This window comes from Channa argus, chromosome 7 (assembly GCF_033026475.1).
Source record: "Channa argus isolate prfri chromosome 7, Channa argus male v1.0, whole genome shotgun sequence".
Classification (NCBI taxonomy): domain Eukaryota; kingdom Metazoa; phylum Chordata; class Actinopteri; order Anabantiformes; family Channidae; genus Channa; species Channa argus.
In genome coordinates, this window is record NC_090203.1 from 21,194,466 (window position 1) to 21,335,903 (window position 141,438).

Below are 141,438 nucleotides of genomic sequence, written 5' to 3' on the forward strand. Positions count from 1 at the left end.
TGGCTACTGAGGTGGTTCACTTTAACAAGCGTCCAATGAGAAGATCAAATCTACGAGAATTTCATCTACATACATGTTTCAGTGTATAAAACTCGAGGAGATCTGACCTTTTCGGCAAAGAAGTTATCATATCATCACACAAGTACTTCATTTTGATTTCTTACAAAAACCTGTCCTGAATCTTAAATATTTTTTACGTAATTACAGCTTCTTGGGTCATTACACCCTCAAACTTTCTGGCTATTTCCAGGATCACATGGACATTGTATGACTGACAGTGTTGTTCCACACTACCTTTTCCCATATTCATTACTTTTAATATTTGTGTGTCCCCTGTTATACAAAAAGTATTTTTGACCTGTTTTAATATATAATAATAGTTATCCTGCAACCATACAACTTCAGATTTAACCGTATTATATTATTTTGTACCATATCACTGGAATGTCTCCATTTGTTTTCTCTCTAGCTTGTTGTGTGAAGAGGCGGCAGTTTGATTGGGCAGTGCAGCAGAAGTGCGTGAAAAGCAGGCGCTGAAATGCCTGCTGGAGTTCACTATACGCAAACATAATGTGGCAGACCCCCACCCCCTCCCATTCAAAACTCCTGCTTTAATGATTGAAAAAACTGCAAAGGCTTGTAGGAATGCAAAGAAACCGGAAATGCTGGCATTTTATAAAAGACACACATTCCATGTGATACCCCAGGAATTTCAATATTCATATTTTAAATTAGTTTAAATACCATCTCAAGAATTTCCCTTTTTTGATGAGTTCTTATAGGGACATTTGAAAAACTATAAATCTTTTCCAACTTTCAGATCCAACATTTTCAAGGATCATTTTTAAATATTTGGACAAGAATCTGCACTCATTTTTGTTGGTGTAAGATTATTTTTTTCTAAGCATGTTTCAGTAGAGCTACATGTATTTTTGATTTGATGTATTTTGACTCAGTTCTGTTTTTAAAGTGTCCTGACAATTATTTTCTCACGTTAAATGGGACAACACAGTAAACACTATTGGAAATTATCCAAGTATATTTACTTGAGTAAGTTCTTGCGTTTTTTGTGCTTTGACTTCAAATGAGAGACTGCCTTTTTCTTTTGTTCTACATAATCATTAGCTATTTAATTAACACTAAAACACATGATTAGCTGATAAAAAAAATTCTTCATCAAGAAAAATGCGATATAACACTCGTGTGTGATTATTTGCCCAAAATGCTCATCGTTTTTCTTCTACTTAAAATACAATTTGCCAACACTATTCCCATACTTTTAGTATGACTTTTAAACTTGACACAGACATCATAATATTTCAACATTAAAGTATTCGTAATTATATTTAAGTGACCAAATATCTCAAATAAAAAACACTTTAGTTTGATTGGTGTAAGGGATGATGATATGTATATTTAATTTGTTTAGTTTAACTAAACCAAGTAAACAAATGAATTACATCATTACATATTAGCAATTTACACAACTAAATAATAAATTAAACTAGAAAAAAATAAACTACCACTCAGCTATGCACATATTATTATTATTATATTTTTCATATTATTATTGTTGTTGTTGTTGTATTTTGTAGATTTCATTAGGTGTGGATTTACAACGCTTTACTTGAAAACGTTAGTGTCTCAGTCATCAATTACCACTAATTACAGTGTAACAAGAAATACAACTAGGGACGGAGAAAAACGTTTTTTATTCTTTCTTTAAACGATTATTTTTTACTCCCTATATGTGCACCTCGTCTATCAGTCAAATAGCATTTGAAGACTAAAGCGCTAAGTAGATTTTTTGCGGTTGTGGATGTTAATACGGAAAAACATGTACAGAAAAAGACACTTCTTTTGGATATTTTAAATTAAATTTATTTAAAAACAAAAACAACGACTTTCAATCAACAGGGGGTCAAATATTGTCCTCTTAGACAATATCACTTATAAACAAACATATACAACACTTTTCCACTGACATGTGAAATATCATACTTAACAATTCTTTACATAAGCTATAACTTCAATTAATACATCTTCTTTCTTTAGAAGTAATTCCTTAAATAAACTGCGCGCTGCGGCTGGGTGCTTCTTTAAGAACAGCGTGCCTCGGCCAAAAAGAAATAATAAAGAAAAAGTGCAAATGTAAGTACAGAGTGTTATCCAGTGAGGCGCAGGAGGACAGAGCTCTAATAAACACATCAAAACAAGTTTGATTGCAATTGCTTTGCGCGTTTGTTGAAATTAAATGCCCATTGCTGTTTTTAAAGTGCAACTGACGGTTCATAAAGATTTGGAGGGGGACGTTTGACCGTGGTGTGCGATTTTTATTCACATTAAAAAAATAGAAACAACTAAAAGAGTTATTTTCTTTTGCAGCTAAGATATTCCCGAGAATATAACCGGTCTGAATGAATGTAGTGCTCTTATTAAACTAGACCTTTCATGGCTTTTGCATATCGTCCTCAGAGGAACAACACACGGTTCTGTTATCTTTTTTACAATGCAGAAATGTGGACGAACTTAGTAAAGTCATTTAGTTTCATCGTCAGTTTCACTTTTCTCAAAGCGACTGAAAATGTCTCTAACTGACGTTGCTTCATTGTTGTTGTTTGTTGCTGGTTTTGTGTGCAGTTGTTTTGCTGCTTTTGTTGTGTCTGTGTTTTGAAATCAGCAGATGAAGACAGATTTCTCAGTTTGCATCAATAAATATGACAACAATAGTGGTGATTTGCATTTGAAACAAAGGAAAATATCTGCAACAACCCTGGCGGACTTTGATTTAAACATGGTTAGGAAGTCATGCCAAATCCCAAAGGCCACGGATTTTTGTGTTTTTCTTTTCTGACACAGTTGAAGTGTCCTTCGACAAGACACTGAATATTTTTACCAGTCTGAATACTGCACCTCAGTAAATGCCATGTTTGCTTGTGTACACATTGTATGGCCATATTCTCTATGGGCATGGAAACATCTCAGTCATTATTTTTGCTCGACTCTTGGTCGCTCTGGTCGTCAGTAAAGCACACATCCACATCACTGTCATTGTCGCTCTTTTGCTCTGCGTCCTCAAACAGGCCGCCCGGTTTGTCGTCCAGTTTCTTGACGGTCTGCCCGGGGTGTCTAGACTTGACGTGCCTCTCCAGGTCCCGCCTCCGCACCAGCACCTTGCCGCAGAAATCGCACCTGTATGGCGTGTTTCCCTCAGCGTGGAGACGGATGTGTTTGTTCAGATTGCTGGGGTCTCCAAAGGGCCTGAAGCACACTTTGCATTTGAGCGGTTTGTAACCCGTGTGAGTCCTCATGTGAATTTTCAGGCCGTATTTCCTGGAGTAAAGCTTGCCGCAGTACAGGCACAAGTGTCCCTTTTTCGGTTTGCCAGATCCTGGGTTACTGGCGCTCCCGGCGGGCATTGAGTCCAGCCTCGTCCGGTTCTTCTCCACTGCGATTTCAGACAGCTGTTGCGTGTGCATGGCGATCTCCCGGTCAATATTGGTGATCGAGCCCAGGTCTTGGCTCAGTGAGGGCGCACCAAAGTAGGACATGGACTCTGGGTACTTGAGAAGGTTGCTGAAATGGAACTTGAGCGGATAGTAAGGTGAGCTGTATAGGAGCTCCCCGTTATAGACAGTGAAGGGCATGAGTGGGATGTTACACTCTCCACCGTAGGTTTTGACGCCGTCAAAGTGAGGGAGAGAAAATCTTTCAAAATGGAGTCCAGGGGGCATCTGGGGGTAACGTGACGGGGACAGGCCAGAATGCATTCGACTCTCTACATGCTTAAAAGCTGATGTCTCCTCGACGTGGGGCAGTAACGGGAAACCACGTATAGCGTTTGTGCACGGCACGATTGGAGATGTGGAGTCCACAATTGCAGGTGCGCATTTGGGAGGATGGTTCCCCCCTCCATTCAGAGTTTCGCCCACATTGCGAATTGGTTTCATGTTCCCAAGGAGTTTGTTGAATCCCAGGCCGCTCAGCTTTGCATTGGCTTCCTCTCTGGAGTCCGTGCCGGGGACTTTGGAGACGCCAGTTGGTTTGAAGGCAGAGCGCACACCCGGGTGGAAGCCCATGCTGCTCAGCACAGATGATGTGGCGCCGAGGCCAAGGAGATGTCCCTGGTTTCTGGCAGTGGTGACGCTCATGTCGAGGGCCCGGTCCTGCTCCTCAGAGCTACTTTTCTTTGACAGCCCCGCTTTGTTTGGAAATGGCGAGGAGGACACTGCCCGCCTGCCAGAGTCTGAGATGGAGGAGTTACTGTGACCGCTCCTGGGAGATGTGGATGTGTTGGGGATGTCCCCGGACTTCGGGGACCTGTTGAAGGTCTCAATGCCCCTGGTCTGCTCGCTGTTCACAAACCCCCGCCCGTTGCTCAGCGCGCAGTGAAAGTGGACGTGGGCCTTCAGTGTATTCGGATATTTGAATATTCTCCAACAGTACCAGCAGATGTAACGCTCCTCACCTACAGAGAAAACAGCAAACATGACATTAATGATGAGATCGAAATGCATCATTAAATCACAAAACAGAGCCCGAAAAAAGTAAACACAAATGACATGACAACAGAATATTCCCATGCGTGAAATGCAGGCTTCGTGCTTAAAATGAAAATAACAGGTTTGGCAACCTGTTGAGAAACGACCCCTGAGCGCCAGCTTGAACAATGGATTCATATATCCTATAATAACCGCACATATCGTACATATATTGAATACATGTTGTATGAATTTTGTTATGTAAAAACATAAAATATAATTTTTCTCTTGAAAATGGCCGCTTTGTTGCATTTAGCCTGAAATTTTAATTTGGGCCTAATGGATAGGATCCGGTTTTTAAGGTCTGGTGCCAAATGGTAACACCCAGGGATCCATCTTAATGGCCCCAGCCGGCCACTCGGGGGTTAACTTAGATGTAATGATTTTGTAATCTTTATACGGCCCATTGTTTATGATAGCCATCAAAAGAGCAAACGCCCTGCCCAATCTGGCGCTCAGAACCCGATGCATTGAATGCTGCGCTTTCCCTCTCTGTGCTCTTTCCCGTGGAAGTGACAGCAGCTGTTGCTTGAAATCGCAAGTCTCCAGAAACAATAGTGTCGGCCCATCTGTTAACGCCTAATAATGGGAGCGAGCGTATGTCCAGGAGCGCACACGGTGTGTAGGGCCGGAGAATCGGGGCAATATACACCCCACATTAAAGTTAGCATTCATTAGACCACAATACCTTAACGCACCCACCTAATTGACCGTGAAGCACTTGTTTTTGAATTTATTTGCTTTTGAATACATGAATATTAATGACGCGATGACATTTGTTAACCTCCGTCTCCTGACTGATTCAGCAGCCTCTTCTTCTTCCACGGTCGCTGGAACACGTCAGTTTCTGCTTTTAATTGCTTTTCTATTCTGTGTTTCAAGTACTGTAATCGCAGTCTTATATTTTTCCACTTTACTCAAGTTTCATGTCATTTTAAGCTGCGCCGTTCTGCTTTTACACTAATTCGATTTGTTAAAATGGCCTTCCAGCTCCACATAAAACCTGTAATCCAAGATCATCTCTTGAAGGGATTCCCCGCTGAGCTTTTTTTAATGGATTAGTTCCTGCTAAACTGGTGTTGTGGCAGGATTACACTTTAATCCACAAGCACAAACGCTAAATTATTATTACCAGCCCAAACACACAGATTAAAAATCCAAACACAGGCTGAAAATTAGTCTTAATCAGACAGGAAATTATTACATATTCCCAACGGAAACAATTAAGTTGGTATTTTTGTTCAATATGTGATTATCAGTAAAGCCTGCACCAAATAATTACAGGGAGAAGCATCATCTGCCTCGAAATACCAAGCTAATATTTGCTGTTAGTCCTCTGAAAAAAACAAGATCGTCCTTTTCTCAAACGAAAATTTGCAATCATGACTGATTCTTTAACCATTTAATCTTTACTTCGGTGCGTGTGTTGTATGTGTGTGTGTGTGTGTGTGTGTTAGTGTGCTTGGCATTGTACATCTATAGCCTTAATTAATTAATGACAAAAGTAAATAGACTGCCTGAGGAAAAAACAACATCCCATTGACTTCCATCTGTCAGCGAAGGAGGAGCTATTGGCATTTAACTGTGTATTGATGGACCTCTCAACATCTCGACGACACTGTCAGTCTATTTCGTTATTATTATTATTATTATTATTATTATTATTATTATTATTATTATTATTATTATTATTATTATTACTATCGCATGTCAGATTTCCTGCTTCTTTCTGCGCTTTAAAAGTCAGAGCTTGAATTTTATTATGTTAACAACAAAGGTCGTTTGGGTTAACCTCCCCCCTCCGGACATTATCAACAGTCTGATTTACCTTTCTCGTCGTGCGTGGGAGTGGCTGTGGTGGGAATGTCGTACCACTGAGCCAGCGCGTTGGAGTACCAAACACTCAGCTCCTCACCTGCAGGGATTTCTCTCAGCACACGGTAAAAAATCTGAAAACAAACAGAAAAGAGAAGGGGATCAGAAAAGAATGGCCTTAACTGAAAAAATAAATAAAAAAAAAAACTAGTGGGTTTACGTGTAAGAAAAGTCACCTGTCCGCCAGGTAAATCCGAGACAGCTTCCAGGTTTTGCTCTTGGCTGTTTCGGGCAGCGCGGATGAATCCGATCCAGTCTGGCACGGGACAGCCCGACTCGTCCACAAACTCCCCTCGCACCAAGCGAATCTAAGAAAGCGAAACCGTAAAAATGAGCATAAACGTCACAGTTGAGTGTTTAGCATGATTCATATGAACATAAGTCACAAAACACTAAATTATTTAAAACGAAATCCTACTTAAGTAAAAACATTTGCCTTTTTTTTTTAGTGTTTTTCCCCAAAGGTTAGTTATTCACGTTCTCCCTTATTACTTATATTGTTTGCTTTGTTTTAATTAGATCATATTTTATACAACATTTTTTGTGTAAAATATTATCTCTCAAAACCTGGTCACGCATGACTGCTGCGGTCATGCGTGACCAGAAACGCGTTTAGTGCGTCTTTAGCCGCTCTGCTGATAATTTACTGAAGAGAATGACACACGGGCCTAATTGAGATGATATGGGAAACGAATTTGAGGAGTGTCGGAGCGTTTCTAAACTGTTCAAGAACATTAAGATCGAAGCTTGACATTTGACACAGAGATTGCACCTGATGATCGCGCGCAGCCCCGGGGCCACGCATTTAGACGCATCAGTCACATCCTCTGACAGGTCCAACAACAACAGGGTGCGTTTAAAATATACCTAAAGTTTTGTAGTTTTTTTTTTTAATTTTCTGAATCTTCGCTTTTTGCATTTGTTTTTTTCACACCCCAATGCTGTTCATCTCAATAACATCAGACCGATAATCTTAATGCAGTTTGTTTGGTGTGATCTTTTATCATTGTTATGGTTATTAATGATTTTTTTCGTAACCCCAGGCAGCGGCCCGGGCCTCAGTGGCATCTTTCTATGGCCGGATTGCATTAAAATTAAACGCCTCATCGACAGCGGCAGTGAAATTTGAGGCGGCTGAGGGCATGAAGCCCCACACAGCAGACCCAGGCCGCCCATTAGGCCGGTTAGAAGCACAGACTGACAAGTCGGGCCACTAATGGTGCTCAATTATTTCCAACGTGACAGGCCAAACCAATTAATAACTGAGGGCCCGATTGAGTTTGACAGTGCAGCTTTGAAATCCAAATCCAACCTGCTTGGTTTTAGATTGGGTATTTGTATTTTCTCGCTTAAATTTTAAGACACTGAAAAATGGGAGACATTTGGGAGGCTAATTGACAAAAGCGGTGACATAAATTTTGCCCACAAAAACTTGAGAAAATGATTTTAAAATAGTTTTTGTTGGAATTTCGAATCAGTATTGGTAATAAATACATATCAAAACAAATTTTAAATTGATATAACCTTTATTCGAAGCTTTAAAATGCTAATTAACATTTCATTTATTTAGATATTAATTCATATTTCAAATTAAGACGGATTTTAAAAACAAACATAAAATCAAACCTATAACTTCAAGATAGACACGGTTAAAGAAAAGTTTCCGCAAGTTGAGCTCACCTTTTTTTTGGGTCCAACTTCTTTACGGTCCGACACGTACTTCCCCAGTTTGAAGATCCCCGGTACCGGTCCAATCCGGAGCCCGGCCGGGATGCTACAGTCCGCAAACACACTGATGGTGGTGGACGCCCGGGTGGGTTGCATGGCGTGGGGTGAGATCAGAACCATGAAGACTGATGGAGACCGAGTGGGAGAGTGCAGGGAAGGAAGAGGAGGAGGAGAGAGGATGTGGACCGGCCGATATCCGCCCTTAAAGTGAGGCGGTGGCGTTATGCTCTCCGGCTTTTCTAGTGATGGTGCAGGCAAGGTAACCCCCCCCCCACACCCCTACCCCCACCCTACCACACTATCCACGCACACACACACCGGCCTCTCCAGTTCAGGATGCAAGTGTTTATCGAGGGGGGCGGTGTGTGCAGAGAGGTGAAGCTGTGCTATAGCCCGCTAAGGTAGTTTAAAGTGGGGGAGGAGAGAAGAGAGGAGGGAGCGGTCCTGGGTTTGCAGCAGCGTGTAGGGGTGTGTGAGAGTGAGTGTGAGAGAGTTGGGCTCTCTCAGCAGCTGTGAGGAGAGGGAAAACGGGCCGGCCTGATCACATGGAGACTTTCCCTCACCCCTCCGCATAATGAATTGCTCCAAAACGGTCAAGAGACACAAAGGGCCAGGCGACCTTCCCATCCCCAAAATCCAATTTGTCAAGGGCAGAGAAAAGAGGGTGCAGAATCAAAGGTCCAGAGCGACCATTAATCCTCAGCATGTGGCTTTGTATTCTAGACAGTTCCGATATTTTAACTGACAAATCCACTGTATAATTTCTCCATAAATCCTCACCCTTTTCCATTCTCTCCTTTCAAGCCAGGTTTTGGAAATCAGTGGCTACTTTAAATCTACTTGGATGGCATTCTTGGGGTTTTATATACTTCAAAGCTTCTTTATTCTCCCTCCTCCTTTGTGTTCTTAGATTAACAAAAGGAGCAGAAAAGTTTAGAGGACTTGTTAACTTCTATTGACTCTCGGCGTGTGCCGGGTTGCGAACAGGCAGGTACTGAAAAGGGAGAACCACCAGCAGGAAGAGAGAATAATAAGAAAAAAACCTCGAAAATAATCATCATCATTTTCCCAACACACACACACACTTGTGGTTTTCTTGTCTCGTCTTCCTCATTCAACACAGTTTATTCTTCTGTGAGATTGTACAAGGACAAGAAACAAAAATCGCAACTCCACATTTTATTTGATAAGATTTTTCTTAATAGTAGTGCAATTTTGCTTTTTTGAAAGTTTTGGTTTTCAATTTTCTATTTTAGGGAAAATGCATTGACTTGAAGAGACGTTTTCCTGTAAAGTTAACCACACAATGAAATAAAACAAGACACTTTTCACACTGTTGCTGCAAAGATCCTGCAGCAATATTTGGTTTATAGATAATAAGAAGTGCATGAGAAGAAAATTGATCTTAAAATGTACATTTTCTAGAATGTGGATTCAGAAAAATCCAACGACATAATGAAAGAGATAGAAAATATTGTTAACAAACGACTGATGTTTATTTACTGAACATGTGTCTTAAGCGATTAGTTGATGGATTGGTTGATTGAATTTGGTATAAAAAAAAACATGAAATGCATAATACACTGATGTCCTGTGGGAAAAAAACATGTATCTCACGCTGGGTAAAAATGGAGACACAGTCGAATGCGTACTTCAAGACATTTTTAACGAAGAACTTGATCATCGTTCATGTAATCATTTGCTTCTGAATAACTAAATGATTCATGTAACGCTATCCAACAATGGCATGTTTGGAACATGTGCCTCTGTGTGCAGCAGGTTGGTGGAACATTTTTTTCATGCTGACGTGAACACAGAATGCTGATTTCTATACTTTTGTTTTCAAGAATGAATGAATCAAATAAACAATAAATTAGCAAAGGTAAAACATCAACAGAGCACAACTTACAATTTTGGTCAATGCTTCAATGTCATCATATTTTATCTGAGATGTACCTTTTTTTGCACCGCACAAAAATCTAAACAGGTCAGGTACTATACACATTAATCTGTGTGTGTGTCTGCAGGCATGTCGTGTTGCTGCCCCCCCCCTCCTCTCTCTCTCTCTTTCCTCCCTGCGCTCCTCTACAGTCAAAGAGCCTGAACGACACGCGAACAATCTCATCAATAGGCGCAATGTTTGCGCCCGGCTGTGCGGAGGGGTTATTTATTAACGCCTCGCCATTTGCGACTGGTTCCCATCCACCCCTGTGCTGCTTTAAAGACCCGCACTTCTCCACAGTGAAATTAATTATTCTCCGAGGAAGGGGAAGAAAGAGCGAAGACGTTTCCTTTCTGTTTGCCGAGAAGTCGCTGGGGTGAATCCCCGCTCCACTGTGCGCACTGAAACCCTGAAGAGCAGTCAAAAGGCTCGGTGTCAGAGTAAAAGCAGTGTTGGGAGCAAATGGGATGGAAAATTAAATGAAATTAAATGGCTTGACCGGCGGTATTATGCCTCCTCCTTTTTTTAAAAATAAAAAGACACATTAATTACATGGCTGGATCTTTGTTCTGGGACAATATTGCAGAGTCAATCAACAGCATTCTGCGAGTGCGCTTCAGTTAAACGAACTCCGCATCTCTTTAATGGACCTAAATAACGACTTGAAAAGAATCGGACTTCAGAAGAGGTGGGAGACGTTTTTATGGGCGCCTCTGCCTGGCTCTAGCCAGCCTTTTTTGGATTTTAACTGTCTAAACGTTGGGGATCTGATTTCACTGGTTGGCTATTAATGAGCCATGAATATAGAGGAACAACCTGTCTGCAAAGCAACGCGGTAAATACACAGAGCAATGCCCCACCAGGGATCTCCATTCATGCTCTCTGGCTATACTTCATGGGTGCCAAGGGTTCACCACCACCTCTCTTGGACTGGTTTCAATGGCCTACCATTTAGGACCCCTCTGAGCTAAGAAGAAAACACATTTTTTATGTCGACCCATAAACTTTGTTTGGTTCCATTCAGCAGACCCCAATCATTGTCCCACTTAGCAATGTGGCCTATTTCTCACAGATTCCCACGTCTACGAAGTGACTTAGTCTAAATCAATGTATTTCTACATACAAGCCTTTAATTTCTGCAACTCTCACATTCATTTGGTCACTTTTTTAATTATAAAAAAAAAGCACATACATTTAAAAAAATAAGAACACTGAAATCCTCGTGGTGTTCTGGACACACTCGGCTCTGTGCAAGAAAAGAATCGGAACTTGTTATTCCCTTCAGACCTGAGCCCGCCCTCAAACGAAGAGAAAAAAAGCCAGACACATTGTGTATCACTTTCTTCTGCTTTCTCCTCGTCTCCTACAACAACCCACCGCTCTGTCGAAGGGTTTATTTTCTGAGAAACCTGGGGAAAGATGCAAGCTGCTCCAAGGACAAACCAGCTGCCTTAATGCGGGTGGGACATTAGCGACGCTTTTGAATAGTAATTATGCTTGTATGGGACTCCCACCAGATGACATGATTGGGATTTTAACCCAGACTAACATTCAAACTCGCATTAGAGAGGAGCCGAATAAACGGCACCTGATTCAGCGCAGTTCATGCGTGATTTCTTTCAAAATGCCCCCCCCCCCACACACACACAAAAAAAGGGGGGCTGCCCCATTTCGGTATTCAAAGTCTCTAAAGTTTTTGCGCTGAGCTTTTTCAGGCCACATTTCCCTGACTTAAACTCACTTTGTCTCGCATGAGAAGACGCGGATAAAAGCGTGTGAAGTTGTGTGAATTGATATGTTTCGGTGTACCTTATAAATTCATACCTTTTCTCACTCGAGCGCCTCAGAAAGAAAGTGTCACTCACGCCGATTCTCTCTGCTGTCCAACGCATTTAGCAGGAGATCTATTTGAGAAGTTCATTCCTAGGCAAATGTATGCAGACAGGGCTTTTCGTGAATAGAGCAGCGTGTCACCCGACCCTAATTGGGATTTAGCCACCCAAAGCATATGCACACAGTGACAGAATATCAAAGGTTTCAAAGAAAGTCACAACTTTTGCCCTTCTTGGTGAATATAAGGAGTTTTTCCCTCCGCTCCGGGTAAAAACTGCATTTTTCTCATGGGATGAAGGTTAGTGACCTAATTGGCTGTGCGGTGTGTTTTTACAAACTAAAAGTCTGAGCAAAACAACCATAATGCCAAAGAGCATGTTTAAAGACATGCAACCTTGACTTCCTTACATATTCGAAGGAGGGTAGACATTTTAGCTAAAGTCATGGTTATTATCGGAGCAAACATTTGAATAATTTTCATACACTTTTTTTAGCTGAATTTTCTGTAGTTTTTGTATAGTATTTTAAAAATTATTAATATTATTATATTTAATTATTATTATTATTATTATCATTTGATCCGTCTTTTTTATAGCAGCGTGGCATTTGTTCATTCTAACAGTGTCATTTATTCATTAATTTATTTACTGATTCATGTAGGCAATTATGACCACTATACTGTAAAATGCACTCGTCTTTTTCCTCGCATGGCTTATTCCACGCTGAAACGAAGCACCATGGAGAGCTCCGCATTCCACACATATGTGTGTTCGCGCACACACATGCACACACACACACACACACACATTCAAGCACAGACAGCAGCCTATAGCCGACAGATTATATAATTACAATTATAAAATGTTAATTAATTCCATCCCTTTATATGAATGAAAAGTGCCTTTAATTCCTTAAACCTTAATGCATGGGCGTATTTATTTAGCTGCATGCATCCTTCAGTCCTTCAGGATTTACATTAGTAATTCGCTGTAACGAAATGTAATCTGGTGACGTGATCGTCTTGCGGCTCCTCATTATATTTCCCTCTGACAGTTCTAGGTTCAAACTAATTGTCTCCTGCCTGGTCGGGTGGGATGAGCTTCTGGAAACAGTGTCCTAGATAAATATTGATTATTTTTATATATTTATATATTTTTTATATATTTTTTTTATTTATTTATTATTTTTCATTAAAAATAATTAATAATGCAACGGCAGGGCTTTAAGTTTAATTTTAGTGAATTTAGCTTGTTTAAAAAAAATATTTTATTACTTAAATCTGAAGTCTGCTTTTCTTAAAATATAAGAAAAATTTTGGAAATCCAAAAACATCATTTATTGTGTTTTTGTATTTTTTAGGTTTATAGCCAATTTGGAGTTGTTTTCTCAGAGAATTGGATCCTGTGATCCACTATGCATCCAGTCCACAACACTTCATAACTGTCTCAAAACTGTAAACAGGGTTCTACTATATTAGAGGCATTTTACTATGCAAAAGATCAGGTGTATCTGATCTTTAACTGATTTATATCAAGTGTGAATCATTATCATAGTATTGGCAAAGCGATAAAACTGGTAGTGCTCCCATCTTTTGTTGCAGTTTTTGTTTGACGTATTGCATGTCTCTGCTCTCGGCCCCTGAGCAGAACACTAAGCATGTTTGGCATCTGCTGGCCAGATCCAATCGCTCCCAATCAGTAGCAGGAGGAAAAGGTGTGGATGTGGATGGAATGAGGACAGGAAACGGCTGTGTGCCGTCACTCTGCTACTTTACCGAATCTGAATGACAGATTCCTCAGCCCTCCAGAAAGTGTCAGGCTGACCGCCTCAACCCTCAGGTGACTCTGTCTCGCTCTCTGTTTGCTGTTCCCTATCTACTTCCTTTCCCTATTTTCTCCTCTTTATTCTTTCTAGACAAAGTTATAGGGATCAAGAAAAACACTTCTACCAGCATTTCATGAAAAAGTTTTGGGTTATCATTCTCTGTCCTTATGAGGCACAACAAGAAAACCCTAAAAAAGACATCAAATGAAAGAATGACAAGGTAATTGAATGCTGGTGGCTTTATTTGCAGTGAGCAGAAGAAAGGGGGAGTGTAGGGCACACAAAGGTTTAGAGACCACGTTGAGTATAGGCATATTTAAACCCTATGAAGAGAAGGCTTCACTCTGTAGCAAAGGGCCACTCAGGGTCTTCTTGTCCAGAGCAAAGGGCAAAGGTCAGTGCCCAGACATGGGGTTTTGGTCAGTGCAAAGCTCAGAGGGGAGTGAAGGTTTAAGGGCTAGAAGAGGTCACTGGGGAATTCGTCCTACTCATTCGGCATCAGAGTCATCAGCCGCTCCAGTGATGGTGTAGGTTTGTTCTTGGTGGTCCGTCTCCAGTACGTCATCCTCATTTTTGACTGTTCTATAGGAGAGGAAAGAAGTGATGAAAATAGGCTTGGACAGGTAAACATTTAGGACATTATAAAGTCATTGCTTCCTTATAAAGGGTGAGGTTTTATTTTGGGTTTTGAGAACTTTGAGAAAAAGAAGCTCCAAAAAGAATGGATACTTGGTACCTTTACCTAATCAGCACCGTCCTTCTCTCTGTCAGTTCCACAGCCTGCTCCGCATAGGCATCGATGTTCCCATCATATCCTTTTGATCTGGTAGCACTGGTGTCACCCAATCCTCCATTATTCTTCCCTTTTCCACCAACACTGGACAGCGCAGCACCTACATCATTTCTACCTGAGCCCTCAGTTCCTCCACTGCCTTCAATTCCAACACCCATTCTAGCAGTACCTCTACCCACGCCTATTCCTCCATCAGTTCCCTCACCTAGTCCTTCTCTTACACCAATATTCCCACTATTGAAGCCCACGCCAGTGGTGCCCATGCCACCTAAACCTGAAGAGCTATTTCGTGCTCCCAGTCCATGACCACCAATAATGTCTGCCCGACCTGCCCTACCAGCAGGAACCCTTCTGTCATCTGTGTCTCCTGCAACAATTCGTCCACCCATTTCTCCACCAGCACTGCCTGAACTTGAACCCATACCTCCTGCACCCAATCCTGCTCCACTGTCCATGCCCACAACACCACTACCTGTACTTGTACCTGTACTTCCCATCATCCCTCCACCCATACCGCCAGTGCCTCCTCCACTGAAGCTCATCCCAGCACTGATGGTGCCTATGTTACAGCTACTGAGTGACATGGTTTGCATCATGCCAGTGAGCCGCAGGTCCTCTCCCTCAATAAGTTTCCTGCAACACAAATACAAAAAAATAACATAATTAGTACTTATAGAAATCCTTCACGGCACTAATTCAATATTCATGTGTTTTTCTCTTTACCTATAAGTTGTGATCTCAATCTCCAGAGCCATCTTGACATTTAGGAGGTCCTGGTACTCCCGCAGGTGCAGCGCAATTTTCTCTTTGGTTGATTTCAGCTCAAGCTGCAGGGCTTCAATCCGAGCCTATTAGGTAAACAAACCATGGAATTACAGAAATAATGGGCTTGCTTTGAGTACTGCGTGCATAAATGTTAGTGTGGCTTTCACATCTAGATCTGGTGTGTCCAGGTGTGCACCCTGGGATGGCACGAGTCTGCAATTACCTGCAGGTCTTCCAGTTCCTTCCTGTACTTTTCTTTTGTCTCTCGGATCTGGGCCTCAAGAGCTTCATTCCTGGTCCGCAGGGAATCCAAATCACGCTCTTTGTTTTGGATCTGGACATATTATAGCATGATTAAAGTCACAAAAGTCAATTCTTTTTAATTCCTAATCGATCTATTATTCATACTCACATCTTTTTTAGCAGCTGTCATAACTTCCCTGATGCTTCGAATCTTATCTACGTGTCTTGCCGTCTTTTGGGTCAGATCTTCAAACTTGTTTTTATACCATGAATCCATCTCCTAAAATTGAAGAAAGTTGTTTCAGAAGCACACAAAAGATTTCACTGCATGCTTCTGTGATTACTGTGTGATTATTTTACCTGGAGATTTTTGGCTGCAATGTCATCATACTGGGTTTGGATTTGTTTCAAAGCATCTGCCAGGTCAGGCAGGGTGAATGCACTCTGAGCCGAGACGTGAGCTGAATAGATTTGTTTCATAAGCTCATCGATTTCCTTGAAAAAAATTGACATCCTTTAGTAGTGATTCAAAGAAAATTCAAAATGTTTACATGAAGATGTTATCCACCTGTTGATGGACGCGTTTCAGGAATTCAATTTCAACTTCTAGCTGCTCCAATCTCTTCTCCAGGGCAATGCGTGAGGAGGTGGCTTTGTCTACATCCTTGAACAACCAACACCATTAGCATTTGAGACTGTTAACCAATTCAAAGATGGTGGAGATATTAAAAAAAATTTAACCTACTGGACGAAAGGCTTCAATGTCTAACTCGGCTTTCTTCTTCAGCTCCACTGCCTCCTCGTATTTAATTTTGATTGCCTCCAGTTGAGCAGCTGTGGACTCCTTAGCTGCCAAGGAAATGTCCTGAAAACCAAGAAACCAGAAGTAATGTGGCAATCTACTGGGTGTGAAGGTGTGTGCAAAGGAGATCTGCCTTTTTTGCATTAGAGACATGCACAGATTTGTGTATGCGTGTGTTAGTACATGCATAATCAAGCCATTTCATCTGTGCATGAAACAACTCAAGACAGCTGTACTCCATGACACCATAACAGGCTGAGTCCCCTCTCCTTATGCCTGCCAGAGATAAGCTTGTTACCAGGTGAGGACCTTGAAAACACCAAGTTGACGTCTTGTATCGTTGCTTGGATAGGTCTCCTACAGCTCAGTGAGCTGTAAACCTTGCCCGTTATAAGAATTCAGTCTTTATCCTTTGTTGTGTTTCTGAAATGTTAAAAAAAACAAAAACAAAGAAGAGCACTGGTTAAGTCAGTCTCACCCGCTGAACTCTCATCTGATCCGCAATCTTCTTCAGCTCCCTCAGCTGTTCCTCATACAGCAGGCGCAGACCTGTTGGCTTCTCAAAGCGGTTATGGTAGGCCTCAATCTCTGCTTCCAGTAGTTTGTTCTGCTGCTCAAGTGAACGAACCTGTAAGCAAACAAAGACATCACTTGAACAAGGAATCACAATGTTTGTCCTTTATGTTCACAGCGGTGTAAATCATATGTCATATGCCATTTTACAATAAGAGCCGATTCTAGTCTAGTCCACCAGCGGTATGTCTCTGCACTAAAACAAGGACTAATATGTGGTTTGTCTGAAGACTATTGTACCTTGTCGATGTAAACAGCCAGTCTGTCATTGAGGATAATCATCTCCTGTCTTTCAGTTTTGCGCATGGTGAGGAATTCCTGGTTCTCAGCTGCAGCCACATCCAGATCTATGGCAGGCTCTCCACTACGTGTAAGACATACCATGGCTCCTGCACTCACACTAAAAACACAAATCAGTGTACATTAACCCCAAAGCCAAAGACAGATGTAATTTTACAACAACAAAAAAAGCTATATCCTGCTTTTATTCCCATCTTATGTATGAACCCAGCTTACCCTGTTCCAACTACGTGAGACCTGCGTGCAGCAGAGACGGTCCTTCTTCCCACAGACTCCACATGCATGCTGCCAGATCCAGCTCTGCACGAGTAGTCAGCTGAGGCATGACGTGCCTCTCTCCTGGTCGGGGACCGGCTGGACACCCTGACCTGGTAGGAAGAGCTGCTGCCATCCTCAAAGTGACGGCGGTAGGACGAGATCCTCTCCGGGCTATGGCTCATGGTGGTGACAGCAACTTTGTTTCTCCTACTATCTTAAAAGGAAGTGAAACAAGTAACTCGAATAGGGTCTGTGGTTTATTTCAGAGCTGCTCCACCAAACTGGTTTGCACTCAGATTGTCAACCCACTCTGAGGTTTTATACCTCACACTGCCAGGCATGCCCCTGCTCTATCTAAGTCATGAGCCAACACTTGTGGAATCTTGAATCTGTGCACCAAAGCTTGCTTGACCTGTGCCTCAGTTATCTCTCAGCAGCTTGTGAGAGGCAGATCTGGACTGACATAGTGGCTGACAGCATCAGTGGAAGATTCGGCAATTTATCTTTACAAATACCAAGTGTGATATTAGTACCCATTTTTAATCGGAACCAATAATGCTAATTTGTCTGGATTATGGTACATCCACCACCTCAATGTGCACTAAGGATGCATCCCTGATATAATCTGCTCTGATGGGATGAGGGACTTTAATTGAATACTGAGCTGAAGCTGGAGGGTGACCTAATGCGGCTGTGGCTGCAGAGAACAAAAGATTTGACACAAATTAGAACTTATTAGTCTAGAATGTTTTCCACATATTTAAGGGCGATTTCACCAATTTTTGACTTGCTCTCTATGGCTTTAGCTTAGGTTGTAAATGTACATTGATGCTTTCAAATTTCTCTCTAATTTCCCTATATTAAAATATTTCTTCTCCAGATGTGGAAAAGCAGGTTGACCATGATTACAAACTCCATAGTGTGAGCAACAAGATGACATAATCTGAACTAAAGGTTTCTCCAAATAATGTCATCTGGAGGCATTTTCAGCTAGAAGTAGAGAGATCAGTGGGAAGTCAGTGGGAAGTTTATGGCATTTAATCACATGTACTACTCAAACTATAACCCAAAGAAGTAAGTTCAAAATCTGTGGTGTCCTTTAAAACTGGTCTATGCAGAAAAAATTAATGGAATCAACTGCTTCTTTGGGAAAATATGGAGGCAGAAGCCAAGCGGCGATGGAGGGGCTGCAGCCTGTAGTTTCTGGTGATATGACTGGCAAAAGCACTGGTCAGGCCTGTACGGGGCAACACTCCATTGCCGGCAAGCAATAAAAAATGTCCTGTTTGTTTAGCAAACCAACCCCTAGATTGTAGTCTTTCTTAAATGCCATAGATTTTTTTATAGTCTTTGGGAATCTGTCTTATTAAACTGAGATAATGTATATTTCACTGATATCAGATGTTGCAAAAGCGTGAGACTTTCAGGAAGATGTAGAATCTCTTTTTTTGTAACAAAATACCAATGCTCATCATTATGGTATTTTCATACTTCAATGTTTACAAGGTCCATCTCCCACATTTCCTTTTATCTGTTCACATTAATTTGCCTCCATTGTGTTGTCTTCCATTTTTAAAATATATTTTTATATAAATAAAAAATCTATATTTATATATGTATTGAAGTAGCTTTCCTTTGACGGTGAATGGTGACAAATTAAAAAAAGGACAATTAAATTATGACAAAAAATAAAAAAATAAGCCACATAGGAGCAAATACATATTTTTCTGCCAAAGCTTCCTGTAGGAAAGTAAATTAGATCCCAGCGAAGTCTGACCCGGTCTTTGTAAGGTTATAGGGCAAATAAGAAATTTTAACAAAGTTTTACGCCTGATGTGTCCGAGAGCCAGAACAGAAGCAATGAGTGATTTTCTGCAGCTTTTGACAATCAAAAACAAACATCACATATGCAACACACGTTATCATTATTGATACGAAATTTAATGAAGCATCAAGTGATGATGAGTAAAAACAAGTGGGTTGTTCTAAAAATTGCAAACACTATACAAAGGGTATGGACATGCTGCCTTGTAAGAGTAACCCATTGCATCTTTTTCTCTACTGCACAGGGACAAATAAGAGTCTACTTAGATGTGTTCTACCTCTCAGGTTATTTTAACAGTTGAACATTAACATCTGAGTAATCATGGGGGATTTTATCGCCTGCTTGTAAATACTGTTTAATATACACAGAAATAGTATTAACACTTGTGGGCCACATATTTTACTCATCCGTCAGGAGAGTGATTTAGGGGTCAGTATCCTGTTTATTGACTCAACTGAGCTGATACTAAACTTTGTGAGGCACGTTGTTTGTTTATAAACCTTGACTAAAATTATTATCGCAATATTATTTGTCAGTTTTGTTTGGATATTCAGCTCGAGTTTTAAAAGCGGACGTTAACAGCGAACAATGTCCATGGCAGTGGTTGTCACACTGTATTCATCTCAGCTGAAAACAAACAAATTGTGGATGACGAAGGAACCTGTTAAAATTCCCTGGAGGGTTGGTGGCAAATTCATACTGAGGCACCGGGGATATTAGATGTTACTCTCCAATACCGTAGATCATCTTAGCCTCAGTGACTGTCACTTCAGCAAGCCTGTGCATACTTATTTAGAGTAAACTATCTAAGTGAATGTCTTGTATGTTGTTTAAAAAAAACAGTAAACTAAATTTCACCAGTTATTAAAACTGTATTTTTATTTATTAAAATCATTTTGGCAACAACTCCACTGACTGAGCAACACACCATTTGATATTTACAAGAAGTCAGTCGGAAAACTGTGAATTTTGTTTATGCAATAGAAGACTAAACTCACAAAAATGTACAGTTATGGTTAGTAGTCATTTGCATAGTTAATCTGGAAACAAACATTTTTAGCACTTTTAACACTTGCTGCAGTATATGTTTTTGCAGATATTGTAAAGGGTTTTTAAAGAGATCTATGCTGAAAAAGTATTTTACAAGGAACCATTTTGAAAAAACTTCAGCAGCAGAAGTGAGTTTCAATTTAAAAACCCTTCGCAAATCTACTTGTTATCCACTTTCACATTCCAGTCTGTTAATTTAAAGAAAGAACTTTAAATAGTGATCTGTTTTTGCTCTCTCTTCTCTTATCCCTGGATCATTTATGTTGTTCATTCTTCACCCAGTCTTGCCACCCACCTGCGTAAAGCTGAACACTGAAATGGAGAAAAAAGAGGGGAATGACCTTTCTAAAGTGCACTGCATTATTGCATAATGTGACATAAAAACATACTTTAGGTCTAATCTCTGTTTAGATTTGAAAAAAGGCAAAACAACAAGTCCAAAATTGTATTACATAATTGAAACAATTAAATAACTTATCAACTTCATAGTCAGGTCACAATCGATAATTTGACATGTCCCACTTTTTGTATCCCAGTGAGTCGGCTGTGTCGAGTGCTTTCTTGGCCCTGACACCAGCCAGACAGGTAAACACAATGTTGTCTGTCTGCTCGGGCATTTCACTGCCATACTTTTCATTGAACTCTTCTGGACATAGCTGGAGGGCAGTATTCACCTGTCCCACTGCCAAGAAAAAGAGGCACAGATATTATCAGGATCATATGAGGAATGATGTCCATCACAGAAGAGAGCATGTTATTCCTCGTATGTGTCATTGTGTCATCCACTTTGATCATTTTACACCCAATTTAATATTAAGGAGACTTTGCAAATAACTAACTTGCTGGGGGATGAAGGTCACATTCACTACAAGCAGCTGCAAGTTCTAGAGATGAATCCAATATATGTATTCATAAGTGTGACTGCATTGGTTCATTACCTACAGACAACACAAATCATCAATAGCTACTTTATTGGTGCAAGAAATTAGTTCTATGTAATGAAGGTAGAAAAACACTCACGAGGAACGTTTAATGAGCCGGGGATGAAGCCGTACTCTCTGAGTTCCCAGGGCTCTCTGACATCTATAACTACAGCTTTCCGACCAGCCAGGAGCTGCTTCAGCTGATCATAAGTCACATCTCTGCTTGGTGGCCCTGAACTGAACTTGCGGAGCAGCAACTCTGTGGCTGAGAGTGAAACACACAACATGTGATATATAGTACACGCAGATTGCAGTTTATGAGGTACACCTAGCTACAACTAATGCAGTCTACTGCACCAGTTCTGCAATAAATAATTCTTTCATGGAGTATTTGAAAGTTAAAATACTGTACAGTCAAAATAACATCTAATTTAAAAAAAAAAACACAACAAAAAGTTAACATTTTCATCTTCAAAGAGGAAGGACAATATGAACGTTACACTTAATACTTTAGCTAGATGTACGTAATAAACTGCTGAGTTTGCATTACAACTTTTGATAATTACTCCTAACCTAGAAGCTCACATGGGCAGCATCTGCACTAAGAAAGGGTGACAACGTTAAACTAAAAACTCACATTTGCAACCAGGATAAGTATTAACAAGGCCGGACACAGAGCTTCGTCCTCCAGGAACAGAAGACCTAGGAGGGACGCTACTGTTCCATAACAGCCGTGGGACAACCCCTGCCAATCTCCACCACCCTCTCAGAGCCATGTGTTATTAGATACACCCTATATAAAGGCTTGATTATTAAAAAAATAAAAAAAATCGTAATAAACCTGTAGAGCTGCCTGTAAACAACTAGGTTATTAAAGTCACACTGCTCAAGTCCGCACTGTTACTCTGCGCATGCGCAAAACGGGTCGCTTAAAGGACAAAATACCCTATTCCCGGTTTTCTGGGCAAAGCACAGAGTAGAGTGCCAAACTCAAATCGAAGTTAAACGTGTTTATAAAATCAGCTGCCATGATCTTGAATGTGTTGTGAATTGTTTTTCTGTTAATGGTAAAAACCAGACAATTATTAATTACTCCTTAGGCTTGGTGTCTGCATATAATAGGCGTCAATATTTGCGTAATAAAATATAGTGACATTTTCCATTGCACCTGAATGCAGCATTTCGACATCTGAGCTCCCGTATTGCGTCACACGGTGACTAGTGCTAGTTGATGCTAAATTACCGAAAGCTTAACAAAATTTAGATATTCAGACGTACAAACGAATGTTTATTTAGATACGTTGCCTGCTGTTGTTGTCAGTGTTATGTGTTTAGCTATGACATGCCCTCAAATATCTGCGTAATGTTGGATAAAACGCACACGTTAATGTTTTATGCACCCTGACAAGCTAATGCAGCTAGCTTGTTTGCCAGCCAGGAATTTTTGATTTATCAGTTTTTCTTCCTGTTGGCTTCAGCTTACACAGACAACATAGGAGCTAAAATAACGAGGTGAGTTCCTGACTTACTGCTGTTTGGTCAGTCTAAAACAGAAAGGGGCTTCATCTGTGTATTATTAACTACAAAAAGGCCTTTTATGCTCACCTACATTGAAGATAAGCGTCTAATTGAGGCGTTTTACTCGCTTTAAGGATGCTCTAGGGTGCTCTGTCTACCTCTGTTGGGTGAAGAATATTTTAATTGTCTCAAGGTTTAGGACAATGCAGCAGGATAGTGGTCTTAAACCTAAACCGTACTGTGGAGCGTTCTAGACTGACAGGGGTAACTGGCCTCAGTCCACCTAAACCTGAATTTCCCCCCTGCTAAAGGTCAGACTGAAAGTGTAAAGCCTCCTGAAAACAAGCAAGAGGTGAGCAGGCTTGACTGAACACCAAAGGGAAGATACCAACTATTTGAAATCAATTTGAATCAAATTTAGGTTAATTTGATTAGACAAATTTGGTTTAATATAGCTGATGACTTAGGACTAATATTTGACTATAACTAGTTCTTATGACCCACACTGTCAACTTGTTTGTGCAGTATCGTATGCTGCGATAATTGAAATTCTAATGGAAGCTAGAGCTAATGAATGTAGTTGTTGGCTGAGAACAGCTGCTCTGGAAGTTGGTAGATTTAAAAACATCCTGAAGGAGAGAAGGGTGTGTTCAAGTTTGGTGTTTGGTGTATTAAAACTTGTGACTAGTGCTTGGAGTAGAAAATGATATATTTGATCAGTTGTGGTATTGTATGTAAATTATACATTAATCACCTCAATCATTTTAAATAGGGAGGTCAAAACATTAATACCACCTCTTTTTATAATGCACTCCAGTACTACTCCACTACCCACTTTCACTTTAATAATAAAGCCATAGTAGAATTATCACCTTTCCGACTATTTCAACAAAAAACACTGAGAAATTATAACTTTGTAAAAGTAGAATTCATAGCAGAGCCACAGTCCCAAAGTATAAATAATGTTTTTCCTGATCAGTGTATGTGAGCATTATCTGGCTGTTTTTTGTTTTCTATAGATAATAATACAATAATACCAATCACTGAATCTAAAAGTTGAGTGCAAGCTTTGTTATGTTCAGACATTTCCTTAAAGAAATCAGTTTCTTGTGTTCTTTATCTGCCTTTTCAGAGCTCCAAATGCGGCTAAAGGACCCATTCTCTCTTAAAGCCGCCGACATGACTAAGCGGACTAATAAACCAAGAAAACCTCGAGATGAGGAGTCATCGGATGAAGTCAGTGGTAGGTCACTTAGTAGCACAGGACACCAGACTATTGATACTAAGACATTTTTATTTTTTTGAGGCATGGTAGCTCTGTTTACAGTGATTGGGATCTAAAAAAAAAACGAAAGTATCTTTCTATAATGGCACTTTTTGGAGCAACATTGCCCACATTGATCACCATCTATCTACCACTCTGCACTGTCTCTATAAAATTACAAAAAATTATTTTGACTCTTGGGATCATTATGGCTGGACATTCCCATGGTGTTTATACTTGCATATAATGGTTTGAACAGATGAAAGTGTCACCTTCAGGCGTCTGGAAATTATACCCAAGGTTAAACCAGACTATGGACGGAAGTCCATAGTTCTCTTCCTGATATCTTGGCTGATTTCATTTGATTTTTCCATGATGTCACAGAAGGAATTGGTGTGTTTTGAGGTGTGACTTAGAATAAATCCACAAGTGTGCCTCCAATAAACTCAAATGTTGTCAATTATTCTATCAGATGCTTCCAAAGCCATGATATCATCAAGTGGGCTTTTCCAAATTAGTGGCATAGTGATCTTAGTGTATGTAAACTTCTGACTTTGAAGAAGGTAATACATTTTTTTTTTTATCTATTTCATTATTATGGGATTTAGCAAATAGAAATAATTTGGTAATCTTAAGTGACCTAAAACAGGAAAGGATTAGTCTGATTTAATGTCAGACGGTGAGGGAGAAAAAAGGTTATGTGTCCTTTTATACAGTGGCTCAACATTGTATAGTTTTTGCAAGTGCTGTGCACATTGTCTACACTCAGAACCCCTCCTTCCTAAATCAAGGTAAGGTACTGTAAATCTGTCATTTCACTATATTTTTTATTTTTTTCTATTAGGACTGACTTGCCAGCATGTTAGCAAGGCAGTGGACTTGAGTTCTGTAAAGAAATCTTTACTCTCCAGCGTGTGGTGGGTGTGTTCTGATTGCCTAAAGGAGAGGACAATGATAGATGGAGAACCAGCATCATCATATGACATCCTGGTGTGCTTAAAGTGTGGTTTCCAAGTAAGATATATATATTTAAACATTAAAAACACAATGCAAAGCTGAACAATGTATTTGTACTTTGAGACGACAATAGCATCATGCTTTTTATAATTTAATTGATTTAATACAACTTTAACCTGTTGTTGTGATTGTATTGGTTGTTTGTGTTGCAAAGCAAAGACAATTTATATAATAGTTTAGATACTATTGTATTCAATGTTTTAAATGAAAACAATACCACTCTAAAGCAATTCAAGAGAGGAAAAATATCTACACATATGAATTCTGTATTGTCAAATGATTTACAAATGATCAAGATAAAATTAGTTTTTTAACCTATGTAGCCAACCTATACCACATCTGAATTTCTGTTCACTGTGGGGTTGCATATGTTTTGTGCTACTTAACAAGAAGTTTATAATTCATTATTTTACAGGGCTGCAACCAGTCTGGGATTCAGCATGCTGTCAGGCACCACCAAGCTTTCCATCCAGAGTCTCACTGTATTACCATCAGCCTGAGCACATGGAAGGCCTGGTGAGGAACCTACAAACTGAAACAAAAACCAAAGACCCCACACACTGCTACTGTGTATCAACTAGAAGATAAGCAAGTTACAGCAAATCTGAGCATTAATGTAGAAATCAATAGGTGCATATGTTTTGAAACGCGTTAAATAAAGATGGGTATCATTTTGATCTAGGCTCATAATGCTTATCAGGGCAGTTCCACTGTGCAAGTGCGTATTATTTTCAGGTGCATAAATATCAGCTTTTTACCAAAATGTGCTATTAAAAGCTTTTTCTCTCCGTTATAATTTTGGATTGTGTTTATGAATGTTTTTCCTCTTCACCCAACAATAATTTCTTGAGGATTGTTAGATTCCACCATAACTGAAAGCTTTCCCATGTCTATGACCATTTGTCATTGTAACAGGTGTTTTGAATGTAATGAGGAACTCTCCACTCACTGCAACAAGAAGGCTTTGGCTCAGACTGTGGACTTTCTGCAAAAGCACTCTGTCAAGGCAACATCAGGTAAGGTTTTTGGCAATATCCCACAGGTGTAGCCACCTACTGATGTTAAAATAAGATTTTATTTGACATGCAAGTCCTCACTGCAGCTTAGACAAGACAGAAGTTGACTATGTCTTCAGTTAAAGAAGAAACTCTTGGGCCATTAACACAGTCAGCCTGTAATAATGAGATATCCTTTCTACATACATTCTACATTTCTTTGTCATAAAATTTTGTAGAGTCTGTCTTGTGACCAAGAAAAAACGCACCCCACCCCAATACAAGTTCACTACAGTTCACCTGCTCCCCCTGCTGGCAGTGGTCATTTGAATCCCTGGGTTTACCTTTCATAGTGTGTACTCAGGCTACATGTGTATTAATAAGTAACGCTGCAGAGCGATTGGTGAGTCTGTAAGGCAGGATTTCTATTGAACGTAACTATTTTGTTTGATTTACCTGGGGAAAAAGGGCTAGGGCTTTGAGAGCATTTATCCACGAATTCCAAAGGTCATAATGTAAACTAGTCAACAACTAGTCATTTAAGATTACAATTTGTCATTTAGCAGATGCTTTAGTCCAAAGCGATTTACAACTAAGCAGCAGAAACTAGGGACAACTTGGAGGTTCAGTGTAGTCAAACCACTGACCCTGTAGTTCTTGGACAACTGCTCTACCAACTAAGCTACAGCTGACAGGAAGCTGTAAGACATTGAATAGCAATGAAAGAGTCACTAAGATCAACGGCTCTCGGTCTGTCCCCTCAGGGGCCCCCACAGGAGAACGTGTTCTGCACATTGATTTGGCCCTCATGATGAAAGTGTCAATTTAACAATTTTTATATTTACTTATTTTTTTTGCTTACAAGTTAAATAATTAAAAATTGTATTTGAATTTATGCAGTAGTTTGCTGTCACTGATATGTTTTTACAGCCTGACTGGGTGCTTTTAGTTTTTTCCTGTCACATCAATCAGGCCACCTGAACCCTCCTTGCCGAGTCAGTCAACCACATATTACATGCACACTTTTCTATAATTACACACTCATACACTGATCAGCCACAGCGTTATTATCGCCTGGTGTTTTTAAGATAAAAATCTATATGTTTTTTAAAAAAAATTTTAAACTATGAAATGCTTGGTTAACCCCCCTGTTAAAAAAGTGGTTAAAACCAGCTCCACCTTTTATCAAGAATGATCCTTGAATTGTATTTTTGCATTAATTACTGTTCATGTTTTGCCATAATCACTATAATTAGTAAAAAAATATTAAAGTCGTACTGGGAAATTCTTTTAAGCTAGTACTTGCACTTTTACTTGAGTATTGAGTTTGTGTACTGCTATCTGCTATGCATAGTGTATCACGTTTTGTTATGCGGGGGGGTGTGAAGCTGCAGACTGCTCAGAGTAGCCATTCTGACCCTTCTTCTCCAGACTATCAATGTTAATGTTGTGGCCCATCAACCTATATCATCTTTTGCTGACGGTTTATACCACTCCTATGTTCCGCTGGCATGCTGGGAGGATCAGGGTGGTGAGAATCATTGCTTGTGGCGTCATTGGCTGTCTCAGCTTATCCCCCCTGCCCGGTGCCCTGTTGCAAGTGGCCAGAGGCCAGCCGTCCTGGTCCAGTCAGGCTGGTCCACCCTCAGTCTCCCAGCCACGACTGCAGAATTGTGTGATTGATGCCACAGCAATCCCCCATCTTCACCCCCATTCTACAGAATGCATGAATGCACATATTAGAGGAATTAGGCGCTTGAGCAATGCTTCTCGGCTGGGTTCCCTGAAGAACAAGAGCAGCTGCGTACGGTTAAGCCTCTACTCTCTCACTCTTTGTTTTTCAGTCGCTATCTGTTTCTGTCCCTTGCTTCCTCATCAAGCTGCTGTATGTCTCACCACCTCTGGGCCTGTGTGCTGCACTAGTGGGATCCAGGGTCCTCAACAAGTCAAAGCAACTGGATCCCAACAGCTGGCGCACACAAACTCTCAGTGGACTCACAGTTACACATACACAGAATGTTAAAATTAATGTTCAACTCAAGCAAACACCCTGTGTTCTTTCAATCTGTTTTATATATTTTTGCTGGCTTTTACAAATGAATTTTTAGCTTTAATAATGATTTACTATGTATTCTTTGCAGCAAGAAGCACAAACTCTTCTTGGATTCATAAAACTGATTCTGAATAAACTTTGTTTGCCAAGTACATGACATACCTGAGGAATTTGCACATTCTCTGAGTAAAATGTGTTTTGAGGTGGCTGATATCGTTTGTGTTATCAGCTACAATCAGTCATACTGAGTTTTGGGGACAAACAGAACCCAAACACTATAAGACAGGAACAGTGTAAGACATGCGTAAAATTAGACAGGTTTTTTTATTTTAGACTCTAATTCCACCGTTAGTATTTCTTAAAATTCAATGTTTTCTTTATAACAACATGCAGAGTGCATAGTGTTACGCAAATGGGGCTGTGAATGAGCAGTCTGTCTGTGTTTTATGCTGTTTACCTGTTTGTGGAGCAGCCATTTAGCGGACCCAGTGACAGACAGGGGTTCACTTATGGTGGTAAACAATGTGTGGAGCTGGACACTTGTTACCCACAGTTTTCCCCTTTGCCTTTTTTAAATTACCTGCTACCTTTCCTGACACCTAGTTGTTCCACACCGGTCAGACAAATGGGTATAGAAGTAAAGCAGCCATTGTTGCAGCAAAATAGGCAGTTGTTGTCTGTTGAGGAGCTTGTGAAATTGCATTTCAGTGTGAAGGCCAGGTTTTCAGAAGAAGCTGTTGTTGTACTCTGTTTTTCCTATAGACCCCAAGCACAAAAGAGCCCCAGCAAGGATTTTTTTTTTTTTTTTTTTTTAGAATCTATAATAATTTTGTACAACAACAGCTCAGTGAAGAAAGAAAGTCGATTAACCGCGCTCTCTCACCATCAAGGCCTTCAGCTCAAGTACCAGAGTCCCAGTAAAAAGCAAATTGACCTCAGGGAGGTAGACTCTGGCTTGTAACACAGCTGGGATGTCTTTGTGGAGCAAATTAAAATGTTGGTTCTGAAAAGATGTCAGAGCTTGTTTCTCATAGGAATCTGTCTTCTTTCTTGTTTATAAGTACCTATTTTTGCCAGTTGATATTTTACTGTTATTGTTTTATTATTATATGTACACTGTGCATTTTTCTTTTGCGGCATGATTGTACAAATTGTTCAGCCTTATTATAGAGATGTGTGTTAAATTTAATTGCCAGTGTCTACAGAACATTTATACATCGTGTATAAAAAATTTATAGCATTTGTTTTAAACAGTGTATTTTCAAGAGGTATTTTCTAATCAGATTTTTTTTTTTAACAAGCTATGATTCCTATGAAAACTATGAAAAAGAGTTCTCTGCATCTATTGTTTTTTTTTTTTTTTTTAGCTGCTTCTAAAACTTTTTTTAATTGTTCTTTTCCTCTGGAGTGCATTATAAGAAGAGTTGGTTCTAAACATTTGCCCACCCTATTTAAAATGAATGAGGAAGCCACAACTTCTCAGACGGTGCACCCAATACCATATTAGCCTCCACAGGTAGACAGAGGTGGAAAAATCCCAATTGCAAGTTAAAAAGCTAAAGTCTTTTAAGATCTATGTAGTTCCCAACAGTCATACTCATGTTTTTCAAGAATATTTCAATAACATTTAATATTTGAGCCTGACATTGGCAACAAAGAGGGTTTTATTCAGCAACATGACCGTTACCTGAAGTTCACTTTGTTTTATACATTTATTTTGCCTTCATATTCCTGTGTAGACTCTACAGTCCATGTTGTCTGCACTTCTTTATCCAGGATCTCTCACTAAGTCAGTTCTTTGTCTTTTTTCAGTTGGAGTTTATTCAACACCAGTCGCCATAATATTTGTTTTAGCAGAAAAACATGCAAGAATTTCTTGCGGAATTTGTTTAACTGCAATTAAGTTATAAACATTTTACTGTCCAGTCTGGAAAAAGTGATATCGGGACTTCACTAATTTCAGAAACACAGCTGTAATTGTATATGCAAAGTTAGATTAAAGAGTTTTATTGCTTGTCAGTTTAATTCCCTAAATATCCTAAGCAGTGCTTGGTAGCTTGTGCATCAAAGTAAATTAATGCTGGAATAATTATTTCTCATCTGAAAAAAAGTGAAATTTGTATCTTTACAGCCCTGTGTGCTAAATGGATTAATGTCATATTGTGAAGGTTATCATATGTCTGTCTGAGGGATATTTTCATTCCTCCTACATGGAGGATGTAAACTTGTGTGGCCAGTTTGCTCTTGAAATCATGGTAGGCATAGTGCTTTCCTGTTGTTTTAGCTTAATCAAGTCAGTAGTCTGTAGCCAGTAAGATGCTTGTCCCCATGGTGGTGCTTTCAGTGAAGTAATCAAGGGCGACTCTGTCTTTATTCCCACCACCGCACATGAAATTAGGCCATATAGTAAGTAGAAAAAGCTGTGTTAGTGTGTGTGTAAGCAACATACCACTGGGTTCTCTTGGCCTCAGATGGCAAGAAAACAGGCTTTTCATGCCCTGCGGACACAACAAATTAGCAAATTAATAAGACATTTGGTGTCGCCTGGCCTTCCTCTTGACTGCCTGCTCTGCATGAAGAAAGCTGGCCTTGGCCCTCCACTCTGCTGCACTGTAAATGAACATGGGGGCATGAAGCCCACTGGCCATAAGATTTTAAAGTCTCTCAGCCCAACTGTAAACCTCATTAGGAGGGCTTGAAAAACACTCTTAGAAAATATAGTTTACTTACCTTTTTTTTTTTTTATCATATCAGTATTTTTTATTTTTATTTTTTTACAATAATTTTAAAATATTGTGTAGGATGTGGTGCACTTTCTGTTTAAGACAGCAAATATTGGTGTAGAACAACAGGTTTTGTTCATGGCATTGTTTTGCGAACTTTCCTAATTTCCCTATGTGCAGCCTTGAGTTGGCCTTGCCTCCGCTCAACATAACATCAAAACAGTGCAGACACATGCATGACAATACAGTCCACTTTTTGAAAGATTTCAGTCTCATCTTTCTTAATGTGTTGTCTTGTGTGAAAGAGAGCGCGGAGTGTAGGAGGTGTTGGTTTACATGCGTGCATGTGAACGAGCCTGAGCACTGCAGCGATTTCCTCCACCCTGGGGAAAGGCTCCACAGTGTCACTGCTGCCCATACTCGGTGGCTGAGCAAGAAGGGCCAGGTGGTGGTGCCGAGTGCAGCACAGTCAAGCGTGGACACCGCGCATGCTGACATTTGCCTTCGCTGACTGCTGCAGGGAGAAGAAAAATCTGCTTTTCCATATGCTTGTACTCGTTGCAACCCTTCCCTCCACCCACTGCCCCCCTTCAACTGCCCACTCCTGCCCCCCTCTCGCCAGTCTCAACCAGATGGCCCCCTGAACATTGTTTACCTTGGGTGACAGTCGCAGATGCAGTGTGTGTCCACTGACATCCACATTCCAGCCAGCTTGTTTCCTCATTCCCCTGCTCCATCTTAATTCAAGTGCCAGTCACAGCTCTTACACTCAAGTTGCATTAAGACTTTTACATTTGTTTGTCCACACAAAAACACCAGAACAGGCACATAATCACCCACACACTTTCTTTCGCTAAATTATTTATTATTATTATTATTTTATTATTCAGTTCTTTACTTTTGCGTAGTCCAAAAATATAGCTTTTTTTTATATTCCTGATTTAGGCTTCAATATCCCCCCACCCCCTTATTTCTACTTGTTTTCCAAGCATTGTGTGTATTGGCATATGGGAGCACCCTTATGGCATCCTTATCAAGATGGAAATAAACCTCCAGATGTTGCCAGCACATAGGGCCAGATGCATTTAGCAGCACTGGGTGGAGCGCCCCAATAGCATTTCATCCCGACAAGCTGAACCTCATCCCTGCTTCCTGAATCCCTACGTGAAATGTCCAAAATGCTCACTTCATTTCTAGTCAGTGTAGAAACATTATTTTTTTAGTTCATATTTAATGTGACACAGTTGGTGTTGCCAATAAAATATATTAATGCTGTATACCTGAAAGAGATATGATGTGATAAACCAATTAATTTTTAATCAACTAAGAAGACTGATGCAACCCACCCAACTGTAAGTGTATTAGAAACAAAGCATTGACTTTTATTGAGTTTAGAGAGACATTAATCCAATGAACGGGCGACACTGGATACTTTTCCTATTTATTTGCTTTGCTTTTTATTCACTGAAACAGACGCCTGTTCTAAAAATCACAATGTAACAGCTGTGACCTTCACTTATCTCTTTTTACCTCACATTAAAAGACTCTTGCGTATTAGAGAAAATTACCAAAAAAAGTACTGCTGGACTTTTCTGATAAATGATGGTTAAAGGCCTAAAAATTCTCTTAAAATTAATTGGGGTTTCTCCTCTACAATAAATAAAACTAAAAGTACCTTTATTGTGCTGAAAACATTTCAGTGCAATAAGTGGGACAAATTATTACAGGGAGTGATGGCAGTAGATTAAAGCCCACAGACTGTAAAAAAAATTAACAAGCATTTAGCTTGTAAACTCAAAGAGAGCTTGGTCAATGAACACTTCACCCACATAAGCCCGTCAAAAAAGCAGGCTGGCAGTGAGGTCACTGGCATAAACTTGCTTAAGCTCAAACTAAGAAAATGCCCTGTAAACAATTATAGTTATCTGCACCTTCACACTCACTCGTCTTTCCACAACACACAAATGGCTTTGCATTAGCAAATATTCAATGCACAGAACCTCTCCTTGTACACAACACATTTACTGAGAAAGCTTTCACTGCTGACTGCTATCCAGGGAACTTTTCATCTTCAGAGGCCAAGGATATTAGTAGGTGTGCCTTGGTCACTGGAATGTGAACCTTGGGCTTTTTACTTTTAGTCTGGGAGTCTAGGCAACCTTCCTGTTATCCTCTTTTTGACATTTTAAAATGACAAAATGAAAACTATTTCAACCAACTCTGTTTGTTTTTAACAGTTTCAATTATGGCTCCACATCTCTGATCTCAATTTACACTATTTTTCACTAGTTTGAATTTAGTTGCATGCTACAGTACCTACTCTATCTATATAACCCAGTTTGGTTCTGACTTTCTGCGTTTGTTTCTTTCTTTCTTTTTTGGTTTGTTGTTTGGTCATCACTATCGATTATGCGTAACAGCTGGCTCTAGAGAGACATTGCTCCAGTCGCAGCAACACCCCTCCCTCTGCTAACCAGTGGAAACTTCTACAGCTGTCATCTGCTTTCCCAAATGACCCAGCTTTCCTTCCAGCTGCCATCCTAGCACCCTGCTCCCAGCCTCAGTCCCGCTTCAAGGCGAAGGCCTTTTTATTATATTATTATTTATTTATTTATTTATTTTTAACTGCAATCACAATAGCCAAAGTTATTCCATCTGCAAGGCCAACTTTTAACTTCAATCTCAATAAGTTGCCAACACAGTAACCATCTCAGCTGCAGTTTCAAGTTTGGACACCAAATAGGACACAAAAGCTGCCCACACACCTAAATCTGTGTATCTCCATGTGAATTGTACTACTTATTACAACATAAACACGTTTATTGTTTTTTTTTTTTATTCTGTTTTTTGCATTACTAACATGTTTTTTGTGTTTCACTAGCATCCCCTAAGATTATTAAGCTGCGAGAGGAACCATCAGATTACACTGACTCGACAAGAGGCAAGGGTCCAGTAATAAACAGTACCTTGGTTCCTGTCAAAGGCATCAATAACCTTGGTAACACCTGCTTCTTCAATGCTGTTATGCAGGTTGGTATAGTTATAAGTTGGTTGAAACGTCAGCATTATTTGTATATATGTATAATTGTAAAGTAAACACTCTAAACTCTTCAACTTTTGTAAATAGCAAAAGGGATAAAAGCCCATAATTTTTTAAAAAATGCATTATGAATTATTGTTGTAATATTACACCAGTATGAATAAATGCCTCACGAAATACCAGAGAATTAGATGTGATTTCAATTATGAATATGAGGCAAGATAACATTTATTTTAAAACACTGCAGATAACCTGACTGCCACTCACTGCTTTATCTCCCATCTTATCCAACTGAGTCACAGAGATTATTCTGACACAACAATATAAATAGGTATACGTTTACAATGCAGATACCCTCCTTAGGGCTGTGACCTATAGAAACCGCATTGCAGTCTTACACTAACTGTGTGTTTGTAAACAGGCTAGACCTTAAGGTCATTTTGAAGTGTATTCAATACAGCGTAAATGCAGTGCTGGCTTGGACCCACCCAAACACAAGTGACACTCAGTTGGTACAAAGCACGTTCACCATGCAACACAGCTATAGATCCTCCCCAGTCCTTCTCTGGTCGTGTCATGGTGACTGCAAACTGACATGCCTCTCCAACAATGAAGCTGTTTTTTCCGCCATTTTGTTAATCACCCTCTGGGCCTTCTTCAATGATTGAAATTCGAGTGAGCGTGCTTTATATGCTTTTTCCCCTCCCTCTCCCTGTCTGTTTGTATTGTCTCGTCGAAAATTGCAATCTTTCTGGTGAAAACACATAATTGTCAGCGGATGAGTTGTGTCTGTGTTCACAATGCCAGCTCTTTTGTGTGTTTTCCATAGCAACTGTCTTCATTGCCAGGATGTGACAAAACAAATATCTTTTGAAAGAGAAGAAAAAGATTCTTCTCTAACATGGAGGGACAATGACTGCTTCAGGCTATCGCCCCTATCTTCTCTATATTTCAAACTCAAAGATCATAGATTTGAAAGCCCCTTTCAAAGTAATGAACTCACCACACACCACCAAGTTTACAAAATCCTACTAAAATGGAGATAATATTTCATGAGGGTATTTTAATTGTCCACATTGAATTGCCACAAGCAAAGTGTGGATACTGTTTTACATTTTACACCTTTTTTCTTGTACATTTTTTTGGGGAGTGGTTCCAACAACAAGAAATTATTGTTGAATCGTCCGGTTTGATGATTGCTAAAATCATTGCATACGGCCATTTTCATACACCAGTAATTTTGTTTCTTGTTTGTTTAATATTTGTTGATTTCATGTCACACATGAACATTACTTTAACCCATTTCAAGTCATTACATGGTTAGTGGTTAATGAAGTGTTATTAATTAATGTTAACTGAAGTTTTTTCTATCCTCAAAGAACCTGTCCCAGACACACATGCTCATCGACCTCATCCAGGAAGTAAAGGAGAAAGGATACAAACTGAAGATCTGTCCCCCTGCAGAGATCAATCTGGTACAGTCTGCTATGGTTTATTCTCCTCTTCTCAACGGTCAATCTTCACTAAAACCAAACAGATAGGATAAATCCTAATTACACTGCTATGAAATTATCATTCTATTTCGCGCTATCCATCATATTTGCTGCATTAATCAAATTAACTATACCTGACACAGACCAGAAATGAAAAAAGGAATAAGTTACCTTTAAAGTTGTTGCAATAAAGTACATTCTTTTGTAGTTTTATTATCTGTTGTACACTAGATTGAAAACATATTTTAGGAAGTAAAATTCAAACCCTTGTATAAACATCCAAGAAGACTGTTTTATTATTATAAAACATATATAAAGAAGGGTCCACTGCCTCTTCATTTTTAGCTTTTTGACTGATGGTAGGGGGCTTTGATGAATTGGGCTGTCAGTTTTCCTTCCACTTTATGCAGGCTCAAGTTTGTTTTAATCTTTTTTTTCCTTTTCAACAAAAACGATGCATACTGTTTCACTCACCTGTAAAACAACTAAAGTATTGCTTTGTTCGCCGTATTATTCAGATCCTTTTTCAAAATGAATGTAATATATGTTAATTTTGTCTCAATGTCTTTCAGAGTCCACTGACCATAACGATGTCCAGTCCTGAGCCCCTGACAGCAGCCATGTTTGTCTTCCTCCAGAGCATGAAAGAGACAGGAAAAGGCCCAGTCAATCCTAAGATCCTCTTCAACCAGCTCTGCCAGAAGTAAGATGCAACTATTCACACTAAATGCTCTTGATCCTGTTGTCGGAAAACACGTATGCATTGAAAATGTTTTGGGGCCAGTGAAGTTATCAAGACTGTGCCATAAATGTTAGTTTTGGAATCCCCCATCATTAAAACAACAAAACCCTCCACAATCATCTGCTCTAACCCAGACCCAGGTAGCACTTGGCCCCAGCTGAATCCATTTCATGCACTCTCAGCTTAGCATACATACATAAAACATAAAATTCACTAAAAGCACTGCACCTCGGTAAATGCTTTGCAGCAGCTGGTAATTTGTAGTTTTTTCTGCTTCTTGCCAAACCGCTGTCCCACCAAGGTCTAACAGGTCATGTGTGACACACAGGAATGCAGCCCAACAGTTTTCAACTGAGAAGCTGTTCACTTTTATGACATGTGTGAGTGTTTAATTAGCCGGGTCCTTGTTTGAGCATTGTACAGTGCTGGTTGGGTTTACCCTGTGTGAGTTGGATTCGAGGCTTTAGCAGTGCAGGTGGGTGACCAGGGCATTTGATGTTGGATGATTGGATACGTCTCTGGTGTGGCTTTGACGGTACTGTGTGTGTATGTGTGTGTGTGTGTGTGTGTGTGTGTGTGCATGCGCATGCTGCCACCTCACCTGGCACTATCTCAGTGGAAACAGACATACAGGCAATTGTGCATTCAGATAGCAAGCACACACCTTTATGCACTCACTGTGTGTGATTTTAAGTAGGGCTAATCTATTCCACTGACGATTAGAACAGAAAAATGTTCCTTTAAGTCTCACCAGTAGCACCCAGTACCTAATGGCACAGTCCCAGTGATTCCAATAAGTATTCAGACACCTTCCCTTTTCACACTTAAGTCTTCATTTCTGCCCATCAACACTTAACCTTAATGAATAAGTGAAAACATTTTTGCAAATTTATTACAAATCAAAAATCTGTCATTAATCAATAGCATTTAGTCACTTAATTTTGTATTTCTCAGAAGCACAATAACAGCTGGTACAAGTGGATTTGGACAGTTTATCCCATTTCTCTTGGTAGCCCATTTAAATTATTTTAAATTGTCAAGTCAGTTTATTTTGCCACAGAAGTAAAACAAGTAAGTAAAACAAGCGGGAATGGACTTGGCTGCAATTTGGACAGTCAGAGCAAGTGTAAGTGATCAGTGCTTGTACTCACTATTTTCACTTTAATCTCAAAATCTTTACTGGAGCTTCAAGCATCTAATTCAGTATCGGTTGATGAAATTCTCTTAACATATTTTGCTAATATTTAAAAGCGGTAGAATTTTTCCTTGCAATTGTAAATGGTTGAAAATAGCCTCTGATTCCAGGTTGTGGTAAAAAGAGATCATGGTGCCAACCACATTTACAAGGAGGAACTGCATATTTATTGCACATTCACAGCTTTCCTCACATGCAGAAAATGCCATACCTTCTAACATGCACAAAGTATACATGATTGCAGGCACATTCTCACCTAGCCTGAGCTCTTTCATGCTTCTCTATTGGACTCCATACATCGGCTCCTCTGCATTCAGTCAGGTCTAAAGCTTTAAACTGAAAGGACAAGGTCAAGAAGGGTTCTTGTTTACGGGGACATTTTCTTCCATTGTAGTGACTTTTATGATGGATCCTCACTTGTCACTACAACTTCTTGTCACTCCAAGAGGGTTGAGTCTGCCCTTGACCTGTAGGGACTGACAGCAGTTTCCCATTCTCTTCTGCTCCTTTACCCAGTGCTGTATTTTTGTGTTCACAAGCAGGTTAATTTAGCTTTTTTGGATTAGGTCAGGGCCAGTTTAAGTGTTTATGTGCAGGGCACACTGAGTCCAGTTTTGTGTTTTTGTATGCACATGTGCACATGCATTTGACCTCAACCAACTGAATATTCTACAGCCTGCCTCTTTTCCCTCATTCTGCCAGCAGAAGTGGTCTGGTCTGTGCTTGGACAACTGCCAAGCTATGTGGGTAGGATGGTCAGCACCACACACTGTATCTGGTGCCAGGGAGGGTCCCAGCTTGTACCCAGACCTTGTTTAACCACAAAGCTAGTCTAGGAAGGTGACATTTAATTAAAGCTAAAATATTTTCTATTCGGGTCTGGGGACCTGGAGTCTAAGGTATGTTAGAGACAGAGTCATGTATCCCTGTATATTGCTTTTGTTCACCTGAAGCATTAAAATGTATTATGTATGCAAGTTACAAGTTGTTGTTGTTGTTAGTCTATTTTGATGTACCCTGTACATATCTGATACATAAGTTGGACAAAAAGGCCACACAATGGCATTCATCTACACCTGCTTCTCTCAAGGGCTGATTGAATTTTCAGGACGGCCACTGGATACTTTTTTTTTTTTTTTCCCTTCTATCCAAGTGCTGTGTATAAATGTCCACATACCCAGATCTTTCAAATATTGTTCAAAAGCCTTTATCAGAAGCCTTACATCCCTGATAGAAATAGCAGAGAACAACAATGAATTCCATCTTGTGCTCTGGCATCCAGAACACAGGCACACACCTACATGAACACACACAAAGAGGCAGGGATGGGATGCTGGTCTGCTCAGGAAGAAGACCTCTTTCAGGTTGAAGAAAAGAAGCAAATACACAATATTACATAGTTGGTTAAAAAATGTCACAAATATTTGCTTGTGCACATATGCTGAGCTGAGAGCTGCAGTCTTTGCATTCTAACTTTACAGTTTGAGTCTATTCACTTAGTTCCACCTTTGAATGTAAGAAGCTGGTGATTAAGCCTGTTTTAAGGCTGGTATTACATGGTTCATTGCTTGTGACACTGTTAGTATTGTCTAGAAGTTAACTTGGTAAAGTCAATGTAAGTCATTTCTTTCAGTTATAAAAAACCTCACATGTGGAGGGTTGTGTAGAAGCAAAGGTGGTAGATTGTTGTTTTCACTTTGAAAACTGAAAATGTATAATTTGCAGTAAAGGACAATACAAATGCTAAAAAGAGCTTGACTCCTCTAAAAGAGAGTCACTTTTTTAAAGTCCTTTCTAATTTGTTTTAAGCTTTTACAGTTTACATGGAGAAGGTTTGTGTTCTCACACCACAAACCATTTTTTTTGTTTTGTTTTTTTGTCAATCACAGGTGATACAATTGATGCAAGCTAACTCAAACTGAAGACTTGAAATTACAATCTTCATATGTCAAAGCTGTATGATTTTTATCTTCTGAGATACAGTCCAGCTTAGTCCAATCACTCATCACGTCCAAGTTATAATTACCGTTGGCTGTTTTTAGTTTTGGTAAATATAAATTATATTTTAGTCTAATCAGCAAGTACATTATGAAAATTTAGCAAAAAAAAACTGTTTTGTGTTATTTTAGACTAATATTCTTCTTATATTGATTTAAACTAAACAAATGTGACTTACTTTGAATACACGTCTTTTTTTCATATGAGCATTTGGACTAAATCAGATACTGCAAAGGACTTAGATATTTTGTCTGCATGTTGTTGGTTGTTACTTTTCTGTTTTTATGTCTATATGTGAGTAAATGCCGGATGATTTATTTTCTGAACTGTGAGTATTTGGTGTGTGTGTGTGTGTGTGTGTGTGTGTGTGTGTGTGTGTGTGTGTGTGTTTGGGGGGAGCTTGTGTGGCCTTGTGTCTGGTACTAACTCATCCGGCTATTAATTGTGTTAGCATCGCAGCTGTTTGCATTGGCCAGATTGAGAGCAGTGCTACAGGGCCCTTCTGCTTCTCTCCACTGGGATAAGCTTCCAGACCTCCCCATTCCCGGTGATCCCAACCAAGCTTTTCATTTTTTTCTGTATCATTCTGCATCTGTTTCTCGCTCTTTTTCTGTCTCTGATCTGTCTCATTCTGTGTTGCTTCATATTTTGCTGTGTGTGTTTGTGTCTCTTGGGAGATTGACATACTACTTAGCGAAACAACAGGGAGACATTCTTTCACACGCTGTTCATTTTTTTTAAAGCTGCTGAATAAATGACATATGTACCCCCCCAATCCCTATCCCCATCTCTATATCCAGCCCCCTCTCCATGTGACTGCACAAAAAGAGCAAAATATTGTAATTTTGATAGGTTGAGTTTGGAGTCTTCCAGACCTCTTGGTTATGACCTGTACTGAGGCAGGTGGCTGGCCATCCCTCCCCCAACCTTGGAAATCCACTCTTGGGCCACATGGCAATGGTTTTTATAGAGATTAATAATTTTTAATGAATTGTGAATTGCATTAATTGGATAGAGAACACTGTGGGTTTGTAGTTTGTTTTGTTTGTTTGTTTTTTCAGTTTGTTCAGCAATGTTATTACAGCATTATTAAGCATTATTAATAATAATTGTTGGCTGGAGTTCCATTAAAAAAGGCAGATCCGCTGTGGTGACCCTGAAGACATGGGATAAGCCGAAAGGACAAATACACACACAAAAAAGTACCCAAAGAAAGTTGTTTTCGTTTTGTTTTTTAAATTTTATTTATTTTTGTAAAGTAACATAAAATCTTAATATTGGACCATCATTTGCTAAGGAACCTCTTATGAGAAGTGTTTAGTGTTAGAAAAAGGGTCTCTTCACACTTCTACTAAACCCTCTATCATTTAACATCCTCAGCGTTCGTTAGAGATCTGGCCTCACGCTGTGTGTCCTGTCTGTCAGACCAACCTGTCCTGTGGTTTTGTGGTGGGCTCAATCCAACAGGTTGTGTTGGCTCTAGCCTTTTCTCCCCATCTGCCCCTCGCATCTGTCTTTACATCTGTTTAACCATAGATGGCCAGGACACGGACCCAAGGAGAACTTCTCCTCTAACTGCTCTGTCATAAATGCCCAGGATGGATGTTCCACCCTGCTTTGCCAAAAGAAATTGTCAGAGAAAGTCAAGGAAATAAATAAACTTAAAGGCAGGACAGCAGATCTGTGGTTTGAATACATAATCTTTATTTCTGTTCAGGCAATTCTAGCATGTAATAGACCCATGTTTTTTTTTTTTTTTTTGGATTGTATTTTTTTTTTAAATTACTTATTATTCCTTAAAATTAGTAGTATTATCACTAACAGCAGGGGTAAATGATCAATATATCTGTCAAAAAGTAATCTGAAGTTAGTGCTGTAAAGAAGGAACATTATTGTATCATCATAACATATTTGATCCCTTTATGGATGTTTATCAAGGTGTACATTGTTAACATATTGAAAATATGTGCGTACACATAAAAAAGTGAGGTTGTTTGTTTGAATGAGGAAATGCTTGATTTTAATTATGAACTGATGTGTTGTACCTGATGTTGTGAATGGATGAGCAACTTTTTGTGTGTCTGTGATCATAGACAATCAAAGTTATTTTTTGTTATACAGTGTTGATGTAATGCAGTAAAATACTGAAGAAGTAGAATGTTGTACTCTGTTACTCAGCTGAAGATTTAAGGGTGTTCTAAATAATTTTTAAACCTTACACAGTCAGATTCTTTTTCTTCTCTTTTCACACTCATCTGTCTTTTGAGTATTCAAAACTTTCATCTTGTGTTTACGTTTTATTTCCAGAGCCCCACGTTTCAAGGGCTACCAGCAACAAGACAGCCAGGAGCTTCTACACTACCTACTGGACTCCATACGAGTAGAAGAAACTAAAGTGAGCTTATCACGTGTACATATACAATCTGCTTTTATTTCTTATCTTTTAATACAATACATTTCTTAGAAGTCTTTTTCAAAGTTACCTAACTACCTACCTTTTCATAACAGATTCTCAAAAATTGCACAAACTGCTGTTGTAAAATAAAAAAAATTTTTGTAAAATTTGACACAACAAAACTGAGGGACTGGACGTATAGAATTATTATAATATTATAAAAATTTAATCAAATTACAAATGTTGAGGTAGTCCATGGTTACTGCCATGGTTATCAAAAGCTGCTCCAGATGACTGGAAAATGTATTGATGTGCACCTTGAACCGCACTTAACAATTCATTATCATGTAAAGTTACATGCCTATGTGTTTAGGATGGCTGGTGCTTTCTTTCTTTTTTCTTTTTTTTTTTTTGTGATTTAACCTTACGGTCTTTTTTTGGCAAGTACAGAGAGCCCCCACCATCCAGTCCTTCACAGGAGACCACCCAACAGCCCTTTGCAGGGCTTTGCTTGCCCCCATTGCCCCACCTGTGGCTGCGTATACCAAGGAGTAGAAGTTAGCGGGTGTGTTTAGTGGTCAGCCTCGGGCCTAGGAGGGGCTGCTGGCTAGGCTCCCCTGCTCCCATTTAAACTTGTGAACATTGACAGTTGTGCCACTTAGGGGACTTGCAAGTGGCACGACCAGCATCATTGTGTGATTTTGGGAAACCCACAGCTGCTGAATGGGCTCCAGGGCCGTCCCATTGTGCTCGAGGGTCACCCACAGCCCCCTCCTATACACACATACACACACTCATCAGCCCGTCTCCCAATCCAATCAACGAGGTAAATAGGGAGGGGTTAGTCTCCTCTATTCATTCACTCAGAAACTCATTTCTACGCCCAAGCACACTCTGGCATTTTAGGCTGCATTTATGCATGTATTTTTAAGTACTTCTCCATTGTAATATTCCACTCCATTCATTACTTTAATCAAGATCTAATATATTTTTAAAGTATGATTAATGAAGCTTCTACTGGGCAAACATGACAGACACTTTTTCCAAGCCAGCGGCAGTTTATCCATTACTTACAAACCTGAAAAAGACAGATACTTGATAGCTATGTTTGAAGTAACACTGAAATACAGTAGAAGTAATACACACAGGACAGTGTGTGTGAGTATATGCGTGCCAGACAGCGACTGGTATTTTTGCAGTGGGTGGCAACAACCTTCTAAGGGCTTAAGTGGTTGTGTTGATTGGCCATTAGTATCAGAGATCTAAATATGTTAATTTGGCCCCAGTCAGTTATCACCAATTAGCTGAGATGGTAGGTTTTACTCTCTCAGGGCATCGACTGTCCTTCTTTGCCCTGTCTTCATTTTAATTTTTCACCCCTGCACCCTTGTACCAGCAACCTTTCCCTACCCCAACCCCCAACCCCCATCCCACAACCTCCCATCCCACAACCAATCTCTAGTGGGACAGTGCACAATGCTCCTTTAGGGAGGGAGAGAGCGTTGTGTGGGGGTTACTGGTAATTAATTAGTCGGAGAGCTTTAGCCTGGTTTGATGGCTCACTGAGTTGGGTGCAGACTGGCCCGGCTAGGATTAACAGGGCTTTTTGACCTAAATAGCCAGTCCAGTGCGTGGGTCCTAGGACAATGAGGACTGAATGACTGGTCTGGACTGCCGACACAGACCCTGGCCAATTATCTATTGATTGGTGCTTTTGCTGTGACTGTGTGTCTTCACAGTTCTCTCACCAACACCCTCGCTGACCATGTCACCTTCAATAAGATGGCCCTTTGAAGACGTTCTACACACAAATATGCACAGTTCATAATGAGTATTACATGTTAATGTATTTAGACAAGCACAATAATTGTTTTACACTAATGATTGTGATAATAGGTGTATCTGTCAAGTTCAGATATAGGCTAGACTGTGATATGTCAGTAATGGCTGTGAATAGAGGATTCAAGAAAAATATACAACTATCTAATTTATGCCGTTATTTTGCATTAATAAATAGCAATTAAACTCTCAATTGTTAAAATATTATGTGTTTATTCTTTTAAGAGGGTGAAAGCGGGCATTCTGAAGGCATTCAACAATCCCACAGAGAAGACGGCAGACGAGGAGACGAAACGCCAAGTTAAAGGTTTACAAATGTGTGGTGTACTACACAGATGGCCAAGATCAATAGTCCCATCTTGTGGCAGTAAATGGAAATACAGAGGATGAGTGGATGTAGGAGAAAGAAATGAGAGTAGTATATTTTTCTAAGATGAAACTTGTAATTGGTTAATATAAGCCTGTCACCATTTGTAGTCCATGTTTCGGTTATCACTCTGAAACCATGTTTAACCTGGGGTTAATGGAGAGATAACAGTCAAAATAGTGTTTAGTGGAGTACATGACAACTGAATAGTAGTTATATTATAGTATTTTTAGTTCAACCTATTTTTAGTATTTAAAAAGTATTGACAAATGTTCACAGAAATTCTTTCTTTTCCACCAGCATACGGAAAGGAAGGTGTGAAGATGAACTTTGTTGATCGTATCTTTGTAGGCGAGCTGACAAACACAATTATGTGTGAAGAGTGTGAGCATGTAAGTTTCTCTCTTGGTAAACTATAACAAATATTCTGGATAGTGTAAACCAGTCAGAGATGGCTCAGTGCTTTGTCTTTAATGGAAATTTTAGTAATTTCTTTTTCTTCTTTTTTTTTCAACCAACCCTATAATCTGAACAGAACTAAGGTTTTTTTTATAAATGAGTAACATAGTTGAGTTTTTTATTTTTATTTTGCTGCTGCTTTAAGTTATTTCTGAAGGAAGCACAACAGACAACACTGCTATTCTCTATTACAGCAATAAATTGTCAGATATTTGTCACTCAGCTGAAGGAAAGATAACCACCATTAATTTTTCATTGCTATACATACCTTTACACATAGGGAAAATTTCTCCCTTTGATAGCAACAGAAATCTAAGAAAATAAGTCCAAGGAAATAGAAGCCAACAGGGAAAAAAGACAACACAAACACTTCAAGGACCAGCTCAAACACCAACTATCTGCAGCTGGCATTTGCAATAAAATGTGGTAGCTCACAGTTGTTAACAAAGTGAATGCCACAATGCAAACCAAAAAGGACCTTGAAGGTAGAGAGCACCAGGTGTGTAGCTGCAGGGGAAAAAACAGAAAAACAGCCACTTTTAATCTCTTGTCTTGCTGAAAATCGGTGGCAGAAGTTTACTGTTTACAGCTGGCTGTGACTTTTGACTAATAAGGAAGCTGGTAAATGCATATGCTAATATTTGTCTTTCAGATCTCCACAGTGAAAGAGGCTTTCATAGACATCTCTTTACCCATCATAGAGGAGAGGGTAGGCTGTTACGATGGTTCATAAGAAAACCTGTGTGTAAATATTGTAGAGGATTAATACTTTGACACAGAATGAGTAAGTTAATGACTAGATACTACAATTTAGACTTGTTTACATGTCTCATTCATTTTAGTAGATGATGTTAGCCAGAACTTATTAGCCTGTATTCACATTTTCTTTGTGCTAAAACAACCCAAGAGGCTGCATGGGTTGGGTTGTAGAGTTTGGTGTGCCAGAGAGACTGTGTGAATGTGGCCGTATGCTTTCACTGACCGTGCTTTTGCTTATGGTCATGCTCAGATATCGAAACCATCCAACCCTAGTAGGTTGGGGAAGGGCGCGAGGGAGCAGGACACACACATGACTCACAATGACCAGGTTTTTTCTGCAGCACACTCCGTCAACCGAAACACCAGAAAGCTGAGTGGACAGGTGAGGTTTTTTACAGTATGTGTCCAAATGTATTGGCTTCCTCTTTATAATCTCAAATAGTAATTCTCTTATAGATCTTATAGTTTGTTTTTTTTCTTTTTTTATTTATTTTTTCACAGTTTAAATATATTTGTGTGTGCAATGGTGCTTTATTAGCTGGTCTAAAGTGTATATAGTTACTAAATTTGACATTTCATTGCTTAAATATTTCATGTGTCACATCCAGTTTACATTCATCTTACTGTGTGTCACCACTGGGCCAGTGCAACTTTTGAAATGAACCCAAATTGCTTTTGACCATTAAGTGGACACGTCTTTGGAAAAGGATTCAGTCTGTTTTTCTTTCCACTAGAAGCAGCAAAGCAGGAGGTCATCAAGCTCCATAGAAGAAAAGGGAGCAGGCTGCGGAGCAGAGCGACCAGACGAGGAGGGGGTAGCTGGTGGATCAGGCCGTAGTATCTTAGGGTGTAAGATGACCGCTGCCAGCAGCCTTTCAGATGGTAGTGAAAGAGACTCAGTTGCTCAGGACAGCAGTAATGATGCTGACAGTGAGGCCTCAGAGAGTGAGTGGGCTCCACGCACCTCCTCTTCTATCCATGGGCATATGTCCACTCCATCATCCACTTCCACCCTTACTCCATCCCCTACCCCCCTCTCCACCTCCTCCCCCTCGTCATCATCCTTAATGAGGCAAAGTGGCGCCGTAGAGCAGCTAGTTACTGCTGTGTCTAAGGTCAACCTGGGTTTCACATCGAGGGACTGCTCCCCTTCCACACACTGTTCTCCAGAGGAGCTGGGAGAAACACAGTCACGGGATAACCTCCATCCACCCTACCAAGGGGCCTTCCAGGTGCTGTCCCACAGTTACACACCGAGCTCCAAGGAGTGCTCCATCCAGTCCTGCCTCCACCAGTTCACTTCTGTGGAACTCCTAATGGGCAACAACAAGCTGCTGTGTGAGAGCTGCACTGAACGCAGACAGAAGCAGCTGCGCAAGATTAGCTCAATAGGTAAGACAAAACATTTAGAGCCAGAGTGTTGTTTACCTGTGAATAAATAGTAGAATTAAGAAATCTTAGCTGTTCATTTTTTTTACTGGTCAAGCTGTTCCCATGATCTTGAAATGATTATCTGTTCATTTCTGTGTTTTCTTTAAATCTCTGCATGTGCTGTGTTGTTTGCATAGATAAGAAGGTGGAGAAGATTTACACCAGTGCCAGGAAGCAAATGCTGATATCCTCGTTGCCTCCTGTCATCACATTGCATCTTAAACGCTTCCACCAGGTTTAAAGCTTTGCACATTAATTTTCAATTTAGCACATATTTTTTATTTAATTCAGTGTATATTTACATATTCTAAAGTGATAATACGAGGGTTGCATTTGAGTCTACACGCCAAATGTTAAAACACGGTATTTTTGTATTTTAAGGCAGGGATGAACTTGCGAAAGGTGAACCGCCATGTTGATTTTCCTCTGATATTGGATCTGGCTCCATTTTGTTCAGGTTCCTGCAAGGTATTAGGAAACCAAGCCACAGTAAATACCTTTGTGTTCCCTTACATTGGTAGTATTTGTTCTGTGTCAAACTTGTGATGGGTCATTAAACCCACTTTAGAATTTCTGTACTTTTGCATACTAAAGGTTTCAGTTTATAATAGATGTATTTGGTTATTTCATATTTTTACTTACTAATCGTGTTTCTCTCTTCTGCTAGAATCTGACAGCCGAAGAGCCCGTCCTCTTCAGTCTGTATGGAATTGTTGAACACAGCGGCTCAATGCGGGGGGGACACTATGCTGCATATGTAAAAGTACGCCCTCCCCAGAGGAAAAAAGAACAGCACCAAAGGAACCTGTCAGGTTAGGTTTAGCACTTTTGAACTCTTTTTTTTTCAAGAGGTTATTTCTGCTCGTTTATGTGCATTTCCTGAAAGCAGTCAGGATTTGTGCAGCAAAGTCCATATTCCTGATCATTTCAAAAAATTCTCTATAAGGGGAAAGATGAATAGAGCTTTTTGTATAGACTGTATAGACTCGTGTTTAATTTTTTCTTCTTCTCTAGCAATGTCTTTAACAAGGAGAAGTTGTCCTTGCTGCTAACATGTAAAAAACCTGCCAATATTGTAATTGGTTGGAGATGACACAGAGGTCAAACATGTCTTTATAATGACTGCTGACAAAAGGATGGACGGGCAGGACGTTCAGATACACAGCAAATTAGCAGTGAACATAGCAAAACACAAAGCAGCTAAATAAAGTTATATTTGTACTAAATTTAATGTTACACGGAAGTGGAATCTAATGTTAAAGTAGTAAACTATTGGGGGGGAAAAAAAATAGAAAATTTTAAGTTAAGAAAGATTTTTAACCTATTTTCTTGGGGCCAGCACATACACTAGCAGCCTCTACGCTGGCTTCTCCACAGCCAGAAGGGATGCAACTTGACTACAACTCTAGGTAATCTTCTGACATTAAGAAGCTAAGACAAATGCTACATGCTACTCTGGCCAATGATGCCCTTCTTTTGAAAAAAACATAATTTGTTTTAGATTAAGGCAAGCAAAATACCAAATAAGTAACCGCCATGCAAATGCACTTTTGTGCCCTGTGATATTGACACTCTTCTGTGTTTTTCAGGTGTGAGGGAGGCCAGCAGCAGCTCCCAGGGTCAGTGGGTGTACGTCAGTGATACCACAGTTCAAACTGTACCAGAGTCACGGGTACTCAACTCTCAGGCATACCTTCTCTTCTACGAGGAAATGCTCTAATGGTTCTTATAGTATTTTCCCTCTGTTGCGCTTTGTATTGATTTTTTGTTTTGTTTTGTTTTGTTTTGTTTTGACTTTTTGGTACAGTATGAACAGCTTATCTTATAGTATCTGAGTGGGTGGGTGAAAGAAAATGGAAAGGACTTCAATCTACACTCACTCACCTTACATTGTTCGAGAAGTGAGACCAATGTCATTCCAGTACAAATTCGCAACTAAAACTGAAACTTCTTAAAACATCTGATATATATAAAAGATAAACTTATATTATTTCATTTCTGCTTTGACATTGCTCTGATTTTTATTCATGATTCCTATTGTAAAAATCCTTAAAAGGTCAGGAAAAAAGACTATTATGGAGCCTAGACTGAGATAAATTTCTTTTCTGTCACAATCATGTGTCAGAGATATAAAATGCATGGAGTTTGTTACAGTATTTAACAGGAAATAAGCAGAACTATCGCATGCTCAACTATGCTCAGCACTGACTATTTGATGTCAAAAGTGCGTCTGTGTGTGTGTGTGTGTGTGCAAGCGCACGCATGCACAAACATGTGACTGAATGAAAGAATGAGAGACAAGAGAATGTAGTTTTAAGGTGCTATGTGTAGAATTGAATATCAGAATATGCCAGATACATTTTACATAGTTATTATAATTAATATAAAAACTCAGGACCATCATAATGAAAATGTTCTTTTCTTAGGTTGTGTGTCTCTGTCTTAATTTGATGAGAAATGTGCTTAACTTTCTTTGGCAGTTGCAGATCATGGATAGTAAGAAACGGAAATATAAATTCAGGCATGTTTGCTCTCTTTAACTAAAGAGCATGGAGACAAGGAGCAACATATGCTGTGACAGAATTTATACAAAATACATTGTACATTTGAGAAACTCAAGCGTGAATAATGCAATTGGTGTCGTATACAGTAATAGCTTGTAAATGTCTCAGCCTTAGACCTACTCATGTATGGTGATATTAATGAAGCTGTTACATCATACAATAGTTTGGCACAATGATTAAAATTGCTGCACATAGCACCTTTGAGGAGTAGCACAAGTTATTTTGCAGTCTGATTTGAATCGATTATTTTCTTACATCAGAATATATAAATGTAACATTATCATTGGATTCCATTTGCCAAAGATGGGTTTTGTAACTGCTAGTCTGAGCAGAAAATCCAAACCAAACACAAAAGGACATCATACAGTCTCTTTAGCATCTTTTCTTTTGTAGTCATCAGTGTGATTCTCGAGTATCATTGCACAAATCAACATACTCGACGTTTATCAGACCAACAAAGCACCTTGTCTGCCTTCGTTGTGGTTCAGCTTTACTGTAACTGTGCAGGCACACACACAAACCCATCAAGATGATAATATCAGATAATTTGATCATAAAGTTGAGCATTAAATATTTTGAAAACTTAAAGGCTTTCAAGCCTTACTAGATAAATCTTTGCTGTAATGTGCATGGGTTCATGTTCTGATGAATGTATTGCCTATTCTTGAAATATCTGTCAAATGAGCTCTTCATCTTTTTCTAGAAAATATTTTAGATGAAAGCATTTTCTTGCTTGTTGGTCATTTTCCAAACCAGTAGATAGGAAACAGGTTTAATATGTATGCATTAGAATATAGAGGTTTATCATTTTTCTCTTGAAACCAGGACGAATGCAGTGCCTGTGCTTCAGGTTTAAGAAACCTGTGCATGGTGATGGAAAAAAATAGATATGCAAAGAAAGATGTGTGGTATATTTATGTACAGTATGACTTACTGTAAGTAAAAATGCTAGATTTAAAAAAAAGAATATACAAAATTATGGTGCTTCAGGTTTGCAGGGTTTTTCCTCAAAGCAGAATTGTTTCCAGAAGATTACATGTAATTTCAGTTTTGAAATAATAGACATTCAGAATGAGTATATCCACTTATTGTATCAAAATAAATCTAATTTATGAACTGAACATTCTACAGGGCTCATCTATCCATGATTTTTAGCTTGTCTTGTACAACAGAATTTATTTATTTATGCATGTTATTTGTTTTTGGTCTGATGTGATTTTGTTTTTACTCTAAGTGAAATGTTGTCCACCATTTCTCTGTGCTGTCATTGTGTGTCCCATGGTGCCATATTCAACCCCTCTTTGTTGCTGATCGGCCCTGACTGGTGCAAAGCTGCACTGCTTCAGAACATGTCGCAAACTGGTGAAGAGGAGGTGGGTGTGGAATCGGGAAAAGGGCGACGTCCAAAAAGATTGCTTTGCATGTCCTCCTGTCCCCACACGCTGTGACATTCAAGACATGTTGCTGGAACATTAAAACAGGTTGTCAAGCCGCCACCAACTTGACAAAAGAACAAATGTTTTCTGAAATGTATTTGTCTATTTTTAAAGTGAGGTTCGGGAGGGGGTTGGCTTCTGGCTCATGGACGTGCTGCTAATGGTTTTGACATGATTTAATCTCACTTAATGAAAGGCACCCTCCCCCTATTTGAGACAGTTGCACAAAACTAATAAAGTGAGAGGGAATCTACCAGCAGTGGAGGCAAAATGTTACTGCTCTCACCATGCGCTAAACTGTCACACTCACCCTCACCTACCATAGCTTAATGCCACATCCCACATAGCCTACAGTACATGCATTATTACAACACAGTAAACACATTTTCTTATACAAACTCATTTGGACATGTGCCTTGGGCTTTTCTTTTCTCAGCATCTAGACGTCACAACTCCTTGTTAACCACATAGCACTTGATGGAGCACAGAACAACACCTGCACATAAGCCTTTCTTACAACCGAGTGTGTTAAATACATTTAGCAAAAGGCCGACAGTCTAGGAGCTACAAAGCACCTGCACACTAGGCATTTCCCCCAACACTGTAATCACGTGCTAATAGACTGCTTAATTTTGAACTTTGCTATAGAAATACAGGAATGACACCAACATTATCACATGTCTAGGTTAAATTAATTCATATTCACCTCTCAAAGTGGACATCTGCCTTATGACATCAGAACCTCAGGGGTCCTTCAGGACCTGGGAATGGCAGCTAGATAAAATGGTGACAAAATAATCTTGCAGCCATGTTTTGTTTAGCACTCTTTTGTCAAAATGAGCTGCATTTTTGTTGTTTCCCAGTAGTTAGGAGCTGGGTTGGGGTTCTGTGGTTGCTGTGTCTTGAGAGGTTGGGTAAATCACGAAGTGTATGTATAAGTGTAACAATGATTTCATCAATGGCATCACATATTGGCATTTTAATGTTTTGCCTTTGACGCTTGCCTGGTCAGTTGTTTGTTTTGCAGCTATTGGAGCCACTGAGGTGGCAGGTTTGTTTGCTCTGCTCCACCAGCGGCTCAGTCATCAGCAGTTATCTAAAAGATAAGTGTTCTCCTGAAGCCTTAAAAGTCAGGCCAGCTATATGTAATCTAAACAGCATACAGGAGATCAGACTTTTGTTTGTTCAAGTACAAAACACAATTTATGAAACTTCAACTGTTGAAAACTAAAGCTAGTCTTACGTGAGATTTCTAGAAGTTGATGTGTAGTACGATCTGCAGAGCCTGTATTTTTCAAATAACACAACTGAAGGTAAAATTGTAAATCAATATTGCTCATAACCTAACTCGAGTAAAAAAAACAATATTAAATCACAGAACCTTATGGGTCTGCTTCTATTAGTCAAAAACATGTTATTATGGTACATATTTCTTACTTTTAGCTATAATAGATGGATGTGCTAACACACACTCTTAGCAACATAATCATTGACTTCAGGCAAGATTCATTTGTTGGATCGGAAAAGGCAAAAATTAGCTGGTGGGCTCTTCATAACCCCCACTGATCGTGGATTGTTACACTGGATCACTGCACCACTGAAACTGATATGTTAGTATGTTTTTCCAAGAACAGATTTGGCAAATAACAGTAGTTATTATAGTAGGTTTTAAAATAAACTTCTACATCACAGACCTTCATGCAGATGTAATAAAGCAGTAACTCTCATGACCTAATTGTGTCAGGAGATATTATGTGTTACTTTTTCATATTTGCACTTTCAAAAACACAGTTACAATTATTCGAAACATTGCAGTTCAAATTACACAAACATCCAAAACATTACTCAAGAGCTTATATTAGTGGAGTTTGTGAGAGGTTGTAATTGCCTGCATTTTTATTAATAAATCGTTTATGAGAAAAAATTTCAGACATTTAAGTAATTATTAAATCAAATAAATACAATTAAATTGGAAGAATGGGCAAATGTACTATTTCAGGTGAGGATATAGTACAATCTACTGTCTACTGCTGACAGAGCTGTGTGTTGCTTTGCTTGTCACATTTATGGTCACTGATTGATTTATGAACCTATGTTACGATCTTTATTTGATTTTGCACATTTAAAAAAAAAATTTTTTTTAATTCACATGTCTTTTGCTGACACGCTCTATATGTTTAACATATACAATAAAAACAGGATAAAACAACATTTTGATATAGACAAAAATAAATGTAGATAAAGAACAGCTTCACCTTTCTACTGAATTTGCAAATTTCCAAACAATCTTCCAAGTAGCGACACTAGTTCTAAAAGGCGGCCAACGTCAATCAAGTATTAAGCGCGTGTAGCCTGAGTTGAAACATTTCCGACAGCCTCTGAAAGCAGCAGTATAGCCTCAGTTAACGCTTCCTCCAAGAGACTCTCATCATTTGCAGCCATTTTGATTTGGATTCGCAACATCGGAGAGAAACTGTTTGGGAAAGGTGGGGATTATGTTACTCAAAACACAGCGCCGATATAAGTTTCCTTAGCCTCCCTTTGTTATGGAATGCAATTTATTTTCACAAACACTTTTGATCACCCGGCAAGATAATGGTGCGGCCGTCTGTTAGCCTTTATTTTGTAACATAGCTAACCTTAGCTCACGTTAGCGTGGGTGAGCTTTCTTAGCTCACAAACCCACGACCAGGGGCAGCTTACTAGATTGTCTGTGCATTTATTTTAGTATGATATGTCAGTAATGCCACATTACCTCACACTACACCGATTTGCGGCCTCTATTAGCAAAGCAAATTATTTCTAACTAACTGGCGTCGCTAACATTAAGCTAGCCGGTGAGCTTGGAGTAACGCTAGCACTTAGATGGGAGCAAATTGTGCATTATTTTTTATTTTTTTGGCTTTCGCCAAAAGCCATGTGTAATGTTAGAGCACATAGACTGCTGCAGCACTTAGCTTGTCAGCAAAAGAGATGCTGCGGGCGCATACCAAATCTAAGTATTACTGGGCTGGTAATTTCAGGTTTGTGAGTGATGTGGGACCAGGGAGGACAGCCATGGCCGCAGTGGCCTCTGAGCCAGCAGCAGTGGATGCAGTCTTTCCAGCACCAGCACGATCCAGGTCAGTGAGTGATGCATCACATTTTCATTGTGCTTTGCATATTTCAAACAGACACTATAAGTGTATCCCTCTTCCTATGCTTGTACCTTTTTAAAATCTTTGGGTTCAATTTTTTGGCTTTGTGCAGGTCAAGTGGACTGGGCTGCTCTAGCACAAGCTTGGATAGCCCAGAAGGAGTCCACGGGGGCAGATCAGCAGAACATTCAGCCCAATGGCCAGGACATCCCAGGTCTTGAACCTGTTGGACAGGGCAATCACAGTGCTTTCCAGGGTGACCCAGGATTTGGCAGAATGTGGCAGCCAGGTAGACCTTTCACATCAACCCTTTGAACCACAGTTGTAGGATGTTTTTATTTTGCTGCACTATTCTTTTCTTTAAAATTTTTGGTACTGAAATAACTCAGTACATTTAATACTGTTATTATTAATACCAAGTTATTATTGTTAAATAAGAGACACATTTTTATTGTTGATGGCATATTATGGTATTTCCAGCATAGACACTTGAGGCTGTTAGACTGTGACTAACCAAGTTAGTTATTGGCCATTAGTAAATTTCCATTGGCGCTTGTCCTACACGAGGCCTGCAGCTTTGCAGCTGAATCAGCATGTTGAATCAATGTAGGTACCGTCGGAAGAATAGAGACGGAAGTTGTTTTAAACTACTTTATACAGAAAGTCAAGAGCGATATGAAAATGGTAAGCAAGCTATGCATTGTTCACAGTTTGTATTTACGTGGCCCCAGGTCTTACACTTTCTCTTTTTCCCACTCCATTGCTGCACATGCTTGTTACATTGGCTGTCCAATTGTCTTTGTGGTGTGTTCAAGTGCCACTTGTCAGTCCAGACAAAAACAGTGTTAGCAGTTGGCCTTTGCCGCTGCTAGTTCTTTGATGTTATATAGGCATTTCACAGTCCTTACATTTACTTTAAGGGCCAGGTACTTCTTCCCTATTGAGCAAACCTTGAGAATGAAAGACTGTAGAAATGTCCTAAGTGGTTAAATGTAGTTCACATACCTTGGGTTGTTGTTGACTAACAGTGTTGTTATTAACAGAATGGGGAATGCATGGCCAGCCCCCTGCTCCTCCACCTCCTGATCAGACCTGGATCCCTCCAGGGTCAGGACCGATGGATGTTGTGAACCCCAGTGAGGACAGCAACAGCCAGGACAGCGTGGAGTTCAACTCTGAAGCCCATCACGGGGTTTACCCCCAGAACAGCCATGGGTATGGGGCACAGCCCGACAGCTACGCCATGGCCCCCATGGCCATGAACCAGTTTGATTATCAGGTATGCAGATGCTACAGTAGAAATTGTTTGGGTTTTAGTGTGACAGCCACGTAACACATGAAGGAGCAATCCATTGAAACTGTGCCGGCTCCCAGCGTCTTGGTGTATCAGTCATTGCTTTCTTGATGCGGTGCAGAGGAAAGTGTTGGCTTGTTGAGGATCCAGCATGGTTTGGTAGTATTTTATTAGCTGATTTCATTGTTTTACTTTTTCTTAAGCAAACTGTAGCAGAGTCAGAGGTGATGGATGGTTCAATGTCAGCTAACATTTCTGGGGAAACAACCACACACTCAGTAAATGCCACTTTATGGCAGTAATAGCAATTCTGTATTTTTATTTATATGTCATTGTTATTCCGTTTTTGCTTTCTCTCTACAGCATGGAGCTGCTTCATCCTTCACCCCCACACCCACGGGCTTCCCCTCCCCATACTGGCAGGGTCCTCCTCAGAACAGACGTGATACCAGACCACCTGGATTCAGAGACCGGCCCAGATCCCCTATCCAGCTCCCTGTCAAGCAGGAGGTTCCAGCACCTCTTGGTGAGTGTGTTTTTTACACCTCAAAGAATGCAACTCTTCTTAATTTTTGAACTGTAGGTGTGCGTTACCATTAGAGCACAAAGCAGTTGTTGAATAACACAAATTTAATCAGCAACTGTTTCTATTGTAGGTTATTTTTCAAGCGAAGTAGCCAAACATTACCTGACTCCAGCTTTTATTTTGCAAATTTTGGTTCATCTCTATGTTTTGGGATAAAGTTTTTTGTTTCTGACTAATAATAAAATAATTAGACAGTTTGTAATTGTTCTTAAGTACTCAATGAGTTTTTACTTTTTGAACAATGTGAAAAACTCCTAAATTGAAATAAGATTAGTGCTTCCTCTGTGGTCACTCTAATGGATGCAGCAGCAGTTCTCTGGAGTTAAAACAGTAATGTAAGCTGTCACAACTTCCTTGGTGATGCCTGCGCTGTGTGTTGGCTTTGCTAGTTAACAAGTTAAAGTAATAACAGCTGCAGCAGGTAAAAACTATAGAATAAATGTTTAAAACAAGTTGTCATGTTACGCCAATCATATGATCTAAACACTTCGCCTCTTTTAATTTTTGCTAGTTGTATGCACATTTCACTATAAAGCACCCCTAATAAAAAAAATATATAATTTAGGTAATAAATAGGTAAGTAAATGGTACATTTTCAAAACTCGAGTTGATCCTAAGTTTGCCCTTCAGATGCTGTAAAAAGACGCACACTTCCTGCATGGATCCGAGAGGGCCTTGAGAAGATGGACAGAGAGAAGCAGAAGAAGCTGGAACGAGAACGAATGGAGAGGGAGCGGGCAGAAATGGCAAAGGATGATAGCAAAGAGCAGGAGGCAGATGAGGAGGGTGATGGGCCACGCATTCCCCGCAAGAGTAAATTTGTAAGCAACCCACTGGAGAAATGTTTTCCTTTTGTAAAACCGTTTACATCGTGTGTAGTTCACGACCATGAACTTTCCTAGGTCCATGTGTAAGAATTTAAGTAATGGCTCCCATATTAAAGAATGCATGCTTTGATGCCTTGTTGACTGTAATTCGGTCTTTGCTTCTGTCTACATTAGGACAGTGATGATGAAGGGAATGATGACAATGACGATAACGGAAAGACCTCTATAAAGAAGGAATTTTCTAGGCAGAGCCCATCGCCTACTGCAGAGGACAGCGAACTTGAAATGACTGAGGAGGAAAAAGAATTCCAGCTGGTTAGATTGACCTGATTTTTGCAAGTGCACTGTTGTGGTTGATCTATTTTTGTAAAATAATATTTTAAATCTGTTTCCCCCCCGCCCCCTGTTTTTAGATGATTATTACAAAAACACTTCTGACCGAGATCCTTCTCGAGGTTACTAATGAAGAAATCCTGCATGTGGCCAAAGACGCTCACCGGAAAGCTACTCGAGGTCTGTTCTTGTCTTTTCCAGTTTATGCATCATCTATGCTTGTCACCCAAGCATCATGTATATAACTAAAGAGAAACAATCATGTGCATAAACGATCTCTATTAATTAGGCTGACTTATGCCCTGTAAACTAGGGCGATAGACCAGAAAACATGGGAGTACTTCTGATATGCATTTTCTGCTAATGCATCAGAAGGAGAGAGAGGGAGCAGAGCAATGTTTATCAGAGTATCTGAAAACCTGGTTATCATGGTATAGAAGCTTCTGCAGAAAGACTTTATGGCTGTTAATGAAGTCTCAGCATTGACCTTGACTAGCACCCACTTATAGATACAAGTGACTTTCTCTATTGAAGTGACTGTGCATTAGAACAGATTGGTTCTTTCCCTCCTGTCCGACTGTTTGACTTGGATTGTGTGACAGAAGTTTGTTTGTTAACTCTCTCTCTTTTCTCTATTTTTTTAATTTTATTTTTCTCTTGTTACCAATGGCTGCGAATACTGCTTTATCTGTGACTCCCTTCTCTAGCGACTCTCTTGCCTTTGAGAAAATGGCAGTATGTGTTTTAACATGTTGTTCCTGTTGTTGATGTGAATCAAAGCTCCTGCAAAACAGCTGGCACAGTCAAGTGCACTGGCTTCTCTGACTGGTCTCAGTGAGTATCCCTTTTTCTGTCACCCGTGGGGGGGAGGAATATATTCTTAATTTTTAATGAATGGCGCAGTGTTAGTAGGAATGTGGTTCAACCTATAAACACAAGACCCAAAACCCAAATACTTCAATTTGTAAGATCAAGACAAAAGTGGCATCTTAGTGAACAATATAGGCTCAATATTGCACTTTGGTTTAAAAGCATGCTCTCAAAAACCGTATGTATAGTGACTTCTTAAGGGCTATATTTCTGTGTTAGGGGGTTATTAATGTCAAATACAAAGATGCAGAGGATGAAGGGCCTTTTAAATAGGACCCTGGGTTGGGATTGAGGGGTAACAGAAGTTGGAACCTGATTGTTAAAATTGATCTGGATCCTTTCCAACACTCAACAACCCGGGGGCTCTGTTGTGGCAGGCGGGATTGGTGACTATGGTTCAGATGAGAGTGAGGATGAGGATGACCGCAGTGTGCGAGGCTCAGAATCCTCTGACACCGATGAGGAGGAGTTACACCACCGCATACGGGAGAAGCAGGACGCTTTTCGCCGCAAAGAGCAGCAACTGCTAGAAAAACAAACACAAGAGGCTCTGCTTGCACGTGGTAAGACATAACCTTTGTATGAACGTTTGAATCGTTTCTATGAAAGGTTACATGAGGTGTTACAAATCACAACGTCGCCTAAAATTTTCTGATTTATGTAAAACTGAGTCTTTCTGTGTTTCCGCAGAAGAGATGGCAAAGGAGAGATTGAGCAGAGAAAAGGTGGAATATGATGAGGGACAAGATGAAAATCCACAGAAACAGGAAGTAAAAGAGAGGGAGTCAGAGCCCTTGGTAGAAAGACGTAGGTCCCGTAGTGAAAAGGAGGGTAGTGAGGGCAAGAATTCAGGTAGAGGGAAGGAGCGATCAGGGAGAGTTGGCAGTGATTCTCCAGCCAACGGTCACAGTAGTAGCTCCCGCTCCACTTCCAGCCACAGCAGCAGTCGTTCTTCGTCTTCGTCCTCTTCTTCCTCTGCATCTTCCCGCAGTTCCTCCCGGTCTTCCTCCCCACGAAGGAAACGAAGGCGTAGTCGCTCTTTGTCTCACAAGGCCCGGCGGCGCAGCCGCAGTCGGAGCCGCAGCCGCAGTCACAGCTCCCATAGACATCGAAGTGATCGTAGCGAGAAGGGAAGGGATCGGAGAAGGAGCAGTGCTGAGAGATCAGGCCGCCACAAAAAGGATCGCAGTGATTCAAGGGAGCGCAGGAATCGCAGGAGTAGGTCCAGATCCAGAGACAGGGACAGGGGCAGGGTCAGGGCCAGAGAGAGTCGGAGTCGCAGCAGAGACAGAGAAAAGGAAAAAGACAGGAATAAGGAGAGGAAAAGGAGCCGGGAGCGCAGGGATAGCAGTCATACTCGTAGCAGCAAACACAAGCAGAAGTCTTCCAGCAAAGATAGAGAGAGGAGGAGAGAAAGAAGTCGTAGCCATGAAAAAGACAAGAAAAAGAAGGATAAGGACAGGGAGAAAGAGTCTGATAAAAAGAGAGAAAAACCAAAGGCCAAGGAGAAGGAAAAAGGAAGCTCTGTAGTTGCTGAGGAGAATGACAAGTTAAAGAAAAGGAAAGAAAGTGACTCGTACACAAACTCTCAGAGTGACAAGTACTCCCGGCAGGATAGCAAAGGCAGCAAGAAGGGCTCCGTCAAAGCTAGCAAGAGGCGCTCAGACTCTGACTCAAGTAGATCCCCTACCCCCGAAGTTAGCAAGGAAAAGAAATCTAAGAAATCCAAACGTAGTCGCTCAAGGTCGACGGAAAAATCTCACAAGTCTGGTAAGAAGGCAAGCCGCAAACACAAGTCTAAGTCGCGATCAAGGTAGTATTCGTTCTTTTTTCCTACTCTATGTTCTCATTGTATGTCTTACTGTGATTTCTCTGGATTCTTTTTAATTCTTTTTAACCAGTATATTTTCAATAACTGAAAAAACAAAACTGAATGTTTTGAGTCTGAATGTTTTTTAAAAAATGTCAACTGCCATCACATCTGCTTAACTGTGTTAAGGCTGATGCAATAAAGGTTTTTAATGCTTCATCATGGATTTATCTGTGAAATGCAAACTTTGCATTAGTGAATTTCTAACCATCTTTATTTATTGTCCATGTTGCCTTGGTAGAACCTAGGTGTCTGTTCTTACCTGATTCCTAAATTTGAAACTGTCATCCAGAGGTGGTAGAAGTACACAAACTTAATACTCAAGTACGAGTATTTGCCTAAAAAAATGTACTCCACTACAAGTAGAAGTACCACTTTTTAAAATTTTTATTAGTCAAGTTGAAGTACAAAATTTCATGCTCTAAAATGTAGTAAATTTAAAGTGCAAAAGTCCAAGTACTCCACTAAGAAAGTTATGTATTATGTGATGCTGTTGATAACATACATTTCAAAGCCCCTAATGGTGAATGTCAAAGAAAAGTTATAGTAATTAAGAAAAAGCACTGGCCAAAGTTATTTAGAAACATGTGGAACAAAAAGAGCACAGCTGTTAATGTCCTGAAAATGTATGTATGACAGGGGTGAACCTATAATGAGTATTAATCAGTTTATATTTCCTTTTGACAATCTTTTCTGGAAAAATGTAATAACTAAAGCTGTACAATAAATGTAGAGGAGTAGAAATACAATATTTTAATCGTATCTTTGTACTTGGGTACAGTACTTGAGTATATGTACTTAATTACTTACCACCTCTGCTGTCTTCTGCCCAGAGTAAAGGTGGACAACTTAAAAGTAATGACCTGAGAATTTTGTAAATTGTAGGTTTGTTGTATAAAATTAGATTCCTGCTCTAGTCTGCATTTCTTAAATGGAGAGTATGTGCTGTATACTGTATAGATGTATACTCTGGCAGTGTGTCTGGTTGCAGAGGATTTTTTGTGCATGTTTGTATGTAGTAGTCTGTGTGACTAAATTGGTCTTTTGTGGTATTAATGTTGTGTCCATGCCTCTCTTACAGGTCAGCATCCCCCTACCGTCGTAGCAGACACTGAGGAGCACAGTTATCCTCCTGATCTGTGCACTTTACAATTTTAAATTCCATGAGTTGAACAGGCTTGTCTCATTATAGAGGCAGTTGTGTCGGTGAACCCCCACTCATACATTTTTTTTTCGTCTTTGTAAATATGTTGTTTTTAATGTGTGGCTGAAGCACAAGACATTTTGAATGGTAGGAGTTTTCATTAGTATCCATTTGCAGAGCTTAATAAGACTTGGTGGAGACAAAAACTTAAGGTGTATAATTTTAAATCATAACAGGATTAACTTTCCCCCCACAAACATTATTGTAAAATGTCAAATAAAGCTGTTTGTTCCTTCGATTGTGTCAGTGTCTTATCATATTGCATGTTGAGGATTCATACGTTCACATAGAATCACATATGAGAGCGATGACTGTCTGTGGTGTTGTAATGGTTAATGCTTTACTTGGCCAAGAACTACACAAGAAATACTTGAAGCAGGTCAGAATGACTTGTGCAATTGACATCACAGACGTCTTTGCCCCTCCCCCCCCCAAAAAAAAGACGTAAATTTAATAAAAATATTAATTAATCCATAGGTTCATTAATAGAATTCTTTACCACACTAAGATGACATGAACTGAAAGACTTGTAGACCTCACAAACTGCTTGTTTGTCGTCGGGAACATGTGCCCGACTATTAGGAACTGAAGTACGAACGCCGTTTCTGCCCGGGCGAAATAGATAAGAGCGCTAGGTCAAACTGACTAATGTAGGATAGTGAACATAGCGCCAGGTTGAAAAACTCTAGTGACATGTTCTCACGTACGTGTGGTCGCCTGGTGTTAGGCCTGTTCGTGCGTAAACAGAGCGCTGGATACAGGGCGCCCCACAAAGCTGCGGCTCGGAGCGGGTCCAGCTCGACTGCGTTTTGTAAACAGCGGGCGCCCTTGCTGCAGAGGAGCACCTGTGTGGAGATGAAGCAACATGTACCCTATCAAATCAGGTACTGCAGCATCAAAAGGGCTTTTGAAAGACACCAGTACCACGCAGACCTCAGCACTGTCAATTGGGCCAAGTTGTAAAAACAAGTGGAAGTAGAATTCGACGTGTCTTGGGCTTAGCACCAGGTTTCATTACTGGAAGATTACGGAGTTAAAACCCCTACAGGACTTGGTTTGAGTGTCTAATATCAATGTAGCATCGCTTGGCCAGTTAGAAAAAAAGAAAAGTCCAGGGGGACCTGTTTGGAAAATGATAAAATTTGAAAAACCAAATGAAAAATGTTTTAACATTATTTGAAAAGCTGATAACTATGATCCAATCATCATTGTCCCTTATGGTCAATGTTATATTGTTATGCATACCTATTCGTGTATTCTATTTGCAGTACTAAGTCAGCCTCACGTAGCACAGTGGACCCTGATGAGTTGAAGAAGTTCTGGTCACTGGCCAGCAAGTGGTGGGATGAACGAGGAGAGTTTGCAGCTCTTCATGCCATGAACGACCTGAGGGTGCCTTTTATACGGTGTGTAGCTGTACAGAGCATACATACATACAGTCATTCCATTTTTAATGCAAAAGTGTCACGTGTAAGTCACTGTCAACATAGGTGAGTGATGGGCAGAGGTGTCAAACAGTTGTGTGAAATGCAACCTGAGGCAGTCTTGTGGCGTATGAGAGTGAAGAAGACATCAGGGATTTACTGAAGCAACAGAAATGCACAGTGACAGAATTCCTTCACACTGCAACACATTTTCAGCCAATGGGATTTCAGGCACCCCCACCTACATATGTGCATGTTTTAGGCTCTGGCTGTGGCTGCAGCTGCTTTGATGGATAAGATCTGCTGTTGGGGCTCTGCTTGATAATCATTACATTACCCATAGACATAAGAACCCGTTGCTGCCATCCCCTTCCCCCTCTGTGGTTCTTTTGGTGGTGATGGGAGTTTATGGTGACAGTATGACAGATCCAATGCCAGTGTATATCAGTGTGGTTGACTTGCCTGATGTGACTCCTCCCTCAGGCTGTGTCTAAATGAGACGCAGCAGCACTGCTGCTACTATTGCCGCTGTACCTTCAGACTCTAACAGTCTTACTATGATAATTGTTTTTTGTTTTCTTTGTTTAAAGCTCTGTCTGAATTCCCAGTGTTGTTAAACATTGTTGAACTTACATTATGCATACTGTGCCATTGCTTTCATTCAATTTTCACAACAATTTCTATTTGGAAAAGTCATTATATGAAATTAAGTTGGTGCAGAATTAACTAATTAAATAATGCCCTTCTAGGAAAGTCCAGAGTCTGATTTGACGCTACAGTAAATCCTACACTGAAAAGACAATCTGTGACAGTGTTTTTTTATTTTGGACACCAAATAATTTGCTCATTTGTTAATTTAATCATCTCAAACTAAGTAAGCTGCAGTATAACTGAAATGCCTGACATTATACAGCATCAAACCATCATACAGACTTATTTTCATATACAATGTTTAACAGAAAAACTACCTTCTTATTTTGAAGTGCTGCCCCCTATGATATGCCAGAATACATAGACGCTCAAGCAGATGCACAAGTGTATAGAGCAGTAACTACTTAAATACTTGAATTACTTTATTATACTTGGGTTGCCATTGGCAGTGGAATTTATTTTATTATTATTTTTATTTTAATTATTTTATTTTATTGCTACAGTGTGAAAGTAATTAATGAAGATACATAGTAGTTCACCATTCTAATAATGGATTATGAATTATGGATGGATTGTTATTCTACTCTGACTGTGGTAAGTTGCTTTTTTCATCTTCTCTCTGTGTTGCAGTGAAGAGCTAGTTAGGTGCCGTCAACCAACACCTAATCTTGTTTGCTTGAATGCTCTTGTACCTTAGCAGAGCTTTAATGAGGAAGGCGCATCCCCTGGTTTACCCTGTTCTGCATGTTTATTGCCTGAGGCCAAAAGACATCACACAGAGTGTGAGGAGCAAGGTTAGGAGGAATCTGTAGCCAATGGATAATTTGTGGGTGTTCGCTAACTGCCACTGTAGCTCACTGTGAAATGGGGGTGGGGATGACAGTGGATGGTGTGGGCACAATGCAAAGAGATTCTTTAGGTCTTTTTCCTCCCATTCACTTATTTACTTTAAGCAGCATTTGGTAGAATGTAAACCTTCACATTCCTTTTTGCTTCAGATTATTATAATATAATCTGATATTTTGCCTGCTCATATTTACATCTACAGGGATAATTTGCTGAATGTGCACAGAGCTCATTATCATGGGAAGCCACTAGCAGGACTTAAAATCTTGGATGTCGGCTGTGGAGGAGGCCTGCTCACAGAGGTAAAATAGTGTGTGTGTGTGTGAGAGAGGGAGAGAGACTAGGGTAGACAAATGCCTTTCTCCCTATAAATTCTGTCTAGTCCCAATTAGTACAATTGCTGCCTTTCATGTCACATGAATCTGCTTGAGTGTGAAATTCTGCTTTCACATACATACCAGTGTCCAAGAAAACCTTTAAACGTCAGAACATTTTTTATTGTCTTTTGATTTGACTGGTCACAGTGTGGTGGATTAGACAGTTGGTTGTTTACAGTTTGTCATCTGTTTGTTAGTGTTGATATCTGGGCAGTGAGGACAGAACTACTGTCTCGACCTTCATTTCAACGGAGAACATACCAGCCGTGTCTTGTGATCTGGGAAGACAAAATCAGTTCCTATCACATAGGCTGTCACATTGAGACAAAGACGTGCACACAACAAAAATCCTTAAAAAGTGGCTGTCAAGATTTAAACTGTATTCGTGTCTCTGGGTGTCATCTCATTGTCTTTCCATCAGTAGGAATCACCCGTGGGAGGATGGAGGTCAGCCCCTGGGCAAGCAGGGCTCTTCACACAGGCTTGTGTGTTTTAGCTTTTGTCCAGGAGAGGGCACTGTAGTATCCAGCCAACCCCTTAATATTTATAAGAATAATGTTTATTGCTACACTAGACCCATTTCTGAAAAATGAACTGTGCGTGAAGCCAGGTCGGAAGTTTTTATGTTGCTAAAAATGTATAATTGGTTTTAGAGTGATAGTTTAATACTATATTGTAATGTTATTATCGTTTATGTTCAGTCAATCTTTATCAACATAGTGCTTTAAAAACAACACGGAGTTGACCAAAGTGCTTTACAACAAATACACAGAAAATCTAAGCAAGCAATTTACAAAAAACATAAATACAAAAAAAGTAAAATAAAAACAATATGATTAAATTAATAATTTATTACATTTAAAAGTTTTTAAGTAGATATGTTTAAAAACATACAAATATGTCCTCTCTCAGAAGCCACCTTGAACAAATGCATCTTGGATGTAAAACATGCCAAATCTGTAATGGAGCGGATGTCAGGTGGGAATTCCACAGTTTTGGAGCAGCAACAGCAAATGCACGATCTCCCCACCTTCTACACCTGAATTTTGGAACTTCTAAAAGAAGTTTATCAGATGTCCAAAGTACTATGTGTACTATTGTTTGCAAAGAACTATGCATTCACCTAAGTAGAGCAGGGCTAGATTATCAAGAGCTTTAAAAACAAACAGTACCAGTTTAAAATCGAGGACAGGGTTAGATGGAGGTACATGATTCGCTGTGGCGACCCCTGAAAGGGAACAGCCGAAAGGAAAAGAAGAAGAAGAAGAAGGCCAGTTTAAAATCAACTGGAAGCCAATGGAGCGAGTAAAGAATAGGAGTTATGTGTCCACATTGGGGGTCTTGGTTAAAAGTCGAGCAGCAGCATTTTGAACCAGGCGAGATCGTTAAAGACTGATCGACTCTGACATAAAGTGCATTGCAATAATCCAATCTTGAGCTGATAAAGGAATGAATTCCCTTTTCAAGATCTTTTTGAGATAAGAATGGCTTAACTTTTGCCAGGAGGTGAAGCTGAAAAAAACCTTTCTTTTACAACAGAATTAATCTTTTTATCAAATCTTAGGTCACAGTCAAAAATCACCCCCAGAGTCTTTACTGATGTTCTAAGATAAGTGGCTAGACTGCCAAGAGCAAGCTTTACGCCACTATCCTTAACAGATACTTTGTCTTACTCTCATTCAAGTTAGGGATGTTTTGAGACAGCCAGTACTATGTCTAGATCTAAAGCCAGATTGGAGTTTCTCAAACGTTATTATTTTCCAGAAAAGACGGTAATTGATTAAAAAAAAACCTTTGCCTTTTCTTGAACTTTTGAGAGAAAGGGAAAATGAGACACAGGTCTAATATACAACTGAGTTATCAAGGTGAGGCTTTTTAAGAAGTGGCATTATTACTGCATTCTTAAAAACATCTGCCAGGAGACAGTTGTTTATAAATGTAAGCAGACATGGCCCTACTTTTAAAAGCTTAGCTGGAACAACATCCAAAGGGCAATGGGTCGGATTCCTGTGCCTCACCATCTGAGTAAGAGCTAGGAGAGAAACAGGCTCAAACTGCTGAAATACAACAGAGCATGTGGGAGTAGCAGACAAGTCAAGAGTAACATTATTTTCCTCTTGTCTAACTGTGGCTATTTTCTCAATAAAATGATTATGAAACGTATCACAGGTAGCTTTTGGTACATCTGTCAGCACGGATTAATTACAGAATTTATGGTGAGGACAGTTATTAATAAGACAGGATAAATATTGAAATTTAGCAGCTGTCCGACAAAGAGTCCCTCAGAATATCCAGAGATACATGTAATTTGTCCTTCCACCTCCGTTCAGATTGACTGCAGCGCTGCTTGAGAGTGCGTCTGGTGTCATTCAACCAAAGTTCTATTCTTGATTTTGAAGATTTTCACCCTTTTAAAGGGCCAACAGAGTCCAGAATAGCGGCGCAGGTAGAGTTAAAAGAAGAGATAAAATCCTCTAAGTGAGAAACCAACCCCCCCGTCAGCAAAGTCTCCAGCAGTTGATGATGTCACCCTCAAAATCTTACCTAAGTATGTTTACAATTCGACTCCGGGTTGTATGTGCTTTACACATCATGGAGCTGTGATTGATAACCAGAAATTGTGGGGAAGCCACACTTGCAGTCTGAAAAACATGACTACATTTTACAGCAAATTGTAAGTGATCATTCCTAGTAACAGATTTTTGCTCTTTGTTTCAGAAATAAAAATGCTGTACAGTATTTACAGTATGTACTTTTAATTTTACTCTATTTACTCCACAGCCCCTTGGTCGCCTGGGAGCTACTGTGTTGGGAATAGATCCAGTAGAAGACAGCATTGGAACAGCCCGGCTGCATGCGCTTTATGACCCAGAGCTTCGTGAAAGTGTCTCCTACCAGGCCTGCACCTTGGAAGAGCTCACGGCAGAAGTGGAGGGAGTAGGGGAGGAGCAGCAGTTTGATGCTGTTGTAGCATCAGAAGTGGTGGAGCATCTGGCTGACCTGGAAACATTTGCCTTCTGCTGCAGCCGCGTACTGAAGGTGTGTGTGTGTGTGTGTGTGTGTGTGTGTGTGTGAGTGTGTGTGAGTGTGTGTGTGTCCTCCAGCTGTTACCTCACGTTTACATATCTCTGCATCAATACAGTGTTTATCTGAGCATACGCTGATTTTGTTATGTTTGCTGTGTTTACAGGTTAGAATGTATGTAAGGGTGTGTGTGTGTGAGGGTGTGTGTTTGTGTTTCGTATTGATGCCTGACAGGCCTAAGTGAAAGCTGCACATCAATAGTGAGACCATGTGATCATAATCTCCTAGGTCAGTGGGCCAGAGGAGTTGAGTGGGGGAAAAAGTCAGCCCAATTTTCTTTTAATGCAAGTGCTTTTGGTTTTAGTACAACTGAGTTTCTTTCTCCCAAATCTCTCACTTCTGCCCTTTGACTGAAATTTTTTTTAAATATATATATTTTTAGGGCACCTATGCATTAATTTAAATTCTTGTATTGTTTGCTTTCATTTTATAGTGGTGCTGCCCTCTAATGCCTTTTTTTTCGGTCTCCTCTGCCCCCTCCTCTTCTTTTAAAAGAAGGACTCTAATATTGCAGTATTTATCAGAATAAGAGCCTAGTCATAGTAAAAATGCATGAGCATATGCTGATATGCATATGGTGTTGATTTCAGAAGAAAGAAATCGTGGTTGTTGTGATTATACAGCAGGTGCTGTAACTAATTAGTAGCAAAATATATATTGTAAAGCAAAAGCTGAGTCTTTCCTACTTAATGGAGCAAAACATTTTCTGTTTGTGCAGCAAGGTGGCTCACTCTTCATCACCACTATCAATAAAACCAACGTGTCATACTTGCTGGGTGTTGTTGTAGCCGAGCAGCTTCTGCGCATTGTTCCCAGTGGGACACACGACTGGGAAAAGTTCATCAGTCCAGTGGAGTTGGAGCGCCTCCTGGAGTCAAGTAAGTCTTCTAATTCCCGCATGGGCAAAAGATTATGCATATGATAACATGATTTCTCTTTTAAATAAAGAAAAGCACACAGTGTTAATCAGAACAGATGTTCTGTAAGATTATAAATGAATAATGAAAACACGCTGTCGGCATGCTTTCAAAACTGTTTTTCATTGTAGCAGTTTAGGGGCGACATGCCAGTAGATGTCTTTTAATAACTCCAGGAGTAATAAAACTGTTTGCTCCTAAAGCAATAAACTATACGTTTTGGAGAGAGAGAGAGAGATATTATAATTTATATGAAGCAGAAGATGGGAATTTTATCATTTCTTGACTGCATATTTTGAATTTTATGTTGGTGTCCTTTCAATAAATACAACTTCTGCTCACTGCTGTATCTTATGGTCTGTTATGTATATTGAAGAGTTGGTCTTATAATTACACTTTTTTTACTGTAGAGACTGAGATTCAGTGATCATTAACTAACATTAGCAACACTCTCATTTAATTGTTTTATGCCTTGTTGAAAATGTATGAAAAAAAATGCCAAATACAAAAGTCTTTGGACTTTAACTCCTCCAATTGCTTAATTCTTTATCAGATGGTTTGTTGGTGCAGTCTGTACAAGGAATGTTGTACAACCCAGTGTCACAAAACTGGAGTTGGACCAACAGCACCGCCATCAACTACGCCCTGCATGCTGTCAAACTGGGTGATGATCCCCAACCCGACCAGAGTGAGGAAACCACGTCTGGACCAGAGAACCACAATACAGCCAAACACAGCTGAGGAAAAAGATGGGAGAACAAGTCAGAACGTGGAAAAAGTGTCAAATAAATTTGTGTGTGGCCCCAGCTTCACAGGGGCCAGCTGTGATAGAGCACGTGAGACTGAAGGTATTAAATAAAAGAGATAGAGACAGCCTTAAAATGCAATTCAAGATGTACAACTCACTTACTGATTTGCATTGAGAGCAAGTCTGCAAGTCTTTGCTTTGCTATGATCCAGAATGTTGGTTTAAGTAACATCTAGTGTTTGATGAGCTTTGGAAGGCAACTGTGGCTCCTCTAATGATGACGTTTAGTAGAGTTTGTGATTATGTTCACATTCAATGTTTTGAGGAGATAAATCGGTGGGTACAGTTGAATGAAAAATAAAAATATTTATTTGGCCTTGACTGCTAACACTTATAGAAGTAGTTTCTACACACACACACAAGGACATTGTCACATACTGTGGGATTATAGTGGGTCTCGTGTGGAAGCATTATGTAATACAAATTATGCCCTTGGCAAAGAAGTCAGGATTGCATGATGTTCTTAAAAAGACCAACAACTAGGCTGTGAGGTGGGCAGACCTAATAGTTTTGTAATGTATGTAGCACTTCAATACACTCAGAAATTCAGAGGCTCTTGATGAGCATCAGCGTTTCCAAAGCAAAGACTGTAAGTCAATGTATAGAAGTTCGAAGTGTATAAGCCCGATGATGATAACCAGTGTATTTGTATACGTTTCCCTCCCAAACACATTTCAAATATGTCCAGATACAAGAAATTATTACTCGAAGGCTATACCAGTAGTAGTATAGTCGTAAACGTGTATATTAACAGCCCTGCTGTAAGGCGCGCTCTGTAAAACCGCGGGAGTGCGCCCCGCAGTAGCAATGGCTGCAGCGAGGACTTCGATGCACATCACGGTGCCAAAAGTTCAGTGTGGCAGATTGTCACCGGTTGACAGACAGGAGATTGATGTACGCTACAGCTGTAGGAGCTTTACGAAATCTTTGGTCGAAGTTGTCTCCACCACACGCCATGCTGGACGCACAGACCGACAACACAGCTGGTAGATGCATTCGTCAAGGTGAACGTCGTCTTACACCTCAGAAGTTGCTCCAGAGTGAGTAAAACCTTCCGCCTCTGGCCGCATTCACATAGTTGTTGTGTTTATACTTTATGTGATTTAATGACAGGCGTACAACAGGTGATCGTTTGGATGAATTTAAAGTATTTTGAAGTACATAACAAAAATGATGACAAGCTCACAAGTTTACTCTTCTGCCGAGTTATTAGTTTTTGCAGAGCACAGCAAATCCACTAAAGCTTGTGTCTGCTTACACACGCAGATTATGTCCTCTGATTACGGCGGTTTATCGTCATGTTGTGTTGGCCAGTAGCCTTTGTGTTCATCATCTACTGGTTTCACTGGGATGCAGGGAGCTCGTGAGGGCGGGGTGACTCCACTGAGACAAAACAATAGGGCTGCTGCGTCAAGCTGCAAGTCTTTAACACATCGCCAGCTGAAATTGCTCTTTTTCTCCTATAAAAGTAAAAGACTCAACGAGCTGTTATAATTCTTTCTTTTAAGAAACAGTTGTATTTATTATGGTCACTTGGCTACAATGATTAATAAATATAGTATAAAATTGTACACCTAACTATAGAATTTCCAAGATAACCAATAGAAGAAGCAACCAACAGTTTATTAATACAAACAATAGGCCTATTTGTAGCCATTATTGTGGTTTGATCTTATTGACGTATACATTCTGTGCTTAAGTAGTTTGAAATACTTTTACTGGTTGACTTGTGCAAGAATGATTTAATAGTGTTTGGTAAAGCAAAGTAAAATGTCAATATTGTTTAATAAATATTGAATGAGTCAACTTCACGCTGCAACACAGCCCAAGCAGTAGGAATTATTTTGAAATCTTTGACCGGAAGTGAGACTGCAAAGTGAGTCGCTTGGTTTCTAAAACCTGCAAGGCAAGGCGAAGTGGGTGCAAGGCATCATCCCGGGGAGTGGGAGTAGAGATGTTTACTCCTTCCTGATTCCTGGAGGACTATTAGCAGCCACCCCGCCAACATGCCGTAGACAGTCCGCTGGCCGATTGGGTGAAGCCTAACGGCGACTGCAGCAGGAAGGAAGCGGGGTGGCTGTAACCGAGGGAGGGAGGATGTACTGGGCTGCTGGCTTCGCCTCCTCCCGGCCGTGTGTGGTTGAACTCGGGCGGAATCACAGCCTGCCCCTCGGGCTGTGCGCTTCCGAGCAGCAGCAGTCTTTGTATGGCTATATCATCGCCTTCCCTTTGCAGGACTACGGAGGCATCATGTCGATTCTGGGCTCGGACTCCTGGTGGAAGAAGACCCTGTACATCACCGGGGGGGCCCTGCTGGCTGCTGCAGCCTACCTACTGCATGAACTGCTTGCAATCAGGTAGGGAATCACTGCAGGCACTGTCCGTTTACTATCATCAGCTGTTTTTATTTAATAAGTGACTGATCAGTGTCATTGTAATGAGCGGTGATAAAGCCACGGATGTGCTTTGCTGAGGTTTCAGTGCATGATTACTCCTTCCAAGGACGCGACATCAGGTGGTTAAAAAAATAAATAAAAACGAGTCACGCGTCCGTTCCCGTGCCAGCTCCGTCGCCACCTGAGCGTGTACAAACCAAGCGCTCCCAGGGCGCTGCATTGTGACAAGCTGCGACCTTTACTGAATTCTGCCATTAGATCCACAGCTGCTGCTGCCTAGAAATAACACGACAACAACTCTATATCTGCGGCCGTACTTTCCAGAAACAAAAAGACGGGTGAATTGGATTTGTTCTGTCCCTGTGATGTAAAAGCGATTAACCCAGAGCTGTTGTTAGTGCAAGCAATTCATGCCAGGCGGGGAGTACATCCTGTAACAGTGGCCTGCTATTTTGTGCCTTTACCGCTCCCCCTCCCCCTATGGTAATCTGCGTAACCGTGCATTCCGTGCAGAAACGCTGCTGCTGCTGCTGCTGAATCACGTGCAGGCGACTGAGGCTGGAGCCGCAGCATGTCAGCGTCATCTGTTTATGCCATGTGATGTGTTGTTGGCACCGGCGGCATCTCTGCTAAAGCAGAGCTTTTATTCTCCGTCCTAATGTTCGGAGAGCGCTTTAAGTGGCTGTTCGGGGAGACAAAGTGGACAGAGACATAAAAGAAAACACAGGATGTATGAGACCGATCAGGTGTAATAATGGAGCGCATTCTAAACAATTTCAGCACCACGTGACTGTGGACAGCGACTGCACAATAATAAAGTCTATGGACACTGTATTGGCCACTGTACACTGAGCAGTTGTCTTTTAGGAAACTTATGACAACAACTTTAAACTGAAAGGCCCCACTGCTGTTTGCTTATAACTACTATCAAACTACAAAATAATCACAAAAGAGTTTTTCTTCTCAAATATGTAGCTTTTCTCTGAACTCATATAAATAAACGTTGTTAATACACCAAATAAAGAATTACATCAGGCTTTGTGTGCTATAAGCCACTAAGGCTCAGTTTTAAAATGTAGCATAGTAACCAGCAGGCCACTGAACAGTAACATTAAATCACTCAAATTTCAAGAGCACTGGCCTGTCAGAAAAAACGATGCCAAACTGACCAGACAGGGTGTGTCTGTGGGCCTGGAAAATAATGCTAATGCCTCATTGTAAAGTGTCCTTTCGCCTCTTCCTGTGAGCTGCACAAAGAACATCTGGTGAAAAACAGTTTTGAAATTGTAGATGATTAAAACTTTGATTCTAAAGATTTAGCAGGTCATGTTTGAGTGTTAGAGAAATGATTCTGTGGAGAGATCATGATCACTATGTATCATCTCGAATAATAAAATGTTTTGTTTGGAGCCCAATCTGGTGATAGTACTACTGGAATATTCTGTATCGCTCTTAACATGCATAGTGCCACAACTGCTACAGGGATAACAGGACCTCACATCCACAGAAATCCAGATAAAAAAGACAGAGGAAGTTCGGTTCAATCACATAAATTCCCTTGAGGTTAAACAGCACACAGTGTGGCTGCAGCTGTGGAGAGGGATAGGAAATCCCCAGCACTGTGGTGACTTATAGATGGGGCAGTGTGATCAATCCTTCAATCAATCATTTCCAATCATTTCCAATCATGTCCAATCAATTCCATTTACCAAAAGTACTTCTGACCTAAGTAGGCATCTGCCGGCAACAACAGTATTTTCCATCTATGATGTTAAAGGACAATCCACATTAATAAATATAATACCTTGGGTAAATGGGATAATTTTGATTATCTAAACATAACCAAACATTAACAGGTAAATATAGGAAATTGTTTTTTTTTTTTTTTTTTAACAAAGTGACAACAGTGACAGGTATCACAAAACAGCCTATAATTAAACCCAGACAACAAAATGCAGGTCTTTACAAGGCTGTTGTTCAAGCTTTAATAACGAACAACCACATGAGTCACTGCAATTTAAAAGTGGGCCGTTGTGTTCAAAACAGAGGACACAGAGGCTGCTTTATCCCAGGAAGGTTCATAGAAGCCTGAAGCAATATAATGTCTTAAAATACAGGTATTAGCTTTGGCTTTGTTAGGTCGGACGGCAAAAAAATCAAAAATAAATAATAATAATAACAATAATTACCACCGTTAAGAATGTATTTGAAAATATAAATACTGATCGTGTTTGCTTGTCCTGTGCCACTAGGAAAATATGTAGACCAGACGTAGACTAGTCCAAATGAGTTTATTTACTGCAAATGTTATTTTCTTCATCTGTGTTCTCTGTGTAGGAAGGAGCAAGAGCTGGACTCTAAAGATGCCATCATCCTCCACCAGTTCTCCAGGCCAAAGAATGGCGTGCCCAGCCTCTCACCCTTTTGCCTCAAAATAGAGACCTACCTGCGCATGGTGGATCTGCCCTACCAGGTGATGTTCGGCAGACTCAAAGCCACAGAGGGGAAATTGCAAATGTTTGGTTTCTGCAGAGATCATCTGGTTTTCAAACAGCTTGACCTGTACTGTGATGTTTTTTTATTCTGTTAGTGATTCTGTAGTTCCTTTAGTCAGCCCAACCATCAATACCCAGTTTCTTCAATATGTGTTTCAAGCAACACTGATGCTGCAGCTCCTGCTAGAAATGTGAAATACATTACATCCTGAGCACCAGCAAATTTTCTTGTGTATTTCCAAAATGCAAATCCGTCACTGAAGCTACCATGCTCCTGGCTAATGAGAAGTATGTTAACATCTGCTTCTACATTGAGTTCAAAACTGCCTAAGCACAAATTCCTTTAAAATTATTATTGATCTTGCATCACGAAAACCTAGAAGAATGATTGTTATTGTGTGTTTGTTGTTGTTGTTTTGATTGTTTGTTTGTTTTTTGGAGACATTTTTAAGAATCATTACATTTTTACAACACTGAAATGACCCATGGATCCCAAAGCTGTTGGTCTTCACATAGAAAAACAGCAGTTGAGTAAAACTCTCATCAACTGATCTCCAAGTTTTCTACAGCCAAAGAAAAAACTCCGAAATGAAAAACACTACTTGAAAAGGATTGACGAGTACAATTTGACGTATTAGTGTAAAAAAAAAAAAGAAGAGAAAACATTACAAAACAAATCAAAGATTATTATTATTTTCACTTAAACAAACACAGAATCATGCTTATTCACATAGAAATCTTCTTTTTCTTTTTCCAGAATTACTTTGATGGGAAACTGTCGCCACAGGGAAAGATGCCCTGGATTGAGTACAACTATGAGAAGGCTTCGGGGTCAGAGTTCATCGTGGACTTTCTGGAGGAAAAGCTGGGTGTCAACCTCAACAAGAACCTCACCCCACAGGAGAGAGCTGTGTCCCGAGCTGTGAGCAAAATGGTGGAGGAACACCTCTACTGGTAAGCAGCTCATTTCTAGGAGGCTTTAGTTGCTGCAGCTTTCTTTCAGTCTTCATTGATTTGAAAGAAAAATTAGCTTGAAGGCTTAAATTAAGCATTTTCTGTCTTCAGCATGTACAGTACGTTTAATCTCAGATACACCAAACACCAAAGATCAGCTCATACTTTTTTATAAGCCATCCATCACTGTAGTGAGTCACTCCAATGCCTCTGGGTGAGACACACATCGCTGCTAGGAAATCGTTTACCACTTCTCTCATGCCCATAGAGGCTAAGAGTGTTTTCCATTACCTGGAAGATCCATTTTTCACACTCCACCCCATCATACACACACACAAATACACACTAACACAGTTTGCTTTTATTTGGAATGGGGGTAAACACAGGACATTGGGTGGGTAACCTGATGTTAAAATGCTGTATTTTTAAAGAAGTTGAGTTAAAGCATCTGTGCATTGCAAGCAGGGAGTCCTAACATTTCTCAAAGGACATTCACATAGCCCACATTACTCATCCCTCCCCCTCTCGTCGTGTCACCTCCCCTCTCTCCTTTCTCTGCTCCTCCACCCTCGGCCATGTTTAGACCTACATGTAGACCTATTGGCTGAATTATTTATGTCAAGCAAAGGTAGTGTGGCAGCTTGTTGCTCACTGTGTGTCCAGACTGGCAGCAGCAAGTGTAGATTATACACACAGCCCTGTCTCAGTGAGGATGCCTTACAGTTACTTTACATGTCACACAAACCACTGATTATAATCATAATAACATCACAAAAATGATTTATTAAATTAATTAACAGAATTTTAAATTCACTTGAGTCCGTGTTGGCTTTGGATTTTAATCTGAACATTACATTCCCTGTGTCTTAACAGCTCTATCAACTGTAGTCCTGTTATTTTTTGAAACGTCCTTCTCTTTTTTTTATTACTTTTAAGTTCTATTAACAACTTATTGTTTAATTAAAGTGAATTAAACAGAGCCATATTTGATGTTTGTATAAAACCAACAGTAACAATTTGCCATTGTAATTTGCTTCAGGAATAAATTATTTTCTGGGTAACTGCTCTGAAACTCGTTAGTTTTTCTTTTTGTTTTTAATCTGCAAACAAAAAATTTTATATGTTTATGGGATCTCAGATAATGTAACAGGAAGTTGTGTGTGGCAACTGGACAGTCACCAGGCCCAGAGGTAACATAAGACAGATGCTTTAATTCAGTTGAGTGAGCTTTCATATATGTTAGCGTGATCCAGATGTCCACATGCAGGCTGAAGAGGCCCCTTTACAGTTGTATCTTAGCTGATGATTACTAGCAGAAATATGACATGACACATTTAGCCTTTATAATAAGCTCAGCAGGAGAAGCAGTTTGCATTTGTAGGTGATTTGAGAAAGTGCGTGTTTGTAAGGATGTAGCAGCTTAATCCTGTTAGTGTCTACACGCAAAAGCAGCTTGGCCAGAAAAATCATCAAAGAGACCGAACTGAATTAGAGAATTACATCTACGTTATTAGTAACCTGGGATAAAGTGGTTGTCCTGTGTTCTGTCATTTCCCAAATCATTTAATAAATCTACTATATGATGGCCACAAAGGAAATGCAGATAAGTAGGAACCAAATTCAAGAGAGATTTTGAAGCTCTAGGTTTGGCTTGTTTGAACATGAAACCCACATCTGTCTCTTGCTGTGAAACACATGTTTACTTAATGTCAAGATGACCCATGTAGCTGCCCAGGTTTGCTTATTTTACATTTGCCATGAAGCACTAAACTAAGAAAGCACACAGTACAGTAATAAGGTTTTTGGTCACCTTTTCTCTTCTAACCTACTTCTCAACAAGAGGCACTGGCCCTAGTCCTTTTCCTATGTACATAACATGCTGAGAGTTTGATGAGTTGAATATATTGCGTTGTCCTCAGGCACTGAGCTGAGAGCACTGTAGCAGATGAATGGGCACTGGGACGGATGTGGTGGTGCACTTTATTGATTTGTGCAGGATTAATTGTCAGACAGTTGGGGCGACTGTGGTGCAGGAGGTAGAGCAGCCATCCACCAATCCCCCAGTTGCTGGTGCAGTGCATAGGGGCTTACTATCATACTATCATTGTGATGGCACTGAAAAAACATTGCACACTTTTCCTCCTTTTCTTATTTTGTTTTTCTTTTAATTAACTTTCTAGTGTAGTTCTTAGCTTGCCTTTTAAACTCACATTCAAACCGATAGATAATTTAGAGTGAACAGTTAACCTAACATGCATGTGTTTGGACTGTGGGATGAAATCGCAGCACCTAGAAGAAAACAACACGAGCACAGGAAGAATATGCAAACTGCACAGAAAGGCCAGAGCCGGCCAGGGATACAAACCAAGGTCTTTCTAGCTGTGAGGTGGCAGCACTAAGCACTCCACCACCGTGCTGCCCTAGAAATGCAGGACCCGAGTGGAGACAGCAGTGTAATGTTAGATGTTTTACTAAAGTCACCAGAAAACGAGAAAACCTAAAGGCAGAACAAGAATAGAGGACTGCTAGGGTTCCAACACGGCTCTTTGAGACTCTTAGTGAACCTCAGGTGTTGCTCTGATTCATTCTGGGTAAAAATAGGCCCATTACTGCTGACACTGTTAAGTAATCAACGTTACATTAGCGTGACGTGTTCTATTTTGTGTGTTTTTTGCAGGACAATAGCCTACTGTCAGTGGGTGGACAACCTGGAGGAAACCCAGAAGCTTCTGGCAATGAGCGGCCCTCTCAGCGACACTCTGAAATGGATGCTGAGCCACCTGAACGGCGGCATGGTACGCAGGGAAATGTATGGCCATGGCATTGGGCGCTTTTCCAAAGAGGAGGTGTATGCCCTGATGGAGAAGGACATGAGGACACTGGCCACACTGCTGGGTATGATAGTAAGCATTGTTTGCATGTGTGCGAGTTGGATAAGCATTCGTGCAGCCTCCAAAGCTTTGCCATTAAAATGTAATCCATTAGAAATACCCGGTGTGTGGAAAGGGATTATTAAACTCTCTTATATAATCTGAAAAAATAGTTCGATTTTTTTAACTTGGGTTAATAAAATTACATGGACTTGTTGCTATGAATCCGCTGACAGTTCAGTTTCTTTTAGAAAACCACTGTTTTTAAAAGCATATGGTTATATATGCTGCATAAAATCATCATCACCTTGTCTAGAAGTCAGCCCCAGAGATAAAATAAGAGTGTTCATACGGAAACAAAGAGTCAGATGCTGCAAAGAAAAGTGGTTTGCATTGATCTGTTTATGCCATTTCAATGTACGAATGCTGGCTGTAAAACGGAAAGTCATTCCCACAGTCAGTGCATCAGTACACTCTGCAAACATATGGCCTATCTTTTAATGCCGAAGTGCAGCTCTTCCAGCTTCAGGATGCATGTAGTTCATTGAGAAGGGCATTTTCTGCAGTGGCAGGAAAAGATGAGAACATTTATTTACATTTTCAAGGATACTAATGCTTAATATTGACTGTGCTTCATAGTCTGTGTCCTGTATTACTTAATTAGCAGTATGAGAAGGTGCCTTATGTATTGTAACATTTATTCACTAGTTTGTATAGATGCATATCATTATAGATGCAAAGCAGCATATTTGACTTTTTTCATGAAAGGAATTAGAATATTCTGACTACTTAATTTGGTAACCAGCACTACCTTATTGACACTCATGCTGTTCAGCTGAAAGAAACCATCATTACTACATGTGATCCTTTTAAACACCTTTTCATAAGTTCTCTCAGTCACACCAGGAGGAAAACTCTTTAGAAAGAATTGTAAATCCATCCAATTTGTCCAGCACTTTGGCTAATGGAATACCTGCAAAACTCTTTTGAATGTAGGTGATGTTGAACAAAGTAAACCTAAAATCCCATCAGAGTGATGGCAACGTCATTTAGATCATTGCATTTTGCTCAGTGTACAGCCTTTAATATGTGAATGCATTATTTTCCCACCTGTAAAAGTATTTTCTCACTCTTCTCTGTCCTGTAGGAGATAAGAAATACTTCATGGGCTCTAAGATATCAACATTAGATGCTACAGTGTTTGGGCATCTAGCCCAGGCTATGTGGACCCTACCTGGGACACGACCGGAGCAACTAATCAAAGGTCAGTGAATCTGTCACTCACACACAGGAGAAGGAGAAGAGTTTAATAACTTCTAAATCATCTCCATGTGTTTACTGTAGATGCTTCTTTATTTAGATATTTAAGTCCCTATTTTAGATTCTAGTTCCCTCTGCTGCTTTTTCATATCTTTCGGTTCCAGCCACTGGATGGCAGTGGTGTTCTACTTCACTGCTCTGTCCCCCAGGCTTTTATTGTTGTTTCACATCTGGCAGGGAACAAAATCAGAACTATTAACTATTTAATAGTATATAATAGTAGTATATAGTAGTATATAATAGTATAGTATATAATAGTAACTATTAATTATATTTGTTAATTAATTATCTCCCAAAAAGTGGCGGCTGTAGCTCAGCTGGCAAAGGCAGTCATCGACGGACCACAGGGTCAGTGGTTCTATCCTCGGTCCCTGGGCAAGACACTGAACCCCCAACAGCCCATTTCCCTCCCCAGTGCCGGTCCAAGCCCGGTAGAAATTGGGGTCCGGCGTAAAGAACTGTGCCAAATCAACATGCGGACAAACGATCCGCTGTGGCGACCCTGAACTCACGGGATAAGCCGAAAGGACAAAAATAAATAATTAATTATCTCCCAAAAGAAGAATCTCTGTCATCGCTTTGATATGTAGTTATGATGAAAGAGCTTGTAGGACAGGGAAACTCGTAAAGTCTCGTAAAGTAACACGTATGTCTTGTCAGTAAGCATTTGTGATACCTCATGCTGCTGCTATAATACATGCTCATGTTCTATCTGGTGTCTTAACAGGAGAGCTGATCAACTTGGCCATGTTCTGCGAGCGTATGCGGAGAAGGTTCTGGCCTGAGTGGTTTGTGGAGGTGGAGGACCTTTACTACGATGGTGACAGTGAGAGCAGTGGCAGTGGTGGCTCCCCTACGGGTCTGCTGGACTTTGGCCTCTTCTCCAGGACTAACACTCTGGAAGACAGTGATGCAAGCAGCCAGTCAGCGGGACACACGCACACACATTCCCCAGACTCTGACCACTCGCTCTTTGACTCCGATGTGGGCACGGGGTCTGACAATGACATCCAGCTTAAGGAGGATTTAATGCCAGACCTGGAGGTTTGACCTGAGAAAAGCAATGATTGACTTACAAGACTGAGACCGACAGAGCTGGAACAATCAGCACCACAGGCTGCTGTGTGGTTTTCTTTAGAGCCCGTCGAGACTAAAGTTCTTACAGCTGGTGAAACTCTTCCAGCTCTTCCACCTCCAACACCCAGTGTGTAACCACTTCCTGATGAACATACAGGGTGCTTATATACACACCTTATACAAAAGCTGAACGTCAAAACAAACATGCTACTGTACTGTTCATCCCTTCCCATAACATCATAACTGTCATAGTGACAGCTCCTCTTTGCCTTATTTGTCTCATGTTAAAATGAAGAAGCTGGTGTGGCAGGTTAACCGAACGGAAACATCTCAAGGAAGGTGCTGCGGCAACAGCAGAGTGCCGTAGACAAGACAGGTGGCATTTCACTTGCTATGAAATGATGCAACTAATCACCACTCTGCCATGTGTCTTAACACACAAACACATTCAAACATGGAGATTGATCGTGTGGCTAAAAGGGACAGCTGCTGTGTCTTGGCTCTTAACCATCCACGTGCTGAAGAGGAAGCACAGTTAACATCAAGTGCCACCTTGAGTGCTAGACTGATCCTCGTGTCATGTTCTTTATGCTACAGTATGTGGGAAGAATCTATATCAAAAAAAAAACATTGTATGTCTTCATTAGACCACCACCCTAGATCTTAAATAGAAGTCAGGATGAAAGTTTAGCAGATTTGTGCCTGTTTTATTTACTATTATTCATCTTATTTCTCTCCACTAAGTAATTATTTGCTTGCGATTTGTTATTGGTGGCTTGGAGTTTTTGGTTATTCATTTCATCAACCTTTAGGTCTTATTGAAGAGCTGTAGTTTTTATATTTGACAACTAGATGGCGACAACGGTCAGCCTGATACCTCCGTTGTGACACTGAGGTTCTGCTTTAACAAAGCAAATGATTTAGTCCTGAATTTTAATGGTGTGCTTTCCAAATATGTGTGTAGGTGTGATGTGCGAGTGCATGGCTACTTGCATAGCGCACCTGAGCACAGCAACAAATCAGCCTTAGCCCTCAGACTTGGAAATGGGTGACAATACTCTGCAACAGTTTTTGTTGTGATATAATTTATTATCAGTGCCACCTTACTGACATTGTTTTTGTTCTAACTGTGGTGTAAAATATATATTTTTGTTAATCTTTGCTTTCTTATTTCTCTGAAAGGTAAATGCTGTTTTGCACTAGTGGAAATTTATTTTTCACCTTATTTCAATGGGAGCAGTCTGCTGTGGAGGTGCAGAATGGACCAGACATATGGGAAACATAAATGTGTATATTATCAGTAGTTCAGCAATCATCGTGCGGTGATATCTTTGCAGAGATAGCTTACCAAACCAACAGAAGTGAATATTGCTAGGTGACAAATTCCGAGCACAAATAGACCAAATTGGATCAGCGAGTATTTCACGTCTGTCTGTCATGGGTCAACTTGGTGGAGGTGGCAATGCAGTGTGATGGCTGTAAAGAGACCATGGTGAATATGGATTAGAAGGAAAATAATTTCATTTAAATGACAAACTATTTATTCTCTTACCTGCAGTGGTATTGAGCTATGCAGATAGTTGACATTCTGTTTCTCCACAATTTGAGATTTCTGTCTCTGAGATCGCTGTCTTCATTCTAAGTCAGTACGAATAAATACAGTTTCACTTGTGGTGCCTACAGCATTGAATAATGATTTAACATTTCTCTCTAGTTCCTGTTAATGTGGATAATTTACAGAAACATCAGCATGACTGTTTATATCTATCAGATGTGTCTAATGTTCCAATATGTTTGTAGTCCAACCGTTGAGTTCAGACTACTACAGATAAAATACCTAGTCTTGAATTTTAAGCCAAAAGCAACAGTCCTAGCTCTTAGTAAGTGTGTGTGACTTTAGAGAACTAACAATGTACTGTTTGTTTCTATTATAGTCAATGTTTTTAGTTACATAAGGATTAAATTGCAATATGTAGCGATGAACCCACAGAGCATGATCACCTGACTCGACAGTTTTCCTGTATTCTAGCTTTTTTCAACTCCCTTTTTTGGGTTTTATGGCCTTCAGCATTACTGTTTTGGTTCATCCTCACAGCTCTAGATAACATTAGACGTCTTGTGAAACAAATCAGATAAAAAGTCACTCCATGTAACCTGCTCAGCATCAAAATACACACTGACAAATTTAGCAACTGGACGGTGAAGTAGTGGAGCACATAGGAGCTGAAGGACTAGAAATTTCCACCAGACAAGTGCTAAAAGAAAATATTTTACATTTATCAATTGTCTAAAAACACAAGCCAAATGAGTTGAAAGGTGAACATACTGTATGTTGTTTATATGCATATATACATTTTCAAATAAGTTCTTGCGGCTTTAATTGTCAATTTTCAATGCGGTGACTAGTACCAATAACCTTTCATTCACCTCTATTTTATTAGGGTGGAGACACAAACCAAAAGCAACTTTCTGCATGGCTACAGGATGTACCACTTGGGGTAACGGTAAAAATAGTAGCTTTTTGTAATATTGGTGGATGGACCCTTTAAAATGAAAAGCCTGAATAGCCGACTTAGTGACAGAAGGCCAGAGTTTGATCCTGTTACTTGGACTCTAGTAACAAACTTCTTCCATTATGTTGTCCTGTGGTTTGCATCCCGACCCGCCTCGGCCTGGGTTGTGTGCTTTTCAGTGGCCTCATCCAGTGCGGGCATCATATACAGTTGGACTGCTTTTATCAAGCCATATTAAAACTAGATGTCTTGTTAGTGGAACCACGTCATAGCATTACTGCTGTGGTAATGTAAATATTGTACGTGTGACAAATTGCACCATACTGTATGTACTGAACTGACTGATGACACTACCTACGGATGTGCATTCATAAAAACTGGAGCGACTGGATGATTTCAATAAAGAATAGCTGTGACAATTTTAAACACTGCGTTTTTATGGGTTTAATTTACAACCTTCATGTTTCCATTACATTTCTTAAAAGGTGTGCTGTTGTCAGGGCTGCTATTCTGCGCTGCACAGTGTTTTCTGTTGACTTGCATTGTCATGTCTTTGACCATGTTTTCTGAGTGTTATTTTTTATTATTTTTTTCAATCAGACTAATAAGTCACAATCATTCAGCTGTGGAGGGGGGCTGATTACGACTCTGCCAGCCACCGGAGCCAAGACAGTAGGAGAGAGGAGAGGAAGTGCAGGAACTGGAAGAGGAAATGTTTCAAGTGGGTGAGGGGGAAAAAAGTCCAGGGGGCAAAGGAGAAAGTTGAGCCAGAGCAAGAGCGATACTAACCAGGAGCAAGAAGGAAAAAGATGGATAAGGAGAAAGAGAAGGAGCAGGTGGTGTAAAGGGCAGAAGGGGTCAAGAGGCCAGAACTGAGGAGCAGAATGGATGAATGGAATTCCTCGGGGAGGAGGAAAAGAGGAAAAGAACATTTGAAGATTTTGGGGGGAAAGAGATGCATGGTTTAAGTTTAAGAGGAGAAAGGAGAAAGCTAGGGAAGGAATGGAAGTTGGTGTGGAGGAGAAAAAGTAGATGAGAAAATAACAGTAGGTATAATAGGAGAGAGAAGGGGAGGAGCGGAAATGGCTGGGCTGAGGGCCCGGGGAGAAGAAGCAAGGGCCACGGATCAGGAACCAGGCTCCCGGGGGATGGAGCAGGTGCAGGCTGCGAGCGAGGTCTTTGGGCCTGAAAAGGCTGCCAGAGCTTAAAACAATCTGCACTGCTCCTTTTTAGAATTTGGCTCTCTGAACAGCCCACCCTCCACACGGACTGTCTCTCTCCTCTCTCACACACTCTTTCTCTATGCTTAACAGATCAGCAATCCACAAAGAGGGGTAAACACACACGGAGCAAAATTAAAATCGGAACTCCCCTGGCACAGCAAAACAAATTAGAGCAAACAAATTACAGAGAGTCAACACACAAACAGTGGAGCATCTGTGGCTCTCTGGACTACTGGAGCTGGTGGCTACCTTCCACACCACCACCACCACCACCACCACCTTCCCAATAAACTCTGTCAGTCTTACACACTCAAACAAATCTCAGTTTAAAACAGTGTCTCTACAGTTTAAGGAACCTCTTTTTACAACTGCATATTAAAAATCACTGTCAGAAGATTTAAGGAGGCGTAAGCTAAATATAGATATACAGTAAACTCAATTACCAATTGATTTTCCTCTGTTATGTTCTTTGCAAACGGCTCCTTAATGTCTTGTCGTAGCTTACAGTAATTTTGTAAAACTCACACAGGGGAAGTGTAATCCTGAAGAGCACCTGGTAATGTTTTGTGGTGCTTACTTTAGTCACAATTTACAGTCATTAAAAACACATTAGCATGAGAAGGCTTATTAGTAGAAGAATTTTACAGCCTCATAAGGTTTCAGTTGCAATAAAACAAAATTATCCTCAACAATAAAATACAATCACAAAATACAAATCCATTTCCGGGAAAGTTCGGTACAAAATTTGGATACAAATTTTGCAAAATGTAATAAAAAAAAGAAAAAAGAAAATGAAATGATTTTCAAATCGTCTGCCACCTATTTTTGATTGTATATAACATGTTAAAACTAATAAATGTTATCGTTTATGTTTTCAGATGTGTTCATAAGGTGGTTTGTGCTGCTGAAATAAGAATGGGCTTTCCGGGAAAATCTTCATCTTCAGTACAGCAGCATGAGTCCATATGGTTCAGCATTGATGCTGCTTTCACAGGTGTATACGTTTTCCATTTTGTGGGCAATGCAACCCACTCATCATCCCTTATCACAGGTGCTGGCTTTTGAACTGTGCACCAATAACAAGTCACATGTGTACCTGCTCTTAGCTTGGAGGCCGTGGCAACCACGGTTTATAAAAAGAATTTCCCTTTTTTTTAATTTTTCACTGCTCGGAGAAAGTGACAATCTTTCTGGATCCTATTTTTACATTTTCACAATTTTATGGTGAAAAACATTTTTCTCAACATACATTTGTTTGTGGACCACACATCTGAAAACTCAGCTTCTTAAGGTTGTTTTTTTATACCCATCAGGATTCTGATCTATCTAATCTGACAATTAACTTCGTTAGTTATTAGATGTTCTACTAGGTGTTTTGTTAGCATTGCACAACTTTTAAGTCTTTTTTGCCTCATCCTAACTTTTTTGAGATGTGTTGTTTGAATTCAAAATGAGCAACATAGTTAGTTTTGACATTTGATTGTCTTTGTAATAGGTACAATCAAGATGTTTTGAAGAGGCCTTTTCTTCTGTTATATTTACTTATAAATTAAAGTATTAATCTCTCCTTGTAGAACCATTTTGCTAAATATATGACAAAAAGTAATCATTTATCTGCTGCTGTGTTTCTGTATTTGGATTTTTTTCTGCTTTGTTTCTCTGTGTGTGAGCTCAGTTGGTTTTGGCTGGACCCCTCTCTTAGCCCTGTGGCCCCTCTGGCCCTCTGGCAGTGGCTGTGGCCTGTCCATCTGCCTCCTACTGTCTGGGTCTGGTGGGACAGGGGCCATGGAAGAACCCCGTCTCCATACACATATCAAACCTCCTCCCACTGAACACCCTCACCAGCCCCCAGGCCAGCTGCTCAGGCCCCAGAAACTACACAGCGCTGCCAGGTGGCCCCAGGACACACAGTTGGACCCCTTCACATACACATATGTACACACAGGAGCACACATATACACACACTCTCACAATACCAACACATATGCTCAGTAAGCCTCTTTACAAATGGAAGCCCTAAAACACACATAGTTACACGGGTGGCCCACGTGAAAAATCCTTCTGTCTTATACGCGCACACACACACACACACACACACACACACACACACATCATGCGTGTGTGCCAACTCTTTAACACAGGCTCAGGTGTTTCCACAGTTTCCCATAATGGTCTGAGTTCACAGGGGTGGCACACCAACAGGTGGCGCTGTTTTCTTTACTAATTACAGCTTTATTTATTCATTGGCATGTGGAAGGTTCCAGATGACTTTGGCTGGCCTGCTCATTCACAGAATAAAAGCTGCCATGTTTGTGTATGTATGTGTGTGTTTAGCAGGATTCATTTATCTCTCCTGTGGAGCACAAGCCATCACCTGCTTTTTAGTGGTTTTGTGTTTAATTTTTTTTATTTTCATTTCCCTAACATTTTGATACATTCTTCTCAACAAAAGGGATAATATTTGATGAAAATCTGTGTCATCTAGAACTTTGTGTACAAGTCCCAATAGTGCCAACAGGATATGGCTCCTGATAAATTTTAAACTTGCAGATAAACAGGTACACTAAACACAAAGTGATGAAAACATAAAAACTGTATTTCTAAAGAGGATCAGCACATGGACCGCTTGTTTTCAGTTTGTATATTCTGTCACTTGGTCACCTAATCAAAAATAATACTGCAGAAAAAACACTAAAATATATCTTTTTGCAACGGTCCCAGCTTTTGAAAGTCCCAGCTTGTCCTGACAAGCTGTCCTTCACTTTACACTGAAAACTTTTCTACATTTTCAAGACTGAAATTTTGCTTCTTTATCCAATGTTGCTTCCTTAGCAAAGAATGATTCCATTAATCTTGATAGCTGCATAATATCTCATCTCATAACTTTGCACCACATATTAAAACACAATCACATTTTTTGGTTTTGTTTTTATAATATTTGAATATATTTTAATATTTGGCTTTGCTATTACTTACTTTGCTACGCAGCCAAGATGCCCCTTATTTTATCCATTTTTGATTTCACAATCGGTGTACATGTTTTTTTATATATATCAAGAATGGTTCACTTGTTTGAAATAAACTCATCATTTCATCATTGATTTTTAAATCTAGGCTCAGAAGCAAATTATTTAATACAGTTTTATTCCTTTTTACTGATTTTAACTAAAAGTAACCATGTTTTGGACACATTTTTAAATGATCATAAAAGCTGATATCACTAACCTGTAATGGGCGACTGTGGAGCAGGAAGGTAGAGCGTGTGTCTACCAATCTCACAGTTGTTGGTCCAATCCCCACCTCCTCCAGTCGAATGTGACACGTCGAAGTGTCCTTGAGCAAGACGCTGAACCACAACTTAGTTGCTCCCAGTGAGTGTTGGCCAGCTGTATAGCAGCTCCTCCATCAGTGTATGAGTGTGTGTGTGACTGTGAGTGTGAATGGGTGAATAAGAAGCAGGTTAAAGTGCTTTGAGTGCCAATAGGTAGAAAAGCTCTATATAAGTGCAGACCATTTACCTTAAACATCCAACAGAGAATGGATGAGAAAACTGCATCCATTTATAGTTGTGATTCTGTCTATGAAGAGAGAGCTTGTTAAATTACTGTTCATATGTCCTGGTCGAAAAATCACCACAAACATACATGTACCTAAAATGATTAAAAAAGTAAATAAATAAATAAAAGGGTGGCCTACATGTCCCCAGGGGTCTATCTTTTCATCATCCAACCATGGCACCGACTTGAATGAAAGATGTGGCTGTTTAGCTGCTAAATGCTGATTGCTGCTGGACAGTTAGCATACAGGTGGTCTGGAGACTTTTCATTACACACAGCTGTCGGACAGTGTTTTGTGTTTTGTTCTTGCAGTCAGAGCAGTGAAATGAAACCAAATCAGTAAAGTTTTGGGCCATATGTTGTTGCCAAATATCTATTGTAGATGCTTTCTTTGCAACTTCAATCCTGTGATATTAACAATTATACCCACATATTTTTGAATTTTGCCGGTGTGTATTTCTACGTGTGAAATCCAGTGTGTCTGTACATGGCAACTTCAGTTCCTGACTTTCTCTGATTTTTGTCAGTTCAGAAACTGTCCAATGTTAAGAAACTTTTCCTTGTCAAGTTATATTCACTTTTCAAGATCCTTGGAGACAGAGTGAGTCAGTGAGTCTCCTGACTCCGCCATGGACCAGACCCTATCACAGCTCCCCTTCTGTCGACCCATTATCTTTCTCCCCTGTGCTCCTCTTCCCTTTTCTTCCCATTCCCTCTTCTCGCTTTCCTCTGGATGTTATCTCCAGCCGCTTATGCCCTAATACTCCAATTGTTGTGCTCTAAAAACAATAATTAGCAATCCCAAATGAGACTGAGGGGCGAATTTAACAGCTTTCTTCTGATGTACAACCCCCCCCCCCCCCCCCCCCCCCCCCCCGCGCACACACACACACACACACACACACACACACGCACACACTATTTTCCTCTTTATCTAGCACTCCTTTTTTCTGTGCAAAGAGGGGGAGGGGGGTTGCAGAGGTGTTGGCAAAGCCTCTTTAAACTCTCTGGTATTATGGAGGATTATTTTGTGCCGAGATCCTGGCTTGTGTGTGTTTTATTTCCCCCCTCCTTTTCTCTTCCTGGTTGTGGCAGACACGCTAGGTAAACAGTTTGTGTCACACTTGATTGCGTTTGAGAAATTAAAAACCAGGAATAACAATAGGTTAGAGCTGGGGATGAGGACTGGGGGGACACTGACACCATAAGACCCTGGCTCTTTGGGGACCTCTGGTACACCCTGTGACAGAGCTGCCCTCGCAGCCACAACAATACAAGACCTCGTCCTTCAAAGAACACTCCTCGCTCCCAGCCTCTGAGTCTATCTGCATTGGGCCATCTGCTCGCCTTCTCTCTCTCTCTTCTTCCTCCTTCTCCTCCATAACTCCTTTTGGAGAGATGGTGTCTTTGAATCTGGCTCAATTATTCAAGTGTTTACAAGCACAAACACACTGCCAGGTTGGAGGTGTGCATGTGTGTGTGTGTGTGTGTGTGTGTGAGTGTGTGTTTTCTAGACACATCCCCCTTGTGATTCACATACAGACTGTGTATAAACACATAGAAAGTGCAACATCTGTCCCTGAAATCAGTGCAGAAGTTAGAATACAGGGAGCCATTTACAGTTTACACTGACTAAAACTCAACTGAGGAAAATGTTGCTAAAAAGCTTCTCAGCAAAATGTGATTCGTGTGCGTGTTGAAATGCAGAGAGTGCTGTGAAAGCAGCTGGGGAGGGTATATGATTGAAATACACTTTTCTGTGTTGCGTGAATGCAGTGCAGTTAGGATACAGACCCATAGAGGGCAGTGTGATACTACAAACAAATCCTAATACTGCACACCTTGTTTGTACTGACAAGTCAGTGTAAAAGTGCTTGCTGAATAGAATAGTCAATTAAAATTGAATAGTCATAAACTCAATTTGTGAAATTTACAGCTTACTGTAGTTTTAAGGTTTGATTGTGGTACTGCTCACATATGCCTGTTTTGCATCTTTCCTCATTTAAGTTGCTTTCTCTTTTTGTAAAAGGGCAAAAAGTTTGACCGTATTTGTGAGTGTGTGTTTCATTACAGCTAAAATCACCTCTTAAACCCAAAGTTATGTCGTATAACCAAAACAAGTTAAAGCTATAGCTTAAATCAAACCTAAGGCTTAGTGTAAATTTTGTCTGAAACTTGAAATATGAAGACATTTAGTGTAACTTGTTTCAAATACATTTTTATTCACCAGATGCATGTTCGAAAACAAATCTCAGACCTTTTTTTTGTAGAAATATCTTCCTGTCTTGCAGGAAGAGTGAGAGTGAGACCCAGCAGATTGGGTTGACTCCAAGTCTAATGAGCCTTCGTGCTTAAGTTGCATATTTACCTTTAATGTGGAGAGGGGCTTTCAAAACTTTGTGTACGCCAGATTAATTTAACAACAGGCAGCAGAGCAGTGCTACTTTCTTCCTTTTAAGCCTGGCCTTTCTAATCAATAAGAGAATTTCAGATATTTTCACTTGACTTGTAGGTTTTGGAGCATTCACACATGGCATAATTGTGTAAGGATAACTGCAGCCTGTAGCAGTGTGCAGCAGAGCAAGGAGACAGAGGGCTTGGAAGAGCAGTGTGAATTGATTTTAAAATGCATATTGTAGCTTTAACCTATGGGAAAGTTGCAACTTAATGTAAAACCTAAGTAAACGTTTAAATCCAAACTTAACATTCTGCTAAAATCCAAGCTAAATGTAGCCTCAAGCTATTCTAAAGCCAAACTGTGACTTACAGCTAACCATTCAGTCACATCTACAGTAAACATCTGACTGTTAAAGCCATATTGGAAACCTTTAACACATATTATACCTGAAACAACACTCGATGTTAAAACTAAACCAAAGATTAAAATGCAACCTTTGCAAAACTTCAGTTTGACTCACAGCTCTAAGCAGAAGGCAAAGACCCAGTCACCTGAAACTTTGTGAAAACTGCGAGAAAATTACCATCACACAAAAGGATTCACAAACAGGCAGCTGTGTGACATCCAAAATGCTGTGGAAAGCAGAAGTGTCAGCGTGGCGGAGAGGTGATCAACTCCGGTGACACATTCATCTAACACTTAGGAAAAGTTTTCCTAATCTTCATTCTCATAGTTAATTATTTCAGGGGCCTTACCTAACCATAGATTTAACTATCACAATATTCCTATTTAAAAATCCTTTACTGGATTAATGCTGATCTCTATAAGAAAACCACATCAGAATCATTGAAGTGTTTTCATCAAGGTGCAATTATTAGTGTAATAACCGTGTAATCTGCATTTCATGTAGAGTTTGCTAAATGTGCATAAAAACTGTGCATGTGACAGTGGCAGTGGCTGTAATGATCTCGGAGTGTTTCAGAGTAGTTTGTGTCAGTATTTCCTTGTGGCCATCCAAACCCACAGGGTCTAGCTTAAATCCAAAAGCGGCACTAACATATTCATCACCCTGGGCTTCTTGCCCCGGTTGTGTTACAAACGTTGTTTATTTCTCACTCTGCAAACTGAAATCTGGAGCTTTGGACAAGAGTTTGTGTTTACTTGTGCAACACATTTACTTTCTGTAGTTTGCATTTGACAATTTAGCAGGAGTAAACTTGAGACAGGTTCCACCCAAACTGTCACACATGGCACATCTACCAGGAGACCATCCTGCACTGGGCTGTCTGCAGCTTGCGGTCCTCGCCTAATATATAATATGTTGTTAGACTGTCACCGCAAGGAGCACAGCCAACCCCAGAGACACCACCGAAATTCATTAATCTAATTAAATATGTCGTATTGCCCAAATGAGACGCTCGTATGGCTTTGCTGCAGGATAAGTGCAAAGTAAGGCTGGGTCCCACAAGAGTAGCATACAGCTGACGTGCGCTAACGCTATTGCGCTTCATTACACTCTTAATTACCTATTGTTTCTAACTAGTTGGTGGCGTTTTAATGAGAATCTACAGGCAGTTAAATGTAATCTAAATTTTCTAATCTACTGGTCCATTACCAAGGAGTCAAAATGTTATTGGTTTTGTGAGTAATCAGACTTTTAAATGGTGCTGATATCACTCCCGGAGGGCAAGGAGTGGATTTCGACTGTGTAATTGAATTCTGTTTTTTCACCCCTTCCTGCTTCTTCTTCTTCCTCTTCTTGTCAGGGAGTGGAGAGGAAGATTTTTCTGTTGTGGCTGGCCGCTCAGATTGAGAAGCATGTCTGCGGTTCCGGTCAGATCACAGGGTTTTTCCCCCCCCAACCCCCGCACAGGGTCACCATGGCGACCCCTTCAAGGAAGCGTGTGTGTGTTTGCTTGTGTGTGTGTGTGTGTGTGTGTTTCTGTATGTTTGTGCCCCAGTCAGCCTCAGCACTCTGCTGTGCTGTCACCTGCAGCCAGATAAGCCAAAGGATTTATCACCTAGTGAATTGCCTTTGAGTGGTGGATAAAATGGCTCCAATACATTCTCATATGAAAACGCTGCGAGGTTAATGAGAGCCAAATTCACAGAGGGCTAAATCTATTAGGTTTTCATGGATGGAATCAATCAACATGCACCACACAGGCTGATTTGTCATATTGAAGCATTGCCCGTTTGAATTCCAAAACACAATCCTCCTTACGGAATGATTCACTTTGATTTTGATTGCCTCTTCATCAAGAAGATGACAGCTATGAACTAATTTTCTTTTCTATCATGTTACACACTTATTAGCTCCGGCTGTCCTTGGCAGATGATTGATTCTCTCCTTTTATAGAGCTACAGTTGGCTTTTCCCCAGGTCTGCTTAAACAATCACAATGTTCCTGTATTTTTTAATATCAAAATTCTTAGTTTTGACTATTTTCATTTGCATAACGGATTAGCCTTTGACTAATTAACTTCTTATGGAGATGTGCTTGTTCTCGCAGGTGGCGTTGCCTGATACTGAAAGCTCTCATGTATCTGTACATCCCCAGTGTTTCAGTGTTTTATGATTTATTTGTAATATTTGGGAATTTTGGGACATGTCTTATTGAGAATTGGATGATAGGACCAGTTTACCCTTTTGTGCTTGTCTCGTGTGACCCTACATCAGCAACCAGTTAGCTTAGCTAAGGACAATGACTGGAAGCAAAAGGAAACATCTAGCCTGCTTCTGTCAAGGGGGATTGATATGCATACAAAACCTCCACCATAAAATAACCTGTAGCCTGGACTCTCTCTTGGTTGCCTAGCAACTTTGTAGCGACGGCAAAACTGCAGGAATGTGTAGTTTTTATACTTTTTTGTGTGGGTTAAATAAATAGGATATGACAGACTGATTGACTGACTGATTTAATGACCCTTCGGACAGAGCAAGGATAAAGTTTTTATGTTTAGCTAACATAACATCTGACGAATCTGAGTGGCATGAATTTTCTTCTAACTCACAGCAAGAATGCAAATGGAATTTATTTCTCACAATGTTGAATTATACCTCTAACAGAATAAAGAAAGCATGACAGGTAAATTTGGTCTAGCTTTTGGCTGAAACTCACAAACCCTGACTGGATGCCAACTTGTTCTGACGATCAGTGTGTTTTCGTGCGTGGTGAGTCAGGGTGTTCATTATTGTTTGGTGTGCCAGTAGTAGAGCTGATAAAGGACTTCCAATGGCTCAAGTCTCCTGTGGCTTTTCATGTCTTTCATCAATAGCTTTCAGATGGCACCATGTACAGTACGAGAAAGCTGGCAACACTTTATTCTCTGTGTGAGGATGCTGTGATGCTCCATGAAAGAAAATGTCTAATCATTGCAGTGGGGGGGAAAAACAGAAAGACCCATTTTTCTTGGGTGGCTCACACCTTTCTCTCAGTGCAGTGATGGATGACAACCTTGGTGTTGAGTGTGTGTGTTTTTCTATTGCAGTGGTGCAAAGTGACCAGGCACAGGTGCCAACAGAAAAAGGCCCTGTCCCCTAACTAATGAGCAGCATTATTCAAATGGAGTCTTTGTTGTCAGTGCACTGCGCTGTGGTCCACACACTGCTGTCACAGGCAACATCGCCTGATGCACTGCTTCCTCATTTTGATGCTCTATCAGTTCGTCGCCTATTGAAATGCATGTGGGAAAATAAGGCACCTTGAAACTGGTGGTAGTTCAGATTCTGTTAACTTAACTGTTTGTATGCCGCACTTCTGAAGATCATCTAATGATGATCATTTCATTCACACATTCATCTTCTAAAGACATTACAAAGAGCAATTTTGTTGTAATGAATCCTTAGAGGAGGACTAGCTTCTGCACTGCCAATACACGGTGTCAGTGCAGGATCAAACAGCAGGTAGGTACTGAGTAAAAGGCACAAAAAAAGACAGCAAACACAAAATGTCAACAAATAGAGGAATATCACCCAGTTTGTCTATCACACCGTGAAGTCTCATGAAAAAAATGAGAAGAGCAGCTTTCAAGGCCTACACCAGATGACAGGAGGAGCAGCAGTGAATAAAGCAGGAGAAAAAAAGAGATAGAAGTCGAAAGAGAAAAATCGGCCTTTCTACAAAGAAAGACAGGGGAGAAAAAAGGCTGGGTGTTGGAGGAAGCTCCTCCGACCGAACCCATCTCCAGCTGTCACAAATCATTTCTGCTCGGGAAGTGAGGGGAGGCGAAATGTCAAAATATTTGAATAAATTCCACAGATGCCTGTTGAGAGTGGGGCGGTGCGATGAGAGGGGTATTGTTGGTGCCAATGGGGTGGAGAGGGGATGTGAGGGTTCGGGAATAAAAAAAAAAAAAAAAGGGTTGAGCGAAGGCAGCAGAAGAGGGGGTTTGCATCTGAAATAGCCTCACAGACCTCAGGAGGAACACGAGCTAAATGGAAATCAAAGGTTTGACTACTGTGGTGATAGTTTGGCTCATTTAAACAATTTCCTCTGTTGGCTTGGATCACTGATAACGATACTGACCACAAACAACAATGCAGATACAGTCTGCACTTCCCGCTGCGTATATATACACTACTCTCCAGTATACATCCGAGTCAGAGTCCCCTCACCTCTACACTTCATTCAAGCATATACATATTAGGTACCATTTACGGAAAAATAGTAATAATATCTTAGCTTGTAATAGTGTCTGCAGATGTAATTTAAGTGACTGTGTGACTTTTTTTTTATCATGCACTTTACAATTTCCAGGCATAACTTGCCCATAATATAGAGATATAAAGCTTATTTTACTTCAAACATTTATTTTTCACATTAGCATTAACTTTATTATTAACAACTGGCTGAATTTTGTAATGGTACATTAACACATACTCATGAAGTGACTGTTTACAGCTTCTGACAGTAAAACTTATGGTCAAACTATATTTTTCACATACACACATCTGCACAGTTTTGAAGAAATGAATGGACACACCGTGGTTTTGTAGAACAGTTTCTCCTACAAGGTTGCACATCTCTACCTATATGACTTACATAGTTATAAACATATATATTGAATGTTTGCAATGCTGTGCTTTTTATACCCCACAGGTCTGAACTGAAGCCAACATTATCATGAGCTAATGTTTGGCTTTGCTTAATTTCCCCCTGCCCTCCCATTAATATTTATCATACAAGGTGAAGAGTGAATTAAGGACAGGTTCTGGTGATAAAGGTCTGATGATGCTTGTTTGTTCAAAGTCTCTGAATGCATGTTTTCTATCAGCCTGTGTGCATCTACTCTCTTTGTTCAAATGCTCCCCGGGGTGCATTAGAAGTCATAGGGTCAGTGTCTCCTCTGTTTGCCTCTCAACTTACTAACACTGTATTTAATTAGGCTTCTAATCAGCCACTAAACACACAATAAAATTAGACAATCTGTATCTGTTTACCTCCCTCTCAGCTTTCCAACGCGCGTACACACACACAGTCACACACTCTGCATATTTGCATCTATAGTTTGAGAGAAAAAAATAATTTATCAGTGAGAAAGATCAAGGTCATGACTCCTCTTCACACCCATTCTCTGAAACCAATTAAACTGTCGGCCGGTGAAGTTCAGTTGGAGGACACAGAGTGGAAAACAATAGATGACAGCTTCTCTCCACTATCTCTGGTCGGGTTTTCTTGCAGCTGTAATTATATTTGCAGATTCTGTCATTAAGACTAAAATGCTGGTGAAGTTTGGCAATCAGTCTGAAATATTCACAGCATTCTGTTAAATGGCGTTAATGGCATTTGGAAAGCGAATATCAGATGTCAAAGATTATGATTGGAGGTCAGACCTGTATGAAGACTTAAATAATGAATAGATGTGGGATGCAATGTCAAATAAGCTGAGTGGGCTTACATAAAAGCAGAAGTTGATAAAGTGACACTTTCCTCCTACCTTCCATGCCATGTTATGCAGCAAGGCCACTTGACAATGCCGTGCTCAATAATGGGGATTTATTGATTTATAACGATGGTCCTGCTGAATGTTTTAATAATACTCAATGTTAATGGATAATTTATGGTCTAAAAGGTCAAATGGGAGCCCGATTACTGTAGGTGACTGTTGTGGGGGTTTATAGGCAGGACAATAATGTTGGGAGTTTAGTGGTAGTTTAGTTAGAGTCACACACAGAAAACATATATTGTTTCATCATGATGCTATTGAGTATTTTTTAAACCACGTCTGGTGTACATATATGACATACAAAGTAAACATATCACATATATTTGTCATAAGTTATGCTATTCTATTTCTTATTAACCATAATATGATGATTAAGGTTCATATTTGAAGAAATATTCAATCGTGGCACAGCAAACCACAGGCCATGTTTGTCCTAATAATACTTCTCTATTGCAAATGTAGTTTGTTCTCGAGACATAAATGAGAAAACAAATAAAGATAAGGTAGTACAACAAAACAGCTATCACATTTAAGAATAAATGTCTTGATACCTGAACAGACACTCCGTTTATGATAAAAACTATAATTTTCAATACATATCTAATGACTGTTTATGTGAACGTAACAGTGAGTGTAACGTAATATGTCGAACTGTGGACTGATGAATATCTAAAATCTTTGAGATTACTCTGTAACCCTTTCCAGCTACATGAAAAGCTGGTGCAGTGATGATCAGCTTGTTCGTGATCACCATACCATCACCATGTTTGATGGATTTTAAGAGTCTGAACCTCCCTAACTGACTGGTCTCCAGCTCTGCAGCTTATATGTAGCAAACTGTGATGCACTGTGTGTCCTGACAACTTTTTACTGAAACCAGCATACATGTTTTTGAGCTACAGTAGCTTCTCTACTGGATCAGACCACATGGACCACGTGCATCAATGAGACTTGTCTGCTCATAACCCTGTTGCTGGTTCACTGGCTTTCCTTCCTTAGACCCCTTTTGGTGGGTCCTGACTAGTGCAGGTCGAGAAAATCCCAACAGAGCTGCAGTTTTGGAGTTGTTCTGACCCAGTCGTCTAGCTATCACAGTTTGGACTTTGTCAGTGTTGCTGAAAACCTTTTATTTTCCTATGTTTTCTTCCAACACATCACCTTCAGGGCCAAAATGTTCACTTACTTTGAGATCATAGTGGCTAAGGTGGAATAAATGTTTTAGCCACCTGATTCTTTCTAACGGTGGCCAGAACATTAGACCAACCCTTAGCATAACGTACAATTTTACCATCAACTATGACTTCAATAATAAACACATAGTAGAATTGTCACCTTTCAGACAGTTTCAACCTTAAATTATAAACTTGTAAAAGTAGGATTCATGGAAGAGCTGCTCTACTAGATTGTGTTAAATAGTACATGTATACCTAACAAAGTGGCCAGTGTTTAAACTGTTTAAAATAATACACTCTTTAGGTTTCAAATTAGCAATTTAAGTAGTCTTGTCAATTTTATACAGCCATAATAGCAATCTAATAAGAAATGTTGGACTTTCAGATAGATTTGAATGATTACAAACACTAAATGTCCCACCACCTGGACATCATGTTCATAACGTCATTGAGCACAAACTGAGCTAAATTATGCTGCCACTAATAAAGAGGCATTTATTAACATTGCCTCAGTGTAGCCTCAGTCCCACAATTCATAAACTAGGACAAGCTCATGTGAATCGCTGCTGCATAGTTTGTATTATTTTCTGGGAAGTGCATTAAAATAGGAGGTTAGCTACAGTGCAAGGCTTCTTATCATGCCTCAATCTAAACCAAGCTGGCCAGGCGTGCCTGGATATTTTCAGAGCCTCATGAGACTTTTCCCCATGTGGGCTGACCGTGTTGAAGCTACGTAGGAGGAAAGCATACATATACTGTTATACAAGCAATAACCAGTTTCTCCTCCCTATGTAAAAGGAAAGAGAGCAACAGCAACTTGTTATTTAAGTGGCTTTTGACAGCTGGGGCAAAGCAGAGGGACAGGAAATGTCTAAGTGTGAGAGTGCAAAGATGTGTCCAAGTCTGTGTGTCTGTGTCTGTGTGCGTGTGTGTACAGGGTATGTGTGTGCGTACATGCATTTATGTGTTTGTCCATCCTCATTTGCATTTGCGTGTACTTGGCCATGTGCATATGTATGTGTGGCACAGTGGACCAGAACAGAGCTCTGACAGTAGCAGGACTGCTGCTTGCTGATGCCTGCCTGGAGGAGCTGACAGCGGCCAGGCCTGTCAATCACAGAGCACACCCACTAGCCCCCATACACATCATCCCATCTTGTTAACTCTAAATCTGGATGGGTGCTGTTTATAAACTCTATGTGTGTGTGTGTGTGTGTGTGTGTGTTTGTGTGTACGTGTGTGTGTGTGCCTGCCTTTTCTCTGATGTGCTTTTGTGCTACAGTCTCAGCTGGGTGGGTCATTTTAGATAGAGTTCAATCAAGTGATGAAAAACTGGTACAGGGGTTGCTAAGAAACATGCCATGCTGTGAGGGTAATGCAGTTTTGTAGAAACATGTCTGCAGAGTAGATATGGTGTATTGATGTCCAAGTACAACTTATTATTCAACATATACGAGAACTATTAAATATTACAGTCTTGAGCCTTGCAAGTCAAAGACATATCCTTCTATCAGAAAAAGACGCCGATTCAGTCACACTGGGTGTACTTTAATCTCTAAAGTGGTCCACACTCTCTACGATAGGCCAAACATTGTTCCCAGTGAGAAAAAAAGAGCAAGAGCTCTTGTAGGCAAAGGTAATTATCTCTTCTTGTCAGCCACAATGGATGCCTGCTAATGAGAGCTGGACTCAAGATTGGTTGCCCGGGGGTCTGTGGAGACACTCGGTTCTTTTGGTTTTGACAATACAGCCTCGGTGCACTGCAGAGAAGGAGGGACTGGACAAGTCATTCATCTGCGCAAATGCCAGCCAAAATGTGGCCACCACCGCACACATGATCCATTAGGGACACGAGGTGGTCTGTGTGTGTGTGTGTGTGTGTGTGTGTGTGAGAAAGAGAGAAAATCTCTGAAAATGAGATTGTGTTTGTGATTGTTGTCTGCATGCATTTTAAAAACTTTCACTAGTTATAGTTTAATAGCAATCTGAAAGTTGTGTCATAGCTGCAATATTAGCGTTAAAACACACACCTCCTTAATTCTAAGCTCATCTACACACTGTCAGATTTTGCCTGTCTGTTAAAGCCTTGAGGCCTGATATGAAACCCAATTAAATTTTGTTCTCCTTTTAATTTGAAGTTTGAAATTGGAAAAAAAAAAACATCAAGGTTTAAAAAGCTCTAAATTCTGGATTGGTTGTACCATAGCTTCCCCAGACTGTGTATGGAATCATTGTTAATCATAAATAGACCATGAAAACCTACATCTGTAGAGACACAGATGCTACATTATATCTACAAGACTAAAAGATGTACAATGGCAAACTTGACAATGGTCTGTTTGAAGTTGTATATTCTGCTTATGGGAAGTTAACATCAAGTCAAGTTCTGTGTATGTTTGTATACTTGGCTAATAAAACGTATTTAGACTCCAGTGACTGCAATACACTTTGAAGTAACTGGACCAAAACCGACCATACATGACCTGTAGAGTGTATGCCTTTGTTTAACGTTAGATTTAGTAAGAAGTTTATATAACAATTCAGTATGATGCACACAGAAAGAGAAGAAATCAGGAGGGGGTGGAGTATTTTTATTTATTTCTATTATCTTGACACACCAGGTGTGGCCCCGCCCAGCCACCAAGGAATACCTTGATGCCAGTCCTGAGCCTGGATGAAATGGGAGGATCACGGCAAGAAGAGCATCCAGTGTAAAAACTCTCGCCGAATCAACGTGCGGATCCCGTGTTATGTTGATTGGAGGTTCAGCCTTGCTTTAGTTTCTATTAAACCGGAACCTTCCTTCCTAAATTGAGAGAGATGTCATCCTTGAGGTGTAAGAAAGATACAAGAGAGTTGGATCCTTTTTTTCCTTTGAAGAAGACAAGGTAAAATACTTGAGCTACTTTGAAGCAAGCTCTGACCCCATAAACACAGTGTCTGGCTTCCTAATTTATTAGATATTCCTAAACTAGTGCAGTTTATAACAGCAGCCCTTCAATAAATGCTTCCATCCATGAGAATTCTAATGTTTATTGTTGCGTTGCAGTTTTTCTGTTGGTGAATAAACTTCCTCATCATCAAAACAGAAGAAAGGAGCCATCTATCTCATAAATTATCTCGAAGATGACTCCTGTCTCACCTATTTCTGTTAGAAATTTTCAGGAAAACCTTGGGTTGACTGTAGCTCAGGAGGTAAAGCAGTCGTCCACCAACTCCAGGGTTGTGATTGCGTATGAAGTGTGAATGGGTGTGAGAATGGGAATGAAATGCTTTTGGTACTAACTGGGTAGAAAGGAACCATGAAAGTGCAGACCATTTACCATATGACTAAAATCTGAGACAAAAACATAAACTAAAGGCTGGGGCTGAAATGAGAATTGCAATTTTGTCCCTGAGCAGTAGATCAACCTGGAAACAGCTGAGCACTTATTTCACATTAGCACCAGACAAGCACAATATTGCAGAGCCAGCTCTAGCCATTTTGGTGCCCCAGGCGAATTTAAGGTTTGGGACCCCCTCCCCTCCTGCTGTGGGGTTTGTTCGCATATCTTTCCTAGCTTTGCCCGCAGTACACCCATTTTTAGCTTCACTGTCTCGTCCCTGCTCAATTCTAGTTTTCCTGGTTTGGTTTGCTTGAATTAGATTTCTGTTCATTACCACAGCTCTTGTTTGTCCCGCAGCTCATGTGCACCCCTTGTTAAAAATTTTCCACTAATCACGTACCCCTGCTTATGATTATCCCTTCTAATTTACAGCAGATCACAGACAGTTTTTGTTCCTGTTCATAATAGTTTTGTCCTCCCTCCTGGAGTTAATTTTAGTTGATCTTTCCTGATACCTTCTGCTTTTGAATACACTCCTTAAATTACCAGAATTCCTCCTATTGCAGTGTGGGTTTAACTCAAAATGGATGGATGCTTAGTATTTGGTAACAACGGGCAGGATTTGGAAACACAACAACATAAAACTATAATGTAGCACTAAAATCATATCCAACGTCTCCAATAGCTTTCATTCAAAATTGTACACGTCTGGACTTCGTGGCATATATGGTATCATCAAATCATACTTGGACAGCCTTTACATGATGAAAATATCAATATGACGTAGGAACCGCTACCTGAGATGCGCACCGATTACTCATTGCATCCCTTTTTTCTACAGTGCATGGTGCACAAAAGGTTCAGGGCCAGGTCAATCAAATATTAAATAATGAGAAGCTGGGGGGGGGGAGAAGTTGTTTATGTTTTCCTATATTTGTTCATTTATTTTCAAGACAGAGCACGGGGAAAGGGCGCAAGTCTAGGTTGCTAACTATTATTTTTTATTTTTTATTTATTTATTTTTTTGAGGGCTTGCAGCAGTGCCCCCTTCAGCAGGTGGTGCTCTAGGCCTATGCCAAGAGCCAGCTGTGCCGAAAAATCTGAGAACTAAAATCCATGTTTTAAAAAGATAGTGAAAGGTGACTTCAAACTTTTCTGATAATAGCCAAATTAAATATATATAAATCAAATCATTAGCTGCACAAAGTCCATTCATATGCAATTTAATACAACCCAAATTCCAGTTGCTCTAAAATCTCTATGTACTGTTCAGCATCGATGGTGCCATTCCAGATGTTTAAGCTGCCCATGCCATAGGTACCAATGCACCCCCCCATACCATACCCCTACTTTTCCAGCCTTTTGTTGCCTTGAACCTTTTGAGATGTGTTGCTTACATTAAAAATTAGCTAATATTTTCCATAAAATAGCTAAATGTGTCTTTTTCAACATAATAAGAACAAAACAGTGCTCTGCAACAGATGTTTGTTGAGAAGGAGAGAGAATTTCAAAGAGACAATAAAGACTTGAGATTTGGGAGTCAGGCAAAGGAAACAGTGCTTCAGACCCCCCCAAGAAAAAATCCTGGAAGGCCTCAAGGGTAAAGAGCAGTTGAATAATCAACAAAATAAGTGCCAGAACCAAGAGCTCCACAAGGTCAGAGTTATTCTTAGAAATGTTTTTGTTGAAGGTGACAACTTAAAAGACAAATCCACAAGAGACTCACAGCAAGCAGAAACAACTGAATGTTACTTTTAGCCTCTGTGTGGGATTTTTCTGAAAATTAGAAAAAAAACATATCATTATGCTTTAAACAAAGTTTAGAGAAGAGCAAAAGTAAAGAACATCTGATGACAATTCAACAGGTAACTAGTATTTAAATATCAATAAGGTTAACTAGTTCTAATTGAATAGCAGTATAACTTGCTAATTCTAATAAAAAAACAAAAGGAAAAAAACAACTCCTTTCCATTTTTATGCTTCGTGTGTGGGTTTGTGTGTGTGTGCGTAAGCTAAATCATTTAGTAAATGGAGAGGGTAAAAGAAAAAGCTAAATGGCTTAGCAAAAAGCAAAAGGAAAATGACGTACTGTGACAAATACAACTGCAAAATGAACAGGAAGTTGGCTTTTTAAATGCTCTAAAACCTGTTATTAATCCGTTTCATTCATTATTACAGTCATATACAGTATTTCCCTTTTATTATTTTTAAATGCAGTTTTATGTTTTGTATTTAGAAATTTCTTCATTTATTTATGAAATATTATCTATACTGTCTATTTGTTGATGGAATTTATATTTGTTAGTTAGTTCAATTAGTTAAACAATTTATTTCTGTTTTAACAGTACAATTAAAGAATCATTAGTTCATAAATTAAATAATACATTTAATATTATTTATTCCATGACCCTTGGTAACACCTGAAAGAGTATATAGGTGTAAATGAGTTACTGTACTTTTTTTTTTGATGGATGTGGCAGTTTTGCTCCATAGTTTCCTAATTCAGAAGAGTCTTTTTCTTTACACACTCCTCTGACTGTGATTTTCCCATGAGATGATAAATGTCATGAGACAAGATGCTAGATAGATTGTGTTTAGTTAATTATAAATAGAAAAATGAATGTTTTTACTGAAAACAATTAAAGGGTGTGCTCATGACATTTATGAAATTCCTCAAATCTTCATATAACTGAAAGGAAACAGAACCTTTTGTGTAATTAATGAAGTTACTCCTGCACAGCGAACACAGCTTAATTTAACATGTTCATATTAGCAGTTGTATTTCATGGACATTTCAATTTGTTATACAGACTATGGGCAGTTCTGTCAGCCGGTCAACCTGGCACCTGCATCCTTCCAGTGGTCTGATGGCGTTTACTGTATTTGCTCCACAGAACGTCCGGATCATCACACCACTCTGCAGTATCCTAAAAGTAATCACTGTTCCACAGCCCATAAATACAGCATTGTAACAGGCTTTCATGGAGGTTTCTTTGGGGCAATAACAAGGTAGAGTTGCATGGTTTTACATTATCACTGGGGATTGTGGATCAGTCATTGATCTGCCTTGGACCGGACTTACTCAAAGTCCCATCATGGACCAGCCAGCAGTTGTTAGCTGCTGTTTCTGTATGTTAATTAGGAACTAAGCATCCACCTTTTCAGAAGGAAAAAAACTGATTAGTTATTTGGTGGTCAAAGGTCATGGATTACAGACCTATTTTTATTATTTTTCTAAGCATCCACCTTTTCAGAAGGAAAAAAACTGATTAGTTATTTGGTGGTCAAAGGTCATGGATTACAGACCTATAATTATTATTTTTCTTATCATGGTTTTTGTTTGATCCCCGTAGTCTGTCTTTTGCATGTGGTCTTCAAGGGTACAGTCAAACACACCAATGACTCGGTTTTCCAGCAGGTGTGTTGCCCATAGTTGGGCAAACACTGATTTTTATATAGTTTTACACAAACACGACTGTTTGACAATTTTCCTGGCAACAAAAGAAACTATGCTGACGTAGTAGGACAGGCAGACTTGGGCTGTGTCTGTGCTCACTGCGATGTAGTGCAGTTTTAGCAGAGGTGTTCACACATAGTAAAAAGATTAAGCTACCAACAATAGCATCATTCATTAGCAGCATGAAAAATTAACCGATACAACATCATGTGGAATATATTATCTTTGTGTAGCTGTTAAACACCTGTAGATTCAGCCACGGTAGCAGAAATTGTAGAATGTTTTATCTGGTGTCCGATTTGAGAAGTTAATGTGTATGTTTTACACATGTACATCCACAGCAGCTACAACCTAATTAAGTATTTAAATCTCTGGACAGGCAAAGGTTATGAGACTCTCTTGGATATGGCTGCACCAACGCTGGAGATCACAAAAATTACAGAAATTGGTTGGATAATCACAGTATATGGTTTTGACTTCTGTAGAGTGCCTGCACTCTATTTCAAGAAAATAGAGTTCCAGTGTGTAGAAATACCTAATATTTCCACAAAACACTGTAAAGCCAGCTGCAAAAACCACACATAGCAACAACAACAACAACAACAGAAATCAGCAAATGCGGAAATCTGAAACTTAATGTGTAGCTGAAAATAGTAGTAAAAACCTGATGATTAATGAGTGATACATTTTCATGGCAGAGATGTTTTTTAACATGTAAGTGAAGATATTTAAAGGGCAGTATATATGTTAGCTGATACCTATAATTTATTTAAATATGTCTTTAAACCTCTCTTTTGTTTTACAACACACAAACCAGCATACACATTTGTCTTATGTGTTCTTCTGAGGGTTCTAACCAGGACATCTTTTGAGGAATTTGTAGATTTTTTTACTGTCCTCTGGTTGATTGAAAAAATGCTCAAAGCTCTGCTAAGTGTTCTTCATAATAACTGCTTAAATAATAAATTATGAGTCGAACAAGCTGATTCTGCGGTAGTTCATTATTTATGAATGCCATGGTTCCATGGAGTCCAGGAAAACAGAATCTTTCTCAAACTACTAATAACATAAACCACTTTAAATTTTGAGCAACACAGCTATGACTTGGATCTTTGTTTTTATGGATTTTGGAAGTGGAATTTCATGAAGTCAGACACTTCTTAAGTTTTTCTTGTTGTTGTTTACTTGAATTATGCGATATACGCAAGTGTATTTAAAGACGTATAAATGAAAGCACTTTTTTTTTAGGACTCTTCTTTGATTTTTCGTGAAAACGAATAGACGACTTGGCATTTGGCTGTCACTTTTATTTGCTGACTTATTTGTTGTTAATCAAATCAACTTTATTATCACTCAGACACCAAGAAATGCTTGTTTGGGGAATGTTAAAACAGTGACTGCAATACGCACCTGTTTTTAGATTTCATAGAGAAAAGATAATCAGGGAGTCGTCATTGTTTAATGAAAAAAAATATACATAGTATTGTTAATGAAAAAAGACAATTATCGTCTATCGTAAACAACTGTCCCCACAATCCTTTGCTTTATCGTAATCGTGACGCTGACCGGATGTTCATGATGACCTTACGGTACGGAACTGATGGGGCTTTTATGTTTCCTGTTTGTCTTTCCTTCTAAGTTCTGATGTCTTGAAATCTCCGGGTACACATACCCCATTCTTACGATACTGCATCAAAGATAGCATTACATGTTTACATAACATGTTTAATCTCAGTCGTAATCGATTGGTATAAAAATTGCCATCCACTAATTTGTGCGACAGAAGGATAGATAAGGTAAATAGACACGTTTAATTAATCTGTCGCTTTTATCTTTAGTTATCGACAGGGCTTCTCCGGTATGGACGTTTTCTCCAAACGTAACGTCTGATATACCTGGCATTGTCGAACATTCCCATATTCCCCGCATAGATTTATAATTTTTAGAGTTGATAACTATGATCGCTCAATGAGTTTACTATTGTCCCACTGCCCGTTAAGGCGTCACCTGGTAAATCCCAGGAATGTGGTTTGTTGGTTGAAATGTCATGATAAAGGGAAGAAGAGGACTTGCATCAATGGGCCGTGAATGGATATATCGACTAACATTTACAGTACATACTTATTTATGTCCTTTAAGCTTTAAGTCAGACGAAGCTAGCAACGGAAGTTAATGTTTTGACAGGTTGTGTGTGGGCAAGCTAGCTAGCTAGCTAACGCTGGCTAACGCAAACTAAGAGCAGCTTTTTTAACGCCAGCACGATCAATACAACGTTAAGCTAACGTCATGCTGGGGAAGGCAGCTTACTCTAATGGCTACTACTCCTTAGTGCTCATGCTGGAATATTTGGTAAACCAGAAAGGAGTTCATCTTGACAGCTAGCTTATGTTCTGGTTAAGTATCGGTGATGTAAAGTTGGAAATGCATTTTCGTGATAATAAATCATTATTTGCACATTGACGTGTCCTCGATAACGTTACAGAGATGACAGTTTGCAAGACAAGACTAGTCCCGTAAACCTTGGCCTTTTGCAACCCTCATATTAGAACATATGTTAATTAACAATGCTAGCTAATAACACAAACTAAAGCACCATCGGGATGTTACAGGTTTTGTTTTCATGTGGCTCACATGAATCCATTTAGTCATATAACTAACGTTACTCTGCTCACAGCAAATACAGCGTTTAAGTTACGTAACTTAAAGTGACAATAACAAACAGTGGACCTACAAGTGCCTAGACTAGGTTTTTGTTTTAATATTTCTGGGTGTTAACATGTTTTGTGCTCTGCAAGATAGTTGCATGTTGTAGTTATGATAATAGCCCTTAATAACAATTGGTATTTTTCTATTATATGCATGTAGTTGACTATTTTACCTTTGATTATTTGGAAACTGTGGCAACTGTAGACAGGCAGTGTCCCCATTAATCACATTAATACTAGAAGCTCAGAAAGACAAATTTGCACCTTGTCAATAAGATTTAATTTTACACTCTATGACCGTTTCCCCTGTAAAAGCATTTTTGCAATGTTTAACTAAAATTCTAGTTAATACAAAGTCTGCTCTTGAACCAGTTTATTTGAAATAGATGAATACTAACATTTAAAATGTCATTTATATCTTAATCATCCTGGAATCTGTGTCTCAGATCTGTTGTCTTTCTGTTCTCACTCTGTCATGTGTTTGTCTCTGCCTAACCCTTAGGTCATGCATGCAGGTGGACACTTATTCTACTCCTTTTACTCTCCCTGCCCTTGAGCCAGTGTGCTTCCAGTAGGTGGAGGCTCTTCCTCCCTGTAGCCTCTGTTTCTTCTTACTGCCCGTCAGCTCCAGAGCTCCCTATGTTAACCCTCTTGAGCATGTTTTATTATATATGTCTGCGGCGACGCTCCAGGAATGGGACTCGAGGTGAGGCTCTGACCAGTAGGCGGGCTGTGGAGTCAGGCCAGCGGGCGGTGTTGCCAGTCAGTGTGGAGGTGGAGCAGTATGCCAAAGAGGTCCTGGACTTTAGCTCCCACTATGGCAGTGAGAATAGTATGTCCTACACCATGTGGAACCTGGCTGGTGTACCAAATGTGTACCCCAGTTCAGGGGACTTCACCCAGACAGCTGTATTTAGATCTTATGGGACATGGTGGGAACAGTGTGCCAGTGCCCCACAACCTTTTCGCCGCACACCTAAAGGCTGCTACAGCCAGGAATATATTGAGCTGGGTTTTGAGGAGCCTGTCTACCCTACAGCTGTCGAGGTCCTTGAGACGTACTACCCTGGAGCCATTGTCCAGATCCTGGCCTGTTCTCACAATCCTTTCTCTCAGAACCCACCTACTGATGTCAGGTAACACCAGTCATCTGTACTAGGAAAAGCCATCATAATTGCTTCTAAGGGCTCCACTAAGCTTTAGATGTTACTCCTCTAGTTTTCGAAATAAACCCTGGTGGAAGAACAGTCATCTTCTGAATTGCATACACTTGTGCCTCACAAATAGATGTCTTGCATTAAAAGTTTTTGTCATATATAGTTTTCATTGTTTATTTTCTTTTTGTTTTATGAAACATTTTATTGTAATGTCATTGGGATGTGCTCTATACTGCTTTTGGAAATAGCTTCACATCTCCATCCCAGCAGAGTGCCAGTTATGTTTCTGCTGTCAACTAATTATACCAAAAGCTGCAAGTCCTTAAGTCCAGTGATTCACAGTACAATATAACCTGTTTTTTCAACAAAGGCAGATCATTTATTTGTAGCAAGACACCAAATTACCAGTACACCTAGTTAAGCTGGCAGATAGCTAGCCATTTGGAAAGGACACCGGAAAACATTGTTTTGGAGCACAAGGGAAAAAGGACAACTGCTTAATGCTTGTTCAAAAACCAGGCAGACTGACCCAAAGTCATTCAACAAAACATGCTGTTAAACTCAACTTAATCTATTGTTCCAGTGATACAAAAAGCTGTATGCTTGATTTGAGTTGGCAAAATAATTGGAGACAAATTTGAATTTAGCTTCTGATAACTATACGATGTACTGTTTGGAATTGTTTGGAATGAAATTCTACCAGACAGGAACCTAGGAAAGTAGTAAAACCCGGCCTTGTTGTTAATTAACCAAATCCAAGTGTATCCCCAGCTTGTGGTACTTGCCTCTCTTTTTTTCTCTTACACGATATCAGAAAAGACAACACTGTCTTTTTATACAGCAAACAATAAATGAAAATATTATTAACTAAACTGTATATTTAAAAGATTACTTGAGTTTATAGGCTTGTTTTTAAGGCAGCAAATAGGATAGAGGGGGCTCTGAATAAGAACACAAGGTCGTCATCCATCATAAAAAATACTTTTCGGATGTGATTGGCAGGTCAGTTTAAAGCAAAGAATGCTTTATCAAATGGAGCTCCATCCTCTGACTTAAGGTTTTTGATATGTCATTAGAAGAAAAAGTACTGATTGTTGAGTGTTAACAGTGTTAAAAGGACCAAACTGTGATGCTTATCAGTTGGAAAAAAACTTCTATTGGGATCCTACTAAATATATATACTACTCTTAAGAAAGTTAATGAAATTTAAGGAAAGTGTACAAGTTTCATCCTACTGGGATATTATAGTATCATGAAAGTAGGGCATTAAAGTAGAAGCATACAATGGTAATTTCTTCATCTCAAGCATTTTATTGAAACAAAAGCTAAGAAAAGTGGTGGGTATACCACCACAAAAATTGTTAATGTCTCAATAAATTATCGGTTGTCAGGTGTCGTCTTGGTCTTGTGATGTCAAGATGTCAATAGCATGATGAGATAGGCCTGTTTAAATACATATTGTCACTGAACCTGAAAATGCAGATATGATCCATGAATCGCATTGTATTTTTGGCGGTTAATCACCTTGTTAGAGAACAGAGAATTGTTATGCAATAAGCACTGAAACATTGAACAGTTGGACATGTGCATTTAAAAGTTTAGAGAAAGTCAAATTAATTTCCCCTGTAAAGGTTATAGTGCATTTTAGGTGCATTCTGAAGTTTCACCCTAAAGTCGAATATCCCTAACCTTAATAAAAGCATTATAGCTTGTTGCTGGCCGTCAATCGGCCATTTTGAGTCCTTGCTATTTGTTAACCCAATAATCTCATAGAGTCCAATGTCAGGTTGTCCTAAAGGATGAGAAAGTTTGCCAGGTGTTCTACAGTAAACCATATAAAGCATTTTAGTTCCACTGTTGATTTAGATTTAGGTCTGATGAATGTGTGTAGTTTGACTTTTATGGGCTTATTTGTTAGAAAGAATTCTGTGATTGAAAGTGTCTTTTATAGGCAAAATAAAAAAAAACAAAAAACAATAATGCTAATGAATTTACTGTACAATTGCTGTCTATACTTTCTCTTGTCCAGATGGGAGGTGCTGTGGTCAGGCAAGCCCACAAAGGTACTAACACCCCAGGCACGACAGTTTTCCCCTAACATCAAGCATATCAGCTTCCCTACCAACCTGCTACGACTGGAGGTCAACAGCTCTCTGCTGGACTACTACACCGAGCTGGATGCTGTTATTCTGCGTGGGGTAAAAGAGAGGCCTATGCTGGCCCTCTATAAGATGCCTGTCATAGACATTAGTGACCTAAGTGACAGTGAGGAAGAGCTGTCTGATGTAGGAGGTACTTTCAGGCAAGGAGGGGATACCAAGCACCAGAGGACAGGAAACGGCTACTTTGACAAACTGCCATATGAGGTGATTACAGACTTAAATATCATTTACACAGAATCACTTAGGTTCTGTATTTTTTTTTTGTAAACAAAAATGTTTTCTACACTAAAAGTGCACTGTGTAGGACTGTACTGAAAGCATCTACTTATATATGCAAAGCTGATTTTTTTAATCCAATAATTTTACTGAAAGTCTTCTTCCTTTCCTTTGTTGGTGCGTTGCTGATTTTCCTGGCACATTACTGCCATCTGTACATCAGTAAAGGAAACCACTGACAGTAATGTGCAAGAACAAAGGGAACCTTGAAGTCAGTTGTAGTAGTTCTCAAAATGTGTTTTTTTTTCATAACTTAAGCTCGGAAAACTGTTAGATTACAGTTAGCCAAATACACAAGCTTCCAATCACAGGTTTTCCAATTGATGATGCTTAAATCTAGGCAGAACAGTTGGGGAATAGTTATCACTGCTGCCTCACAGCTTGAACGTACCCGGTTTGTGTGCAGCTGCCGGATGCTGCCTTTCTTTGTGGAGTTTGTATGTTCTCCCTATGTTTGCATGAGCTTCCTCTGGGTACTGCAGTTTCCTGGCACAGTCCATGTTCAGTTAATCGCCTGCCTCTGACCCAGTGACAGCTGGCATAGGCTCCAGCCCCCCATGACCCTGAACACAATAAGCAGTTAGTATAATGAATGGATGGATGACTGTAAGCTTAGTGTAAATCAAAATATTCGCACATATTTTTATGCCACTCACTAAGAGTTCACAAATAGGTGGGAAAAAATGTCCCCCCAAATAACTGTTCTAAACTCTGATAGGCCTACGTATTTGCCTAGAATGTCACAATCAATTTATCGTTTGGTCTGTCACCAGGTGGTGAACAATTCCAATAACAATGCCAATAAGTGCTTATATTTTGCTGACCAGTGATTTAATATCCCATGTCTTTGGCACAGGAAGCATTGACTATTATACACTTATGCTTTATTAAGGACTTTTAAACATGTGTCAAGCTCTGTACCAGACATTTAAAAAATGTTTCTTCATCATTAACAGTGTTTACAGCTAAAATCATTGTATATAACCCTTGAGAATCCAATATATTTACATCGGTATTCCACAAAACACATTAACATTGTGACTTGGCCCTCTTCTGACACTTGATCCATTATGCACTCATGGGCCATGCCATTTTCTTGCCAAACAGATGTATCATGTTGTCTAAGATGAGCTTCAAAACACCAGCAGAACTTTTCATATTCATTCTCTTATCACCTCTCCAAACCGCTGCCATTAACAGCAGTCTTCATAACCACGATGTGTTCGTTTCAGAAACACAATATAGCTATTATCTGCCAGCTGATACCGACCTGAGCACTGTTTATTGTTAATTCACTGCAATACACACTCTCACGAGCAGTCATTGTCTCTCTTTGAGAAGCACACAAACATACTGCAAAACAAGCTGGCTCACCTCACCACTGATCTTGCTATCAGTGCTTTGTGTTCCAGATAACCACTCTTTAAATCTGTCTGACAGAGGGGACACAATTAACATTCTCATCTGTTATTTGCTGTTCTCTGCTTGGTTCCACTCCACTTTTTAATGTTCTGTATTCTGCTTTGTTTTTCACTGTGTTGTCCTACTATTTCTCCCACTCTTATGTTTGGTCTGTCTTTCTTTTTCTTGACTTTTCCCCTTCCCAACCTTTATGTTCACCTTTTCTTTCTCCTGTCCTTGCCCCGCTTCCGTTCACAGCTCATCCAGCTGATACTGAGCCACCTGACCCTGCCAGACCTCTGCCGTCTGGCCCAGAGCTGTAAGCTGCTGCACCAGCACTGCTGCGACCCACTGCAGTACACCCAGCTGAGTCTGCAGCCATACTGGTCCCGGCTGAGTGACGCCTCTCTGGGACACCTGCAGAGCCGCTGCACCCTACTCCAGAGGCTCAACCTGTCTTGGACCGGCAACCGTGGAGCTCTCACCTTGAACGGCTTTAGCAGGTAAGAATGTCAGTGAGCCACAAATACTTTAAAAATGACCTTGGAACGCTATATCACATAAACACAAATGTAAGCATTTGGTGTAAGGGGAAAGGACACTGAAACAGGACACACTTTTCTGTAAAACATAAATATGAAAGAAAACATCCTGAAAAAGGATCAGAGCCGGAGGATTAAAAAGCTGCTGTGTTCTTTTTCTGCTTTCACTCAGTTCTCTCCATCTCCATCCCTAGCTTCATGAAGGCTTGTGGTCAAAGCCTGGTATGTTTGGAGCTGTCATGCTGCCACTTCCTGAACGAGGCCTGTCTGGAGGTCATCTCACAGACTTGCCCGGGGCTACAGGAGCTTAACCTGTCCTCATGTGACCGCCTCCACCCACAGGCCTTCATTCACATCTCCAAACTAACCCGCCTCCGCAGGCTGGTGCTCTACCGCACTAAAATAGAGGTAGGCATTGTGTTCGGTGTATGTTGAATGACATTTTCAACCGCTGACTTATATATGTCCTGTTCAAAAACATCAATTCTACTTTGTTTTTAAACAGGACATATGAGTAATGAAAAGTTTTATAAATGGTTGCTCTGGTTGGTTTTAGTATGAGAATATACAGGAGGGACAAGCTGAAATAAAATTTGGTTACTTTGCGCAAGTCCGCAATTTTATTTTGGGAGAGGTTCAGCAGTGAAACAACAAGGTGATTTTCTTGCTCGAAACATTACAAAATGTTGGTGCTATTTTGACAATTACAGTTAAAGGAGATATTTAAATAAGTAGTAGATGTAGTTTAGTAGTTTCTTGCTGTTCTCTTTCAGTCAGTCAGTCATAAAGCTACCCACTGATTGACAATGTGTAAATGTGTTTGAATGGTTTCTTATTGTCTTGCATTTTATAACAGGTGGCTTTGATAAACATATTATTCTTGGCTGAAGTCTGGAACAGGTGAAACACTTTAGATATGTCTTGTCCCATCCCCCCAGTTGGGAAAATGCTTTGGGTGCTGATTGCAGTTTGTACATAGTGAAAAGTTTCATAATTAAAAACTGCCGTGTATAGTAAGTTCCTAACTTCAGTCTTGTCATGATGTAAGACTGATTATTCGATCCACAAACTGCGTTTTTAACAGTACATGTGCTGGGGTGGTAGACTAGGTGGAGATAGTTTTCTGTTGTTGTATTTTAAGATGAACTGAGTCGACTCTACGATCAGGGGGTCTTAAAGACAGACACTGCATTTATTCAGGTTCAGGCATGTCTGAAGTGTAAAACAACTTGTGTTTAGGTTTAACACCTCAGCGTTTCTCCAGTGTTTGTCATGTTTCAGAGCAGCGCTGTGGGCAGGAGGCAGTGTAGAGTTTCTGCGGTGGAGCCAGGCAGTATGCTGCAGGTTGTTTATACCCTGGAAGACAGAGCGAGCTGTGTGTCTCTTTGAGGCCCTGACATCTCAGCTGTCATTACCTTGTCACTGCTCTAATTAAATGGCTAGCTCGCCAGAAAGAGGTGTTTATAAAGATGCCAGTGACAGACTTGAGTACATACACACAAGAGGCTTACACTTTCATGTCTGACACATTTACCTGCCACTGAGGTACATGTGTTGGCACTTCCAGTGTTGAATTCCCTTATCTTCGTCCTAGCGGCAGTGCCATTGGAGAGGTCTCTGTCCTCACTATGCCTACTCTGTAAGGAGATGTAAAAAATATCACATCTGCAATATTAAATTCCCTTATATACACTAAGTGTTACCTGAGTGCACAAGCCAACAGTCAGGAAATCACTTAGTAGAAACTTTATATGACGTGACTGAGCATATTACTGTTAAATAAACATATATTGATATTTGTAATGTAAACTTGTTAGATTTACACTTCAACACGTGGCTCCAATATAGCAGTTTTTTTAAGTTGTGGATTCTTAAATATGACCTCATTTTATTATTAAGGATTTTCTGTAAAAAAATATCATAAGGTAATAGAATGCATCTGTCTTTTTCTTCTTGTCTTTGCAGCAAACAGCTATTCTAAGCATCCTGACTTTCTGCATAGAGCTGAGACACCTTAACCTAGGGAGTTGTGTGAGGGTGAGAACATACACACACCCGCACGCACACACTAACACAGAAAGGAGTCCAAGTTAGACACAGGCTGTTAACAACACAACCCTTCTTTTGGCTTTTTTAAACATCAGCTTATCCAAGGATGGAAGGAGCATGTGTAGGGCAGCAGTAGTGGTAAAATAGATAAGGCCTTGGCACTGTTTTTATTGTCCATCTTTAGATTTAGTCTCACTTTGCACAACAATAAAAAATATCAAAATAATATACAAAATTATACATCTATTAATACACATATACTACTTAAACACACTACCTTGAATTTCTCACTACACATAAATAATGAACCTGTAAGGTTCCTCATAATTTTAGCAAGATTTTTTTGGGCTTAACAATGATTTGCCTATATACCATTGTGGTATATGTTATATATATTAATTTAAAAACAGGACTTCAAACCGTCTGTGTCCATGACACCAAATGCTAAGGGCAAAATGCACAATTGCCTCTGTATGTGTTATTGCTTATATCACAAGAGGTGGTACAGTAGAAGGACACAAACTCTATTCTCAAGTAAAAGTACAAAAATTAATCCGCTACAAGAACTAAATTAAGGAGTAAAAATAAATAGATAAAAAAAAAATACAATTGACATGCTCCAATAAACCACTGCTACCTCAGAATTGTAGTGACGTACTGCTGTAAATGCACTTATCATATAGATGCTTCATCCACTTATCATATAGATGCTTCATCCTTCTCTTCCACTGTCTCTCCCGATCTCAGTGAAACTTATTAGGTAATTTATGTTACCATCAATGTAACCTTTGCTCTTTTGTAGGAACATTTTACCATCAAACATGGAGAAATCCCTGCTGAAGCTGTCACAGTTTAACAAGTCCCTTTCACCTCTCCACCTGTTTAGTTTACATTTACCATCACGTCCCCACCGTAAAAACAGAGTCAGACTCTAACTGATATCAAAGAAATGAATTAACTTTTTCTCTAAAGACCCCTGGGTTTGTCTTACGCAGAGCGTACTTGATAAATAACTTGTTTTCTTTCTGAATCTTTTCATCTTCGATAAAAATTGCAGGAGTAGCAGACAGCTTAATACATCTTTAGTTAAATAAGAAAAATGAGACTAGACTAGGGAGACTAGGTGAGTCCAAAGATCAGCAGGTTTATATTTGATCATGTAACATTAAATCAGTAATTTTTCTCATTAGTCTGTCATCTCAAGGTAGAGGCAGTTGCTTACGGACCACAGGGTCAGTGGTTCGATCCCCGGCCCTGGCTATATGTCGAAGTGTCCCTGGGCAAGACACTGAACCCCTAACAGCCCATTCCCCTCCCCAGCTGTGCAGTGCCAGTCCAAGCCCGGTAGAAATTGGGGAGGGTTGTGTCAGGAAGGGCATCCGGCGTAAAAACTTTGCCAAATCAACATGCGGACAAGGATCCGCTGTGGCGACCCTGAACTCACTGGAGAAGCCGAAAGGAGTCTGTCATCTCAAAATTTAAGGCCATTCATAATTAAAAAGACTTCTTAAGACTGGGTTCTTCAAAACCATGAAGGTATGGAGAGTGGTGTGAAGAGAGATGCTGTTTTTTTCTAATAATAATAATAATTCATTTTATTTATAAAGCACTTTACATTTGTTAACAAATCTCAAAGTGCTACACAAGCGGATTAAGACCAAGAATAAAACATAATAAACATGTAATGCCTAAAAACATAGAAAACATAGAATAACACAGCATTAAAGTAAAAAGTAATGATCACTTTAAAATGTTTTTCTGAACAAAATCCTATGTATCCTATGTAGAATAATCAGCATTAGCAGTGGAAACACTGAATTTGCCTCTGTATTGGAAAATGTCTACAAAGTGTTATGATCATTATGATGATCTTCTAGGGGGGAAAAAAGACTTCATAATGAATACATTTTAAGGTTAAATATAATCCCAAATTATGCAACTAAAATAAACTTAATGTTCCCAACCACCATTTCAGTAACATTGTCACACTTTATATTAAATTGATTTGATGCAAATCTAGGTGAAGCAAATGAGAAAACGTGAAAAATGTCACCACGGTTTCCTCTTGTGCTGCTCCTTAAGACATCAAGTGTCATTAGTAAGTTATGCAACACTTGGCAATGGAAATACTTAATGACAGTGACTTTGTCAGCCAAAGTTTTATTATCCATCCATTTCTAACTCTAACAAATATTCTGCATGCTGGCATTTCAGTCAATAAGGTGCCAGCACTGGCTGTTTGGCTGTTAAATTAAATTTCTTTGCTTTCATCTTAGGATGAAAGAATGAAATATGGTTAACATTACCTGACACCAAAGAACAATAATGGCCTCACAAACACATATCACATTTTGAAAAACTGTTTCATTTTTTCTGATTAAAGTGTTCCGTGTTAGTGTTTTGTTCAATCCAGACCAAGAGAGGTTATATGACTCAAACCAGCCAATATAGCTAATCAGCATTTTATTATCACTATATTTCAAAAGTTTGTTCAAAATATCCAAGGCATACAGGTAAACGGAAATGAGTATTGACTGACGTACTCATTACTTCGTTCCTCACTTCATTTTCTCTGACATGACATCTGAAAGGCAAATTATTGAATTGTGTGACTGAGAAACACAGAGTGATGATATTTTATGGCATCGGCTGTGGTTGAGGCAAGGATTTCACTGCATATAGACATAATAACCATTTACAGATCATATCCACTGAATCAACTGCAACATTTGAGGAACTAGAACTGTAGAGATGTGTGTTATGAGGGTTCATCTTCAAGGTGGTTTGGACCCTCCATAATTCTTCATGTTGCTTCAAACAGGCCATTGCCCTGCACATACTGCACACACTGGAGAAAGAATAAATAGATATTAGTCACTGCTTGACTTTTCTGCAGATTGAAGACTATGATGTTGTGGCCAGCATGCTGGCTGCGCGCTGCCGTTCACTCTGCTCCCTGGACCTTTGGCGCTGCAGAAACCTGACTGATCGAGGCCTGGCTGAGCTTGTTTCTGGCTGCAGGTATAATAGGTTATACCAACAGGTTCAGTGCTTTATAGAGCATTTGATTTTTATTCTTCCTCAATGAAGCGAACAAACATGATTGAAGTAATTTTAATCAGCATGGAATCTTTTGCTTTGGTGGAACACCAGTGTCCTGCTGCTGCTTTGTACTTTGTATATAGCAATCCAGCTGATTAGATGTTTTACTCCTAGTGTAAATGTAGTGTAGGCACCTGTAAATGCTGGCAGTATACAGATTCATTACCTTGTGTTTATCAACTCAGAGTTGTTATTTTTCTGAATCCCTTAAAGCAGTTAACAACATTATGATCATAAACACTCTCTTCCAGATTATAGAGTCGAAGCAGAGTTTTCTTCTTTTTTGTAAATTTGTGGACCAGATCATCCCAATCTCCCTGTTTGATTTATGGTTGTATAGAATGCTGGAGGAGTTGGACCTGGGCTGGTGTCCCACACTGCAAAGCAGCACTGGATGTTTCCAGCACCTTGCCCGTAGCCTGCCGTGCCTACATAAACTCTTCCTCACTGCCAACCGCACCGTCTGTGACTCAGACATAGAGGAGCTGGCTACCAGCTGCCCCACACTGCAACATCTGGACATACTGGGTAAGTTCATATCCCACACAGATGTGGACATCCCTTATTAAATATGTGTTATAATATTCATATGTATTCAACACACACATTTTTGAATCAGTGCATATATTTACGATTCAATGTGAGCATAAACTAATCATCACTGTGCATTGAATGCGTCTGTGGCAAGCCCACTCCAAAATTTGCATTTGAGAATTTCCAAAAACTCCCAAGTTATCTGCAAAGAGAAACCAAAATAATCAGCTTAATATCGATATGAATAAAATAATGCTCAGTAAGCAAAGTTACAACAGCTCACAGCAGTGACTGAGGTGCACAAACACTTGAGTTCCAGTTGCATAAGTTGAGGAACTTGACAGCACAGTAGCATCATAAGTGCTATTTAGGTTGGCTACAGGATGCTACAGTAGTCGGGTGGGTCTGTGTGCTGGAGTAACTCTTGTGTGGTAAGTAAAGCACCTAGTATATTATTTTGGACTGGGCATATTATTGGTTTAGCTGGACAAATGGTATAATTTCATAGGAAATTCACAGTTAAAGTTTATTTTTGCAGATTTACTTATTTGCATTCCCCTGTTATTTCTTTGCCTGCGTTCATATTTGTGTCATATATCTTCCTTCCATCTATGGCCCTGTTGTGACTTCTCTACGGACAGGCACCCGGTTGGTGAGCGCAGCCTCGCTAAAGAAACTCCTCCAGGCTTGTCCTCAACTGCTCCTCCTGGATGTCTCCTTCTGCTCCCAGATAGACATGCGGGTAGTCCAAGAGCTCTCAGGCCTCTTCCCCAATGTGGCCATCAAGAAGAGCTTCACTCAGTGACCCAAGCATCATCTCATTTTTACCCTCCAGAGGAAGTAGGAGCTGGGATGTGCTCATCAGCAAACACTGCCCCAGAGCGTATAAGAGTCAGGTCAGATGCTGCAGGGGACTGCCTGCCTGCAACTGTATCCCAGACAAGATCTACTTTGGGTGGTAAATTGTTGGACTGTGAGAAGGCTCCTTGGATTTACTAGCTTAACACACACAACTACAGTACAGACTCATCAGGGTTGTTGCAGTAAAACTGTGACGTCTTCCCCAAGTTAAGTCACTTTTATTTATATAGCTCTTTTCGTAAATATTCCCAAGCAACAAAAGACTAAGAAATATGCCTTTTTATTAAACACAGGACATACACACAATGTAACAATTGCATTTGCAAGCAATCAACCTTTTAAAACCGAGTTAGTGTAATGAAAAGGGACAAAAAGTGTAAAAATAACCCATTTTTGGAAACTGCCTGAAAGCAGCAATAGGACGTATGTTAGCTGGTAACGTATTTGAAGATCAGGTCAGTGCCTTGTCAGAACATGCAGCTATCATTGGTTATTTTAATGCATGAGCGTCATTCTGACAGCAACACTCAACATCAAGCCAGTTTGAAATGTTATAAAGTTAAGGAATCATAATTGATGCTGTTTTATTCAAAGGTATCAGGAGCTTTAAGAGTAAAAGCAAAGGGGTGAACACAGCCTTATTTCGCACAGTGCATTGTGGATAGTCTCAAATCAAGTTTAATGCAAGTATCACAAGCTTTTCTGCATTTCGCAGAATCAGACACTAAGATCTCATGTTGAAAAACACACTACTGACAACATGCTTTAATCAGAAACATGTGAGAATGTGTCAGCAAATCGGAATGACATTTGTTTTAATTTACACATACGCTATATATGCAGACGTGGAAAAACACCTAAGGCATCAAATAAACAACAGTCAACTGACTCATACAAAATAAAGCCCTGGGAATTAACACGGTTCAACACCCGGAAATCCAAAGATACAATAACACAAGAAAAGCAATAAGAGAAGCTGAAATCCGTGAGCGTTAGTTCTTTTATTGGGGAAAAATGAAACTATTTGTGCATTATCCAAAGTTTGCAAATGATTGCCAGAGAAATTAATCATAAAAACATTTTGGGTGTAATTTGTCAATGGGGCAGGTCTGATTCAACCAATCTCTTTAAATTGTTTTGATTACATTTTATGGAATAGGTTCCAAGCGGAGTAAGTGTGCTGCTGTTAATATTTTTGCACACCTTACGCTAAACATACATATAATGATTAAATTAATCAAAAAAGAGCATTCATTGACACTGGAACATGGAACATGCCTTTTTATCAAAAAAAAAAAAAAAATATGACACGATATTAGACTTTAGATTTGTGTTAGATCTGCCCTTTAAAGATGTTTTTGAGAAGTGGGATAAGACTTTATCTGCACCTAGAAAGGCAAAAACTTCCAGTCAGGTTTTTAAGTCAGGCTGGCCAGTGTTCATTAATTCTGCTAATAATTGTGTACAGTTATTACATACTAGTTATCCGTTAAGTCACTGAATTGTTTTGACATTGATTTTGTGTCCAAAGCTCAGTTATGAAGTTCGAAACCATTTCCACCATGCTATGATGCTGTAACCTTTTCTTTTGTCAGTCAGATAAACTGTATGACATTGCTGACTATAGCCACCTCATTACGGTATGTGCTTACCACCATGGGAAGAAGCACTGTGAAATAAGTTGCGGATGGGATGGTAAAATTTGACAATGAAGAGTGTAAATACTGCATTTGACCTCAGTATGTGTCCTGAAGCTCAGGGGTTAGATATGTCATCTTGTTTTGTTTTTTTAAGTTATATTTTTCTCTAGAAACCAGCACAACGGACATCTTTACTGACGGTGACACCTGACTGAGTCAGCTGTGAGCTTACCTGCCAGTGGTGTTACTGTTATATGACACACACAAATGATCAATTAGCACTGACATAACGGGGACAAACGTATTACTTATTGAGTATTGATTGTTGCAGTAAATGTAAGCTTGTGAAATTATGTTGCTGTTCCCAATCAGTTAATATATAAAGCCACAGTTGCAGTGTGGCTTAAAAGCTTTTTTCTTTGAAGACACTTCAAGATTTCTTTTACACACATGCTATTAGTGAAGATTTGTGCCTTAAATTCCTGTTTAAATGTTGTGCAATGTCCATGTGGTATAGTTTGTAGAAAGATGCTCTGCTTTTATGCCCTTCAACCAAAGTAATGTGCACAAGCCTGTTCAGTGGTCCCACTACTGTATGTGACCAGTTTATATGCCATAAACTGGCCAGCTGTATGTCAGCCATGGTATTTATTATGCAAAAAATATTTATTTTTACTTTATTTTTATTTTAACCTCCCTATCCCTCAATACATTAACAGTAAAGTCAGGCATTACACTGTTTTGTTTTCTCAGCTTCAGTACATTTAGCCTAGCTTAGCACAAAGAATGGAAGTGCATCTTTTGCTTAGCTTTGTTGAATGAATGACATCAAGGAGAAACTGATAGCTAGTTATCATTTACATATATCTATCCAACAAAATGTAAAACAAGTTGTAGTTTTAAAAGCAATTAGTTTAAATATGTACTTTTACTTTACAACAACTGCATTTGTAAGTAGATGTTGCAGTGCAACTTCTGCTTTTGTATGTATGAGGAAAGTCAGTGTTAGTTAGCTTTAAAGCTGTTAAATGCATTTCTTGTTTTCGCTTTCACACTGCAGTGTGTAGCTAGAGCCATAGCTACCACTGAGAAAACTAAAGTTAAAATTAACACAGTGGGAATTTCTATGTTAATTCTAATATTCATTAGTCGTGTATTTTTTGACAAATTATTATTGAGGAATTTAGAGTTTGTAAAAATTTCTTAGAAGATAACATTTACAGAAAATGTAATTGAACATTTAAAATAAAAGGCCTTCTAGTTTCTAAAATCCCCACTATGTTGTAACGGTTTTCTTTCGTACTTCAAGCTAAGCTAGGCTAAACACCTGACTGACCTGCCCTGAGGGCCACCAGATCGCAGTTTTTCTATCGAATTACGGATGCTGCCCTGTCCCGTTTAGATGCCATTTCTGTCAAATTCTCTGTTTTTCTGTTTGTTTTCAACATCTATTGCGTTTTCAATAGAGTGGATGAGCTTACAGTGTGACATCTAATGTGTGCACACAAGCCCTCCCCATTCAGATGATGCAAATATTACTTCACTGAGTGGAAATCTGGCGAATGAAACTTAAGGCAAGTTTACTATAGCTGGTTGACTGCAAAGTGTACATACCTGGTCTATACAGTCATTTCAAGAATATTTTAAGACAATTGCTTCTCAAATGACTATTGCAACTCCTTGTAAACAGTGATATGTACAGCAACAGCTTTCATTTGTTGAGGGAGAATTTTTCATACCATTCTCAGGCTAATAAAGCTTTTGTTTTTGTTTTAATTTTTTAACATTTCCTGTATCGCAGGATGATTCCCACCTTGAGTGACTGAGAAATGTATTGAATATGCATCCTGTCCTCTCCCAGTCTGCATGTGTGATCGTCCTTTGTGCCATTGGTAGGACATGCAGTGATGCTCGCTGTGCTGCAGTGTGAAAGCCACTGTCCTGTGAAAAGATTGTGCCTGTCATGATAAAACTGGCTGCTTGACTTTCACCAGTTTTTAAATAAAACCGAAGGCCAATGACTGATAAAGCAGGCTTGGTGTTTGAGTGGCTCCTTTCATTCCTACAGTCCTCTTGAGATTCTGTAAGGTCATGGATTTTGTAAGAACTAAACAGTAGAACAACTGTCTAGATTGCCATAAATGCAAATAAACTGGTAATATATAGATTTCTCTTATTCTTCTGCTTCAGTGAACAGTACACCATCAGTGCAAAGACAAATATAAATTACATTACTGTATCATGCTGAGGCATTGTAAGTGTGATTGGGAGAAAAGTAGGGTCATCAACAGAATCCGCAACAACTAGCAAAGCCATTAGTCAGAATGACTGACTGGATAGTAGTGGGGGAATGATCCTTTTTGCCTTAACCCTCTGCCATTTTACAGTCTATTAATACCACAGGGAGAAGTGACATTAGCTTGTCTTCTTAACGGCCTTTTAATGAATTGTTTATGCCTGGTTTAATGATGTATATTGTGGCCCTGTAATGTGCCCTAATGACGGAGAACGAGGCCGCCTCAGCTGAAGTATTAATTTGGACTGCCTCCCCAATGATTATTCCTCAGCCGCCACCGCTGCTGCTGTGTGTGCTGGGAGTACGGATGCGAACGTGATTCATGGAGGCTTTCCGCTCGGCGCTACAGCTTGATTTCTTGCTGTCACGCTCCTCTATGAGGCTGATATATCCGGGGGGGGATCCACAGCAATTAGTTCAGCTTTTTATTTGTCTTTCAAGAGCTTACAGAGGTAGCTTGATAAATCTGCAGGGGGAATATATGGATGGAAATATTGCTCTTGAATAATAACTCCAACATTCAAACCTAAACAAGAGCAGGGCTGGCATGTGGTTGCTTCATACCTTTTTTCTTACTACAAACCACATGAGTGACACCAGAGCATAGTTTGATGAATATGGCAGCACCCTGTGGTGCAGTAATAGTCTTCTCTTCAGTGAGACATGTCTGCTGAGTGCTGTGGTCTGCCTCCTTTGAGCCCTCCTCAGGCTGGGACCCAACAGGCCTGAGACCTGCCTGAGGGAGGCCTCACTATGATACCAATCATTATGTGGCTTGCTGTTCCTTCTCTAGTTTCCCAGCTTAGACTCTAATAATGAAGATATCCCTGTCAGTCCTCCCACTGCTGTGTCTGACGCTTATTATTTTTGTTTAGCTTTAAGGATATACACAATGTCAGTGTTGACTTTCTCAAATCCATCGAAATACTATAATCCATACGTTGATTTTTGAATCAATAGACATGCAATGCTGCTTTAGCTACATCTCAATCCATGAGGATACCTTTTCAATTTTACAAGTTGTCGAGGTCTGATACACCACAACTGAGACCGTTGTGTGACATTTATCTGCTAGTGGTGCAGATCGAGTCCTAGTTTTGTCAAAATCAAGACTACATCCCTGTTCCAGCAAGCCTCTGCTTTTCGTTTGCTTAAAAGGTGGTTGTCCTTTTTTTGAAGGCAATTAACACATTTTCCAGAACAGAGGTGATCAAGTTCTTTGTCTTGTGAACCCTAAAATGAAGTGAGTTTCTCTCATGATGCCTTGTAATGTGGATGTAAGTCATGTGGCTTCTCAGATTGTTTCAGTTGAAGGTATTTTAGGAACCAGAAGAGGTGAAAGTATATACAGTATTTCACAAGAAATGTTTAATTATTTTCTTTTTTCACTCGAATCATCTTGTGACTCCTCCAGCTTTACCCTGACCCCCAGATCGGAAACCACCAGAAAAGAACAACCGTCCTTTTTACTTGTTTTGTGCCATGAAGACAAAGAGTGCAGCACACTTTCACCCAGCTCTGACTCAGTGGCCCAGACATCAAAGACGCTTAAGAGACAAGTCTGTCGATCCATATCCTGTCTTCAGTATCAGTTGCCTGCAGATACTAATCTTAATGACAGTTTTTTTTCCCTTGGAATACAACAAAAATCGAGTAAACATTTGAAAATTTGAGCGTGTGTGAGCTAGTTTATGACACTGTGTGTGACGAGTTTATGACATTTTTAAAAATAATTTTATTTCTATACATGATTGTGGCAAAAAATAAGAGACAGCAAAAACTGCATAGTCTTTGTACTCTTGTCATTAAAATAAGTACATTATTCAGAACCTAATTGAATTATTAATTATTTTAATTTTTAATTAATTTTGTTGCAAGTACTGTATTGGTATTCAAGTCTAGTTTTTACTCAACATGGCTTTTATATATTAACTATAAGTTATTTTTTACTGCAAGGTTTATGGATTACAGATGTTTCATGTTTTGTGGTTTTTAATTATGGATCATGTTTTGTATATCTTTGTATATGATGCTTCAGTTCTGATTAATGATTCATTTTGTTTTTGTCATCAGTGTGCGGCTGTATCTGAGCCGGAGCTCAGTTGGTTAAGGCAGTCGTCCAAGGACCACAGGGTCAGTGGTTCGATCCCTGGTCCTGGCTATATGTCAAAGTGTCTCTGGGCAAGACATTGACAGCCCATTCCCCTCCCCAGCTGTCCGGTCCAAGCCCGGTAGAATTTGAGGAGGGTTGCGTCAGGAAGGGCAACCCTGAACTCACGGGATAAGCTGAAAGGACAAAAATTTATTAAAAAAAGTGTAACAAAAACCCTTGTGACTCAAAGCCGACTTTCTTTCTTTCAACACCCGTCACAGAGTTTAAATTGAGTAAGTGGACCTGAATTTTTTTCACATGAGTGAGAAATGTTCAGTATTGACAGGACATTCTTTAATGTTTTACCTTCTAATTATCTATGAAACCTGTAAATGTGGACTCTCAGCAGCCCTTAACATTCAGAGACTCCTGGACATTTCTTGAAGAGGCTCTGGCGCAGACGAGAGATGAGCATGTTTCACAAACAGGCCGAGCAATTATAGTCTGAATAATTATGCACTGAAGGGGAGACACGATTCGCCCCACTGATCAGCAAAGTTCATGTGAAGTTATAATTAAACAATAACTCGTTTACAAATGAACGCTCACGCACGTTTGTGTGCTTAAGTGTGCAAAGTGTAATTAGCCACGATGCATCTGAGTGAGATTGAAGAACAACAATGTCAAATGGTGGAATTATGCTCCGCTCGTAAGCTTGTATCAGTGTTATCTGTGTGCTGGGTGGGGGAGGGGGGAGGGGGGGGAGGAGGAGGGATGCAAGGAGCTAAGAGGAAAAACTGATTGAAGAGTTATTGATACAGAAGGCTGCTTCAGCTTCAGACAATTCAGAGCTGGACATGATGTTTGACAGGGACACTTTGTACAAGGACATTAACATTTCTTGGGGGTAAATAGGCAGAAAACATTCATTTTCAATATTCATTAGACCCCAAGAAATCATATTAAAACATTGTGTCGTAACACATAATGTTAAATTATTATGGGGTGTGAATATGATTGTGTGTTGATGTTGCTTCCGCCTGTTTTTCCTATACAACTGAATGTGTCACAAATTAAGAAAATACTATCTTTTAATGACTAAAAAGACACCAGGAAGTCAAATGTCACCAACTTTTTTACGCAAAGCGTGGGTGTAAAAGATACTTCACATAGTTTGAGCTGACACCCTGTGTGATGTTAGCAGCTTGTCTGAACAGGCTTTACATTCAGCCTTTGATTTTCACCGTACACGCAAATCTGCAAGGATGGGTGTGATTATCTCACCTGGACTCTGTTTATTATTGTTCAAAGTAGGAGTATTTTAATTAGCAATTGGTTGATTTTGTTTATTAAAACATGGCCATAAACAGCAAGAATCCACCGTGAGATTTCAGAGGCCAACGTCATGTTTTTTTTTTTGGTCATCACATAAAAAGAACAGATGTAACTACTAACACGAAGAAGCGTTCTGTTATGCTGAAACCTCCATGAGGCTGTCGCTGTGAACCAGGGCCCTAAAACGGAAGCAGCTACTGTGAGTGGAACTCAACCAACATCCATTTCATTATTTACAGTAGTTCACTGCTTGTTTTGTCTGACCAACAACCTTCAATTTCAAATGATGCCAAACTGACAAAAGCAGTGATGTAAGTTTAGTTTTAGAGAGGTGACCTTCTATCAGTCAGCGGAGTGATCCATTAACGAGCAAGGTAGAATCACTTATAAAACAACGGTTTATTGCCAAAGTACACAAAGTTTTATGATCATAAAATGCTGTTGATGTGCCACTCTAGTAAATCCAGGGTGACTCGTCGAGTTTAGGCTCAATAGTTGTGACACTGACCACATCACTCTGTATCCATATGGGAATGAATGACAAACTCTGAGTTTTCTAAAATAACATCAGCAATAATGACCTCACGGGTCAGTCGGTCTAATGAAGATCCACCACGATGATGTTTATAAGACATCTCTGATGTTTGTATTCTGTTTAAAATGTTTTCTTTCACAAGTTTTATCCTCTGCTTTTGTCCATCAACATTATCTCTCCATCCATCCATCAGCCATCACCTCTTCTCCCCTTTAGAAGGTTCCAGGGGTCCTGCAGTCAATCCATTCACCGATTATTAACATTTTACAAGAAGAAATCACTATGGAAATGTAACTAATTTGCTTTGGATGGACCAAACAGGGTCTTTTTAACCTTAATGTACGTTGACGATTTCACATCGATTGTCACTAACCTTGCTGTGAAGTCTTTTAATTTATTACACAATCCCTAAATGATGCTTTATCTGCTCCCCCAAAGCTGAACTCTATGAGCACAAACAACCTTACATCAGGCCACATACTTCTGCCATGAGTTAATCACGTCATTTTATTCTTTAATTCTGATTCAGTTCTCACACAAATACCACAGGAGCTGGGACTCACCCGTTGGTGTCGCTAGATGGCGCTAGAGTAGCGACTATCCCCCCTCAGTGTTTCTCCACAGCGCAGTCGGCGACACAGCCGAGCAGCTTTTTCATCCCTAGGAGCCTAATGGGAAATTTCAAGTCACCTAAATAAAAAGGAAGGTGTAATTAACGCGACGCGCTATTAATTGCATCTGCTACAGAGCGGATGAAGGGCACGAGGGCGCACTTTTTAGATTACTGGGCTCCACAAAAGTCATCTTCAGAGATCAGACAGAAAGATGCGGGGGGGGGGGGGGGGGGGGGGGGGGCTTTATTTCCGGGTGTCATTTCATGCCGGGCGTCCAAATAGCAGGTCAAACGTCCGGGGTGATGATGACGCAGAGAGCGACGTCTTTTATTTCCCTGCACTAAAAACAACAATAACAACAACAACAAAAACAGAGTGAGGGACTAATTCACTGTGGTACAGAGGGATCATTTCCACTGCTTATCATCCCACACACACACACACAGAAATTCAACCAAATCGCCATCAGGCCCAGTAAGGTCACTGTTTTTAGAGCAGAGTCTCTGGTCCTATGTCTTATAGGAATTTTACAGAACGTTTTCAAAACAGGAAGAGTTATGTTTTATGACGCCACTATGTCAGAAAAAAACATCTGGGACACGGCTACATACATGGTTGGAAAATCCCAATTCATTCTCTACAGTCAGCTATATTTCTTCTGCAACTTGTCTATATGTAGCCTATAATAAATGAATAAATAATTAAATAAATTAATAAATAAATAAGCGCCCTACATGTTGGTTTGTGGTCAGCGTAATTGTCCATAAATGATTGATCAGCTATTGATACCCCTACTGATCTCCCTCCGATGACTATTAATACTGAGGCGTGTAAATCTCACCTCCAGCTCATCCACGAGCAGCTTGTGGAGTAAAACGGAGAATATCCGATTTGTAATTAAAACGATGACGACAACCACAGAGGGCAGCACGTTTTCACGCTGTTGTAAAAGTGGCTGGGAAATACCAATACTTTATATTTGGCTGTGTGGTTCAAAAAAACATAACTAGAGTGGGTGTAAGGAAGAGTCTCCTACAAATGTCACCCCACAGAATGGTGTGGCAATAATAAAGAGAAACTAAGTAACACAGGAAACGGGAAAAATACACCAAGGTCACCACCATGAATGGTGCATAACACAGTCAGCGCTGTCCCTCCAGGAATAGAGTGAGTTTTTCTTTGTGCACAGAAGTGTGTGTTTCGATGGGAGGATCACGGGGACTGGATCCAGCCCAACACGCTTTGTTAAAAACTGAAATTATTCGTTTACATCTCGTTTAAAGCCCATGTTGCTTGATCATGAATTAGCCCATCATCGTTTAGCCCAAGTAACGCGAGATTTACATCCAAAATGTCTAAAGCAAAGGCAAGTTTTGTGTCTTGATAATTGATAATTACGAATAAAAAACACTTCATGGATTTTAGTATCATGACAGCAGATTTTGGTATATGGGTTTAAAAACAAACAACCTTGCAGATTGTAGGGTAGATAATATAATATCGAATCTAATAATCATTGTTTTTTTCGTTTGAGTTCGAGACATTGTGAGCATTCACGGAGAAAGTGAAAAATTAAGATACAAGTGCAGTGAAACCACATATTTTCGCGTTGGACCCCTCTCAACCCTTCTACGGACCACTATCGGTCCTGGAACCCCACTTTGGGAACCCCCTAATTTAACCCTAGATGGAAGCTGTGGGTTTCCCAGCCCAAAAAGCCAGTCCATTTCAAAGCAGCCTGGAGCAAAAACAACACAATCTTCCATTCATCAATTTTCTCTCAGCCATTAATTCCGCACCAGCCAATGGACTCAGAGCAGGAGGCAGATTTTCTTAACACCACAGCTGTCCATCACACAGGGAACACACTACTGCAGCATTCTGCTTTGCTGAGTTAAAAGGGGGAAAAAAAGAAATACATTTAACATCCACGTTGGAAAAAAAGCTGTTTAATATTAACCCCATTATTTAAAAATGTGCAAGTCCGTTGTTCGTGTGTCAAGTGAGGAAACACGATTTCTCACCTCTGCTTTAGATCTACCCCAAGTTCATCCAGTGTATATGACATAGCCTATACCCCCAACAAAACCAAACGACTGGTTTAACAAGCGATTCATCAAATAAAAACAAAAACAAAAAACAAACAAACAAGAAAACAGCGTCGGGTTGCTACAGGTCTACATCCCACGTCTTGAATTTCCAGTGAATTATGACTTGGATCAATTCATTAAAGCTACTGAGAAAACATTTCAATGTCATGATGTTTTCAGCGAGGGAAAAAAAAGTAAAAGCTGTTTCCAACTGAGGAGGAACAAAAATTAAAAGTCCCTGGATATGTGTCTTTGCATAAAACAAAAAGCAAGCTACTGTTCGAAGAAAAGATGTATATACATTTAGCTGTGACGGTCCAGGCTGTGGTGATCCCGCTGAAAAATAAACCTCTCTTCTTCCCTCGGTGTCGTTTCATATATATCTCGCACTTTGTGTCATCTATAAAAGCCATGGTAGAATAAATTACAATCTCATTAACAAAAGTAAAAAAATTACAATTTACCCCGTAATAAAGCAACAGAGGCGAAGATGAACAAAATGGCTGAAATGAAACTATCTCAATAATTAAAATATAATAATAATAATAATAATAATAATAATAATAATAATAATAATAATAATAATAATTTGGATTATATGCTTATATTTGGAATGTAAAATGTTATTTTTTATTTAAAGGCCTTATTATTATTATTATTATTATTATTATTATTATTATTATTATTATTATTATATCTTTCTATTCCACAGTAATGTTAATCTCCGATTTTGTTTTCTCTTAATCAGATTCATTTGTGAATTACTAATCAATCTGAATTTAATATAAATAGGCAATATATTTGGGTTGGAAACACAATCGAATGCAATTCCAGAGCGAACATTAAAAGGCAGAACAGAACTCCTTAGACAATTTAAAGAAATTAAACTGATTTTACATCACATGAAAGAAAATAAAAATAAAAAAAACCTTAGCTCAAAATAAAATTCGCCACAGAAAAGTATTAAACCGCAATCGAGCATAATTTCGGCAGCAAAATGAACGTTAAATAGCAAACAAAAACAAGGCAGTAGGTAGGCTGTGAATGGAATCTGGATTTTAAAAACTCGACCTGCTTGTGTCTGAAAACATCAATTCAAAAAGTGCCCCAGTGAAGAAACAAAACAAAGGGATTAAACCATGAATTTTAAAGTTATACAATATTTACAAAAGTGGATCCAAATATTCTGTGAGAGTGGTGACATATAGTTTTGTAGATACCTAAATATCTATAGCCCATCTTGTTGTGTAAAAGTGCCAGATAATCTAATCAATCGCCACGGAGTCCTTCCTGTAGCTGGGAGACTCTCAGAGGTGGGGAAATAATATTGTTTAACGCTTGTTTAGTGAAAAATATATTGGCCTTTTTGTCTATAGTGCTGTTTGACTCATGACAGAGGTCACGCAGAGGTCTAATGTCCTACATCACTGCACTCAGGCCAGTTAACGAAAAGTTTAGCCAGTGAGCTGCTCACAGGTAATAATAATAATAATAATAATAATAATAATAATAATAATAATAATAATAATAATAATAATAATAATAATAATAATAATAACCTGTTTACCTGACTAAATCCTGACAGAATAAATAAGAGCCTGCACTTTCCCAGCAGTGTTTTCAATGCAACGCGGCTCTGGCTGACAGATGGGACTCGGGCGATGCTCACCCTCAGCTGGACTCCACTGGACTGGGGCTGCAGCCTATACTGGCCTCCAGCTTACTCCATTAACGCAGCTCCTTTGACCCCACTGCACCACCCACCCTGCTGGATGCACAGTTTAGAGCTACAAAACCAAACGCCACTTCCTTTACTTTCCCTCTTACGCACAGGAAACAAACTGGTTGTATTTGATATAAAGGTGGCGAATGGAAACCATTCAGCTTGAGTTTCTTCTTAAACCAGATTCCCCCCTTCCCCTCCCTCTTTTTTTTTTCGTCAAGTATGATTTCAATACACAATAGGGGCTACACCTTGAAACTGCGTCGACTGGAGTCACAGTGCTGGGCATGTATCCTCGGAGAACACAACACAGGCTTATGTTCCTTAAGCTCTGGGTGAGGAAAAAAATGTCCTGTCCTCCCCTCACTCAATTCCATTTTTCAAATATTCACTGCAGATATTGTGTAAGTACTCGCTCCAATCTATTATACATAAAACACCCACTATATTTTTTCATAGTCCAGTGATTTATATATAACCTTGGGGATAAATAAAAAGGATAAACAAGTCCTGGAGGAGCGATCCAGCAGAGTTCATTGGACCGGGGTCTGGACCCCGTGGTGCGGCGGCGTGTCCCCGTACACATCCTCGCTCCCTGGCAGAGCTCCTCCGGGAGGGGTCATGCGTTTCTCTTTCTGTCTCCTGTTACAAAACCAAACCCTCACCACTTCTTTCTCCAGGTGCAGACTGTCTGCCAGGGTGATTATTTCCGACGCTGCAGGTTTAGGGCACTTCAAAAAATGGCTCTCCAAAGCTCCCTTTACGCTTACCTCGATTGAAGTCCGTTTTTTCCTTTTCCTCCCTTGCGCCGCGATTTTGTCCAAGCTGGTCGGGCTGCCCGAGGTGGAGTCCGCCTCCTCCAGCCACTTGTTCAACAGAGGCTTCAGCTTGCACATGTTTTTGAAGCTGAGCTGCAGGGCCTCAAACCTGCATATTGTGGTTTGAGAAAACACATTTCCGTACAGGGTCCCCAGGGCGAGTCCCACGTCCGCTTGCGTGAAGCCCAGCTTGATCCTCCGCTGTTTGAACTGCTTGGCAAACTGCTCCAGGTCGTCCGAGGTCGGCGTATCCTCGTCCGAGTGGTCGTGGTGGCTCTGTGGCCGGTGCTGGTGCTGATGCTGGGACGCAGGGTGGCCGTGTTCGCTGAGGTGCGGGCTGTGGTGGTCGTCATGACTGTCTCTTAGGTTGTGGTGGTGCATCCCTTGCCCGCTGCCCGGGATCAGCCCGTTCACGCTGAAGCCCGGCTGCGAGTAAATAAGGCTTTGGCCGTTTGTCGTCGCCATGCTCGGTATGTGCGCCGCGGTGGTGGTTCTCCACGCCCGTCCGTCGTGATGGTTCCCGTGCGTCTGGTGCACCAGGTGGGGCGGCCGCGACTGGTGCTGTAGGTTGCTGCTGGAGTTGTGCATCTCATCCCGTGCGCCTTGCACCGCGGGTTTGATATCCTGCTCTGCGCCGAGCGGGCTGGTGGACCACGGGGCTCCCTCTCCGTGGGACAGCGCCGTGATCCACTGGTGTGCGTGGCTGAGCGTGTGGCTGTTGCTCTGCAGCGGGTACTCGCTCTGCAACAGGCTCTGCGCGTCCCGGTACGCCGTGGCTTGCTGCATGCTGCCGGGCTCCGAGTGCACGATGGATGCGCTGGAGGTGAGAATGTTGTAGTGGTTAGACGCTGCGGTCGCCATGACTCTCGGAGCCGGACTGGTCGCTCTTATTAAAGAAATCTCGCATTTGACAGATCCCCTCCTGCCCACAGGCGGCTCCCAGGCGCTCTGCCAAGTGGACGCCGAGGCGCACCTGGACTCTGCCCCGCCCCAGACGCTCATTGGATGTCAAAAGATGATGGACGTGGTTACCCAGAGCAACGACGCGATGATTGGCTACGGGGAAATCTCAACAAACACTACTCTCTTTGTTGGAGAGTGCGAGTTGAAGGCTCCCGTGGAAGCGGAGAGCCGGAGTGCAACATGGGGAGACGGAGCACCGGGAGCGGCAGTGCAACTGTAAGACACAGTTGATTTACTTCGATAATCATGTTCTATCAAGACCCAGACTGTAGGTAGGCTCGTTAAGCGAAACCAGCATTTCTTTTGTTGAGACAATGAATACAAAAGTTCTCTTGATCAGCATGCACAAGTGTTTATGTCGGTAGACTTTACTTCTGCAGTTAGGCGCACGTTTATGAAAATAAATGTTATCTGAAAGGTTTGTGCAACATCCTGATTTGACCAGACATAGATCTGTTTGTCAGGATTTCTACGAGCATATTCGGATTTGTGGTTATAACACTGGGCCTGTGTTTTCAGGAGTGCTGCAGTGTTTTTCTCCTATGACGTTGAAGGAGTGAGGATATTCATCCATGTGTTATTTGTGCAGAGTTGTGTGATTAAAAGAAATGGCTGATGGAGTTTTTTTTCCCCTTACTGAAAGTACTGAAAATCTCTAAAGTCTACAGATTAACTAATATCTGTGCGTTAGGATAAAATAAGTCAGATAATTTGTGAAAGAAATAAAATCACCTGAAATCGAATGAGTTGACATTTACATCGGATTTGAAACAACAGACATGGAGACATGACGGCATATTAAACGTGTCATAAACTTTACCATGTTTATGGTGGATTGTAGAAAGAAGCAAACTATACGGGACTCGTCTGTTTTCAAGAATGAGCTTTTCGGGAATAGGAAAAAGCAAAGACACGTTTGAATTAGGCCAAATTGATTATGGATCAAATTGTAAATTAAATAGTCAATTCTTGGCTTATTTTGGTCCATGTACCCGAGTTGACATTAAACCATACAGATTTACTGTCTGTTTGCCTAAACTAATCCATCTGTTATTTGAAAAAAAAAAGAAAAAACAGTGGCCGCTGGTATCTGTGTAAATTCTTTTCATCATACTGTGTATTAGTCTTCTTGAAGTCTTGACTTGAAAACTTCCAACAGCCCATAAAGTACATTTTAGAAGCTTGAGTAAGAGTGAGTACACAGTGGAAAAGGTGGGTCCCTGGACTGAAGCTGAGATTCTAGATATATAGACATTTTAAACATAAAATAAGCTATTTAGTCTTCAGAACGTGTGGTTACAGCCCAGGAAAACATCATGAGACCATTCGAGCTTAGGGGGCAACAGCACCGAGAGCCTTCCAGGACTCTCTATGTGACCAAGAGAGATGTAGAAATTATTTTCTTGTCTTATATACAACTAGAGGACTACATAAGTGAAGAAGAGGATTAAATCCAGACTCAGGCCTTTAGTCCAGGGCAGGGAGGGCAGGTTTCCATCCCATCCCAGCTGTCGTCCCCCCGGTGTCAGCTTCAGGGACCAGGACTTTGTCCAGAGAGGGGACATTCCTGGCCGGCCGCTGCTGGTTGCCATAGGGAGAGGTAAATGAAACAGCAGCAGTTGCGTTGCTGACGCCTCCCACCCCCCCCCCTGTCCGTGGACTATCTAAAGGCCTCTATTTAGAGAGGCTCTCTGCTGTGGGGACAAAGCCTTCACAGGGATAAAGGAGGGAGGAGTAGAGAGCACAGGGCCTGAGAGGGAGAAAGAGCCTGAAAACCTGAAAAAGGCTGTCCTCAAAGCTGCTCCCCACTCTCCACTAAGATGTGAAAATATTACAAACAGAAATTTTGCACAGCATAAGTGTGTTTTAACTTTCTAACTTCTCCTTAATTCCGAATACAAGACGGCATTAATAATTTTGACTGTATATGTGCAATTAAAAGGCACTTTTGGTTAGTCTGTGGCATATAACAATTCAGTCCACCAGAAATAAAGTAACACACACTGCCCACAAATTAAACCTATAAATCAATGCAGAACACTTCTTCAATATCCACAATTTAAAACTTCTAAACTATGCAAATGACTGCAGCTGTAATTAAACATTTTATTAAATAACCTGGACCATACAGTATAGCAGTAAAATTAAAATGCAATAAAAAAGCAATTATTTAAGAAATATCTCCCTCCAAAAAACAGTCAAACTGCGCAGTGAAACCAGAAAAGTCGACATACTGAACATCCACACTCACAAATCATTCTTAGTTATGTTAATTTATTCACAAAGTTCACGGGGACACATGTCATGTGTACAGACTGAGGTCTGTGAACAATACAGGGAGTGTAACAAAGGGCAAGTGCTAATTATAAAATGGTCTTTATTTTGTGCTTTACATGGCCTGGAAGGGAGTTTGATTTCAACTGTAACTTGATGCTGTTTCAGTGGCAAAAGAAGAAAAACACATTCTTAAGCACTGATGTTATTAGCAATGATACATTTGGACAAAAATTTATTGTCTTAGAATAAAGTTTTTGACACCAAGTTATACAGTATAAACTTTTGTATTCGTGCCTTAAAGTCACATAGTGTTTGCAGAACATATCGATGTTTCAAATTTAAGACTGGAAATTGCTAATATTTGTAATGAGCAGACACGTCTTTTATTGCAAAGACAAACACACAACATTAAGTGTAAGTCGGATTTATGATGCAGTTGGTGTGTTTACATTAATAACTGTGAACAGTAAAATAAACTAGGCCAATGAGAATAAGCTGAGAACCACTCAAATTGCTCATATTCCACGTATAACTCAATTTTGAATTAATTATTACTGATTGAGCCTTTAATGGATCTCATTTCATAGGCTAATAATCCTTTATGGATGTGAATCCAGCTGCACTTACAGCACACGGCGCTGCCAGGATTTAAGTCGTACAAGGAAAAGTTTTAAGGCACGGTTCAGTAATTCATTCTGGTAATACTGAACATTATTGTGGCGTAACATTGAAATCGGCCAAATCAAAAGAACATTGTGGTAATTAGGCTGTAATTCAAAGAATTACCACATCGCCACACAGGCTTAAATAGTCGTGTTGGGAGAAACGCAAAGCACATTATTTTAATGGTGTAATATGCAAACTATGGCTCGTTTCAATTACATGGCTTAACAATGCATAAATGATGCCAGCCTTGTTATTTGGACTGCAGGGTCCTCAGTTATTCAATCACTCAGAGGGGCCAGTGTTAGGGGCCATGCTGCCTTCCTCTTGTACTGTAAAAACCCAGTGCTGAGCACTGAGGGCTGCTGCCAAACTACATTTAAGGGAATAAAAATGAACAGCAGAGAATGTAAGCGTTAAATTAACAGTAGGATAATTATATGACCCATGTGCTGTAAAGATTCAATTTCTAACGCTCTAATTAGGCGACTGTCTCCCCATACATCAGCTCACATCCCTCTGCCAATTTCTCACCAGAAAGCATCCTGTGAGCAGAAATAATTAGATTTTATTAAGACACGGCTCGTGTAATAAAGAAAATCAAAGGAGGGGCTGGTTAAATATGATGTGTTTTTAAAATCATTGCTTGGTCGTCGCACACAGTCCACTGAGCCCCATTTAAAGACAAGGACAGTTAGGTCCAAACTAGAGCATAGGCTAGGATCTGTCTGGATGTCTGACTATATTAACCCATTTAATGAACCATCCACTGTCTACTGTAGAGCGAGGATACAGTAACTTGTGACATGAATATAATCAGTCTTTAATAACTCGAGCTGAGCAGATTTTGTGTCAACACAACTGGTTTGAAGCCAATCATAGTCCAGTATGCAGTGTGCTTGCACAAGTGGGATGTGGAAACTTGAAGTTTACAATGCACCTGCATGTAGAATGGACTCAGATCTTTTGCCCAAAAGTTAAACTTTTTGTGATAAAAACATACACATTAAATAAAACCATCGAGGAGAGAGAAGCTAGATCCAGAGAATATTTGAAGTTTTATTTATATTCTATTCTATTCTATATATTTATATTCTAGTTATATTTTATTTTCTTTATGTAAAGTTTGTTACAGAATTTATCTGCAGCAATGTAATAATTACATTGTTGCAGATAAATTCTTTGTTCAGTGACTTTTCTAATCTCTATTTGCTCTGGACAGGAACATGCCTGTAGTGAAAACTCCTGTGTATCTGAACTATTACTACAGGACTTAAATACAAGCACAGTAAGTTCAACAATTTATTATTTAGTGCCACAAAGAAACAAATAGCAATTTTTGTACAATACGGTTTCATTTTATGGGAACAACCATAAATAAATGGATTTTTTATTGCATTGCTTCTGCCACCTGTCATGAGTTTGATTTGCATGGCTCATAGTAGAACAAACGTAAACTCAAAAAATGGTGTCCTTTGATATGTCAGGACACATCTTCAAAATAAAAGATATCCTGAGGTAAAACAATTTAGCTTGCATTGTAAACAGTGGAGCAAGAGGCAAAACATTCAATACTTTTAAATCAAGCACAGGCAATTTCTTGCAAACTAATAACGGAGGTGTCATGTTGTTGAGGTTTTATTTCAGATTAGCTGTTCACAAATCAATAATTCTTGCTGAGGCCTGTTTTAGGTCTTACATAACGAGAGGCGGCCCACGCCTTTCATCCTTACTGTAATGGTTGTGTGCATCAAAGAGCGTGATTGACAGGCTGTATGGGAGGATTAATACAGTGGGTGAGTGACGACATACTGAGGGGAGGGAGGAGGGGAGGGAGGAGGGGAGGGAGGGAGGAACAAGAGCGCCAGAGGAGAGAGAGTAAGATATGGGGTGAGAGGGAGGAGAATGAGAGAAAAGTAGAGGAGGACAAAAAGTGGGGAGAGAGTTAACGAGAGGGAGAGCATTAATTGTGTGCATTGTGTCGGGGCTCTTTTGCTGAGTGTGGCTGTCGAGGTGCGGGCACTAACCCCTCCAGCAGCCCGTGATCTGAGCCAGCTCTCAGACTGCTGTATTCCAACGCAATTAGGCCACTCAAAGGCCTGCTTAAAGCTGCACCCCCACTACACACACACAGACACACAGATAGCAACAGCCTCTGTGGGTCCCCTCCATTGTAGCGGGGAGGTGTATTCTGCCCCTCTTTGAGGCTCTGGATGAAGAGACCACCCCGGGAAGCAGAAAAAAGGGAGGATTACCTCTCTTTCTGTCTTTTTCTTCCCTTTTCTCTTTCTCTTTTTCTGGTGAAGCAGTTCACCTCCAAAGTCTTTGAGCTCAGGCAGGCACAGTGCAGAGCTTTGGTTAGATACAACCTGGAGTTTTTTTGTTTTTTTTTAATGCAGGAGGAAACAGAAAAAGAAGAGCAATGAGACATTTCTGTGATGGATGCCATTGTGGGACTGCTTCAGCAATATCACTTCCTTTTTCCTCTTTCATTATTCATGCAGTCATATATTCCAACAAGTGGTGTGGGGCGTGTAGCTCACTAGCTTGTCCCTATTGGCACCAGCAGCTTCAGTCAGTCACTCCCCTCAGAGCTGTATTAAGAGAAAGCTCTTCATGATAGTAGAGTTCTCTTGGCTGGGTTTCAGTGTGTCTCATTCCCCAGAAAGCATTTAAAGCAGATTACCAACCTAACGCTACACCCCCCCAATAAGGGACGAGGGAGGGGGGGGGGGGGGGGGGGGGGTTGTGATGGGGGGGTGGGCTGGCACATTAACACCTGCAATACTACTCAATGGCATCAACAGATTAACGAGGTAATCCACACAATGAGCTCTTTGATTCGTGTGGTTTGGCAGGCAATAACGCCAGGCATAATGCACACTGTTATTTCAGACCGCCCCAGCACGAGAAAACCTGGCAGAAGCCATTCTCTCTCTCTCTCTTTTTTTTTCTGTCTTTCCATCAGATGAGCTTTTGAAGATTTTTAACTTGTGCATCTGGTGCGTTTGCCTGTTTCCTTGTCAGAGAAATAACCTGCTGGCTGCTCCTGTGGCACATGTGAAAGGAGAAGGGGAGGAATCACATGGCTTTCTGAAGGCTGTTTAAACAGCAGGGCTGAGGAGCTCTCCCTTGTCCCACTCCTCCAACCACCCCCCCATTTTTCTGCATAAGGATGTGTGTATAGGATAAGTGTGTGTGTGTGTGTGTGATAGATCTCGTGGTCCCATCGCTCATGTGCGGCTCGATTAGCCCCACGTGCCTCGTTCGTCAGACGTGGAGACAGAGCAGATGGCAGGAGAAGCACCATGTTACCATGCTGCGGCACTATGTAACGCTCCTCTAATTGAAACATCAATACTGCCCTGTCAATACACTACTGCTACTGCCACAACCTACAGACCTGTGCTTGATTGAGAAAAACACTGTCGTTATTCTGACATCTTTGTGATCTACGGGTAAAAAGTTTCTGGCTGATTTTAAGATGGTGACGAAGTAACTTTTTTCCACAAACTTCCTTTAACAGTTTCTGGTGATTTTAATAACCTAATTTCAGTGACACACCTCACTTGGTTTCTGTTTGTATACAGTGTTGTGGTGGTAAAGGAAGCATGGAGAAATAAGGCAGAGAATTTCCTCTTTAGCATCTCCGCTGTGGCACATTTTTAATGAATTTGTAAAAAGTTGAGGGAGCTCACATCGCAGTGATCAGTAATTCGACGTTATCGGAAATTCAGTGGAGAACAGAGAGAAATTAGGCGGCTAGAAATTAATTTGTTATTTGTCCAACTCAATGAGGAGTGACACAGCCCCTTTAATGAATGGGTAATCCATTTCTTATTGCACTGAGCTGAATTCACCCTTCAGTGAAGTGGAAAAAGACAAACATATCTTCCACTAACTTTGCAACTTCTAAAATCAAACTAGGAGCAGAGATGAACAGAGACCTGCTCCTGGGACTATTTGTTTTTGGGGAAGGATTTATATGTTTGCGCGTGTTCCTGTACTGGGAGAGTGATTAAACCTCAAAGCTGAGTCAGGAATCAACAACAAATAATATCTGCTGAGGCTGAAGTACAGTATGTGGAATTGATTCATGATCACTTGACTTGCTGCACTGTGGAAAATACAGACTTTATTTAACTGTTGTTTGTATTTGTTTCTTCAGTTTCCTGCCTGCTGCCCCATTGACTCCAGTGGGTTCTGCTCACACTTCTTCCACCTGTTGGATCGGAAAAGTCTGACAGATGCATCTTTGCTATGACGGCATCCTAGAGAATCTGGGACGGGAAAGGACTTGATCTCTCTGTGCACATCATCCTTCACTGTAGCACGTGTTGATCTTGGGGAGATCCTGCGTTCAACACTTGCTTGAAGTAACTGTGTATGAGAAACAAAGAGAAGCAACAATTATAACTATATTTTCAATATCAAGTTTTTATCAGATGTTTTTATGTGTAAAGTGTAATTTGTCATAATTACAATATTACAAAAGAACAATTTTATAAAGGCCTGAAGTGACAACTTTCTTGATTAAAACCTGAAGGTACAAAGAGAATCGAAAACTTGAACTAGCGAATGTTTGTCAATTTTGAGAGGAAAAAAGAGACTTAAAGGGTTAAATTATTATCAAAATAGTTCTATTTTTCTACTCATCAGGTATTCTGATGTAAAATCGTTTTGAGTGAAAAGTGCTTTAACAGTCACAAAATGTCTTAAACTACAGTGTAAAGTGTTTTTCTTTCCACATGACATCTGGGTGATGGAGAAGATATTTGGTGTTAAAGAGAAATGAAGTGTAAGAAAGTAGAGATTTCCTCCCATTTCTGTTGATAAAACCCAGATGACCAAACTATTGATTGGTTTCATAATTGATTCATCTGATGAATCGGGCAGATTTGTTGATTTACTGGTTTATCTACAGTCCAAGAGGCACCTTTTCACTGACCAGTAAAATCTCCCAAAATATTACGTTTACAGTACCGTTTCGATTAATACTTCAGTTTGAAAATTACATTACCAAGTATTGGTAAATATTGGCAACTTAGTTTTGCACTTGCAATACTCACAACAGCCATATTTTAAAAAGCATGGGCTGTTCAAAATAAAAGCAGCTGACAGCTCCCTGGAATGGAGCAAGCTCCAAAAATGCTTTATTTATTTATTTATTGTCCTTTCGGCTTATCCCGTGAGTTCAGGGTCGCCACAGCGGATCATTGTACGCATGTTGATTTTGCAGTTTTTTACGCCGGATGCCCTTCCTGATGCAACCCTCCCCAACTTTTACCGTAATGCAACCAAACACTTCTCACACCAGTATTCAAACACTACATTTTTTAGTTCAATGCTCTCTCTTGGTAAATGCCCATATCTTTCAAACTTCATGCCCAAACTCCCCCAGTATTTTAGACTTTCTGTTAAAATGTCTTGACCTGAAAACCTAATAACAACTTAATTACGGTTATTTTCTCACACAGCTCCCACAGAGCCACAGAAGACATTACATACAAACTGCAATTAATGTGTAAAATCTGTGGCCCTTTAATCAATTTCTAACAAGCTGTGATTTTATTTATAGTTGTTAGTGTATGTTATTTGTTCTTGTTAAGACTCCTTGAGGTGCTCCATCTGTTGCTCATTGCACCAGCACCAACTGCAGCAGGGGGATGTGACTCCTTTGACATTTTTCTCCCCCTCCTTGTGGATGTCATGAGTGAGAAAAATAGAGAAAACACACACAGAAAAAAAAAAAAATAGGACATGAGCTTCAACTCTGTTCTCTCAAGAAAAAACAAAACAAATCAAAGACAAACAGCTGAATTTGAAATCAGTCAAAAAGCAGCTCTGTCCATGGGAGCAATGTTCAGACTCTGGTTATTTGATCTTGGCTCAAGTTTTCAGTTAGTGTTGACGTCTCTGAGTTGTGAGGAATCCCAAGCCGGCAGCTTACAGGGGGAGTTTCAGTGATACAGTATTTACAAGGCACGAGGAAGTGAGAGCGCTCCAACAGACGGCACCGTACACGGCGCTTTCAATTATTTCTCACAGCATTCATGAAAATAGAAGCACAGCGGGGAGTACAGTATGAACGACAAAACTATAAAAA

At 40.0% G+C, this 141,438-nt stretch overlaps 11 protein-coding genes across 20 annotated transcripts in view; 6 read left to right on the forward strand and 5 right to left on the reverse strand.

Moving 5' to 3' along the window:
- Positions 1–1,892: 1,892 nt before the first annotated feature.
- On the reverse strand, positions 1,893–8,401 carry prdm13 (PR domain containing 13). Its single transcript, XM_067511896.1, has 4 exons — positions 8,097–8,401; positions 6,593–6,724; positions 6,370–6,490; positions 1,893–4,468 (listed from the first exon to the last, which is right to left on the reverse strand). The coding sequence occupies exons 1-4, from the start codon at positions 8,262–8,264 to the stop codon at positions 2,982–2,984; spliced, it is 1,908 nt and encodes a 635-aa protein (XP_067367997.1). The 5' UTR covers positions 8,265–8,401; the 3' UTR covers positions 1,893–2,981.
- Positions 8,402–13,982: 5,581 nt separating this feature from the next.
- On the reverse strand, positions 13,983–18,569 carry zgc:172323 (uncharacterized protein LOC564165 homolog). 2 transcript variants are annotated; one of them, XM_067510840.1, is made up of 11 exons: positions 17,436–18,569; positions 17,160–17,319; positions 16,825–16,974; positions 16,290–16,409; positions 16,113–16,208; positions 15,905–16,039; positions 15,714–15,824; positions 15,525–15,635; positions 15,260–15,384; positions 14,486–15,169; positions 13,983–14,325 (listed from the first exon to the last, which is right to left on the reverse strand). In XM_067510840.1, exons 1-11 carry the CDS (start codon positions 17,657–17,659, stop codon positions 14,232–14,234), a joined length of 2,010 nt encoding a protein of 669 aa, XP_067366941.1. In that variant the 5' UTR covers positions 17,660–18,569; the 3' UTR covers positions 13,983–14,231. The 2 variants fall into 2 exon arrangements, with proteins under 2 accessions (XP_067366941.1, XP_067366942.1); XM_067510841.1 differs by having other exon boundaries at positions 14,480–15,169.
- A 1,585-nt stretch (positions 18,570–20,154) lies between these two features.
- On the reverse strand, positions 20,155–22,192 carry tstd3 (thiosulfate sulfurtransferase like domain containing 3). Its single transcript, XM_067511209.1, has 4 exons — positions 21,913–22,192; positions 21,373–21,540; positions 20,875–21,034; positions 20,155–20,664 (listed from the first exon to the last, which is right to left on the reverse strand). Exons 1-4 carry the CDS (start codon positions 22,049–22,051, stop codon positions 20,607–20,609), a joined length of 525 nt encoding a protein of 174 aa, XP_067367310.1. The 5' UTR covers positions 22,052–22,192; the 3' UTR covers positions 20,155–20,606.
- A 239-nt stretch (positions 22,193–22,431) lies between these two features.
- On the forward strand, positions 22,432–50,644 carry usp45 (ubiquitin specific peptidase 45). 3 transcript variants are annotated; one of them, XM_067511204.1, is made up of 18 exons: positions 22,432–22,787; positions 23,926–24,036; positions 24,902–25,071; positions 25,490–25,590; positions 25,990–26,090; positions 33,727–33,875; positions 35,265–35,360; positions 35,951–36,081; positions 41,621–41,708; positions 43,773–43,854; positions 44,215–44,306; positions 45,026–45,082; positions 45,383–45,514; positions 45,870–46,524; positions 46,701–46,798; positions 46,945–47,052; positions 47,231–47,375; positions 48,153–50,644. In XM_067511204.1, exons 2-18 carry the CDS (start codon positions 23,934–23,936, stop codon positions 48,281–48,283), a joined length of 2,439 nt encoding a protein of 812 aa, XP_067367305.1. In that variant the 5' UTR covers positions 22,432–22,787; positions 23,926–23,933; the 3' UTR covers positions 48,284–50,644. The 3 variants fall into 3 exon arrangements, with proteins under 3 accessions (XP_067367305.1, XP_067367306.1, XP_067367304.1); XM_067511205.1 differs by having other exon boundaries at positions 22,435–22,787; positions 45,867–46,524; positions 46,945–47,031; XM_067511203.1 differs by having other exon boundaries at positions 22,436–22,787; positions 45,867–46,524.
- Positions 50,645–52,904: 2,260 nt separating this feature from the next.
- Positions 52,905–60,920, forward strand: pnisr (PNN-interacting serine/arginine-rich protein). Of its 3 annotated transcripts, none has more exons than XM_067511199.1 (12): positions 52,906–53,049; positions 53,587–53,685; positions 53,813–53,989; positions 54,744–54,979; positions 55,358–55,520; positions 56,211–56,401; positions 56,582–56,722; positions 56,821–56,920; positions 57,521–57,574; positions 57,988–58,173; positions 58,301–59,423; positions 60,562–60,920. In XM_067511199.1, the coding sequence occupies exons 2-12, from the start codon at positions 53,598–53,600 to the stop codon at positions 60,593–60,595; spliced, it is 2,493 nt and encodes an 830-aa protein (XP_067367300.1). In that variant the 5' UTR covers positions 52,906–53,049; positions 53,587–53,597; the 3' UTR covers positions 60,596–60,920. The 3 variants fall into 3 exon arrangements, with proteins under 3 accessions (XP_067367302.1, XP_067367300.1, XP_067367301.1); XM_067511200.1 differs by having other exon boundaries at positions 58,301–59,380; XM_067511201.1 differs by lacking the exons at positions 57,521–57,574; positions 57,988–58,173; positions 58,301–59,423 and having other exon boundaries at positions 52,905–53,049.
- A 372-nt stretch (positions 60,921–61,292) lies between these two features.
- Positions 61,293–69,112, forward strand: coq3 (coenzyme Q3 methyltransferase). Its single transcript, XM_067511208.1, has 6 exons — positions 61,293–61,568; positions 61,953–62,090; positions 63,808–63,907; positions 66,764–67,021; positions 67,785–67,944; positions 68,537–69,112. The coding sequence occupies exons 1-6, from the start codon at positions 61,378–61,380 to the stop codon at positions 68,722–68,724; spliced, it is 1,035 nt and encodes a 344-aa protein (XP_067367309.1). The 5' UTR covers positions 61,293–61,377; the 3' UTR covers positions 68,725–69,112.
- Positions 69,113–69,548: 436 nt separating this feature from the next.
- Positions 69,549–82,842, forward strand: faxcb (failed axon connections homolog, metaxin like GST domain containing b). 2 transcript variants are annotated; one of them, XM_067511207.1, is made up of 7 exons: positions 69,549–69,831; positions 71,027–71,148; positions 73,525–73,660; positions 74,440–74,636; positions 77,314–77,531; positions 78,654–78,770; positions 79,554–82,842. In XM_067511207.1, exons 2-7 carry the CDS (start codon positions 71,042–71,044, stop codon positions 79,874–79,876), a joined length of 1,098 nt encoding a protein of 365 aa, XP_067367308.1. In that variant the 5' UTR covers positions 69,549–69,831; positions 71,027–71,041; the 3' UTR covers positions 79,877–82,842. The 2 variants fall into 2 exon arrangements, with proteins under 2 accessions (XP_067367308.1, XP_067367307.1); XM_067511206.1 differs by lacking the exon at positions 69,549–69,831 and having other exon boundaries at positions 69,922–71,148.
- Positions 82,843–105,104: 22,262 nt separating this feature from the next.
- fbxl4 (F-box and leucine-rich repeat protein 4) lies at positions 105,105–121,958 on the forward strand. 3 transcript variants are annotated; one of them, XM_067509062.1, is made up of 9 exons: positions 105,105–105,293; positions 106,705–107,338; positions 109,389–109,725; positions 111,457–111,701; positions 111,935–112,148; positions 113,706–113,777; positions 116,686–116,810; positions 117,232–117,419; positions 118,067–121,958. In XM_067509062.1, the coding sequence occupies exons 2-9, from the start codon at positions 106,842–106,844 to the stop codon at positions 118,228–118,230; spliced, it is 1,842 nt and encodes a 613-aa protein (XP_067365163.1). In that variant the 5' UTR covers positions 105,105–105,293; positions 106,705–106,841; the 3' UTR covers positions 118,231–121,958. The 3 variants fall into 3 exon arrangements, with proteins under 3 accessions (XP_067365163.1, XP_067365162.1, XP_067365165.1); XM_067509061.1 differs by lacking the exon at positions 105,105–105,293 and adding an exon at positions 105,303–105,610; XM_067509064.1 differs by lacking the exon at positions 105,105–105,293 and adding an exon at positions 105,622–105,890.
- Positions 121,959–123,739: 1,781 nt separating this feature from the next.
- On the reverse strand, positions 123,740–132,431 carry pou3f2b (POU class 3 homeobox 2b). The gene is made up of 2 exons (XM_067509070.1): positions 130,456–132,431; positions 123,740–129,288 (listed from the first exon to the last, which is right to left on the reverse strand). Exon 1 carries the CDS (start codon positions 132,429–132,431, stop codon positions 131,145–131,147), a length of 1,287 nt encoding a protein of 428 aa, XP_067365171.1. The 3' UTR covers positions 123,740–129,288; positions 130,456–131,144.
- Positions 130,899–134,728, forward strand: LOC137130231 (uncharacterized). Its single transcript, XM_067510071.1, has 5 exons — positions 130,899–130,946; positions 131,577–131,759; positions 131,997–132,252; positions 132,344–132,608; positions 132,912–134,728. Exons 1-5 carry the CDS (start codon positions 130,899–130,901, stop codon positions 133,006–133,008), a joined length of 849 nt encoding a protein of 282 aa, XP_067366172.1. The 3' UTR covers positions 133,009–134,728.
- Positions 134,729–137,654: 2,926 nt separating this feature from the next.
- LOC137129789 (furin-like protease kpc-1) overlaps positions 137,655–141,438 on the reverse strand; it is a 156,390-nt gene continuing 152,606 nt past the window's right edge. For both annotated transcript variants that reach the window (XM_067509060.1, XM_067509059.1), the window contains exon 19: positions 137,655–139,712. In XM_067509060.1, the coding sequence (XP_067365161.1) occupies positions 139,497–139,712 (216 nt within the window). In that variant the 3' untranslated portion in view covers positions 137,655–139,496. The remainder of the gene's footprint in view (positions 139,713–141,438) is intronic.

Bases quoted from the DNA above. Each gene is read 5' to 3' on its own strand.
- prdm13 (XM_067511896.1), bottom strand. From the start codon at position 8,264: ATGGTTCTGATCTCACCCCACGCCATGCAACCCACCCGGGCGTCCACC. The intron at 6,725-8,096 runs GTGAGCTCAACT...TCGCTTTCTTAG, and splicing joins AAGTTGGACCCAAAAAAAAG to ATTCGCTTGGTGCGAGGGGA. The intron at 4,469-6,369 runs GTAAATCAGACT...TTTTCTCTGTAG, and splicing joins TCCCACGCACGACGAGAAAG to GTGAGGAGCGTTACATCTGC.
- zgc:172323 (XM_067510840.1), bottom strand. From the start codon at position 17,659: ATGAGCCATAGCCCGGAGAGGATCTCGTCCTACCGCCGTCACTTTGAG. The intron at 15,636-15,713 runs GTGAGTATGAAT...TAATATGTCCAG, and splicing joins TGACAGCTGCTAAAAAAGAT to ATCCAAAACAAAGAGCGTGA. The intron at 15,385-15,524 runs GTAATTGCAGAC...TTTACCTAATAG, and splicing joins AGGAACTGGAAGACCTGCAG to GCTCGGATTGAAGCCCTGCA.
- tstd3 (XM_067511209.1), bottom strand. From the start codon at position 22,051: ATGGCTCTGAGAGGGTGGTGGAGATTGGCAGGGGTTGTCCCACGGCTG. The intron at 21,035-21,372 runs GTGAGTGTTTTT...TTTTCTTGGCAG, and splicing joins CGGCTCATTAAACGTTCCTC to TGGGACAGGTGAATACTGCC. The intron at 20,665-20,874 runs GTGGGACATGTC...TCTCCATTTCAG, and splicing joins GACTCACTGGGATACAAAAA to TGTTCAGCTTTACGCAGGTG.
- usp45 (XM_067511203.1), top strand. From the start codon at position 23,934: ATGCGGCTAAAGGACCCATTCTCTCTTAAAGCCGCCGACATGACTAAG. The intron at 43,855-44,214 runs GTTTACAAATGT...CTTTTCCACCAG, and splicing joins GACGAAACGCCAAGTTAAAG to CATACGGAAAGGAAGGTGTG. The intron at 45,515-45,866 runs GTGAGGTTTTTT...TCTTTCCACTAG, and splicing joins CCAGAAAGCTGAGTGGACAG to AAGCAGCAAAGCAGGAGGTC.
- pnisr (XM_067511199.1), top strand. From the start codon at position 53,598: ATGTGGGACCAGGGAGGACAGCCATGGCCGCAGTGGCCTCTGAGCCAG. The intron at 54,980-55,357 runs GTATGCAGATGC...TTCTCTCTACAG, and splicing joins TGAACCAGTTTGATTATCAG to CATGGAGCTGCTTCATCCTT. The intron at 57,575-57,987 runs GTGAGTATCCCT...CTGTTGTGGCAG, and splicing joins GGCTTCTCTGACTGGTCTCA to GCGGGATTGGTGACTATGGT.
- coq3 (XM_067511208.1), top strand. From the start codon at position 61,378: ATGTTCTCACGTACGTGTGGTCGCCTGGTGTTAGGCCTGTTCGTGCGT. The intron at 61,569-61,952 runs GTACTGCAGCAT...TTCTATTTGCAG, and splicing joins CATGTACCCTATCAAATCAG to TACTAAGTCAGCCTCACGTA. The intron at 63,908-66,763 runs GTAAAATAGTGT...TTTACTCCACAG, and splicing joins GAGGAGGCCTGCTCACAGAG to CCCCTTGGTCGCCTGGGAGC.
- faxcb (XM_067511206.1), top strand. From the start codon at position 70,889: ATGTACTGGGCTGCTGGCTTCGCCTCCTCCCGGCCGTGTGTGGTTGAA. The intron at 71,149-73,524 runs GTAGGGAATCAC...TTCTCTGTGTAG, and splicing joins CATGAACTGCTTGCAATCAG to GAAGGAGCAAGAGCTGGACT. The intron at 77,532-78,653 runs GTATGATAGTAA...TCTGTCCTGTAG, and splicing joins GACACTGGCCACACTGCTGG to GAGATAAGAAATACTTCATG.
- fbxl4 (XM_067509061.1), top strand. From the start codon at position 105,586: ATGGATATATCGACTAACATTTACA. The intron at 107,339-109,388 runs GTAACACCAGTC...TCTCTTGTCCAG, and splicing joins AACCCACCTACTGATGTCAG to ATGGGAGGTGCTGTGGTCAG. The intron at 117,420-118,066 runs GTAAGTTCATAT...CTCTACGGACAG, and splicing joins GCAACATCTGGACATACTGG to GCACCCGGTTGGTGAGCGCA.
- LOC137130231 (XM_067510071.1), top strand. From the start codon at position 130,899: ATGTATCCTCGGAGAACACAACACAGGCTTATGTTCCTTAAGCTCTGG. The intron at 132,253-132,343 runs GTGAGAATGTTG...CGCATTTGACAG, and splicing joins GCACGATGGATGCGCTGGAG to ATCCCCTCCTGCCCACAGGC. The intron at 132,609-132,911 runs GTAAGACACAGT...CTGTGTTTTCAG, and splicing joins CCGGGAGCGGCAGTGCAACT to GAGTGCTGCAGTGTTTTTCT.
- pou3f2b (XM_067509070.1), bottom strand. From the start codon at position 132,431: ATGAGCGTCTGGGGCGGGGCAGAGTCCAGGTGCGCCTCGGCGTCCACT.